The 113,672-nt window shown below is 44.0% G+C and overlaps 2 protein-coding genes and 1 non-coding gene across 10 annotated transcripts; 1 reads left to right on the top strand and 2 right to left on the bottom strand.

Annotated features, from left to right (window-relative positions):
* Positions 1 to 20,187: 20,187 nt before the first annotated feature.
* Cep63 (centrosomal protein 63) lies at positions 20,188 to 67,635 on the bottom strand. Of its 7 annotated transcripts, none has more exons than XM_013114979.3 (16): positions 67,498 to 67,634; positions 65,079 to 65,116; positions 59,063 to 59,131; positions 58,186 to 58,363; positions 50,778 to 50,873; positions 49,566 to 49,688; positions 43,946 to 44,059; positions 35,668 to 35,901; positions 35,213 to 35,352; positions 34,180 to 34,317; positions 31,459 to 31,573; positions 29,012 to 29,209; positions 27,428 to 27,514; positions 23,100 to 23,305; positions 22,144 to 22,423; positions 20,188 to 20,507 (listed from the first exon to the last, which is right to left on the bottom strand). In XM_013114979.3, the coding sequence occupies exons 2-16, from the start codon at positions 65,105 to 65,107 to the stop codon at positions 20,349 to 20,351; spliced, it is 2,166 nt and encodes a 721-aa protein (XP_012970433.2). In that variant the 5' UTR covers positions 65,108 to 65,116; positions 67,498 to 67,634; the 3' UTR covers positions 20,188 to 20,348. The 7 variants fall into 7 exon arrangements, with proteins under 7 accessions (XP_012970433.2, XP_005072082.2, XP_012970434.2 ...); XM_005072025.4 differs by lacking the exon at positions 67,498 to 67,634 and adding an exon at positions 67,147 to 67,412; XM_013114980.3 differs by lacking the exon at positions 65,079 to 65,116 and having other exon boundaries at positions 67,498 to 67,635.
* Positions 59,546 to 59,709, bottom strand: LOC121137700. Its single transcript, XR_005875011.1, has one exon. It is a non-coding gene; the product is annotated as a U1 spliceosomal RNA (small nuclear RNA).
* On the top strand, positions 67,450 to 75,980 carry Anapc13 (anaphase promoting complex subunit 13). Of its 2 annotated transcripts, none has more exons than XM_040739728.1 (3): positions 67,450 to 67,571; positions 70,989 to 71,114; positions 75,746 to 75,980. In XM_040739728.1, the coding sequence occupies exons 2-3, from the start codon at positions 71,016 to 71,018 to the stop codon at positions 75,869 to 75,871; spliced, it is 225 nt and encodes a 74-aa protein (XP_040595662.1). In that variant the 5' UTR covers positions 67,450 to 67,571; positions 70,989 to 71,015; the 3' UTR covers positions 75,872 to 75,980. The 2 variants fall into 2 exon arrangements, with proteins under 2 accessions (XP_040595662.1, XP_040595663.1); XM_040739729.1 differs by having other exon boundaries at positions 67,544 to 67,678.
* Positions 75,981 to 113,672: the final 37,692 nt, after the last annotated feature.

The raw sequence follows: 113,672 nt of genomic DNA on the forward strand, positions 1-113,672 counted from the left end.
GCTGTGTTGTGTGGCCAGCGACAGGAGACACCAGAAGAGAGGTGCCTGCATCGCCTTGCTGTGGCAGAGGGCGGTGGCGAGAGAGTGTTTAGAATCTGAACAGAGTGTGACAGTACAGCGCCTGCTGTAATCCCAGCACGGTAGAGGTAGAGGCAGGAGACGTTGGAGGCCAACCTGTGCTACATGCACAGACAGCTTGATCCTGTCTCTTAAGAAAAGAGGAGGGGAAAGACAATGAGAAGTGGGGAGGGCTAGCTGCAGAGTAGCAGACATCCCGCTGGATGCTTTGTCCATGCATTTGTGTGTGAGCACCAAAGAAACCTGCAAACTAACGTTGGCCATTCTGTCACCTCATAAAAACATGAACTGAAGGCCGGTGAGATGACTCAGTGGGTAAAGGTGCCTGCTGTGTAAGCCTGATGACCAAGTCTAACCCCTAGGACCCACGTGGTAGAAGGGGAGGACTGGTAGTTATCTTCTAACCTCCACACGCATGCCGTGGCATGTACACCTGAGCTCACACGCTTCCCAGACACACACAATAGCTATAGCAATCAATAAGTAGCCATCCTCAGTGGAATGAAGCCATGCCTCTGGGGGCACTTAGAGGCCACTCACATTCCTCTGCGACCTCGGCAGCCCCACCCTGGAGGGGGCACGTGTAGGTAGCACGCACCCTTTGTACACAGTGTCAGGAGACTCTGATGGCATGCCATGCCTCCCCGGATGAACACCATGAGCAAAGTGGTGTTAACCTGTTGTGGGAGGTAATCCCCTCAGGTGATAAAAGCTCCACTTGCTGCTTTTAAAGCTCAACCAGAATGTAAAAGTCCATTTTGAAAAGACGCCAATGATCGTCTTTCCAGGAATATGGCCTCTTAGCTATCGCGCTCGCCTGACTGAAAGCCTCCTTGTGCCATCAGGAGCCATTAGCAGATGATTGAAGCCTCAGGTATCCCTCTATAAACATTGATTTAGCTCAGTGAAGAGTGTTTGGTTCCTCCTTAGCCAGCACTGGCTGGCCTGGAATGTGACTCAGGTTCGGTTTGCCAACAGGCAGGAGTACATGAAGGTGAAGGGTGTACACCCCAGAGAGAGTTATTCTGCCCCTGCCACCAGCTCAGCCAACTCCCACCTGGCCTGTCAAGATCCAGACCCTCCCTGGCTGTTTTCTTCTCAGAGAAGTGAGGAAAGTCATAGCACCTACTGTATACAAGTTCTCAGGAGGACTGAATGAGTCAACAAGTCATGAAATGGCCAGCAAACCCCCAGCATAGAGAGTATGCAGGTCCCTAGCATAGTGTCTTACTTAAGGACAGGAGGGCAGGAACCTGGAGGCAGGAACTAATGCAGAGGCCATGGAGGGGTTCTACTTACTGGCTTACTCATCATGGCGTGCTCAGCCTGCTTTCTTGTAGAGCCCAGAACCACTAGCCCAGGGATGGCATCACCCACAATGGGCCGGACCCTCCCACATCCATCACTAAATTTTAAAATGTCCTACAGGCTTGCCTATAGCCCAATTTTACTGAGGCATTTCTTAATTGAGATTCCCTCCTCTGATGACTTTAGCTAGTGTCAAGCTAACATAAAACTATCTAGCACAATTGACCCCTTTGTTAACTTGTCACATTAAGCCAAACCTTTCCTTTCCCATTCATCCCCAAGGTCTCACATTTAAAATATAAACAACACTAAAAGTCCCACAGTCTTGACACATTCAAACGCATTAAAAGCTCAGTCCCTTTAAGATGTGCAGTCTCTATCTTTCAAAGGTTTGAAACCTTTGCCGGGTGGTGTGGCATATGCCTTTAATCCCAGCACTTGGGAGGCAGAGGGAAGTGGATCCCTGTAAGTTCAAGACCAGCCTGGTCTACAAGATCGAGTTCCGGGACAGCCTCTAAAGCCACAAAGAAACCCTGTCTCGAAAAAAAAAAGTTTGAACTCAGGGCACTATCATCACAATCTGAACAAAGCAAAGCCAAACTCCAACAACGTCAATAACTCAGTGTCCAGTATCTGGGACCCACTCACCGTCTTCTGGGCTCCTCCAAAGGGCTTGGGTCACTCCTTTGGCTCCGCCCTCTGCAGCACACATCGCTTTGCGTCTAGACTATGGCCAGCTCCATTCCACACCTGCTGCTGTCCCTGGCGGTCATCCCATGGTACTAGTAGCACCAAAATTCTGGGGTCTCTTGCTGCAACTGGACTGCACTTTCACCAACGGCCTCTTCCTGCACTCTCTCCAGGGACTCAGACCCTGCCACACAATGCCAGGCCTCAGCTGCTCTCCATGACCCCTTCAAGCCTTCAAAACCAGCACCACCTGGGTGACTCTACCAAATTTGGCTCTCCATACCCTCAGAATCAGCTCACCTGCATACAAACAGTAAGATCGGCTCTAGTGAGCTGTCCCAGTAAACTGCATGCCTGTGGTGAGAAACGGGGCAGGAGTGCAGGAGGTGGGGGTGGAGCTCTCCTTCGAGGGCCAGGACTATCCATCCCAGGGCCAGCGAAGGGTGAGGCTGGCTTAGCACAGTCCTTGGATTTCCACTTGTGCGGTTCCTATGACCCCTGTGCTGATAGCAGTCATGAACATCATCACAGACCCCAACTGTAGCAGGACCATGGACCCAGACACGGCTCTTGGCAGTAACCCAGGCCCAGCCATCACCATGACAGGTCACCCAAATCAGTACGTCCCTGGTGGAAGCATGGCTCTCAGACACCAACATGGTACCAGACCCTGAGCATCCACAGAACCCCTGGTGGTAATAGCAGTCATGGACATTTCCCCAGACCCCAGCCACTGCAGGCAGTCACCCAGATGTCTCCATGGCCCCAGGTGGCAGCAGGAGTCTCAGATATCAGCAAAGGCCCCTCAGCTGCTTCAGGGCCTCAAACCAAGACTTGGTTGACTCTTGGCAATTAGCCCAGGCCTGGACATCACCCTGGACTGGGGTGGCAGGCTGGCCATTCCTTAGCACCCTCACCTTTTCAGATCTGCCTCTCCCATTTCTCCACCCTGTACTAGGCAAGTAAAATATGTGACATCACAATGCACGATATGTAGATGTTTACATATACACAGTTCAATAGCATAACTGTGATATTTACATTACCATAGTGTAAATGCTGTATGCTGATGTGTTAGACAGTTTGGGTGTCTGGAGACTCTCCCAGCCCCGTTCTTCTTTCCCCATTTCATCTCTGAAGGGCACAGATCTCTGCTTCCCGTGAAAACGGTGGGTCACAGTGGTCAGATGTGCAATTAACTAGCTGTTTCTGGGTTTGTACTGCTATCGTTTAGATGCTCTGGCAAATGGTTTCAATCTTTATGTTCATTTTCTCACTGTTTCTAGTCTGTAAAATGCACTTATTCTTGTGCATGGATTTTGTAGCCAGTGAGCTTCCTAAATTACCTTATCAGCTGTTCACAGTTCAATAAGGAGGCCCTGTTGGGCTTTCTGCACACAGCATCACATTGCCTGAGAAGAACTTTTTCCCTCTTCCCTCGTTCTATCTTTTGTTTCTTCCCCTTGTCTGATTGTTCCACGTAGACGTGATGAAGACAGTAGGTGTCTGTTCCACACTTCCTATCTCGGCGTGTGTTCAATACTTCACCTGGTTAGGGTGAGGCAATGCAAAATTTGTATGTCTAGAATAAATTCAGTCAGGCCACAGTATATCATCATTCTGATATATCATACAATTTGGTTGGATTTTGAGACATGGTCTCACTCTGTAGCTTTGGCTGGCCTGGATATCACTATGTCAACTAGGCTGGCCTTGAGCTTACAGCAATCCTTCTGCCTTTGCCCCTTAAGCACTAGGAGTACAGTCATGGGCCACCATGTCCATCTTCTATCATGATTGGTTGATGATTTGATTAGAATTTTTAATCTACACTCACAGGATAGATTGGCTGGCAGTTGCCCATCTGCAAGGCCCTTTGGACTCTGTGGAGGTTATGATACCCTTGAAATCGACTAGAGAATTGCTGGAGAACTGGTGAGGACTTTTTTCCTCCTTAAATGTTTGGAAGCATTTGTTGGTGAAACCACTGGAACCTGTGGTTTTCTTTGTGGGAAGATTTTCAATTAAAAATCAACGCCTTTAAATTACACTTCTGTTTCTCACTGTATCTGTTTTGATACACTGTGTTTTTGAAGGATCATCCATTGGTCTTAAATTGTTCTTTTAATTGCACTAGTTCTTTTGTTAGTGGCCATAGGATCTGATGAAATTGGGTTTTATTATTAATATTATTATTATTAATTATTCCAGCTATTGCTGATGCGTGCTTTTTTTTCCTATTTGCTCTCCATTGGTCTGACCAAAATTTAGTCAATAAACTAAACATGGGGTACAGACACCACTGCTAAATGCCTGCTTTCAGTCCTCATTCCTTCTGGGGTATGCCTGAGAGCTCCAGCTGGATCATATGATAGTTTTTAGTGTTTTGCTTACTTTGGCTGAGCTTTTTCTTCTCTCTCTGTGTGTGTGTGTGTGTGAGAGAGAGAGAGAGAGAGAGACAGAGACAGAGACAGAGACAGAGACAGAGACAGAGAGAGACAGAGAGAGAGACAGAGAGAGAGACAGAGAGAGACAGAGAGATTTGGGGTGGGTGGGTACCATAGCACATGTGTTAAGTCCAGAGGACCACCTCAAGTGTCAGTCCTGGTTTCTACCATGTTTGAGACAGGGTCTCTTTGATGTTTGTTGCTTTATGCTCCAGGCTGGATGGTCTGTGAGATACTGAGCATTCTCTATGTCCCGCCATCCCCAGCAGGAATGCTGGGATAATAGACACACTCTGCCACTCCTGGCTTTTCATGGGTTCTGGGGATACAAACTTAGGTCCCCATGCTATCATGTCAAATGCTTTACCAATGAGCCATCTCTCCAGCCCCTCTCTCTGTTTCTGAGACAGGGTCTGGCTAATTACCTAGGTTGATCTCAGACTCACAGTCCTCAAACTTTAGCCTCCTAAGTGATGGGATTTTTACCATTCATCTGCAGTGTGCCATAAACAGGCTATAATTTAGCTTTCTGAGGAAACTCCATGCTATTTCCACAGTGACTACACTATTTTATTTTCCCACCAGATGTTTGTAGGGTTGTTTCTACTTCAATTCTCACTGGGATTTATTGTGTCCTACATCACAGCCTCTGACTGGGGTCAGTTTGAATATCCGTGTTGTTAGCACATCACTAATGACTGGAGATAGTAAACATTTGTCCATAAGTGTCATAAGTACACTTACATGCATGCATAAAAAATAGTTATACATACTTTATATACTGGGCCTTTTGAGCCTTATAGTTATCTATTTAGTTCTTTTCTTGTGCATAATCGGATAGTTTTTTTTTTCTTGTCACAATTTTTGAGTTCTTGGTAAATTCTGGATGCTAATCTTTTGCCAGATTAATATTCAACAGAGATTTTATTTAGTCTCCACTCTGTTGTTTCCTTTGCTGAGCTGAGCTTTTTACTCTGATGAGATCTCACTTACCAGTTCTTTTTATTACTTCCTGAACTCTCGGGGGCCCATTCGGTTGAGTTGGTGTGGTAATTATACCTCCAAGAGTTTCCCCTGAGTTTTCTTCTAGTAGTTTCAATGTTTCCTGTCTTACATCAAGGTCTTGTGTTAAATCTGAGAATCATGAGAAGTAAAAAACAAACTCGCAATTGCCCAACTAAAGCAAACTGTATTTTGGGGTACACCTTGGACTGGCCAGCCAGCTCTCTCTGGATTAGAGAGAGCAGCCCGCGCTGGCCTCTTGAAGTCCTTTTATAGGAGAAATAAGGTAGTGACAGAGGGGAAGATGGTTGGCTGTTACACATTGTTAGAGAAATACAATGAAAGGGAAGGAACAGGGTAAGGATATATATACATCATATGCATGAGGTCGCAAGCAATTTAAATGGGATCTAAGGAACAGGAACTCATTCTTAATTAAAAATATAAATCTTACCTTGCAAGGACTTAAGACAGGACAGACAGAAACGTATTCTTTAACTACAAACAGAACCCTTCACCTGCAAGGTATAGTTTTCCTATTTTGGTCTCTCACTAACTTGCAAGGTGCATTGTTCCTATTTTGGTCTCACACTTGGATGTTTCTAGCTGGTGTGGGGGCAGGGTGAGAGACAGGAGTCTTCCCCACCCCACACCCTGTGTCGGTTTTTAATGCCTATGTCACGGATCAGATACTGTAGCTATGTGGGTTTACTTCTGAGTCCCCTGTTGCATTTCAGCAGTCTGTGTGCTGGTTTCGCACCGGTACCACGCTGCTTTTGTTGCTGTGGCTCTACACTGAAGAGCCTACACGACTTCGACACTCCAGCATTGCTCTTCTCGCTCAGAACTGCCGTGGCAGCTTGTGGCCTTCTGTGCTTCCCTAGGACTCCAAGCAATACTTTCTATCCTGTGAAGAATGGCATTGATACTTTGAGTAGGCATTGAATCTGGAGACTCCTTTTAGGAATATGGCCATCTTAGCACTATTAATTCTGCTGGGCCCATTTGCACGAGTGATCGCTCCATCTTCCAGCGGCCTCTTCAGTTCCTCTCTCAGGTTTGAAAGTTTCATTATAGAGGTGCTCACTTCCACACAAGTTTAGGCTTATCCCTGGCTCTGTTCTTGTCTGTTTTAGGCTACTCCTAGTAGGATTATCTTCTTGATTTCTTTCTCCAACAGTTCATTATTGATGTCCAGAAAGGCTACTGATTGATGATTGATTAGTTGGTTGATTTGATTGATTCTTTGTCTTCACACGCATATGGAGATGTCCTTCTCTTTTTCTTTTCTTTTCTTTTCTTTTCTTTTTTTTTTTTTTTTTTTGATAGCAGTTTTCTATGTAGGCTGTCTTGGAACTCACTGTATGGACCAGACTGACCTTGAACTCAGAGATCCTCCTGCCTTTGCCTCAGGAGTGATGGGAATAAAAGCATGCACCACCACATCCAGCTTATCAGCTGTCTTTTCTCGGAAGTCTTCAACTTTGGTTTTTGAAATAGGGTCTCTCATTGGAACCTGGAGCTTACAGATTAAGCTATAGTGGCTGCAGCTACCCATTGGGTCATCCTGTCTCCATTTCCCCAGTGCTAGAAACACATGTCCACCCCACCCTGCTTTTCATGTGTGTGGAGATCATGCTTGTGCTGCAAGCACTTTGCTAATCAGTGTCCCAAGCTACTGATCTGTGTGTTGTTGTGTATCCTAATACTTTCTGACTTTGACATATCTAAGAGATTTCTCATGACGCCTTAGGGTCTTCTAACTTTTTTTTTTTTGAGACAGGGTTTCCTGTCCTAGAACTCTTGTAGACCAGGCTGGTCTCGCACTCACAGAGATCCACCTGCCTCTGCCTCCCAAGTGCTGGGATTAAAGGCATGTGCCACCAACGCCCGGCCACCTTAGGGTCTTCTAAGCAGATGATTGTATTGTCTACAGCAGATCATTCTTTATCTATTTGTATCTCTTTTTCTTTTGCTTGTTTTAGTCTAGCTAAAATTTCAAGTGCTGCACTGAGGAACTGTGGTAAGAGAGGGAATCCTTACCCTCTTCCACATCTAAGAGGAAATTGCTTCAGATTTTCCTTATTCAGTCAGATGTTGACTATGGATTTGTAGGATGGAGATTTTAGTATGTTGAGTCACAATCTACCTATTTGTATAGGACTTTTATCATGAAAAGATGTTAACATTTTGTCAAAAGCTTTTATGCAACCATTGATCATTTGAGTTTGTCCTTAACCTCCCTCAAAGATATATGGTTGATGTATCTTATATATTCTGCTATGCCGTGTCTAAATTTTTACTGATTTTAGGGCTTTAAAAAATCCCTCCCCTGGTCTCCTCAGTCACTGCTTACTTATAACTGTACTGTTGGGTTCCATGTGTTCTATAGACTCCTTCCTCTCTCAGCTTTACTCCAACGCCATCTGAGAGAAATGACTTCAGGCAGAGGGACCCATTCCCCCACCCCTCAGTGGAAGGGAAGGAGCGCAAGAGAGTCCAGATGAGGGTCCACATTCAGCTTAGAACTGTCCTCACCATGGGCAGGGAAGCTTCTGCTTACAGTGGGCAGAAATTGACATACAACTGACCAAAGTGCTGAGAATAAGTGACCACTGAGTATTCAGCTTTAAATGGACTATCTGGAAAACCCCTTCCAGACATGTCAGAAGAGGGCTCCGGAAGAATGGATGAGCCCGGGAGTGAGAAGGAACACTGTGAAAACCCGTCTTCTAGACACAACATGGCTGCTTCATTTATGAATTCACAACAGCAGTGATTGTCTGCACAAGACATATATGACACTGGGCCCAACAGCATCACATCATACATGGGGGAGGGACTATAAGTGATTAGTGGTTACTGGAAGAGAAGTAATAGTCTTCATTGGTGAATCCACTAGCAAGTTGTCCTAACTCAGATAAATAACTACCACCACCTATGTTTATATAGGCAATCCCAATTGAAAGCATCAAAAGATACGAAAATAGAAGACAGACTTTCTGAGAAGAGCTTCAGAGAGCAAGAGATAAAAGGGGAATATGTAGGGATTTTAATCCAAGTACCAAATATATGTATGAAATTGTAAAGCTTTAAAAAATTATTCCAAGTGTTTGGGGTAGTTTCTATACTTGCTAAATTTTGCTCTGAAACATAAAATATCTGTTTGGGAGTAAGTTAATGTGAATAGCTGAGAAGAATGTGTCTCTATTGTTGTATGGGATGATTTATAGTCATCTGTCCACTTGTTCTACAATGTACTTTAACCTTGCCAATTTGGGAGGTATTAAAGATACCTATTATTAATATACACCATGCCCAGTAGTGCTTATGAAATTGAATGTATATGTATGTATACATGCATATACATAATTATCATTGTGTCCTGATGGAGTCTTCACTTTATTGCCATGCAGTGACTTTCTTTGTCTCTCCTCATTAATTCTGGCTTGAGTTATGTTCTGGCGGGTGGAACTATAGCCACTCCTGCTTGCTTTCAGGTTCCCTTTGCTTGGAATGTCGTACCCCCCTATATTTTCAGTCAATGTCTAAGTCATCACTGTAAAGGAAGTTTCTTGCAGACAGCAACTACTTGGATTTTTAAAAATTCAGTCAAGTTGTCTATGTCTTTCCATTGGAGAATAAAGGCCACTTATATTTATAGTTATTATTGAGAGGTATGCACTAATTCTTGTAATTTTGTTCCTCTTCTCCTAGCTGTTGAGATTATTCAAATGCTCTTTTCTTTCACCCTAATATCCTTGGATTCTAGGTTGTTTACTACATCAATTATCTTTTATTCTTCCCTGATTCTTATTTGTTTATCTGGTCTTCTATGAGATTTCTCCTTTACTGAGATTTCCTGTCTTCTTCTATCTGTGTGTGGGATTAAGTATCTTATACTAATTAACTAATTTAAGTATCTCATACTTGAATCATATACTAACCTAATGGTCAGAAATTCTTTTAGTGTGTGCTGATCTTTGACAGTCTATGTTTCTCAATCAATCCTATAGGTAAGTTTCCTGGACATAGTGGTCTAAGTTAGCAGTTGTTTTTTAAGACCTGAAAGGCATTGCCTGCATTCCACTAGGCCTTTAGAGTGTATGCTAAGGAGCCTTTAGCATCTCTCTTGCATCTTTCAGGGTTTTTTCTTTCCTTTGTTCTTGACAATTTAACTATAATATGATGTGAAGAGGCTCTTTTTTAAAAGGAGGGGGCTGTTAAATCAATACTAGTAATTGCTTAATTACATGTAAAGGACTGGAAGTAAGAAATCTACCCAAATGCTTAGTCATGAAGCTGAAAATCCCCACTTATTTCCAAACAGACTCATGAAGTTCATCCCCAAATGCCATCAGGAGGGGCCAGAACTCTCCAAGTTGTAGCCAGTGTAGCCGGGAAGAAACTGAAAACTCAAGCTCACTTCCTCTCCTGCTTCCAGTGAAGAATGTGGTCATACAGGAAGCAAGTGACTACAAGTGGCTACTGTCCCTGTGTTTCTGAGGTGACAGATCTTGAGTACAGTAGACTGCTTCTTCTCATGCTCTCTGTTCATAGCCGGATCAAAGCCTTCAGTTCAGCTGTGCTGCACTCTTTGTTCAAGGGGAGGTCCAGGTGGCTCTTCTGCAACCTTCAGGATGCACCCATCAGCTGTTTTCAGCTCCCTTGTCATTCTGATCAAAATACCAAGAGGATGTGAGCTCCAAAAGGAGACAGGACCAAGCGATCCTATATACTAATGAGTTGGATGTTGAGGGAGTCGTTAAGATGGTCACATCCTGCTTCTCTCCACTGGCCTTCTGGCAGCTGAGGATCTCAAGCCATCACACACAGGCCACCAGGTGGTGAGTACCACTTGAGCCTCTCCACACAGCTCCCTATACTGGCATGTCTGCCAACAGCTTCACGTCTTACATACCCACAGCAGAACACACTCATCATAGCTCCCGTAGCTAGAATATGCTTCCATGGGGCTGCTCTGGATGCTACACACATCCAGGGAGTGTCTTCAGGCAAAGGGAGGTCCTTGAGCAAAATCATGGAGGGGATATGCCCACGCTCTGAGTGGAAACAGACTGGCCAAGCATCCTGCTGTCAAGCCTCTCAGAAGGCTGTCACTTTCCCCCTTGCATTCCACCCAGCAGAACAGTCTTACAGATCTACTGGAATTTGCCAAACCTATAAAGCCATGGCCAGCAACTGTGCTGTGGCATTTTATGTCCAGGATGGCAGAGTATCCTTTTCTTGGATCTCAGTCAAAGGGTTGGCAGCACTGTCATCATTGAAACTATACAGGTAGACTTAAATTTACTGGTAGACTTAAGCTGCTCATATTTCATTAATGGCTTTTGCATTTATATTGTTATCTATTTATTTTTGATTTTTATGCGTGTTGGTGTTTTGCCTGCATGTGTATCTGTTGGAGCCCCTGGAACTGAGGATTCTTGAAGGTTATTTGTCAGTAAATTTCTTGTAATGTCTCTGTCAGTCTAGACTGTGCTTTAAAAAATCAGAAAGGATTCTTTCTTGTTTTCTGAAAGTCCTCATTATGGTTGGTATTTTTGTGTGTTTTTAAAAGTTTTTTGAGATATAAATTATAGACCACAACATTTACTTTATATAAGTATACCCACTGTCATTTTTACAAGTTCTTGGGGTTGTATAGCCACTCCACAATCCAGTTTTATCATATGCCACTTACCCTGTAAAACTTCCCCAGACACATCCAGGCAAATACTAATTTACAGATTTACTCTATAGATATTTTATACATAGACTCATGTTACCTGTGACTTTCAGCTTCTGTTGTTTATTTAGTGTGGATTTTCTTATGGTTATCCATGCTGTAAAATGAGCCAACAGTTTGCTACTCTGCATTGCCCTATAGTATTGTCCTGGTTGAATATAATATGCATTCGATTCACCAGTTGATAGATGCTTAGATTGTCTCAGGGTTTGGGCTATTATGAACACAGTTATAGACATTCAAAGTCTTTACACCAATATACATATAGAGATACAGGGTTCCATTTTAATTTGCAGGTCCCTAGAAGTGGAATTGCTGTGTTGAATACATAAAGAGCCCTTAGACCTTCTTAATAAGAAACCAAGCAACCCAATTAAAAAATGCACACAAGTTTTAAATATACATTGCATCAAAGAAAATAGAGCATGAACATAGCTAATAAACCTGTAAAACTGTGCTCAACATCTTTAGTCATTAGCAAAATGCAAATTAACACATAACATGTGTTAACTTTCCACTACTCTAACAAAATAACTAAGATGAACAACTATATGGGGTAAGAGTTCATTTGTGTTCCTGGTGTCAGACGTTTCAATGTGTAGTAGATTAGCGCCATAGCTTTGAGACCATGGTGAAGCAGATCTGTTGGGGATCAGGTTGTTGATCAAACTTCTCACTTCATGGTAGCTGAGAAGCAAAGAAAGAAGGGGCTATGATCTTAATAAACCTTCCAGGAGCTCATTTCCATGACTTAACTCCCTATGACCAGTCCACACCTCATGAAGGGTCTACCACGCCCTAGCAGCAGCACAGGCTGGGAAATACTTGTACCCTTGCAAATACTTCTGATCCAAAGGATGGCCATGAGTTGCCATGCTACACACATGCATCACAATGCCTGTAATCAGGAAGACTGATGATTGTCAAGGTTTGGTAAGGATGAGGTTAAACTGGAACCCTCACATGTTAGTGGCGGGAAAGCAAGATGGCTTAGCCATTTTTGAAAACAGCTTGGTATTTGAAAGGGCTAAACATAAACCTGGCAATTCAGCATGTCATTCTAGGGAAAGTACAGAAATGGAATCGGTCTGAACCCAGCCCAGCCCCAGGGCCCCTGGCAGCTGCTCATTTGCTGACTGCGGGTTTCATGTGTGGTGTAGCTGTCATTACCTCTGATGACACACAGCTTGTGGCACCACAGTAGGTGCCTCTGAAGGCAGAAGAGGACATAGGAAGGCCACAAGCAAGTGTGTGTTACTCTTTTATTCTGTGCTTTGAGCACATACGATGATGTGGTGACATTTCTTAAGTCTAGGGCGAGGATACATCTGTGCTTCCATCTTAAAGAATGTTTGCCTAACTCAAAAGAACAAAGCTTCTCTTCTTTTTCTAAAAGTCTTATAACTGCAGTTTTCAGGAGAGGGGTGTATGTGCATGGGTTTGTGTGGAGGAAATCAATGTTTAGTGTCTTCCTTAATCTCTCTCCACTTAGGTTTTGGGACAGTCTCACTATACCTGGAGCCAAAATAGATAGATGGCCAACAAGCCCCAGGAATCCTCCTGCATCTACCTCCCGTGTGCTAGGATTATAGGCATGCAACACAATAAACACCGACTTCTTATGTGGGTGCTGGGGACCCAAACCCCAGTTCTCATGACTACACAGTAAGCACTTTACCAACTGAGCCATCTCTTTAAGCCCTAGCTTTTCAGGTTTGTTTTCTTTTGGAAATGGGGTCTTACTATGTAGCTCAGGTTGGCCTTCAACTCCTGCCTCAATCTCCCAAGTAGTGGGATTTCAAGCATGTGCCATCATGCCTGGTTGTCTTAGCTCTTAATGGAGGTCATTGTATCGTGAAATAAGCCCCATTCTCCCTGGAGGATGAGTGAGCATGTGGCAAATGGCTAGATCCTGTGGCTTCAGTGTGCTCCCTGCCCCAAAGCACTGTAAGCAAAAGAAATGGCCTCCCCTGCTGTCTCTAGTCTCCCTTTCCTGGGGTCCTGGCCTGCGATGCAGGCTTATGGTCCCAAATCACGCTTATTGCTGTATTAGGACTACTTGGGCAGAGAGAGAAGACCCTACCTCCTCATGTTTAAGCTAACTGGTATCAACATTTAAAAAGAAGCAATGTGGCTTAAAATTTGACTGGACGTCTCTTCCTGAGAAGCTTGTGAACATCTCTGTGGGGAGCCCAACTGTGCTGTCACTATTTGGCTGATCTTGCTCTGCAGGGCACCTCATACCTGTCCCTCTGAAGGACTCCCAAACCACGCAGCTGGTCAGCTGTCTGATCTGGTGATTCCTACAGCTGCCCTCTTTCAGACTGGTGTTCCCTGCAGGGTCTCCAGTTCCTGTCCCTACTCAGCATCTCACTCAGCCTGTGACAGGCTTGATGAGTTAGGATCACAGTATGCATTCTGAATATGAAGATTCCGCCCAAGGGCATACAGCTGCTAAGGCCTTTGAGGCCTTCTCTCAGCTCACACATTCATTTTGCTGGGCCTGAGCCCTGAGCCTGGGGGCTGTCCTCAAACATTGGTGACATAAACTGCTAGGGGCACAGGTGTATCATTAGTCACACCATGCACACTTGTCAGAGTTTCCAGGAGCAGTAGAGGAGCTGGCATCCACGTGCCCTGTGTTGGCATCTTCAGAGGTGCTCATCTTCCAAGATGAGGGCTCTTGTTTCATTAATGTTTGGAGAAACAATTAAATGGATGGACTGTCATTTGGGCAGCTCTCATATGGACAGTCGTTAATCAAAACAGATTCAACCACAGAGACATTTTAGCGTTGTCTAAAGGAGGAGGAGGGCTGGCTAACCAAACCAGAACACCACAGTCATGTCTTCTCACGGCTGCACACTGAAGAGAGCTTTCTGTAAAAAGCCTAAATAATCGCATTCGAACAGCCCTCAGAGGTGAATCTTCTGCAGAGAACTGAAGGATGCCTGTGGTGCTTTCACTGGTGGGACGGTCCCCACAGGCTTGACTGTTTCAATACTTGGTCCCCAGAAGGTGGCTATGCTGGCTGCTGTGCCCTGACAGTAACAGGAGGTTCCTGAGTGTTGTCTATGCTTTTCCTGTCATGGATATTCAGTCTCCCAAGCCAGATAAATGAAGCCTTTATAAATTACCTTGGGTGGTAGTTTGATCAAGAGATGTTCCTCTTGGGCTCCTGTAGTTGGTGTTTGGAGAGATTACAGAACCTTTGGGAGGTGTGCTAGTTAGCTGGTTTTTGGTTTGTCTCTTTGTTTTGCCAACACGACACAAACTAGAGTTATGTGGGAAGAGGAACCTCAATTGAGAAAATGCCTTCATCGGATTGTCTGTAGGGCATTTTCTTGATTAATGACTTATGTGCCACAGTAGGGCAGTGCCACCTGTGGTCAAGTAGCTCTGGGCTGTGTAAGAAAGCAGACAGATCGATCATCAGGAGCAAGCCAGTAAGTAGCACTTCTCCATGGCTTCTGTGCAGTTCCTGCCTCCAGGTTCCTGTCTTGAGCTGCTGTCCTGACTTCTCTCAATGATAGGAGCATGACCTGGGAGTGGTAAGATGAAATAAACCCTGTGGTGGTTTGCATGAGAATGACCCCCATAGGCTCATGTATTTCAGTACTTGGTCCCCAGCTGGTAGAAGTGTCACTGGGCGTAGGCTTTGAAGTTTCAAAAGCTCACACAGTTCGCAACCTCTCCCTCTCCCCCTCCCTCCCTCTCCCTCTCCTCTCCCTCCCTCCTCCCCCCCTCTCTCTCTCCTCTCCTCTCCCTCCCTCTTTCCCTCTCTCTCTCTCCCTCTCTCTCTCTCTGCCTTGTGCTTGCTCTAAGCTACTGCTCCAGAGGTCCACCTGCTGTCATGCTCCCCACCATAACAAGCCAGCCCCAACTCTAACCCCCTTGAATCAAACTAAACTTACTTCTAAGTTGCTCTTGATCATGGTGTTTTATCACAGCAAGAGAAACACTAGGATAGGAGGTGAAGACCTGCGCGTCACTGGGGGGCTTTGAGGCTTCATAGCCCTACCTTACTTTTTGTTGTCTTAGTGCTTCCTGTGTGTGGACACAAACACGGCCAGCCAGCTTCCTGCTCCTGCCTGCCACAATGTTATGCCTTCCCAGCTAGGAGGAACTCTATCCTTCCAGAATCATAAGCCAAAATAAACTCTTAGTTGCTTTTGGCCATGGTATTTTATAGCAGCAATAAGAAAGTAACTAATGCTCCCTGCTCCAGGAATTCTGATACATTGTCAGAAAATGGACTGACACAATATGACATTTTCTCTAAGATGTGTAATTACAATGAAAAATCCACACAAGAGGAAAGGTATATCGTTTATATGAAATTTTCAATGGAATCTTTGAAAGTTTTTTAATAAAAACCCTGCCCTTTCTTGAATTACCTTAACTTTTTATATTAGGATTTATGTTTGAGACAACACACAATCCCTGTCTAGGTATTTTTAGTGACACCATCTTTAAATTCTTCATGGCTCACATTGATGAGATAAAAAGTGTTAATCTTCCCAGAAATCTTCACAATATAGACTGTACACAGAAATGCAATAATTGAAATTCTTCCTCCTTTCTTTACCAAGTTTATTTCTGAACTTTTAATAGTATACACAGATTGATAATCTAATCAAATATTTTTTTAGACCTGATGTTTAAAAAAACAAGAGAAGCCATGATGAAACCCATTGTCTTGTAAGCTAACCTTAAACATTAGTGACAAAATCTAGCTTGAAGAACTTGTTTCTTGTGAAGGAGCAGACACCCTGGCTTGGGGTAGCTGAGGACAGCAGCAGTAAACAAGAATTATCTGATGCATGTTAATATGCTTAGCCTTGTTTGCAGAGGTTGCATAGGTTCAGAAACTTGTTTGTAAAGGCAGAGTGGGTGCCTATACCCACCCAAGCTTTGCCATGCCTCACCATGCCAACCATTCCCTTGCCTCCCCTGCCTTAGTGCCCAGGGGAATGCGTTTGGGCATTGCACAGTTCTCTTGGGGCCCCCAGAGCAAGCACCAGCCTTTCCAATCATGCTATGTGCTCCTTGTCCACAGCAGACAGTAGAACTCTCTGCTATCCTGTCAAAAGAGATGTCCAAGGGGTCCAGATTCTCTTTATCTGCAGCCTGCACAAGATGTCACTTGCTGGGCATGTGGCCCACAGGGACTTGAGTTGTTTGACCACACATAACTTTCTTCCAAAAAGACCCTGGAGAGGAGTCTCCCTAGTGTTTGACCTGGCTGATGGTGCCCATAGGCCAGAACACAGTCTAGAGCCCCATGAACTTGAGTCCTCTACCCCAAATGTGGTGTGTCTTCCATTGTGACTAGAGGCCATAGCCCACAGTGGTGCTGAAGTACCTGTGGCTTTCATTCTAGCAGCTATCACAGATGTCCCCGAGCTCATTAGAAGTGCTGCAAGCATTCAAAACATCCTCTGCACGCATGGCTGCTTCAAGGAGCGGCTTGCCACCAGGCCTTGTTATTTAACGAGTTAATAGAGAAGCGCACACAAAACTGTATCACAAATTTGCTTTTCTTGTGTTTTGATAGCTCAGTGTCAACACAATAGCAATAGTTCTCTTTAATGCTATGCATTTTATTTCATGCACTTAATCATTCAGAGAAGTTCCAAGGCTCCGTCACAATGCAGGAGGAATCTTCAACACCAAGGCTACCAGTCCTTAATCCATTTGGGAAGCAGTGAGGAAGGTGGGGAAGGAGGATCCTGGCCAGTGAGAGGGGCTGACGTAGACCTGAGGTGCCCTGTAATGTTTCCCATCCTAGTTTGGCACATTCTTTGTGTGTACACATGTGTGTGGGTATGTGCACAGATGTGTATGTATGCTACAAGCATGTGCTGGACAATCACTTTACACTGCATTGTCTTCCTCTACCGTGCCCAACTGGGCTCAAAGAAATATCAGAGGCGCTTGCTTGCCAAGCAGTTTGAGGGCATGGAATCCCCCATTTTCAAAAGTGGTCTGCACCCCTCTAGTTAGTGGGTCTTGGGGCAGATCTCCATGGAGGAGCTACAGAGTGTGAGGCATCAGCCAAGAAACCACCTGGCAGATCCTGCCCCAGCACCCTCTGTAACCCTGGAAACTGCTCCTCCATGGGGAACTGCCCCAAGACCACACCCGCTGCAGAGCTGGAGCAGACCAGTCAGTAAGTGCCTGGCAAATCCCTTGGAGCCACATTATCTCATCTGCTGAACCCTTCCACACAAGCGGCCACTCCTGAAATTTACCACCCACACTTGACAGGGGTGTCACTGCTCCAGAGTATGAGCCAGAGCAGGAATGTCAAATTTCACTTTAGCAGAATTCAAACTTGATTTTATCTTTTTCAGTGTTGCCTTGAATCAGGAGTTTGGGGGAGAAAATTAAGATAAAATTCAGAATCTTAGTGACCCATGCCTATTATCCCAGCATTTGAGAGGCTGAAGTAGTATTAATCACCATGAGATCAAGGCCAACCTGGACTGCATAGTGAGTCCCAGGTCAGCCTGGGCTACAGAGTGAGAATATCTAAAAATTAAAAAAAAAAAAAAAGGAGGATGGGAGGGAGAGAGAACTAGGATTGGTATGTAAAATATGATTATTTTTAATTTAAATAACAAAATTTTAAACATTAAAATAAAATTCACACATCATACAATTCACCTCTTTGGGAAGAGTCACAAGAGTTTGCCCCTCCTTGAAGATATTAAGGGCAGTTAATGGTTGCTGGGGGAGGGGAAGAGTCATATTCCTCAGGGACACAACCACTGATAAGGTCAAGAAGATGGCTCTCTACTCATGCTTATTCAGGCAACTCTAAATGCAGGAGGAAAACACTCTCTCTCACATACACACTCGCACAACACACTCACTCACTCACACACACACACACTCACTCACACACACACACTCCTCACACACTCACACACACAATAGAAAAAGGACTTTTGAAGGGGTTCAGTGTTAGGAGAAGAGAATAAAATAGTGGAGGGGGGACTATTATCAAAGTAATACATCATACATATGGATGAAACTGTGAAAGAATTTTTAAAAACTCTCAAGGATGCAAATCCAATGTTAGTTGTGTTGTTCTCAGAGTGGGGCAATGGTCCCAAGATAAATTCCATACTCCTCAATTAGCTCTGCCCCCAACTTCCATCAAGCCCTCAGGATACTGGTCTGCTTCCTACCTGAATGAATTGGTCTCATATAAATGGGCACTTGATATAAAAGAATCACGCTTTTTGTGATATAGTGTAGTTGGCTCCTCTCTCAGCACAGTGTTTATCACTGGCTCACCATATCTGAGCTCCGCCTAGAAGGGCTTGAGCAGGGTGTGAGAACCCCATCAGGAAGGAGGCAGGCAAAGGCCTTGTCCCCAGGAGGCATGATCCAAGTAACAAAGTCTTCTCATTTCAGAGGATGAAGAGCCCACAGAGGAAATCCTTTAGGAAACCTAGTGTGAGCATCTCACTGAGGGCGGCACCATGAACACCATGTGCAAGCCCAGGCCACAGAGGCTCTGTGGGCATGACTCGTCATTTGGGTTTTATGCTGGGGGCAGTGAGAAGCCTCCTTAGGTTGCAATACAAGAAGCAGTGACATCTCATTCGGGGTCTGAAAACACAGCTCTGAGCACTCTGTGAAGATGAATTAATTATTGGTGTCAGATGTTGGATGGTACCATGTGGGAGGCCACACCAAGATTCTAGGTGGGAGTCTGTAACAGGCTTGTGGCCACGGAAGAGAGTAGTGGGCAGATCTCAGAGAAGCAGAAGCAGGGCCTCACAATAAACTGGACAGAGGACATGGAGAGGAGCCAAGAGTAACATGGAGGAACCAGCAAATACAAGCTCCATCCTGAGGTAGAATCTCAGCCAGAAGGAGAGTCCAGAGTCCTCTGCTGAAAATGTGAGGTGCTGGACCCTTCTCAGAAACATGGAGGCAGCTCTCATTCCTTGACAGGAGAGTACACTGGCCTATACATGGTCGTAAGGGCTTGGGAACAGAATGGAACATCCTAGAGAAGGATATGCTAAATGAGGAAAGCCATCTAGGGTCCTCTGATGGCAAATGAAGTGAGGAGGCCAGGAGACAGAGGGGAGCCAGCAGTGGCGATGGAGGCCGAGGATGATGTTCAGAGGTTGGGCTGCTAGTGACCTCCATGCAGGAGACCAGCTCTAGAGTGAAGAGGGCTCAGAAGAGAGGAGACAAATCAGAGACCATCACTGCCAACAGCTATTTACGGAAATGTTTGCTGGAGAGGAGCAAATATATGGAGTAGATGGGCTGTTTTTCTGCTTCCCTTTAAAGGAAGAAGAAACACTAGGATGTTTGTGCACTGATGGGAAGGACCCACTCGCAGAAGGAATGGAAGGAGCTGGGTCATTGGGGTGGCAAGGACAGCATTATCTTCATCTTGCTCTAACTGCATACTCTACTTCCTGTACTGGCCTGGCTGCCCAGAACCAGGCTCTCCTCTTTCCTCGCCCTCCTTGGTTGTCAACAATGTGGCTTCAAATGCAGTCCCCATCTGACCCTCTCCTCCGTGTGCAAATGCTAAGCATTCACAGTGGATGTCCCATGAGTCCCACACACTAACTAAATCCAGCTCCAACCTCATGCCATCCTCCCTTCAACTTCAGGAGCCTCCTTGCCAATGACTTCACCATGGCCCCTTCACACACTTGTAGCCAGACTTTGCACTTAGCATGGTGAGAAAGTGGACGAAGCCAGCTGAGCGACTTTACAGCCCAGGCTTCCACTACACACTTCCTTTAAGGGAAGCTCTGTAGTTACTTTATTTTCAAACTGTAGTATAAAATCTTTATTTTAATTAGTACAAGCTAGTCACAGTTAAGTCAGAAAAAAAAAGTATTGCTTTGTGGTAATAAATATTCATGTGAGAAAAGTCTGCAAAGCGGTTTATTCTCACAAATTTCTGTTGGAAGAAGTCCTTCAAACAAGCCAGTGAAAATACCTATGTGCAGACTCTTGGCTGCTGCTCCTGCAGGCATCATCTTCATTAGAACTTTATAACCGAGGCTTCTGCTTGTGGCTCTACAGGGCTACACCAGGGCTGTGAACTGCCTCACCGTCCTCTCACTTTCTCTTCTCAGTTCTTCAATGTGTGCATCCAGGCGCTCCAGAATATGGTGAGACCGTAGCTCCTCCTCCTCCAGAAACCTGGTAGCTACCGATCCCAGAGGAGAGACAGGCAGCGAGCACTGGGAGAGGCACAAATCGTGACACATGTTAGGAAGCAGGGGTGGGTGCTCTCCCACTACCTGTGATATTTTCTGCCTAGCAATGCCAAAAGGAGAGACGTCTATATCTTAATGCCAAGAGAGAAAAAAGGAAGTCCTGAAAATATTGCACCACAGGTCTCTTTCTTTCTGACCCAAGCAGGGTTCATGTGAAGTGTAAACAGCTCATTGCTAGTTTGAGAGTATCTCAGCTCAGTCTTGAATGCCTGCCTGCCACTCGGAGAACACAGCCAATGCCTGCTATTTCAAAACCTTGAAAGCACGGAAAATCTACAAAAAACAAATTAGATGCCAGTTAAAAATCTGTATCTTTCCCTTTCTTAAAATTCCACTCCATAGTCTCTGATCTGCAACTCTTGGCTCTGGTGATGTTTCCGATCTAGCACATGTAGTTGGTCCTCATTTACAGGTATATTTTGGAAGTCACCCTGAATGCTGAGTTAGCACAAAATCACTGCCTCCAGGGTAAATAAACACACACAATATAGACATACACACAGCCTGGAAGACTTTCTTGTCTCCATCTGACACAACAGAAATGAGTTTCTAAAGTGAGAAATGACCATCCCACAGCTAACAGCACACTAGCTAGGCTGGAACTGAGGCTCTTACACTACATGATGTTGCCCACCATCATCACGAGAACACTGTGACAGGTGACAGAGGCCACCCTGTGCTACCTCCATTAGGAGCATGCAAGTCAGCTCTCCTGCCCCGTGTGTGTCCACACATGGGCACAGCAAGCCCACACAAGTCTAGTGAGCAGGCAAACAGGCAGCTGCTGAATGACCAGGTCAATGGTGCTGGCCCCGCGGAGTACCAGCACCAAACGCCGAGTACTTCTGAAGGAAAACAGGTGGATACCCACACTCATCAGAGAAAATGACATCCATAAAATTCACATCGTCATAACAGGGAAGGTGTGCTGCCAAACCTAGGAAGAAAGTCACGTCTCTGGGTGTTGAGTTGTTTTTTGTTTGTTAACTACATGTAAGTAAAACATTCATTTTGAAAACTAAAGGGGAACCTTTCCATGGAATTGCTGGCACATTTTAAAAAATCAAGGGTAATAAACTTTTGCAAGGATGCCACCGCAGCTGACACCAGGCAATGAAAGGCCCAACACAAGTGCTTCCCTACAGAGGGCAAAGGACCGTGGAGCCTGGCAGTGGGGGCGCCAGCACAGGGTCAAAGATAGCCTCTACTACCAGGGTCATCTCAGGTACCCAAACACACTCTGCACACCTCAGAGCACCGCCCTCCGCCACCTGCCACCAGCCCCTTCCCCACAGCCCCTTTTCCTTTCTCACTACCCATGCTTTGGGACTCTGCTGGCATTCAGAAACAGTCCTTGATGCAACTGCTGTAGCACAGAGTCAGTCTTCTCTGGAAAAGACAGGCAGGAAGGGGCATGCTAATGTCAGTGACTACCTACACTCCTGTTTCAGAATGTGCCTTCACAAGTAACGCTGCATGGTGGAAATGTGTGAAAATAATAAAGGGTACTGACTGGGACCTAGTAAGAAAAACAACAAAACACCCTCTTCACCTTAAAATTAAATATAAAAATAATGTTAAGATTAGAACGTTTCCATACCGAAGATACAAACTCTTCTTGGTCATTCATACAGTCAGACAGGCTGTCAGAAAAGTTGCCATCGTTTATGTCTAGCATTGAAGGCAAAGAGTGAGCATGGCACAGAAAGTTGGAAGGCAGAGACACGGTGGAGCTGTCAGGGCTGGTGTGAGGACTCGGGGGGCTGGGGCCCCTGGCCATGGGGTCTATGCTATCCAACGTTTGTTCTCGAGGCGAGTGGTGACCTTTTTTGTACTGCTCAGTCTTTATCCCATCCTGTCTGTGCTGGCCATAGGTTGGCCTGGATAGCAGATTAGAAAACAAAATAAATGAAAAATTGTAGCAACTTTTCTTTCCGATAAATGCTGAAAGAAGCATGCTCATCTGAACGTTAAATAAGAGGCTAGGCAGCAAGATGCTGTCACTTAGAAACCAGCAGCTCACGTAAGGAAACAGTTCCTCATTCATCCAAGCTCTGCTCTCACGCCTGCACCATAGCAGAGACCAAACAAGTGCCACTGCGATTCAGAGTCTCCAGGCAGGCCAGCCCCAGGCCCAGAGAAGGCAGCCACATAATGTCACTGTGGGTGAGAGTGCCACTGAAGGCTTCTCACAGGAAAACACACAAGCCAGCCGGCTTCTCACTGACTGAATCTTTCTTACAGTAACAACCTAATATTAACTGACCAAAGATACAAGGGGCGCGTTTATAAAACGCCAAGTTTTACTTCTTAAGGAACAGGGGGATAGAGGTGGTGGGAGCAGCATACAAAGGCTCTGGGGAACAAGATGGCGTTTGCACCTATATGCAGGGTGCACAGAACAAAAGCTGTAATGAAATGAGGCCCAACCACCTGAGCTGCCTGTGCACTCTGCAGTGAAAACTAAACCCAGAGCCTGCGATGACTGCACTTCTCAAAGCAGAGGAAGTCACACTGCATCACACACACGTCAAAGAGACGGTTAAGAAACTTTACTTAAACTCTGCGTTCTTGAACTCAGCTGCTCTGCTGCGTGCTGGTTTAAAGATCCTGCCATCTTGTTTTTTACACACATGAGTAGCGCGCTCCAGCTGAGATTTGGTGTTCATCAGATCTTTCTGTAGTTGTTGATTTTCAGACACTAACTTATTTAATGCCTCAATATAATTCTCCTGGAGTTCTGTTAGTGAAATCTCTTTTGCCTAATAAAGAAAGAATACTAGAATCACTCGTATGCTTAAGGGTACTTACGATCAATCTGCAACAGTGTTGGTTGAAATAGTTCCTTTTCTAGTTTTTTAACTAATCTGTGGCTTTACTTAGAGAAAGTGAAGATTTGTCTTTAGTCATGTTAAGATGAACACAGAGAAAGCATCAGTCTGCCTAGAGGGAAGGGAGGAGGAAGTTGGGGGCAGGGTGGCTTCCTCCTGTACATGGACATTAGGGATGGAAACAGGGCAGAGGAAAGCTTCAAGGATCGGAGACAGAGGAGACCAAGAATGGAACAGCCATGGCTCTTAAAGGAGAAGGAGAGGTACCCTTTCCACCCCACCCCCACCCACACAGAATGCCTATGGAAGGAAATCAAAAGAACTGATTCAAACAAAGTAATTTAAACACAAGGCTCTAAAAAGAATTCTGCCCAGAGGGGTAGCTTTTAAATAAATACCCTCTCATCTTAAGCACTTTTTGCCACCTAGTTTTACATAAAGTTAGGCGACACAAAAGCAGGACTCAAGTATACAACAGGAATTACTACCGTGATCTGCTCTAACTTATATGATCACATATCTTACTTCTTGATAATGCAGGTCTACTTTTTTTTTCTCATGATAGATTTAATTAGCATTCTACAAGATTATGGTGATCTTTACAGTTTAACATTTCATTTTCTGTAAAGAAAAACTGTGAAAGCAAGCTGGTTAATAGTGATCTGATAAACATAATTTACCTGTCAAGTCACAAACGTGTAAATCATCTGTAAATTAGGAATTACAAGGCCTTTCAGTAGTTGCCCATGGCTGACAACATCTCAGAGAGAAGTATTTGCAGGACACAGGGCTGCACTGTCAACTGCTACCCATCTTTGTATTTGCAGGACACGGGGCTGCACTGCCCACTGCTACCCATCTTTAAAGTGGCCAATATTCATGAGAGCTGCTGCTTCATTAACATAATTAGATTAATTTGGAAAAGTAATTTCACCTTCCTAGGTGGTAGCATGCAAAAAGCATTTCCTAATAATCATGTTTTGATAATTTGTACAAGATATCCACACTGTATGTAACTCTGGAACCATAGAAAGCTAAAACTGACAAGATTTTTACCACTTTGATATCTAAAGAAAAAAATCATTAAACTAGCATTTCTCAACTGGTGGGCCATGATCCCCTTCGGCAAACCTCTAGCTCTAACAATATTTATATTATGATTCATAACAGTAGAAAAATTATAATTTTCTGGTTGGGGTCATTACAACATGAAGAACTGTGTTAAAGGGTCAAGGCATTAGGAAGGTTGAGAACCACTGCAAACTCTTAAATAATACTGTCTTTCTATGCATCTTTCAAGAATCTCCAAGACTTAGTACTACTCCAGGTACATGACTAGTAAAAGTAGCATGACAACTGGGTAGTAGGCATGTACTTAGCGGGGTAAAGAAGAGTCAGTGTTGCCACTAGGATTCAGGAGAAGTTCAGCTGCACACAACTCTGGGCAGAGTCTGGCTGTGACATGCCCAAAAACTCAGTTCTGAATATGAACACACTAGGGTCCCTAAATCTTTAACACTGCCAAATCATATATACTTAAAGGATCCTGCAGTGTCTATCAGAATAGTTCATGAATTACCTACCACTTACTCAGTATTGGCTTTATCAGGGCATACAAAGTCATTTGTTGTCCATACTCCCACTAAGTTACCTATCCACTCATCCATTTACCCACTCACCCACTAATCCACCCATTTATCATCCATCCATCCAGTCAGTAGACAGCCAGCAGGTTAGCCGACTGGTCTCCCAACTCTTTCCCCCATCCATCTTCCACCTCCTTTATAAAGCATTTAGTGATGGGACTGAAAAGATAGTTCAGGTGCTAAAGTACTTGCCATGCAAGAGGACCAGATCTATAACAGTCGTGTAAATGCTGGCTGAGTGGACATGATGGTCTGCCTATAATCCTTGGAAAGAAGAGATAGAATCTCTGGAGCAAGGTGGCTAGCCAGGCCAGCCAAGTCAGTGAGCTCAGGGTTCAAGTGAGAGATCCTGTCTCAGTACAAAAGACAGAGAATGATAGAGGAAGATGCCTAGTACCACCCTCTGGTTTCTAAGCATACACACACACATACATGCCCACACAAAAATAAAAACAAACATTTTTAAATGTTTGGTTATTGTTTCCTCTCTTATTTTTTCCCCATTCATATGGGTTTATGCTTTAAAAGAAAAAAATTTCATTATAGTATCTAAGGGATGTGGAGCGAGGGCAAAACTGAATAAATACTTCCATCTGCTGTATCAAATGACAATATATTTCACAATATAATCACAAATCAACCATTTTAGTAACCAGTTTATTTCACAATACCTGCTGTGCCCACTTCTGAACATTTACTCCTACAAGAGGGGTTCTTTGGGAATGCAAACTGCTAAGGACACTGAAGAACTTGACTATCAACATCACAGATGTAAATAAATACACAGGAGTACTTGGGGCTGTGTATATTTACAAGTTTGATGTCCATCACCCAACTGTCCTGAAGGCCATGTCAATGTGCATAGCAGAGTCTGTTCTTTAAACGCTTGCCAAAAGAGGCCATATGTTAGCTTTTTTAAAGCACTAGCAAGAGAAATTTTATTTTTAACATTTTTGGTTACTCGGGAAGTTGAACAGCTTTTCTTGCTCACTTGGATGTAAATTTCTATGAAATATCTACTCAGTCTGTGCCATTTTCCTACTGCATCTCTTTCCTTTACTCTTGTAGGACATTCTTACTTGTTAATACTCTCTGTTAGCCTGTGTCTGCTTATGGGTTACTTCTCCTCGTCTGTTCATTTGTTTTTCACCTCTTTTGCAGTGCTAGGGATATCAAACCCAGAGCCTCATGCTAGGGATATCAAACCCAGAGCCTCATGCTAGGAATATCAAACCAAGAGCCTCATGCTAGGGATATCAAACCCAGAGCCTCATGCTAGGGATATCAAACCAAGAGCCTCATGCTAGGGATATCAAACCAAGAGCCTCATGCTAGGCAATTGCTCTCCCTTCAAGCTACACTCCCAGCCCTTTTGTTGCTATTTTTATTCTGAGGCAGGGTCTTGCCCAGTTTGGCCTTGAACACTTGGTCCTCCTGCCTCAGCCTCTGGGATTACAAGCATGGGCCGCCATACTTGGCTTATGTTATTACTTTTTAATGGAGTCTTTCACATCTAGAAATTTTACATTTTACAATGTAAGATCCTTATGGCTCATGACACTTAGAGAACCTTGCACATCTAAAAGATTACAAAAATAGTCCCCCATTTTCCTAGTCGAAATTAAATGTTCTTCTAGCCCCTTGCATTTTCTTCCATCTCAGCCTCCATGACTGTGAAATCGAACTACTTAGGAGCAAATAGGAAGCCTTGTGTGACTATGTATCTTTTTGGAGGCAGAATACTCCCTGGAAGTTCAGAAAAAAAGAATTCAATCTTCAGACATTTGACCTACACCAAAAAAAAGATAGGTCAGAATAGATGTATCATTTTATAAATTATAAGACTTTTATAATAAAATGCTTAAAGAATATCACACTGCCTGGAAGCCAATCTTGTTCCCTCTGATTTTACAGTAGCTTATATGTATTTCTCATGATCTCTATGAAATTACTATAATGTCTTTAGAGTCAAGAATTTGATTATTCATCCTGTGTTCCATCTAGCACTTACTAAATATTCTAGAATATTTGACTAAATGAACTATACCTCATAGAAATGCAATAAAAACTGAATTATTTCAAAGATGGCATTATAAAGACACTATGAGCACAATCAGATAGTACTAAAACCAGCACCCAGCATCTGTTCCACACTTTCTGTTAGCACTATGCTGAACCTTTTGCAGACACTCTACTTTCTGAGAACACAGACTATAGCAATCTTATCACACACATAACAGGAAAACTATCCTACCGCTGCAGCAAAAACTCCTTTACAAGTAGGATGCTTACATTTCATGAGACTGTACCTACCACCAGTTTAATTTTAACTTCATCTAACATCAGTATTCACAAAGCTACTCCAATGGCTTCAGAAAAACAAAAGCTGACGTGTCTGTGTGTGTACCTCATGCAAGCCCAGCTCCAGCTTCATCACTGTTTCAGAAAGACGTCGATTCTCTAACTTGAGTGATTCCAGCTGACTCAGAATCTCCTGAAAAAGGAAAAATCAGGGTGAAAAAAACCCACATAAATCAAATGTATCTTATGAAGCTTTCCATGGGTAATTTTCTCTAGTCTAGTTATTCTAGTCTACATTCACATAGATGTGTACATACAGTGTATGTGTGTGATGCATGCACATGAGAGCACAGCTGTGCCTGCCATGCAGAAACCAGTGCCAGTGAGATCTCATAACCCGCCTGTCTCCGCCCACCCCACCTCACTCCTGCCCACCCCCACCAATGCTAGGGTAATAGGACAGAACATGCAGCCATGCCTGGCTTTATGTGGGTTCTGGGGATCTAAACTCAGGTCCTCATTCTTGCAGAGCAAGAGCTCTTACCCTTTGAGTCATTTCCCAGGCCCCACACATCCTTTTTAAAAGAAGGTGTCAAAGGTGTTAGCAGGTAAACCACATGCATGAAATTAAATGTCACTCTGAATGATGAGTGGGAGCTGGAGTAGCAGTTTCAGGTCACCTGCAGACCCTTAGCCACGCCCTGCTTCCTCCCCTGATCTCTCCACTTTCAACACCACATGGAACTGCACTTTCATAAAATGCTCATTTGTTTTCAGTCCTCACCCCGCTGATCTTTTCTGCTTGGCTATCTCCATGGAAAGTCTACTTTCGCACCTTCTTCCTCAGCAGAAACTACCTGCAGAACTTCCTCACCGCTCCCTTTTTTTTTTAAGGTTCCAGCCCACTATCTTTTATACCCAAATTGAGAAATACCCAAAGTCTGATTCAAGCCATCCTTGTGCATACTCTATTGCTTTCTCATTATAGCTGCTATGTCTGGGGAGTGGGGGTTCAAATGCCAACTTCATGCAAGGACTTGCAAAGCTAAATGGCTAACCTTGGATTCCAGGCTTCTATGAAGATGACTAGCCAGTTTTCCATATACAGTTCCAGGCTTTATCTGAAATCAAGTGTGCCACACCAGTGTTCCTCCGCTAACTTCCCTATCACGTGCATCTCTCACAGAAATGTATCATCCTCCTCCACACTTCAACTATTTTGTCTCCTTACAGAGCATTAGTTGGCTGCTCAGTAACAGCTTCTCTCACTGTCTACTCTGCTATCCTACTCCAATCAAACACAAAGCCGAGCTGACCGTAGCAGCCAAGAATCCCCCAGGACCCACCCACTTCCCTCTACAGCCCGTGCACACAGCTCAGGCCACAGCTGTAGTCAACTCCTCAGTCTCTCCACCATTACGAATTCTCCACTTGCAGCAGAGAACTTTACTCTAGAACGGGAACTCCTGGCTGTGCCCAGCATCTTGCCCACACAGCACTGGGTTGGCCATCTTCCTTGTCTGCATCCAGCAGACCCTCCCACCAACTCTCACAACACTGCTTGCTGACCAGCTCAAAACAGGTGTCTACTAAAAGTTCACTGACGTAACTATGGAAGTTACACCTTGAAGAAAATCATTCTTTGGAAGCAAACAAGCAGACGTCAGGTAGAGAGCTCTGGAGGACTCACCTGGTGTTCTACTGCCTTTGCTTCTGCTTTCTGCATCTCTGCCTTCAGCTGCTTTTCCATGTCTGAGGAGGAACACTTGGCAGAAGCAATAGTGATATCTCGCTGGTGTAACTCCCGGGTTAGCTGGGAGATTTCCATCTTCATTCCTTCCAGTGCGGAGCTATAGGTCTGATCAGCCTGCAGAATCTGTTCTTTCAACTACAGAGATGCACAAAAAAGACCCAAAGTTCAGAGAAAGTATTTAGAATTCAAGTATTGGTAGTACACAGTGTTAATTCTAGCACTCAGGAGGGCAGAGCCAGAAGCAGGAAGACCCCGACTGAGACCAGCCAGACTGAACTTCACAGGAAGACCCTGCCTCAAAAAAACAAGGTTTGGCTGGGCGGTGGTGGTGTACACCTTTAATCCCAGCACCTGGGAATCATAGACAGGAGGATCTCTATGAATTTGAGGCCAGCTTGGTCTACAGAGCAAGTTCTAAGACAGGCTCCAAAACTACAGAGAAACTCTGTCTCAAAAAAAAAACAAAAACAAAAAGAAAAGGACAAAAAAAAAAAGGTTTGGGGATGTAGCTCAACGGTATAGCACTTGCCTAGCATGCACAAGGCCCTAGAAGAAAAATATACTTGAGAGAAAGACAAATTGTTAATGGCTGCCAGGAGAAGGGGTGCCGTTTTCTTGGGTGGTGTAAATAACTCTCATCAGTGTTCATGTGAGCAACCCTAACTAAACTCAGTAGGCCTAAAAGAAAAACAAGTGAAAGTAGCAGAGATGGGCAAGTGAGCTCAGCAGTTGAAGGGGGATAGAAGAGGATAATGGGGGAATATGATAACAACACATAGTGTGTACATATGAAACTGACAAGTCGATGTTTAAAATGGACATAACAAAGAAAACATATGAAACATTAATAAGGTAATGTTTATCTTACCGCAAGAAAGCTTTACTAGATTAAATAGACAAAAAATGAGCAATTTACCAACTTGTATTATTATTCTGAAAGTCTGGTGGTTAAACTTAACATCATGTATTAAGTCTCAGTAGAGCCTGAGTTACTCAAACATGGAAAGTCAATGTCAAAGTCTATGCCCAATTTATGTAGAAGGCCCTAGGACTTTCATTCCTTTCACAGCTACAAATTAAAATTGTGATTTTCTGGTTCACAGAAAGAAATCAGGAAGAGCAAGAGCTTTTTGGAGTGGTCAGGCTACAACACTCCTGCAGCAGAAGCATGAGGGCCTTGTCTAGATAGATTCTCAGCACCCACATAAAATATGCCGGGGGGAGGCACGGGAGGAGGGCAGGGAAAGGGAGAAGGACCTGGAACTGACTTGTGAAGCAACCTTGTTTCTAATCTAAATTTAAACTGAAAAATAAACAAATAAATAAATAAATAGAAATGCCTCGGAAGTTTGTGTATGTCTGCAACTCTAGCATGGGGAGAGCAGACACAGGTCATCCTGGAATCACTGGCCAGCTAGGCTAGTCAACCAATGAGTACTGAGTTCAGCAAGAGCCCCTGGGAAATCCTGTCTCAAAGAAGGGGGTGAGGGTGTGGGAAAGAGATAGCAATACACAGATACCCAACATCTACTTCTAGGCTCCATATACACATATAAACACATACATGCACACGCATGCACACATACACACACAAACCAGGAATAGTCTTAAGAAGTAATGAAAAACATAAATTGGGCCAAGTATGGTGACACACACCTCTAATCTCAATATTTAGAATTCAAAGGCCAGAGGATCATGAGTTTGAGGCCAACTTGGGCTATGCAACAAGATGAAGTCTCTAAATAAAAGCAAGTAAATACATGCCAACAAAGAGGAGAACTAGAGCCCTTTATTAATTTATTTTTGGTATTTTGAGACAGTCCTGTTTAGCCCATGGTGGCCTTGATTTCCTGTGTCTTCACCTCCCAAGTGCTAGGATTACAGTGTACCAGCACACTGTAATGGTGACAGGTCCCTTTAATAAAAAGGCTCTGAATACTCAACAGCCAATGAGGGGACTAACTACATCATACCAAAGAGGAAATTCATATTTATTATTAGCCAGTGAGAAAATATTAAATGACAGGTCATATAATATCTCTTTGTAAGAAACAATATAATTGTTAAGATTTGTTTAGAAATCATGATATTTAAAATAAAGTTTTAGAGTTCAAAGTGAACAGATTTCAATTATATTCTTAATTTACTGAGTCTTTCACAATTTCATATACATGCACAATCTGCTTTAATAACCTCCCCACCATCCTTGTTTACCCCTTGCTTCTCCCACTGAACCTCTCCTTCCCAGACAGACTTCCACTAAGCGCACTCCAGGTGCCCATCCACATCAGTCTTCCTGTAGATTCCCTCACTGATTATTTCCCAACTCAACCCTCGGTTCATAAATACATGCAACTTTGTGACCCCAGGCACACGGGTTTCACCTTTTTAATCTCCGTCCTGTACTCATTGTTATGCCCTTCCATTCTCTTCAGTTCTTCATATTTTTCCATTAGCTCTTGGCTCAGCTGTTTACATGTTGCGCTCACAGATTCCAAACTGTATGGCAGAAATACAACCACATATAAATAAATACAATTCCTGAAATCCACAAGATGGGTTATCTAAATGTACCCTCTTGATGCCCAACATACATCCTCCAAATAACTTAAACTTCAAGCCTCACGTTAAAAGTCTCTTCCAATTCCCCATCACCAGACGCAGTACATCCATCTCAAACCTTAAGCTTTAACTTCAATGTTTACCTCTACTCCTTCCCCTTGCCTTAAACTTAACTGGTTACAGAACTATAAAGATACCAGCAACTTTACTAACAGTTTTACTATTGCTATATGATTTTTCTCTAACTGTATCAGAGAGGGAAAGCCAATGGGAACAAACACCTCAGCAGCACATATGCCAGGCCAGACTATACAAAAACCTCAAGAACAACCTTTAAAGAGTCCTGACTCATTATTCCCATCAAGAGCCAATCCTTCTGGGACATAAGAGCCACAAAGGCAGCATGTCTTGCATCATACTGCTCTTCTCTGACATGATCCTGCTAAGCTTTGCTGCCTGCCATGGCCATTTGTCCCTCCTGCCTCCTTGTGTCAACACACATCATCCCTTCACCACAAAGCACCTTCTTCACCTACCCCTTGGTGTCCAATACCTCCCCATGAACTAGGTCAGCATCTACCTGATTATAGCCACCCAATCCTCATTCCCCGGATCACCTTATAAAATGCAAGTTCACTATTTACAACTTGAAGGTAAATAAATGTTTCTAGAATTTTCCTCAAGTCCTTTAACATGAATATTTTATCTCTGAAACTAAAATTTCTACGATTAAAATATTTCCCTTCTTACTCCTGCCAAGCTTAGCCATAGCCCTTAGCTCTCTAGCACATAGACTATTCCACAAATGCTTAGTACTATACTGTTTCACAAACATAGCCAACTTATTCAAAAATATCATCTTTGTAGCACAATAGCACAAAAACAAACTCTCCTTTCCTCTTTTAGGTGCTATTTATACAACTAAACACAAATTGTTTAAAACAGTTCTTTTGTCCACTTGATTTTTCAAAAAACATTTAAGCCATTATTACTAAAAACTGTTATTTATTAACTCTAATTTTATTTCCAGAAATTCTAGAATATTCATTTATTTAGTACTTAGTATATGAACACAATGTGCTAAACACTAAAGGTAACAGAGAGTAAGCTCAGAGACCCCATTGTCCTATCCCATGGGAATGGCAGAGTCTGAAGGGGCAAAGGTGATTAATGCAGTGCTGGAGGTCAAACTCCAGAGGGATGAGTTCTGAACCTGACAAGAGAACAGTGATGATTATCAGAAAGACAATGGGGGAGGGGGGGCTGTGACAAAAACATACGATTTTATTCAATATCAAAAGACTAATAATAAGCTTTATTTAGCTCAATGTGATAGGTGGCATACACCTTTAACTCTAGCACTCAGGAGGCAGAGGCAGGTGGATTTCTGAGTTCTAGGCCAGCATGGTCTACAGAGCGAGTTTCAGGACAACCAGGGATACACAGAGAAACGTGTCTTGAAAAACCAAATAATAATAATAATAATAAGTAGCAATAAGAGTAAGCTTTATTTGACTCAGTCTAAAGCATATGCATACACCTCAATAGTGCTCATGAGTGTCTCCCATACTCCAAAAGGGGTGTAAAGCAGAGGGTTGCACAAACAAAGCACACCCAATTCTAGTGCTTTCCGGCAACAGCAAAGTAAAAACAAAAGGATGTAATATATAAAGACAATCTAGAAAGTGTAAAGTGGCATTTCTTCTCTCTGTTTGCCTAATGGCTAATAATGTATATAAATATTTTATCTACCTTTTTTTGCACATACATTAGTATAAAAGCAATTGTAACAAATGAATTTAAAACAAAATATCAACCTCTTCCCAGTAAAAAAACATTCACAAATATGACGAACTAAATGTTTGTAACTATGGCAAAAATAAGCATCACCTGCTATACTATGCCATGCTATGCTATGCTATACTGTGCTACACAGAAAAATACCACCGTATACTATGCCATTAGCCAGCATTCAATTCACTGCCAAGAAAATCTAAATCATACCATATAGCAGAGGAAGAAGAAATAACATGTGCCCACTATGTCCTCTCCAAGAACAGTTTCAGTGAAGCAGCAGAAAGGAAAGCTGAGCAAAAGAGGGCGGGGCCTAAAAAGGTAAAGGGTGAAGAGGGGGCAGTGAGAATGCACAAATCTTGACGAATTTTATTTTGAAGAGCAAAGAAAGAGGAGATTTTTTTTTGATGCAGATAAAAGGTTTAAAGGGGGTTTAACTTTTCAGAATGGAAGAGATCACAGACTGCTTTCTGTCCATACAAATCATTCTGAAGAAAGAGCCCAAGAGAGGAAACATGGCAGAAGTCAGGCTCAGATATCTCAGCGGATCAGGGGCCCGGATGCAGGCAGACTAGCAGAAAGATGGGAAGTTCTCTTCTGTGTTTTCAGTGAATTAGGAAGTGAGCCATTGTGAATGCTAGAGGAAAAAAACCAACTTTATTTCCCACTATTGTATTATTTTACAGCGTCAACATGAAGATCAAAGTTCATCCTAACTTGAAATTTTAAGCGTGTATCTAATTATCTACCTGCCTTCAAGACGAGTCACCTCTGCCTGCAGTAGTTCCTCACTGGTGTGGCTCAAGTCCAGCTGCGACAGCACGTTGTCGAAGACTCCCTGCCCCGGAGAGGGGCACTTCCTCTCCACCCGACAGTCCTCCAGCGGCCTGAGGAGGACAGAGGAAGGGAACAGGTCTCTTATTCTGACAACAAGAACAATGCAAGGCCGGCCTTCTGTTCCAACTGTTCTTGTAATTGAGCTCCTTCGAACTCATTAGTTTGCAGACTGCTTTGTAGAAAATAAAAGAAAAATATACCAGGAGAACAATCCAGGGTCTACAGCAATTTCATCTTTACTAGGATTTGGCATATTTTTCAAGGGGAAAAGCCACATCAGACAGTAAAACCACATGTTGAAACTTGATTCCTAACTAAAAAATTACAAGACAGTCAGGCAAGACTGTCCAACTTAAAAGGAAGCTCATTCTCTCAATTATTTTTTACTATAAACCTTCCCTAGCAATAACAGATACATAAAAATAACCCCAGGTCTGGGATGTATAGCTTAGCTGGTAGAGTACTCCCATGGCATGCATGAAACCCTGAGACTGGGTGTGGTCATACACACTGGTAACCCCAGCACTTGAGAAGTAAAAGGAGGAGGGTCAGGAGTAATTTTAAAGGTAGCCTGGGATATGTGAGACACCATTTCAAGATAAAACAATAATAGTATAATAAAATCAGTTCTCAAAAGGCTGTTACTGATGCCAAGCAGCTTCTCCTCACCATGCCTTAGTCTCCTACGAAATGGAGGTTCACTGGACTTAGCAAGGAGAGAATAAAGAATCCCCAATTTTATGATCCTCCAGAATCTTAGAGCCTCAAATGAAAAGGAGGTAAAACCATCCATGCAAATTTTAAGACAATGAGAATGAATCTAACTCATAAATTAAAACTAAGTAAGACAACAACACAAAACTGTAAGTATTCAATATTAAAATTGGCATTTGATGCCAAACCTTCAAATGCACCAGCAGAGTAATATTTAAGATTCAAACAGACCTCACACTGTCTACTGAGTGCTGAGTGTCAGGAGCCTTTAATTTTGTTTGCAGTTTCTCCTTCTGCATTTTTGTCTCAAGGATGAAGTTTTCTTGAGATTGAAGACTTGCCTTCAACTCTTTCTGTTCTTCCTGCAGAGCCTGCAAAACACTCAAGAAAAAAGTCAGATATTATTATGGCTTTCCTTCAGCTTTCTCTTTTTCCTGCAGAGCCTGCAAAATACTCCAGGAAAAAAAAAAAGTCAGATAACATTACAGCGTTTCTATTTCATGAGAAAAGCAACTAGGGAGGCTGACTGTAAGTTTTATGACAAGGACAGTATTAATACAGCTATCAGCAGCTAAGCCACCAGCCTCAGCTCAAAGAGGAAGCTGGGAATTCTGAGACATAGCTGTAGGTCAAATCTTAAGACACCCATACTCATGTTTCTTTAACCTAGGCATTCTAACACACACCTCTAATAACTTTTCAGACTCCCTCAGTTTCTCCTCCTTTTGCCGCTGCTCCTGCAAGATAGTCATATTGGTCCCCATCAGGTCATTGACTCTCATGTTAAGTCGCTCTATCTCCAGCTCGTTGGCACAGATGGTGTCCTTAGCCCGCTCGAGCTTACTGCTTAGGTGCTGGATTTCTGACTGGCTGGACAGTTCCACAGACTCTAACTTCTGTTTCCGGTTTGCAAGCTGAGCCTAGAAAGAAATAGGTTATTAATAGGAAAAAGAAGTGATAAAAGAATAATCAATAATTGTATTCACTAAGGAAAAGGTACTCATAGGAAGGACTGGTTCGATCAGCAGTTTTTGGACACTTCTGAGCTGACAGATTTAACCGAATATAGCACATGTGAAATTAGTTCCTTTCAGTGGCATTACTTATCAAGTCTACTCAAATCAAGCCACTTCGGCAATTGTGCCACGGCCTGTGGAGGTATACAGGCCTGTGGTGTACAGTGCCTAACCTTATGGCTCTGAATGCCAACTGGGGTATTTTGGCTTCCCACATTCTGGTTTTCTCAAGTTTCAATTCAGTAACCAGACTGGTTTTTCATCTGTACATTCAAAATGAACATAAATCATTTGTAAAGGTAGACTTCTTTTATTTTAAATATCTCTGAAGAAAAAGATACAATTTTATATCAGAAATTCAAATGGAACTATCTCTGTGGAATCTATCTGCTATGGATTTAAAGGTTCTACTGTATGTAGTATAGGACAAAACTTATATACTTTATATTATGGTGACACAAAGTGACTGCTGGGGGTGCGGGGGGAGGCAAAGACACAGATAAACAATGTTTGTATAAATGAGAGCTCAAGGCTTTAGGGTAAAAGCAACTGTTTTGTCTTTTGACCAAATCCCTAGAAGGGTGTCTGACAGAAGATTCAACCCAGCTTGACTGCTAACACTGTACATGCAAGTGTCTCCACCCTTTGAAAAACACTCTAACCTTCTCAAGAGGAAATCTTACACAGAACCCTGGGCAAAATAAGTAAACGCATAGATTGCTTGAGGGTAGGAAGGAAACACTGTGATTGCTATGTAATACTGTGACCACTATGTAACACTGTGATTGCTATGTAACACTGTGATTGCTATGTAACACTGTGATTGCTATGTAACACTGTGATTGCTATGCAACACTGTGACCACTATGTAACACTGAGATCTGAAAACAAATTCAGTGCTGGAGCTTTGGCTGTGTTAAGCAACAGTGTAACCAAATTTGTTGCTTTAAAATTAGCTTCTCAGTTTTGAAAATCAACAGTCTTCTTTTACTGATCTATTTCACTCAGGCAAAAAGACAGTGTTTTCATGAACTAGAAATGATACCTCAAGCTGTACTGTGCTCTATAGCAGTAAAGCCACATGTGGAGACTGAGCACTGAGCTGTGGCTATTCTGATTTGAAAAATGCTCTAACCATAAAGTACACAGGGGGTACCAATGACTTAGTTTAAAAAAAGAATGTAAATTTTGAGCTGATAATATTTAACATACTGGGTTAAATAAAATATATTAATTTCTTTTTACCTTTTTATTCTAACTACAAAAAATTCTAAAATTGTGCAATTCACATTATATTCCTACAGTGGCACTAACCTCAAAAATACCTCTCCCAATATTAAGCAAATCAGTCAGAAAATCAAAGAAACAACTCCTAAAATTATCACTACTTCTCCTAAACATCTGGCTTTAGAAACATTTAAAGGTAAATACATTAGTAATTTTTTCGTGTACAAACTACTTCAAGAAACCAGAAAGTCCCCTTATTCACTAAGCATTCATCAGTGTTTTACTGAATGAAGGGTGGCATTATCACAACCATACAAATGACAGTGAAAGTAAGGAAACCATTAAGAAGGCAATTTACATTAGAAAGACAGAAAGCACCTGAGGCAAAGTGCCCTGGGCAGTAGACACAGCAGGGTCAGAGGTATACTCTGAGCTCAGAGCTTAGCAGGCTCTTTCTTGGCTGCTCACTGGGATGCTATCTATGGCCTGCATGGACACATCTGGAGGTGACCCTGATGGGGAGACAGGTCTGAAGCTGGTGCTGCAATGACTAGGCCTTTATACTAGGGTTCCCTGGAATATCAAAGCCCTTGCTGCTTCCAACCATCTTGTTCTTAAGCATTGGTTTCCTTGAAGCTCCAAAACTACATTAAAAAAAAAAGATATTCTTATTTTTCTAAAACAGCTTGAAGTATATAATTTTAATAGCTGAGTAGAAGAATTCAAGCAAATACATGACTCAAAAAACATGAAGTTATTTTTGAATCTCATTTTTAGATGTTAAAAATACTTAAGAATTTTTCCTCATAAGATTTGCCCAATCTTCCAGATTTTCTGCTTTCCCACATATCACCTAAATGCAATAAGTCAAGCTCAACTGGATTTTGCTTCAAACAGCCAACTTGAAAGGGTGGTTTTTAGACACCTAGAGAAAGTTGCACAGGCTGAATATGAATTATATTGCTATTGCTATTATTTACCCTATTAATGTCATCCTGTGATGTTATAAGGACTTTAAGTCCTTACCTGTTCTCAAATGAGATGATCTCATTTGATTTACAACTTTTTGGGGGGTTTGTTTGTTTGTTTGTTTTTCAAGACAGGGTTTTTCTGTGTACTCCTAGCTATCCTGGAACTCACTCTGTAGGCCAGGCTGGCCCACTCAAACTCACATAGATCCCCTTGCATCTGCCTTCCAGTGCTAGGACTAAAAGTTTATGCCACCACGCCAGGCCTGCTTTGTAACATTTTAATATCCAAAAATAAAGAGTAAAAGTATACCCAGTTTTGCAGGGTGATGGTGGCACATGTCTTTAATCCCAGCATTAGAGAAGCAGAGGCAGGCATATCTCTGTGAGCTCAAGGCCAGCCTGGTCTACAGAGTGAGTTCCAAGACAAACTCCAAAGCTACACAGAGAAAACCTGTCTTGAAAAAAAAAATGTATACAGTTTCATCTCCAGGATGAAAAGAATCAGGCTAGAAAGGTGGTTCATTGGATAAGAGCATGGGCTCTTCTTCCAGAGGACATTGGTTCAGTTCCCAGCACCCACATTGTAGCTCACAATGATCTGTGTTATGATAGAGCACATGGGGGCCTTTGGTGGATTTCATAGCAGGCAAGGGTGACCAGGCAGGTTACAAACATGCCAGGCAGACAGAGCTTAAGTGAGAAGTTTTATCAGAAAGGGGAGGGAAGTGGAAAGGAAAGAGAAAAGAGACACAGAGACAGAGAGAGGACAGAGAGAAGAGGGAGACAGGAATAGTCCTATCTGTCCCAGGGGAACAGCAGGAAAGAGACAGAGAAAGCATAAGTAGAAAGGGGTCTTTCTTTTAAAGGAGTCCTTTGCAACTGCATGCAGACTAGTAGTCATAGAACTCTGGGATGACCAGGGTACTGCCTGAGTGCATTCTGCCAGGTGACAGGGCCAGGCCAACATAATGCCTGAGTCCTTACAATCTGTAACTCCAGTACCAAGGAATGCAATGCCCTGCTCTGGCTCTGTGGTGCTGCATAACAGTGGTGCACATACATTAAGACAAAATACCCATACGCATAAATAAAAGGAAATAATGCCATGTCCCTCTCTAAAACAAAGAGGGAAAAGTTCCAAAGAACAGCTGCACAAAAATGTATACATGTTGTTAACACAAATGAACTACACACAGAGAGCCAGTTTAGATGGCATGGAGTTTAGCTCACTGATGCAGTGCTTGCCTAGCATGAGTGAGGCCACGGGTTCAATACCACACTGAAAAGAAAATTAGGTGCAATTTCTCTAATACATTTCTAATGCCCATTCATACACAAGATTGGCAAGATGATGACAACTATTAACACTAGGTAATGGGCACACAGAGGTTTAATTAAATGTTTAATAAAGCTAATCATACAGCATTGATTGATGCAAACTGAGACACAGGAAGCTTTAATTCTTACTTAGTTTGCCAAAGGCAAAAGAGAAATACATCTGTAAGCAATACTTTTTAACTAACCAGATAACTTAATTTAATCAAAACTATGAGAAGAATTATTAAAACATCCTTAGTGGGCACAACAGATGTCAGCTCTTTTAAAGGTATCTTATTCTAGCTCTAGTCAACTAAATGGTAAATAAAAACTCCATTTTTACTAACAATGAAGTTTGAATTATATAGAATTAATCACAATAGTAACTTGACAGCAATGGCTTAAAGACTATGTAACAAATAAACAACATGATTAAAATGAGGACTGGAAAAAATAAAAATGCAATTTGTTCTTTCCCAGTCTAATGGCTGTAATTAGAATACAGCAGTGTATCATAGCTTTTAAGAACACAGAGATTTCTCAAACATGTTACACCCTCCCCCATATCACACTCCCTCCCCCAATGAGGACTTCATTGTCCCACTTTGGCTGTTAGCTTATTGAAGATGACAATATAGTCCTTATTCTGTGGGATGTATGGCTGTCTTGCAAGTCTCAGAGGAGTAACTTAGAGCAAAACCATTCACAATAGTTTATCAAACAACTGGTATTCAGGGGGACAAAGAAGATAAAGGCTTAAAAGGAAAAAAAATCCCTCTAGTTCTCTGAACTTACCCAGTCTGTCCTGACATTCTAGAAACTGAGATAATTACTAGTGTAGACAGATTGTCATCCTACAAATAACATACCTAACACCAATGAGCATCCCACAGATAATGGGGGTGGCTACATGATGGGGGAAGTCCTTCTGTGTATATATTGTCCTATTGGTTGATAAATAAAGCACTGTTGGCCAATAGGGAAGCAAGATAGGCAGAACTAGGAATCGAGGAGGATTCTGGGAAATGTAGTCAAGAGGGGGGATTCACCATGTGATCCGGGGAGGAGAGGATGCAAGTCTGGCATTCTCAGTAAAATAAAACCTTATAAAAACATATTAGTAATTATGGGTTAATAATTAAGTCAGAGCTAGCCATTAAAAAACCATAACAAATAGTCAACACCTTCATAATTAATATAGTGTCCTGCATGTTCATTTGGGACTGATGCAGCTCAGGGACTAGGCTGGCGGGAAGAATACACATTACATATGGTGCCCAATGAGCAGCATAAGAACTTCCACTTGCAATCTCACAAAAGCTAAAAAGGGATTTTAGAAACAAAAAAAAACAAAGAAAAGCACGGCTTCTCAGTAGCAGCATTTTCTCGGGTGGGCTCTGTTTCGCTAGAGACAAGCAGAGACTTACATAGCCAGTGCTAGCAGTAAACTTACGCCCACCATGTTGGAAAGCCATTGGCTAAAACAGTCACTTCATTAATTTTAGCAATGTTGCTTAGCAGATAACAGGTAGCCAGAAAAATATAAAAATTTACAGTAAAGTCAGATGCAGATGAAGTAAAACCTCTAAAAGGTTTATAGTGTGTTTAAAAATATACGTAAGCTTGGAAGAGAAAAAGAAATGGGATAATGGCTGGTGTGGTGGCACAAGTCTTTAACCCCAGCACTCCAGAGGCAGAGGCAGGCAGATTTCCACAGAGAAACTCTGCCTCAGATAAATAAATAAACAAATAAATAAATAAATAAATGTAAGAGAAATGGAGTAATAAAAAGCCACACAAAGATGAAAAGTACAAAGAGAGTCTGGATACTGTATGCTGTTGTGTTGTCCTTAATCACTTGACTGCTAAGAAAATAGCAACAACTGCTAAAAGAAATGCTACTGAATTAATCCAACTTATATATTCTAAAAATGCTTTGACTTCTAAATTTAATTTTCTTGGGAAAAGGGTTTTTGCTTGTATTTCCACAGAAAATGTAAAGCAATGGATTCCTTCCATACTCGTGTGGTTTGATGAAGCAAGATGCCCTGAAACAGTGTCCCAGGTGATACAACATCTAAAGTAGCTAAGATGATGCCTTACAGACTACAAAAAACAAGGACTTAGCCAGGTTTCTGTGTTTTGTCATGATCCCCATAGTATGGACAGCGCCCCCAACCTGCAGGAAGCAGTTTGGAATGAACAATGACCAAATTCCCAAATATTGCTTATAAAATTTTGTTTTCATTTAAAAGAGGTTGCTTATAAATGGTAATGATCACAGTCGATATCTTTCTAAGGGGAAAAAAGGGAATACAATACAGAAATGAATACTTTGTACTGATTGGTATGGATTTTCATTTATTGATACAAATTTCAGATCAATTTTGTGATATATATATTTCTCTTCTTATTTAGGTATTGTGTTTGTATAAATCATTTTAAAATGTAGTGTATAATTAAATACAGATTATAGATAGTTACCTATAATAGTCAGAACTTATAGTTAGGTTAGTTAGGTTTTCTAGATATACAGAGATTTATTTGAGATAGATAGATATTCTTCAAACCTTTCAAAGACCTACAGAATATATGGCATTTAAATGGTGTAGGGTTTTTCATGATAGTGAGACACTACTACTCCTGGCACACCAATTACATCTGAGAGGAAGATTGGCGTCGAAAAAACTCGTTATGAAGTTTGCTTTCAACTTGGCAAGATTAGCCATTTGGACAAGAAACTGCTCTTGCATGGACTGTTGACTGTTGCTGTATAAACTGGACATGCAGGACCCACAGGAAAGTAAACGCTAAACTTATAAAACAAGATGGACAGTCCTAAAGGATTCCTGCTTCATGGGAGAGTCTGCCGGCCATTCTGCGGACACAGAAAAATTACTGACAAACTGCCAATGCAGATGGACAGTTTAAAATTTCCTACTTTGCAGCTGGGCGTTGGTGGTGCACACCTTTAATCCTAGCACTCGGGAGGCAGAGGCAGACAGATCTTTGTGAGTTTAAGGCCAGCCTTGTCTACAGAGCGAGTTCCAGGACAGCCTCCAAAACAGAAACGGTCTCAGGAAAAAAAACAACAACAAAAAAATTCCTATTCTGCTGAGAAGTCTGCCAGACACAATGTGGCCTATGGGCTGAAGATGAATGCCCCAACGTTACAGAGGAACTTCAGGTAACTGTCCAGGTAGCTAGATGTCTCTGTTAACTTTAGTGTTTATATATTATCCTTCTGTGGTCTTTGATGGAGTTAAAGACAGATAGTTATAGTTTTCCTTAGTTATGATAAACAATAAGCTATATATAAGACTTTAGACTCACACAGATAGGATAGATGATAAAATATATTCCTTAAATATTACTAAATATTAATAGACTAAATATTGTAACTATAGTTCTTACTTGATAACTGTTCTTTTATATGTAAATTGACTATGTTAAAGTTAAAACCTTTCTCTTTACTTAGAAAAGAGGAGATGATGGGGAAAGTCCTTCTGTGTATATGTTGTCCTATTGGTTGATAAATAAAGCACTGTTGGCCAAGAAGCAAGATAGGTGGGACTAGGAATTGAGGGGGATTCTGGGAAATGTAGACAATAGTGGGGAGTTGCCATGTGATCCGGGGAGGAGAGGACGCAAGTCTGGCATTCTCGGTAAGATAAGACCTTATAAAAATATATATTAGCAATTATAAGTCAGAGCTAGCCATTAAAAAAACCATAGCAAACGGCCAACAGCTTCATAATTAATATAGTGTCCTGTGTGTTCATTTGGGACTGATGCGGCTCAGGGGCCAGGCTTGAGGGAAGAATACACGTTATAGCTATACATACTCACACCCTCTCTCTGCTCATTGTTCTTTGTTTTCTTGACATTAAAGGAAAAAGGCAAAGGAGCTGGCTATGACCCACGATGACATATCCCAAATTCAGTGTCTATTTAGTTTTTGCTAAAGTCATTAGCTTTTATAAGTTTCTACAACTATACTAAAAAAAAACATTTCTGTAGCCACAAGGACATCATTTTCACTAGGGTGCAAGCCAGTGTAGTGAGATTCTTCCCAAACAGTCAGACTAACCTGGCTGAGGCACCTTAGCCAAAGTGCTCAAGCTGTCATGGAGACAAACAGCCAGAAAAACCAATGACACAAGCAGAAAGAAACGGACAGACAGAGGGCAGAGGTGTGGGGTGGGGTGGAGACCAAGATTAGGAGTGAAGACAGTGTGGCAGAAAGGGGACAGGGGACAGGAGGAACCTGAGAGCTTTCGATGCTGATGAGGCTGAGCCACAGTAGAGCAAGATGGGCTTCCCACACAAAGGTTAGCAGAGAGAATCTAAGAAAGGCAATGGCGACCATCAGAAGGTACATGGCAGTAGGTCAAATTCAGTCAGAACCCATCTGCTAGACAGAGTAAGCCTACCTGGATTATCTCTGACTGTTCGGCTAGAGCCTTCCTCTGTGCTTCCAAAGAAGATACCTGTTGCTGATAAATCAAACGCTGCTTCTCCCAGTCCAGAGACTTCTGTCGGAATTCCTGAGGAGGCAATTGAGGTACTTAACATCTAAGAGCTTCCAGGGCTGTGGCCACTTCTCACTTTGCTTTCCCAGCCCCCCCACTCCCTGGGCACAGCTGCACCACCCTTCTCCCCACTTAGCTGACTGAGCTGCAGAGGAATACTGAATTCTGCTCACTTTGGCCTCTGGATGTCTGCCTTTCTAAACTTAACACCCTAATGGTGAAGAGGTAGAAAAAGACCCATGGCCCTGGGCTCATGAACATCTTCACAGATCTGCTACCACCTATGGGCTGTTACCATTTTGTATAATTTCTCATGCTAAAATATTTCCCTTGCCATCTAAATTCCTAACATCCAGACCCAGAATTGAAGAGATTCAGATTTCCAAGTCAGTAACTCAGTAGCCCAATTCTCACTTCATATTCTGCTAAAACAGTATTTTTGATAGTCAAAATTTTATTATTTCACAGAAGAATTGCAAAAGCTTGAATAACATGGAAAATATGCACCATATCTTAACAGGCATTTATAATCCAGAGCCAAATAGTTCAAAAGTCATGGTTAATCAACAGCAATTTCAAATTCTACATCATGAAAATGAGCCCGGCATTTCCGAAAATAAGGCATATCGAAGGGAAAGATTCTCAATCTTCCCATCTTTGTCCTCCAGGAATCTTCAGCTTTAGATTGTTCCTTACATTGTTAGAGGTCAGCTTTCTGATATTCCATTTACTCAGCCTGTCTGTATGGCATTCTAGTGTGCCAGCAAAGATCTAGGGAGGTATTTAGTCAGATAAACCAAAACCTGGCCCCACTCAACTGGAGGGTGACAGACATGGCATGCACACTAAATGAATGAATAAATAAGAATATTCAATAAAATCAAACAGGATATAAACTTTTGAAGGGATTCAAAGAGGACTCAAACAACCATTTGAATGAAATAAGAAAGTCAATACAAGATATGAAAGAGAAATTCAACAGAGACAGAAATACTGAAAAAGTAAATAAAAATCTCATTGAATCAAACAAAAACTCAATGGAAAGCTTCTCCAATAAATCAAACTGAAAACAGAGTTTCAGGGCCTGAAGACAAAGTAGATGAATTAGAACATTCAGACAATGACAAAGATAATAAGAAAGTCAGGGCTGGAGAGATGGCTCAGTGGTTAAGAGCACTGGCTCCTCTTGCAGAGGACCCGAATTCAATTCCCAGCACCCACATGGCAGCTCACAACTGTCTGTTCCAAACATCTAACACCTTTACACAGACATGAATGCAGACAAAATACAATGCACATAAAATAAAATTAAATCTTAAAAAAAAGGTAATACAGTATGAAGAGAATGTACACGACCACAGGACACCATTACAAGACCAAATATAGTGGCTAGAAAGACGGCTCAGAATGTAAACAGTGCTTGCCATACAAGCATACAGGCCAGCACTCACTAGAAAATGCTGGGCATGACAGCACACGTTTGAAATTCTAGAGCTAAGGAGGTATTAACAGAAGGATCCCCAGGCTTACTGGCCAGCCAATCTAGCTGAATCAGTGAGTACCTTACTCTGCCTCTAAAAGTAAGGTAGAGAGTAACAGACACTGACCACTAGCCTCCACATGCTCACACACATGTGCACACACACATACACAAAGATCAAATCTACAATTCATTGGCATAGAAGAGTGACATGTTTGACAGGCGGTGGTGGTGCACACCTTTAATCCCAGCACTCAGGAGGCAGAGGCAGGTGGATCTCTGTGAGTTCGAGGCCAGGCTGGACCGACAGCCTCCAAAACAATACAGAGAAACCCTGTCTCATAAAAACAAAAAACAAAAACAAAAAAAAAAAAAAAAAGAAGAAGAAGAGTGACATGTTCAAGATAAAGGTACAGGGCCATCAAGACACAATAAACATTTAGAATGTCAAGACCAAAAAGAATATTTCCACACTGTCATATTATTGTTAAAACACTAAACATACAAAACAAAGAATATCAAAGATTCAAGAAAGAGGTACAAATTCATATACAAAGGTAAAGCTATCAGAATAAAAGACTTCTCAACAAAAACTCTAAAAGCCAAGAAGGCAGGAACAATATAATTCAAGCTCTGAAAGACAATACTGCCAACCCAGATTATTAGAATTACACAACTACTTGTGCTAGTTAGTTTTTGTTATTTTGACACAAACTAGACATATGTGGGAAGAGGGAATCTCAATTGAGGAATTGCCTCCATCAGATTGGCCTGTGGGCATGTCTGCAGGACACTCTTGATTAGTAACTGCTGTGGGAGCTGCCATGGGCAGATGGGTCTGGGCTGTGTAAGAGAGGCACTTGATCAAGTCAGAAAAGCAAACCAAAGACAGCATTCCTCCATTGTCTCTGCTTCAATTCCTGCCTGCAGCTTCTGCTTTGAGCTCCTGCCTTGGCTTCCCTTATTGACAGACTATAAACTGCAAGCTGAAATAAACCCTTTTCTCCCCAGGTTGGTTTTGGACATAGTGTTTTACCACAGCAACAGAATGCTACTAATACACCATTCTTCAGAACTGAATGAGAAAGAAAAATTTTCATTCATAGCACAAGCTAAAGTGACATGATCTATATACCGAAGAGAAAGATAAACATCCATGATGTAACAGGAAAGAACAAACTTTAGGGAACAAATGAGGATTAGGACAATAACAGACACTACAAAACAACCAAATGAAAAAAATGAACGGTATCTTTCACTAATGTCTCTGAATTGTAATAGTTTCAATTCTCCAACCAAAAGAGACAGACGAGAGCAAGGGAGGGGGCTCAGTGGGTAAGAGTGCTTGCTGAGAAAGCAAGAGTCCCTGAGTTCAAATCCCCAGTACCAACATAAAAAGTTGAGCATGGCCATGTGTGCCAGAGTTTGGGGGAGAAGACAGTAGAATCCTAGGAGCTTGCTTAGCCAGCCACGCTAGCCAAAATGGCAAGCTTCAGGTTTCTGAGAGACCTTATCTCAAAATGTAAACTAGAAATCGACAGAGGAAGACACACGATTTCTCCCTCTGGCCTCTGCACGCACTCACATGGGCAAACAAAGACAAGTGTATATACAACTCTCTCTCTCTCTCTCTCTTTTTCTCTCTCTCTGTCTCTCTGTCTCTCTCTCTGTCTCTCTGTCTCTGTCTCTGTCTCTCTGTCTGTCTCTCTCTCTCTCCCCCTCTCCCTCTCCCTCTCTCTCTCTCCAAAGCTACACAGAGAAACCCTGTCTTGAAAAACCAAAATAAATAGGATTCATATATTTGTTACTTGCAAGAAACACAAACCTTACTGGCAAACACAAATATTGCCTTACAGGGAAAGGATAGATCATAATAAGAATACAAGGATGAGTCAATATATATAAACACAATGCAACACATTAAAAGACTCAAGGACAGAAATCATATGATCTTCTTAATTAATACAGAAAAGACTTGACGGACTGGAGAGATGGCTCAGCGGTTAAGAGCATTGACTGCTCTTCCAGAGGTCCTGAGTTCAATTCCCAGAAACCACATGGTGACTCACAGCCACCTTGAAATGAGATCTGGTGCCCTCTGCTGGCATGCAGCCCTCTGCTGGCAAGTATCCAGAAGATTGTATACATAATTAAAAAAAAAAAGATAAAAGAAAAAAAAAGACTTGAAATAATCCAATAGATAGTAAAGAACTATACCTTAATAAAGGACATATATGGCAAGCCTATACCCAACATATTAAATGGGAAGAAACCCAAAGCACTGCCACTAAAATGAGAGGCAAAGGCATACACCTTCTCCATTGCTATTCAACAGTCTTTGGAGTCTTTGAGCAAAAAGCTAAAGGAAAGAAAATGGATACAAATAAAGGAAGAAGCCAAATGATCCTTTCTTTAGACACAATGATCCTATACATGAGATGCCAATCCCACCACCAGACAGCTTCCAGAACTGATAAACACCTTTATAAAAGGAGCAAGATATAAAGCCCACACACAAAACTCAGTAGCTTTTCCATAACCAATAACTGACACCCTAACAAAGAACTCAGGAGAGTATCTCATTCACAACAGCTTTAAAACGATGCAAAATTTAATAAATATACATATGCACACACACACACACACACACACACACACACACACACACACACACACTGTGAAATAACACAACCAAGGAGGCAAACAACCTCTTCATTGAAAACTTAAAAATACCAAAGAAGGAAATGAAAGAAGACACCAGAGGACAGAAAGGCCTGTTATGCTCATGGATTGGCAGAAATAATATGGAAATGGCTATATTATTGAAGGCATCTTGTTAGAAAGATCTGAGGAATGCCAAAAAGACTACGTGGATTAGATAAGGAGGAGATCAAAACAGCTACAGAAGAAAGGGTGCTAAGAAACAGCAAGGCCAGAGTGTGAAACACACTGTCTGTGGACGAAACCCTCAAAGGTTATGATGAGAGCAATGTTAAAGAGGACAGTAATGAGCTGGAAATGGAACTTCAGAGCCAGTGAAGTAACTTGGACCAGAGGATGACTCCTGAGGCTCTGCGCTCATGGTTCGCAGTGCAGGTTGACGATAAGGAGGTGAAGGGCTGGGGGAAAGCAGCAGTGATGGTCTTCTGATTCTAGGTTCTAAATCTTTAAAAGTATTAAAATATAAAAGAACACCAAACATAAAAATCACAATTCCAGGCAGTAAAGTACACTGGCTTTTGTGTGTGACAGATAACCCAGAACAGAAAAGTTTTAGGTAGTCATACAAAGGTGCTGAACAGTGTTTGTCAAGATGGGTAAAGTGAAGAATCCTAGACCCCATGCCTACTCTGGATCAGACTCTCTGAGGTCCCAAGGCATCCTGGGAGACTGTTACAATGCAGAGCTCATATTGAGGAGCGGTAACTCACAGCCTCCTGTCAGTAGCCATGGGATTATGGAGCAAACACAAAGTCAGCAGAGGGAGGCCAATCAATTGTAACTTCTGCTCTATCTGAATGGGATTGCAACTAAACCACCTGACATGCAGAGTACTCTGCCAGAAAAAGCCAACAACTCCCCACATTCACTCACACCCACTCAGTTAGGTGTGCAGACACAGTGCTAATAGACGCTGCTACTGACGGTCAGTGTTCTCAGCATGGGAGGTATTGAATACTCGGATCTAATCCAGGACACAGTCCCAAGTACGCTGGGTAACTCAGTTCCCTGCACCCTAAATGCCAGTTTCATGCTCCATCATTCTAACAATAACAAACAAAACAAAACCTTCATGTTTCCAAGTGCCCTGTAGGACCAGAACTACCCTCTTGAGAATTATCGGTGGCTTGGAACCCCATTGGCCAAGGAGAGCAAGTGTTGATGGGCTGTACTATGGATCACCCACCCGCCACTGAGTAGCTCAGCGACAGCCCCTGGGGTTGCAGGAACTGGCGTCAGGAAACAGATCCATTGGAAATAGTATTTTCCCACACAATGTTGGGCTGACATTCACAGCTGGGACTATTGCTGTAAACGTACCTCTATTTTCCCAGTTAGCCTCTCAATCTCAGACCGATCCTCTCGCAAACTTTTGGTATTTCCTCTAAATTCTCTTAGTTGCTTTTTCTGCAGCTTTTCATAGCTTCTCTTCAGTCTTGCTAACTGTAAAGACAGTTATTTACATAAATTTAAGAGTTAGTAAATCATGGTGGTCAGACAAATTGGATTATAAAGCAAAAGCAGTGCTAAATTATCCTATTAAAAATAGATTGGCGGGCTGGAGAGATGGCTCAGAGGTTAAGAGCACTGACTGTTCATCCAGAGGTCCTGAGTTCAATTCCCAGCAACCACATTGTGGCTCACAACCATCTTGAGTGAGATCTGGTGCCCTCTGCTGGCATTCAGGTAGAAGACTGTATCCACAATAAAAAAAAAAAAAACAGACTGGCAGCATGTTAGAGTTGCAATAGCTTGGTTGGTACAGCGCTGACCTATGTTAGAGCTGCAATGGTTGGGTTGGTACAGCTCTGACCTAGTCAGCTCCAGGCCCTAGTAACACATAACCCAGTACCACAAAACTGGGCGTGGTAGCAAATGCAGTGATCACACAATTAAGTGTAAGTAGGAAAATCTGGTCAAGGTTATCTTCAAATACATGGAGTCTAGGGCTAGCCTGAGGTACCTTACCTCAAGGTGCATGCCTGCTTGTATGTGTATGTGTAAGAAATAAATGCTAGCAATGAAATTTCCAGGCCAAAAAGAAAAGAAAACAAAAAAATCTAGTTTTATTACAATTGCCGTGCATTCATAGGTTCCTGGGATCAAATTCATGCCATCAGGCTCAGTGGCAAGTGCCTCTACCCAATGAGTCATCTCTCAGCCCAGGCTTTTCTTAATCCCCAAATATTTCTAAGCCTTTTGTGTCTTCCAGTATTTAAAAATCAGCAACCGAATTACCTTACAAATTAAAATATTAAGTTTTTTGGTACCAAGATTTCAGTATTATACAAACATAGCTCTTTTTCCTTTAGGTGCTCAGTCAATTGCTGCATCAGCTAATATCAAACGTATTGGGCAAGATTCTTGGCCTAGATTCAAGGTTAGAAACTCTACTTCTGCCACATACTTCCCACAGGTTATCACACAGGATATGCATTTCCTACCATATAAAGCAGAAACCAGTTCTCAACACAATAGCCAAGAGTTACAGAGGAAGAACGACTACACAATGTCACAGAACTGAAGTCTCACCTCCTCCTGCAGTTTCTTTAACTCCTGCTTATACTCCATGGCCATTTCTTGCTTGGATTTTTCATGTTCTTCTATCTGCTGATGCAACATTCCAATCTAAAAGCAGAAAGAGTAATACAGTTCAGTATTAGCATTGAAATGATATCCCTACAATATAAAAAAAAGAAAATAATCCTTGTACTTACTTGCAAACTAAGGTTCTCAGTGTGTCTACACAATTAGCCTTCTTCCCAGGCAGGCAAATAAATGACTGACTCAAGAATCTACATAACAGCTACAAACAGAAATAATTCTTTTACAAAGTTACAGTTAGTTCAAGACTCACACTCCTTGTCTGATTTATTCTCCCCAACCCTCTTGTTAAAATAAATAATAAATCTTCATAAAAATAGCAGATATAAAATTTAACTTTTTTTTTTTTTTTGGTTTTACAAGACAGGGTTTCTCTGTATTGTTTTGGAGGCTGTCAGTCCAGCCCAGCCTCGAACACACAGAGATCCGCCTGCCTCTTCCTCCCGAGTGCTGGGATTAAAGGCGTGCACCACCACTGCCCGGCTAAAATTTAACTTTTTAAAAAATATTTATTTATTATGCTATACAGTGTTCTGCCTTGTAAGCCTGCACACCAGAAGAGGGCACCAGATCTCATTACAGATGGTTGTGAGCTACCATGTGGTTGCTGGGAATTCAACTCAGAACCTCTGTAAGAGCAGCCAGTGCTCTTAACTGCTGAGCCATCTCTCCAGCCCCAAATTTAACTTTTTTAATAACTAAAAATATTTCGTTTTTAGAATCCTGCAAAACTTGAACAATAATTTCTGCAGGTAAAGCACAGGTCAGTAATGTCAGAGACAGATTAGAAGACAATAGATGGCTCCTACTTACTTCATAATTTCTGACCACCCAGAGTAAGGAAGGGATCCTAACCCATTCTTCAGTGATTTGGTTCCAGTGATAACAATCTCATACCTAGCCATCAACTCTGAATAAATATCCAGCAGTATCCTACTGACAGTCAGTTAAAATTTAACCAGTACACAGAAACAGAAAGGAAGCACAGGAGTCTATGTAGTCGTGTGTGTGTGTGTGTGTGTGTGTGTGTGTGTGTGTGTGTGTGTGATACATATATATAAACATGACTGTGAAGACCAGAGTTAAAAGTTGGGTGTCTTCCTCAATAACTTTCCACCTCATCTTTTGAGGAAGGGTCTTTTATTGAACTTGGAGCTCATCTGTTCAGCTAGACTGGCTGGCCAGCAAGCCCTAAGAACCCTCCAATCTCTGTCCCTCCAGTGCTCATTACAGACATGTGCAGTCATACCTTGAGTTGACATGGTGCTGGGGATTGAACTCAGATTCTCATGCTTGTGTGGCAAACAATTTACCCACTTACTGAGCCATCGTCCCAGCCTTTTCTGATTTCTTAAAACGGGTATTTAATGACTGACTTCCAGCCTTCCTTTTGTTAACATATCTGGAGATACTGAAAGATAAAATTCCCTGTAGGCACCATGTGAGAAGTATCCTATGTTGTTTTTCTGTTTATTTTGGTTCTTGCTGAGGACTGATCTTAGAGCCTCTGCATATGTAAGCACACACTCCGCCACTTATCATTCATCCAACCCCACAAATGTGACCCATAGGAAGTTCATTATCAAAGTATATTCTAATTTTCTCTGTGATTTCTTCATGACTCACATAGTGGCTCACAATTGTCTGTAATTCCAGTCCCAGGGGATCCAATGCCTTCTTCTAACCTCCATGAGTACCAGGCACACACGTGGTGAACATAGATATATGCAGGTATAACATTTGTATTCATTAATAAAAATAAACAAGTCTAAAAATAAGGATTATTTAGAAGTGTATTACTTTTCCAAGTACTTGAAAGGCCTTTTAGGAGTATATTGCTCAATTTCTAAGTACTTGAAAAGCTGTCTTTTAATTATGTTGAGTTTTAGATTAAAACCACTTTGTTACAAAAACATACAATTTAATCTGCTGTAGCTGCCTGATGACAGTAAAATGCTCCCATCACAAAGAAAAGAACATGTTTAAGATTAATCAGGTCAAGCTGATTTTGATCAACTCTCCACCTTCACTGCTTTTCCACGTGCTTGTTCTAGCAATAGTAGGGAAGCTGTGAAGGCTTCTACAGTTTCCATGAATATAATTTCTCCCTAAATGCTGTGTTTGCTTTGTATATTTTACGACTGTTATTAACTACTTACAGTCCCAGAGAGAAGGTAAAGGATAACCTGTGGGAGTTGGTCATCTCCCTCCACTTTGTGGGTGCCAGGGATTGAACTCAGGTCTTCAGGCTTGGCAGCAGGCATCCTTACCCACTGAGCCATCTCGCTAGCCCACGTTACATCCATTGTCTTTCTTTCTTTCTTTTTTGTTTTTTGTTTTTGTTTTTGTTTTTTGTTTTTTTGGTTTTACGAGACAGGGTTTCTCTGTATTGTTCTGGAGGCTGTCGGTCCAGCCCGGCCTCAAACTCACAGAGATTCACCTGCCTCTGCCTCCAGAGTGCTGGGATTAAAGGCGTGCGCCACCACCGCCCGGCTCCATTTTCTTTTGTATATCTTTTCATTACACAGTATTTCCAAATTCTTACTTTCAAATTTTGATGTATAATTTTAAATTTTCCTTCCACTAAATTCTTTGGATTTAACAAGCTCTCTCCCTAATCCCCTGAAATAATTCACTTCCTATAGATTTTTCAGCCTATCTTCTTCTGACACACTCTCACAACAATAAAGGGCCGTCTTCCACACTATCTGCATCCTGCAACTCTGATTATAGTTCTATCTTTCAACTTAAACTGACTTTCATTTCTATCATGGCTTCTCTCAGAACTTTACTTCTTAATTTCCAAATACATAGATTTTTTCAGAGTTACCTTTTTCTAGCTTGTTTCTGCTATGTTAAGAGAGCTTATCTATGATTTCAAGCCTTTGTTTATGGCAAAATGTACTTCATGGCCCAGTATAGAGTCAATTTTGGTAATTGTTAAGTTTGTGCTGGAAAAGAAATGCATGTTCTGCAGTTTTCTTCTGTCATGTTCTACAGTTATAAACTGGGTCAAGTTTGCTGATCACGCCGTTCAAATCTGTATCTTTATGAATGGCTGCCATCAGTTACTAAGACAAATGTGTTAAAACTCCCAAGAATGACTGTGGCTTCATTATTTCCTACTGACAGTCCTGGCATTTCTGCATACGTATAAGGAAGGTTAAAACTGTCTTACTGTATCTTTTGTCCTATTTTGAGTTTTTCAAAAGTATAATCTGAGATGTGGACTTCTGGATAGGTAACTGGAGTGACCTTCGAAAGTACAGTGAGGGGACAGGAAGGGAGAGCCACACAGGGTCTATGACCACAGTAAGCAGCCTTTTCTAGTATGAGCACAATTACATCATCTTTCCCTTCAAGTGTCTGGGGGGCAGGTATTTTTATTTGCCTTTTGCTTTCAACCTTCATGTGCGGTTTACAATCATTAAGTAATTGTGACTCATTATTTTCATCTCGTTGGCTAATTTTTATCTTTTAAATGAGTCAGTGGCTGCACTTACAATTAATGGACGTACCTGGATTTAAATTATTGTCTTATGTGTCATGTGCACTTGATAAGCCCTGCACCTTTTTCCTCACTGCTTGCCCTCTTTTGACTGACTCCTTTTCATCACCCCACTTTCTCCTTCTGTGAGCCGGAAAGATATTCTCAGCTAGTACATACTCAAGGTTCCCTCAGACTGACCCAGGGATCATTGACATAACAAGTCTAATGCCAGTGGGTTGCCTTTCCAATTCCCTGGTAATCCTGCCACTAAAATGTAATTTAATTCCATTCATCTCCAAACTGACTTAATTGTTCACCACAATACTGAATAGATGATAAGCTGCTGCATCTGATCACTACCCACTTATATTTTCTTCCTGGAGCTCTGACCTTCTATCTACAACTGTCATTAATATCTGAAGAATGTTCTTTCTTAATTGTTGATTTCATCTATTGTGTACAAGTGCTCATGCATGCCTGTGCATGTGAGGAGGTCAGTGGGCAGCTTGCAAAAGGTAGCAAGGACTTTACCACTGAGCTGTATCCCCAACCCTCTGTGGTCACTTTAAACATCACTGATTTCTTTCAAGGTGGTCTCAGTCTCCAGAGCAGCACTGGCACAGGAGTCATAATGAGCAGGCTGAAGCTACAGATCCAAAAACATTCAGTTGAAAAACACAGAAACAGGGCTAGACACTCTCATTTGTTCCACTAAGTCAACATGGAGTTAAGGACAACAGCAGTGGAAACACCATCAAAATCAGCCCTGTCTCAACTCTATGGTGAGAAATACATTAGCTAGCAAAGTGACTCTCTTACAGTGGTGTTCCTCCAAGCATGGTCTGCAAGCGGCTGGTGGTGGCATAAAAGAGCAGCCCAGCATGAGATAAGAAGCCTACAACAAGAGTGTCAACCAGCCATCCATCCACTCAAGATTACTATAAATGACACTGGCACACAAGAAAACATTCCCACCGAAGATGCTGATTCACATTCAGCCACAAGCCTCCCATCTCACTGGGTCCCTGTCCTTTGAGGAGCCATAGGACTAATTGTTTCTTGACCTGTACCCCTCAGACAGAATTTTAAAAAAAAACCTAAAGCCTATTTTCTAGTTGTTATATCATGTGATACTATGAACATATTAGAAATTAAGTGGTTTTTTTTCTGTGTGTGTGTGTGTGTGTGTGTGTGTGTGTGTGTGTGTGTGTGTGTGTGTGTGTTCTCATCCAAGGTTGACATCAGGAGTCTTCCTCAACTTCACCACTGAAACAGAGTCTCTCAGTTGAACCTAGAGTTTGCCATACAGCTTGGTCTAGCTAGCCAGCTTGCTCCAATGACCCCATTTCTACCTTCTAAGAGCTAGAAGAGTCACCATGCCCACCTGGGATTTAAGTAGGTTCAGGGGATCTGCACTCTGGTCCTCATGCTTACACAGCAAGCATTTTATCCACCAAACCATTGCCCGAGCCCTAAAATTAGTGTGTTAATGAAACACATAGTGTCCCATTATTGGTGCCGGACAGAAGTACATATGTCTAGAAACTTAATTTCCAACAACCCAATCAAGGAAGCAACAAGTTAACGAGATAGCTGCAATTCTAAATTTCCTAGATATCCCATGCCAAACTCGGGAAATCTTAAAATCCTTACCTGGGAGCCTTCCATTCAATCCACTTTCTCTTTGAAGCAATTACATAATGGTAACAATACCCTTGGTATGGAACGAAGTCAGAGGAATAAGTCCAGACTTAGCCTCAGAGTGGAGTAATAGTCTCACAATCACAAATGTCAGTTTCTTTTGTGGATTTTAACAAAATAAACAACCCAGACATCAATATATACAGTGGTTTTCTGAACCAGGAAACAGTGTCACATCAATTACTGAGCATAACTGCTTCTGTCTTGCCCTGGGAGAAGTGAAGAAGAAGCCACAGTAGCTCCCAGAAAAGCAGATGTGTCTACTCAAGTTGTTTTACTTATTTGTCTGTCTGTTTATTCGCATATGTGTATGGTGTTTTCCTGCATGTATCTATGCACCACATGCATGCCTAGTGCCCATGGAGGCCAGAAGAAGGTGTCAGATCTTCTGGGACAGGAATTACAGACAGCTGTTAGCCACCATATAAGTGCTAGGAAATGAACCTGGGTTCTCTGAAAGAACAGCCAATGCTCTTAAGCTGATTGTTGAGGGAGGTGATTGTTGTTACTTTGGCTTTTTTATCCAAAGTGACTGTCATTTGGTATGCTTTCTCATCACCTTCCCTATCTCGGTGTAAATTGTATTCTAAAAAAATCTAATAAACTTTAGAATCAACTCTAGATGAGCGAATACCATTTGCAGAAATCTAAATTTGATATAACCAATATTACTAAAGTGCTATTTGACTCTAAATGCAAATGGCGAACCACTAGGACATAACTTTTTAATTCTTTGAAAATTTGATACATATATACAGTATTATCAACCAAATCACAATTCGTGTTCCACAATCCTGGAAGTATACTGAGCATAGCAGTCAACTTGTGTTGGCCTTGATGAGGGCAGATCCCACACGGACAAGTCTGGCAGGATGAGAATGAGGTTTGGGGCTAGCATCTTCCTACAGCCCTGTCCTTCCAAGACTGGCTTGTATGGAAACTTAGGGACAATGCTTGTACCTGCAATCCTTTCTGCTTTCCTTCCAGTACCCAGTGTTTTTCTTCTATTGTACCAGCTGTTATGAGAAATAAATCAGGAAATAGTCTTTAAACTTCCCCCTACACTACCAATATCAGCAGATAGTGGGACTGCAAATTATTTTATTTTCCTTCTTCTTCCTTAGTTATTTTGCTTTTGCTTGGTTTTTCAAGGCAGGGTTTCTCTGGGTAGCCCTGGCACTCTGTAAACTAGGCTGGCCTCGAACTCACAGAGGTCTGCCTGCCTCTGCCTCTGCCTCTCAGTGCTGGAATTAAAGATGTACACCACCACCATCTGGTGGTTATCTCTTAGTTTTAAACAAAGGTCCGTGTGAAATAGGCTTCCTTAGCTTAGCTTACAGTGCTGGAGGTCCTGGCCAGGACTGTGCACACGCCAAACACTCCATCACTGAGCTGCTTCCCTAGCCTTGACTTGTTAACTCTAACAAAAGAGGCAAATGGTTAAAAGCAAGGACTCAATTCTTCTTGGTGTTTTGTGGTTTTTGGGGGCCTGGGGAGATAAGCATTCTACAGCTAAACCATACCCCGAGTCTTCAATTTTGTTTTTTACCTACCCTTACAAGAAAAGACAAAAAAACAACTCCTTACTAAACTTGGTGGTGTTAATACATGTAATATGATGAAAGTATGCAAAAATTATATAACCCCTTCTTCCATTTTCTTTGTGTGCTAGGGTTACAGAGGTACACCACCATACTCAACTCCATTGCTTGAGCTCTGGGGATGCAAACTCAGAGCCTTAGGCTTGTACAGTAAACAACTAACAAAGCCATATCCCCAATCTCCTCTGTCACTTTCTTACAGAAAGTATGTATTATATGTGTCCAAAGTAAAATGGTCCTTGAAATAAATATTAATATTAGTACACCTTCATAATAAAGTTTCTCCTAAAAGAAACCATAAATATTAGAATAAACACCAAAAAAGAAAAAAGAAACTCTCTTGGTAAGCAAACGCTTTCTTTAACAAACATTTAAGAAGCACGTTTAGTACAAAAGATCGAACTACCAAGAGAGTGAATCAAGGGTACTGGGGCATGGGTTGCTCCAATGGTATTATATTCAAGCTTGAACACGGGCATACAGAACCCTGCATGATTTAAAAACCAGACGTGAAAATAACAAGAAAAGTGAAGCAGCCATCTACCTCTTTGTGCTTCATGTCCAGCTGACTCTTCAGGGTCTTCAGCTCCCGGTCACGGATGTCCAAACAAGTCTCCAGGGCGTGCGTCTGCCCCTCCCACTCAGATTTCTTATGAGCTACCATTATATCGATCTGTTTCATGAGCTCTTGCAGTTCTGCTTCACAGGATGTCAGAAATCCCCTACAAACACCAAGAGACCAAACACCACGGGTGCCTAAGTGGTTTCTCATCTTTCATGGTTTGTCATCTATCTGAAGAACTAAGCCATTACAGAAGCAACAACTAGGATGTCTACACCCTTGCTGTCCTATACTGCATGCTGTCCTATACTACAGACAGCTGCTTCCTCCACAGAATACTCTGCTCTCCTCTAATGAGTAACTAAAGCTGAAGTCACTTGGTGAAACACAGATGGACGTTTTACATATGGCTTTCCAACTGAGACTTTCACTACTATTAACCATGCCTTCTGGGACATTCTTGGGACACTTTTTGGAGAATCCAGGCAAACCAATGGCATGTCTCCTTTGGCCAAAACAAATGGCCTTGGCAGCACACAGGTTATTGTGCAGGAAAAGATACTTTAAAAAAATGTTTTGAAAAATTGATCCTTTAGCAAGATCTATTGCAATCATTTTTTTCAACTGTTATGAACACACTGCAGCCTACCTCACTGCTCTCCACCCACTGATGCCCGCTGAGCTGCAGGAGAAAACTCATATTAGGATAGAAGCAAGAGTCCCCCAGGTACTGCTAGGCCAAATGATACAGGGAGGGATGCCATCCACAAGTGTGCAGTGGCTCAGCCTAGCATCTGCTTAACAGAACCAAATAAGCTTTTAAAATGCACCAGAAGCTCGCAGTTAAAAGCAAACTTACCCACTATGCCCCCGGTTTTGTATTCCTTCCAACAAAGCCTCCATAGCCAAATCCCCTTTGTTTTGGCAACTGGGGGGAAGAGAAAGGAGAGAGTGAGAAAAGTCACTGTTTGAATTCCAACATTCCAACCTAATGTGAGGGAAAGCAGAACCTCAGTGAGAAAACACAAAGCAGTAAGGCGGCTGTGGAGCAAGGAATACCATTTAAGAAATGCTAGCACCAGTACAGTCAAAGATAACAAAGTCCTAATTGCTTCTGACACTATCCTGCAAAATCAATGAAATGCCTCATTGTTCTAGGCCTTTTTTATTTATTGTTGAATTTAACTTAATTTTTGAGACAGGGTCTCACTATGTAGCCATGGCTGGCCTGGAACCAGCTATGCTAAGTAGACCAGAGTGGCCTTGAACTCAGAGAGGTTCAGCTGCCACCCCAGGGTTTCTTTCTTTTGTTGTTTTTGTTGTTGAGATTTATTTTTCCCCCCAGGGGAGAGCATGAACATAGTCCCCAACTACCACAAATTATGCAGTCAAGTTTCCCTGCATTTGGGGAAATCGCAGGGGTTAGCACATCTGGAGTACAATGGTAAGCCTCACCCTGGGAAAACCACCTTCATGATCATGGTATCTCCCCTGCCAGGTAAGTAATTTTTTCTGTGTGTGTTTATGCATGAATGGGTACACATGCTTGGGTACCCACAGAGGCCAGAGGCATTGTAGCCACCAGATCTGGGTGCTGGGAACCAAGCTCTGTCCTCTTCAAGAACAGTACATGTGCTTAACCACTGAGCTACCCCTCTAGCTCTTCTATGCCTAATTCTTAAAGAATGTAAGGGTGGGAAGTATCTGCTCTCAAGGGACATTTACACAAACCTCTTTACACAATGAGAGGAGTAAACCCGGACACTGATGAGAAGAAAGCACAATTTTCCACTCACATAGCATAGGGGGTTTTTTGTTTGTTTGTTTTGCTTGTTTTAAGCATAGGTTTCTTGATTTTTAAAACTAGAGCCATTATAAAGAGGTTAAACTCCCTGCTCAGGGGTTGGAGAGATGGCTCAGTCGTCGTCAAGAGCACTTGCTGCTCTTCCAGAAGACCTGGGTTCAGTTCTCAGAACCTACATGGCCACTCACAATTGTAGCTCCAGTTCTAGGGGCTCTAACACCCTCTGCTGGCCTCCACTGACGCCATGTATACACATGATGAGCATATATGCAAGCAAAACACTCATACACATAAAATAAATTTTAAAGAAGAAAGCTGTTCCCTTTCCTTACGCTTCGGAAGTTTCAACCCTAAACTAGCTAAAGGTTAGAGTGTAGACATTCAGTTCCTCTGTCCTAGTGCTTTCCCAAAAATTGTATTTCTCTGAGAGGTAGATTACTTTATTCAACAAATTCAGTGTTGTACAGACTGTTCTCTAGATAGTAAGAAAAGGTATGCTCCTTCCCAAGGAATATCCCAGTGTGGAACTAAGACAGAAACAAAAATGTTCACATCCCTGGCAATGATTGTAGGGACAAAGGACACACAGAAGACTCCAGAGACAGAGTGGAAGATGAGCAGACTGGAAAAGCACAGCAGCATGCTGTGTCTGCACCCATTTCTACATGTCCTCACAAGGACGCACGATGTGGCGGAGGGCTCTTTCCTCCAGCTGGTGTGCTGATTTTTTCACCACGACCCAAAGTAAAACCCTAAATGAAAGGAATCCACATTCAACTCCACTTTCTCCAAACCACAGTGACAGTCAAATTACAGTGTCTCCTATGCCCTGCCTTTGCTCTGCTCCAGAAATGGAAGGCAATAGATCAACACAGACAGAGGCCCATAAAGCAGCTCTGCTCTGCAACTAACCAGCTACGTGTTGCTGGACTTCAGTTGTTCCGTCTGTAAAATGAACTTACGAGCAGTAACTGCAAAGCATGTATTTCATCTTTGTAATTATTTCTCAAAATTATTCTCAAAATTATACCTCTTTAGGTCATGTTATTCTTAAATAGTGAGTGAGCTACTTAATATATAATTTGTTGGCATTTATGTATGACACTGCTTAATAACTAACAATGTGTATAATAGATGCTAAACCTTAGTGACTATTCACCTTATCTGCCTGCCTCTTACATGTTCTATCTTCTGTACTCTTGTAAAAGACAGGTGCTATAAGTAGATAGTAGATATAAAGCAAATGATAACCAGGCAACAGTCCACAACCCCAGAGAAGCTGGGTAAAAAGGGGACCCTAAGAGGGACACACATGGAGGGCCCAGGAAGGGAAAATAGTTGAGATCTCCTGGGTAAACCGGGAGAGGGGTAGAAGAGAGGGGATGGGGGATGGAAAAATGAGAGATCAAGAATGGAGGGAGAGAGCAATGAAAGAGCTAGCTTGATGGGTTAGGGAGAAACCTGGTGCTAGAGAAATTCTCGGGAATTCACAAGGATGACCCCAGCTAAGACTCACAGCAATAGTGGACAGGATGTATGAACTGGCCTTCTCCTTTAATCAGATGAGTGACACCCTAACTGTCATCATAGAACCTACATCCAGTAACTGATAGAAGCAGATGCAGTGACCCAGCACTGGGCTGGGCTGAGCTCCTGGAGTTCAGTTGGAGGGAAGGAGGAGGGATCATATGACCAAGGGGGGTCAAGACCATGCCGGGGAAAACCAGAGACAGCTGAGGGGAGCTAGCAGGAGCGCACAGACTGTGGACTGACAGCCGGGGAACCTGCATGGGACTGAACTAGACCCTCAAATGTGGGTGACAGTTATGGGACTTGATCTGTTGGAGGGACTCCTAGCAGAGGTATCAGGTCCTATCTGAGGGGCATGAACTGGCTTTTTGGAGCCCATTCCTTATGATGGGATACCTTGCTCAGTCTTGATATGGGGGAGGGGGGGGACTTGGTCCTGGTTCAATTCCCAGCACCTACATGGCAGCTCACAACTGTCTATAACTCCAGTTCCAGGGGACCCAACATATCCCTGACCATATATATATACAGGTGACAAATACACTGTACTCATTCCATGTGAGAAAAGCCATTTGTGAAAGGACAGTCAGCTTCGTGCTACTTTAAAGGAATACAAGAGTCCTTTTAAACAAACAGACAGGCATGGTAGCACCTTTACTTCCAGTGTTCAGTGGGTAGAGGCAGGCAGACTTGTAAACTGAGAATATATATATATATATATATATATATATATATATATATATATACACATACATACATATATGCGCTATCGCTTTGAGGAAACAGGCAAGAGGGCAAGGTGACTTGATTATGGAAAGCTACAGGTTACATTCCTGAAGTTCAAGCCAGGCAATGTGACCCTCTGGTCCAAGCAATGTGCCATCTTTTGTATCGCTGGGCCTTCTTATGCTTAACAGGACCTGGAAACAATAAAAGTGAAGCATATCGCTTTGTGGCCACTAGGTGGCAGCAGCACTTGTGATAAAGCTGTTGAGGTGTAAGGAGAGCCACCGCTCAAACTGAAATCCTAGGGCTTGAGACAAAGGAATTCTACTTTAAAACGGGCACAGAAGACCAGCAACATGCCCTGAAAACACCACCTGCTAACGTGAGGCGTGTTTCTTTAGCAACACCCTCTGCACCAGTTTCCATTCTCTAGGATCCGCTAAGCTTTGAGGACTCAGATTTCCCATGGACATTTGGTTGTCTTCAGTTTCTCACAGCAACATCCCTGATTCCGTCCTTAACTGGCATGACCTTCATTCACTCCAGATAAGTTACTTTCTTCCTCTTTGATGGTGCCATGTGACACAAGACTGTGTAGCAGAGTATTCCGTGTCCCTAATATCCAATACAGATTTAAGTAAAACATGTTCGATGATTCTTATCAACATCAAATGCTTACATGGGCTCCACAGCCACCAACAGGCAGAACTCGGTATTCACAACAGCCTTTGAAGGCTGAAAGGGAAAGTACCAGCTCAGGACCCAAGACCAAGTTCTCAGCACAAAGGAGATTTATTTGTCCCAGAGGAACAGAGGGCAGGGAATAAGAGACAAAGACAGGAGATGGAGGATGAGGGGAAGGGGGAAGGGGACAAGGGAGGAGACAGGGAAATTTGTCCCAGAAGACAAAGGATTGCCTCTAGATAGAGAGGAGACAGAGGTGACCCACAGGCAAATGGTGGTTTATAAGGTAAAACGGGAAACCCTGTGTTAGGATCAGGTGTTTAATTTTATTTGGGCATGTTAATCAAGTGAGTCACGGGGGCTTTTGATTTCTGGACTTCAATACTTCAGTAGCTGGACCTTAGTGTTCAGCCTCAGGAAGAGGAAGTAGCCAAATAAGAGACTAGACCTTGGTGTCTTCAGGAATGTAATCTACCGGCTTTTAGCAGACAGCGAGAATGAAAGAGAAGTCAAGGCCTGCCAGAGCCATATCCTGAGGGGACTAGTGTCCCTTGAGAGCTGATTTCAGTCAGGCAAACCTGGACCTGAGAGCTTAAAGGGGATACAGATTTTTAGCATCCAGCCCAGGGAGCAGGAAACACACACTTTAGTGTCAGGGTTGAAAGAGCAGGAACAGGAGGCCTGATCATGCCAAAGCTCTGAAATCCGCTAGCACACTGGGACTTAAGGGGCAGAAGGCACCACAGGCCTCTCATAAACCTCTCCCCTTACAGGTGAAGGGGATATCCAGAGTATATATCAATGATCACACTACAAAATGGGACGCAGGAAGAAAAAACTGAGTAATGTGTAAATGTGTGATGCTAAGAGACGGGCCATGCCACGTTACATCACCTTAAAGGAGAACAGGGATTCCTGTCAGGACCACGTTATGGCTGTGACAGACACACTACACTAATAAGCTGGACTCTTCCAAAAACAATCAACACTGTTCCTTGTTTATCAAAAAGCTCCCCTTTATGGGCCAGGAGGTGGTAAACTAGAGAAATTTTTCAAAATAAAGATGAGAGTTTTAAAAGGCTGCCAAACTGTGACCAAAATTAGGAAGAAAAATTACAAAGACTAAGAAATACGACTACTTAAACTTTTAAATGGAAAAATCCACAAGGAAAGCCTTAGAAATAGTTTTACACAAGGTAGTGGTGGCACCAACCTTTAATTGTAGCACTCAGGAGGCAGAGGAAGGTGGATCTCTGAATTAGAGACCAGCCTGGTCTACAGAGCAAGTTCCAGAACAGCTAGAGCTACACAGAGAAATCCTGTCTCAAAAACCAAAAAATAAAAAAAGAGTTTTACTACAAAAAGTTAATTACTAAAGATATAACTTTCAAAAAGTTTTAAAAAAAAGACAGGTATAGGAAAATAGGTAGGAGATAGGAACAATCAGTCAACAGAAAAGGAAATGCAAATGACCTTATTTAATGAAAAGATGCTTAGTCTTGCTTACTGGAAAAATACATTATTTATAAACTATGAAACTTACTACACGTTCATTCACTGAGAACACTATGAAGCTGTAAAAAGAGGTAACAGTCACTACATCCTTTATGGAAGGATCTGTTAGAAGATAAAAACAGCAAGATACAAACAGTAAAAAGAAGGAAGTGTATTTGGGGTACTTATTTACTAAGAACAAACTGAGAAACAGTATACCTGTAAGGAGGGAAATAATCATGGTGGAGGAGATGGGGCTGACGCTAGTCTGCTACTGGTAACACACCTGTAATCCTAGCACTTGGGAAGTAGAGGCAGGAAAATCCTAAATTCAAGATCATCCTTGGCTACAGAGCAAGTTCAAGGCCAGCCTGGACTATATAAAACCCAGCTAAAGCAAGACCAGAAGGGGGAAGCTATCAAAACTATGGATCTTGAAGGGTTTCCACTGGCTAAAAACAAAACAATTTGGGGTATCAAAAAAATGCAACATGTTCAAACAATTTAGACACATTAAAGTCTATTTGGTTTGTTTTTAAAGGTAAAGCCCTCAGGTTACCTCTGGAGGTTGCTAGGCCACAGATTTACATATATTAAAGTCTATCTGTTGGTTTTAAAGGTAAAGCCTTCAGTTTACCTTTGAAGGTTGCCAGGCCACCAATTCATGGCTGTAGTCTGAAAAGAAAGGAACAGAGTTAAGCATTCTTCTTGCCCTTTCTGTCCTAACTGTATTTCAGGGCAGTCAGAGAGCTGTGGGAGGCAAATTCTTGAGGAGTGCCGGCTACTCGAGCACTGAGGACATGGCCCAACTAGAAACCACCAGTCTGGCTGCAGTGCAGTAACAGACCCAGGCACTGCTGGCCGTGAGAGAAAGGCCTCCCTATTAACTGAAAGGCTCTTCAACAATCATGCTGACAGCACAGGAACCGCTACACAGCTCAACTGCAACATCCCAGATGGGATGACTCAGGCATTACATGTCTCCCTGATAATGCAGCAGATAATTTTCGTAATATAGAACCTACATCTACCATATTTTCTTGCACCTCCCATTAAAAAAAAAAAAGGTTGAATCTAACACTTCTGATCACTGTATTTCAACAGAGCTTTCTGTGACTATGGAAACATTTTTATCTGCATTACTGAAACAGTAGCCACTGGGCAACCTGTGACTGCTGGGTATTTCCAATGTGACTAATGCAAGTGGGGGACCATTTTTTATTTCATTTAAAATAGCACATGTAGAGTAGTTGGAGAAACCTGATCCCACTGGATACTGACATTGTATATGTTTTATAAATTTGTACTGTTAAAAAAGGAATACTATGGTTTTGTAAAACCAAATCTAGCCCTTGGCATGGGAAGCATCTTAGCTATGGCAATGTGGACTAACGCTGTCACTGTAAGCTCCTACACAGTACTTGAGAGCAGAGAGGCTAAGCAAGGGTCCTCTACTGCCCCACAGGAGGAAGCAACACTGGCATACTTAACAATATCTATAGTTGTTAAAACTTCAGTATGCACACATTTAAAATGGCTGTGTGTCCGAGTTTATTTAATCCATTTTAGTTTTACAGCCTCCTTTACTAATCACTAAAAGACAAGGAACATGGGGCAAAAATTAACCTGAAGATGGTGCTGAATTCCAAATAAGAAAACTTGTTTCGTCATACATTAAGCTACAGATTTTGTCGTGGTGGTACACGCCTTTAATCCCAGAACTCGGGAGGCAGAGGCAGGAGGATCTCTCTAAGTTCGAGACCAGCCTGGTCTACAAGGCAAGTTCCCGAACAGCTAGGTCTGTTACACACACACACACACACACACACACACACACACACACACCACAAAACAAAAAAAGAGTAAGTGTAAATAGCTAAAGATAATTTATATCCATTGATCCTTTACTTACATACAAGTATAAACTAAACACAAAATTAAAACTAAATGTGGGTATTCGAGAAGTTGAGCGCCTGCTTTACTAAATCAATTTTAAAAATCTAAATTAGCCTCAAGAAAGTCAGCTTAGAAAGCCAATCGAGGTGGCACAATCCTTAACCCAGGAGGCAGAGGCAGGCCCATTTCTGTGAGTTTGAGGCCAGTCTGTTCTACATAGTGAGTTCCTGGCCAGTCAGGGCTTTCTCCCCCATCCCATCCCCCCCCCAGGTTTTCTCTGTGTAACTTGTAACAGCCCTGGATGTCCTGGAACTTGCTTTGTAGATCGGGCTGGCCTCGAACTCAGAGATCCACCTGCCTCTGCCTCCCAAATGCTGGGGCTTCATAATAAGACCCTGACTTACAGGGAGAGCAGACGGTGAGTAGGGAGGGTGTATTTTGGGCAAGGGTAAAGTCTATAAATGAGACAACGGCCTGCTCTAACTCCGCGATTTTGTACAGGGCAAAAGCCCTATTTGCAATCTAGATTCACTGTCAAGTGCCTCCGTGGTTAAAGCCTTATGGAACTGCCCTTTCCAAACTTCCACTCTCCCAATCTTGTTTCCGATGCTGTACTTAAAGGCGTGCGGCCATCTGCAATTCCCCTGCATCAGGGGTTCCCGCCACGCTTCCGCACCTCTCCTACTAACTTTACCGGGGAACCCTGCGGGCTCCCCGCTGAGCTGCTAACCCTAAAGCCTGGTCCGGCGGCGGCGGCAGCGGCAGCCCACACCCCGCCCTCCCGCACGCCTCCGCCGAGGCCGCAGCACCTGGCCGGCCGGCGCGGAGCTGCTCATGGAGTAGTCGGAGAAACCTAGGGGTGCGGTGCCCGAGCAGCTGCAGGCGGGCAGTAGAGGACCAGGCTGCAGGCGGCCAGCAACGGGCAGCGGCCGCGGGCCATGAGGCCGGGAAGCTAGCGGCACCACGGTGGCCAGGGCCGCGTCCGAACCACAACAAGCTGCGGCTGGCCGGTCTTTGGGGCACGCAGGCGGTTACAGAGCGCGCCCCCCGGCCGAGCGCGCCCCCGGAGCCAGCTCGCCGTTCCTCGGGGGCGCGCGCGCGCGCGGCCCAACAACTTGACGTTCGTCCCGCCCCGCCCCCCCAGCAGCGAATGAACTCACCTACATACGGGGTATGAGAGCGCGGCGGGTCACGTGACCAGGAGACCGGGAGGAAGCCGATTCCCGCGCTGTGGGTAAGGGGTTTTTTTTGTTTTTGTTTTTCGCGCCGGCGGCCCGGGTTTCGGAAAGTGTCCCAGCGTCCGCACTAGGCTTCGGGCGTCCAGTGCTCTCAGAAGCGCAGGCAAGTGCTCCAACTGACCTTCAGAGCCACTTTCTTATTGCACGCAGTGCGAAGCGGGAGGATGCCCGCATGGCGACGCTCCACCTCCCCTTTACACTTCCGCAAGTGGTATCTCCAGCCTCCGGGCCGGAAGCGGCGACTGCGGGCGGCTCTGCGTCTAGTGACTCAGGATGGTGGCCCGCGCGGACCAATTTTTGTGTCGGCGCCGTGCCTTTTAGCTTAGAAATACATTTACAAAACTGTAGATTTCGAAATGCAGAGAACGTACGCATCTAATAAGTAAAAGGAGATGTCTGGACAGTGTGATAAGCTCCCCTGTTATCACGCATTGTCCCCAGAGATCTAGGGGACTGGTGAAGAGAAGGGCTGTTGGAACTACGCTCAGCCTGGGGTCTAAGGGAGGCAACCTGAGAGCTGAGAGCTTTGTATTATTGGGCGTGGGGATTGCGCTAGAAAGAGAAGAGTACGCGTGTAAAAAAAAAAATACATTTGAGAAACCTGGAGAGGTTATAATGTGCGGTAAGGGCTTGGGGCAGTGTAAAGGGAGAACCTGAGTGTCTCACCCAAAGACCTGACGTCCGCGTTGGGTTTGGAAGAATGGCCAAGCATTACCGATGAAGAAGAGCAGGAGGTGACTGACAAGCATGCCAGGTTGCAACACGATAAGTGGCCTCCTGGTTCCTAGGTGGCAGGAGGAGCTGACCACTTTTTGCATAATTGTGTGGTGAAGTTTGTGTCTAGAGGTGGAGTGAGGAGTGAGTGTAGAGGTCAGAGGTCAACATCAGTGTCTGCCTCTTATCGCTTCCACTTTGAGTCTTTCACTAAACCTGGAACTTTCTGATTCAGCTAGACTGCCTAGCCTGGCAGGCTCCCAGAGATCTTCCCGTCTCTGCCTCCCACCTCTGCGATGGCAAGTGTGTGCCATTGTGCCAGGCTTTTTATGTGGACACCAGAGCAAGCACTTTGCCCACTGAGTTGTCTCCCAAGCCCCTCCTGTTTAATTTTTGAAAGTAAAAGCCATTCCCCACCCCCAAACCAGATGGATAATGCCAGCTTGCCTTCGATACTGTCGGAGGCAAGCGCGTGCTTGTATGGCAAAGTTAGACTCCAATGCCAAAGGTTGTTTCTTACATGAGTCTCCCTTCTCTTGGATTCAGAGGAGTCCCTGAGAGAGCCAATGAGCTACACCTTTCAAGGCCTGCTTTGGGTTGCCACTTTGTAGCAGGGAGGACAGCATGACTTGTTTGTGATAGGGAACAAACTTGGAAGCCGGAAACTCAGAAGTACTCCATGATGACCGGTCTTGTGAATTATTGCAACTGTTTCAGGAGAAAACTAAGGAATCATCTATGGTCAGGGAGCACTTGGACCAAGCATTGAAGAGGGCCAGCAAGATAGTTAGTGATATAAAAGCATTCCCTGCCAAATGTGGCATCTGAGTTCAATTTCTGGGACCCACCTGGTGGAAGAAGAGAACCATTCACCCCAAAATGTCCTTTGACTTCCACATGTACACAGATATGTTTTTTGCTTTTTAGGAGGAAGAGGGTTGGGTGTTGGGAGCACAACACCAAGGTCCTTGCACCTACAGATCTCCAGGGAGACTAGGAATGTTCAGCATGCAGGATTGTCTTTAGAATGGGAAAGATGGAAATTTGTTCTTCTTTCCAGGGAGCTGGGAATTGGAAGTGGTTAATAGCCTGGTAATTAGTGTTATCTGTTGGGCCAGCCATATCAAGCTCCCACAACCAGGACCAGAAGTAACCTAATAGTGTAAATGACCCTTACATTATCTATGTAGCCAGAGGCTCCCCCAAGCACCCACAGCCAACACCAGAGGTGGCTAATAGCCCAGATGTCCTCTATGTTATCTGTATGACTGAGATCTAGATCAGGCCAGACCCTTCCTTAGGCCCTTAGCTAGTATAGGTAGCCTATCTGTAGAACCCAGCTTCTTGGAAGAAATGACATGTACCCTGAGTCAAGTTTTGTTGTAATTATGTTTCTTTGTGCACTGGGGATTGTATTACACCAGGACACTTTTTTCCAAATTGTACTGTGCTTAAATTTATTGGGAATAAGCCAACTGGCGTCAGACTCCCCAAAGTCAATATGAACCCTGTTTTCATTCTCATTTCTTCACAGTTTGCTCCCCTACCTGGATACCTGCAGAGCCCCCCTCAGCTGGGAATGTAGGTCAGTTGATAGGGTGCTTAACTAGTACATACAGAGCCCTGGGTTCAATTCCCAGTACATCATAAAGCAGATATGATGTCCCACGCCTAGCATCCCACTGGTGGAGTCAGGAGGGTTAGGAGCTTACTGTGGCTTTTGACTACAGAGTTTGAAGCTCTGTCTCAAAAAAGAGGAGGGCCAGGCAGCGGTGGTGCACACATTTAATCCCAGCACTCAGGAGGCAGAGGCAGGTGGCTGTCTGTGAGTTCAAGGCCAGCCTGAACTACAGAGTGAGTTCCAGGACAGCCAGGGCTACACAGAGAAACCCTGTATGCAAAACAAGAAAGAGAGAGAGAGAGGAGGAAGAGGAAGCCCAGAGGGACACAGAACCTGGAGCTGCCCCCGCTGATCATGGCATACTACTTTCAGACTCAGTCTTGATGCTATTAAGAAAGGAAGTGGTTTCCTGGGTTAGCCCAGCTGCCCACATTGTTCCTGCTTTAAGGGTTACCAGCTGGTCTATGGTTGGTCACTTTACACATTCCAGCTCAGAGTCACCCTGATGTTCCCTCGGTTCCGGTGCCTTAAGAACGCCCAGGTATGAGCCAAGGCAGGTGGAGATTTGTGTCAAATCATGGGGACGGGCTTCAGGAGCAGGAGCTGAGACTTGTCAAAGACATTACAAGCAGGGAAAGACTGTACACAATTGGAAAGAAAGCTACAGTTAGACGCAGGGCCTTCCCGGGCTTTATTCAGAAATGTGTTGTTCTCCATTACACTGGGAGCTTGTCTGTCAGCTAGACTGCATCTCCACACCACGTCAGCTAAAGAGGAAAGAGCGGTGGTCTTTTATGTTGTCACCTGGCCCATATAAGATGGGCCTTTCCTGGGGTGGTGTTAAGAAACAAACAGCAGCCGGGTGTTGGTGGCGCACGCCTTTAATCCCAGCACTCGGGAGGCAGAGGCAGGCGGATCTCTGTGAGTTCGAGGCCATCCTGGTCTACAAAGCGAGTTCCAGGACAGCCTCCAAAACAATACAGAGAAACCCTGTCTCAAAAAACCAAAAAAAAAAAAAAAAAGGAAACAAACAGCAATGACAAAACTGTACCCTCATTATGACCTCTTTGGCTTACAGAACTGAGGAGAACAAAGCTGCAGGAAAATGGACAGTGAGGTACAACGGGATGGAAGGATCCTGGATTTGATTGATGACGCTTGGCGGGAAGACAAGCTGCCATACGAGGATGTTGCCATCCCACTGGTAGGTTGTGACCCAAGCTCAGGACAATGATTCAGAGAGGTAATGTGGTAAAGCCCCATGGAGGCTGCTGGGAGGGGAAATACTAGGACCCGGAAATCCACGCTGTGGCATCCTTTAGATCTAGAAGCCTCTGAAGAACAGCTAGTTCATCTCTTTATGGCTCAGAGCACCAGCTGGTGTGATCACCTTAGTTAGGGGTCATTTCAAGGCTGGAGCCCAGATTTTCAGAGCCGTGATGTGGTGTCACCCAAAGCCAGAGATGAGCCAAGCATGAGTTCAGTGCGTCATGCCGAGGAGCAAGGAACATGTTTGTCCTCGCTTCCCTTCTGGCTTGTCAGTCTTGGCTTGATTTTGTTTTAAAATTTATTTTGTTTTATGTGTATGTTTGTATGTATATGAGTGTCTGCCACCGATATGTGGGTGGGAAGGAAGACAGAAGAGGGCATCAAATCCCTGAAGATGGAGTTACAGACGGTTAGAAGTCACCTGACATTGGTACAAGGAACCAAACTTGGATCCTCTGGAAGAGCCGTAGAGTAGTAGGTGATCTTACCACTGAGCCATCCCCCAGCCTGTTTCTGTTTGTGTGTGCTCGGGTTTCTGGAGAATGGGGAGATGAGACATGTAAGCGCAGGTACCCTCAGAGGCCAGAAGAAGGTATTGGATCCCTTGGAGTGAGTTAAAGGCAGTTATGAGCCACCCAAAGTGAGTGCTGAAAACCAGCTGTGTCCTCAGCAAGATCAGTGTAAGCTCTTAACCACTGAAGCTGTCTCCCAGGCCCTCTGTTGGCATTTCTGAAGCACCCTAGGCTAGCTTCCAGGGGGTGCTTAAAGACTACCTAGCATTTCTTCTTTGCACTTTAGACATATAAGCTCTAAGAATAGGTTTTCTCTGCTGATCTCTGGAAGAATCCCTTGAAAGGTTATAAGTGTGATAAGTGATCTCTCACTTGCTTTTGTAGATTTTTGTTTGTTTTTGACATAGGGTTTCTTTGTGTAGCCCTGGTTTTCCTGTAGATCAGGCTGGACTTAAACTAAGAGATCTGCCTTCCTCTGCCTCCTGAGTACTAGGATTAAAGGTGTGCGCCACCACTACCCATGTAGATGTTTTTTAAAACTCTTATTGATGTCCCAGAATCCTAACAAAGGACAAGGAAAAACAGAGCCTGGGGACTTTGTCCAGCATGCTACATGTGCCAGAAGAGCAGCTAACACCGGATGACGTCCTGGAGCATTGCCTGCCACTGCTGTCTGCAAAGAAAATACTCAGCTCACCTGCACGCTCATTCAAGAATAAGAGGTGGTGATGTGTGCAGTGGATATTCAAGTCCCAGCCCAATTCAAGCTCAGAGCAGTAGAATAAGAAAAAAGAATTATAGCTGCCATTTATTACCAGTTTTAAGCCATAGACTGAAGTGAAGGCTTCCATTATCTATAATCCTTAAAACAGCTGCACAGGGGAGGTGGCAGTGTCTCCATTTGGCAGGAAAAAAGTAGGCTCAGAGAGGCAGACTTAACCCAAGTCTAGTAGCTAGTAAGTCAGACTTCATGCCTTGGTCTGCAAAGCTCAAATCTGTAAGTTTCTGTCCATCTCTCCATCCATCCATCCATCCATCCACCCATCCAACAATCACTTCCATAAAGTCTACTGTGTGCCCTAGGGTTATCTGAGAATAAGATAAAGTTCCTGTTTGGGGTGGGGAATCAGGAGAGGCAGGATGTGCTGAGTAACTAAGTACAGTACTAAGCGAGGGATGCATAGCCAAGTGGAGTGTGGCTGGAGGCCTGGCCTGCAGCAGAAACGCTTGGGAGAAGATGCAGTGCTTAGGGAAGAACCAGGAGTTTAATAGTGCTCCGTAGGGTCCTGCCGCAGAGAGGAGAGGCCTGGGACAGGCCCAGGGTTTGAAACATGGTGGGAGACACTGAAGTAGCATGCGGCAGTTACATTTGTACTCAGGACGCAGGAAATTGGGCACAGCTTTCGAGAGGATGCTTGTGCCCCACACAGGCATCCTCCTCTAGAGATGTAGGGCTGAAAGGTCTGCGGAGTGGGGCTGCCATGCTCAGATTTCTCTCAGAAAGTGGCGTTCACAGCACTGACGGAGATAGCCTGCTAGAAGAGAGGGCAAGGGTCACCAAGTAGGAGGCTACTGCGGGGCAGCAGTCTAGGCAAGGGAGGAAAGCCAGAACAGCACCAAGAAAAGTGCAGTGACTTGCTGAACTCTGGTACGGAAAACTTTAGGGACCATTTATGTGGCAGAGAATGAAAAAGAGGGAAATTCCTCTGCTGCACCTGTTGCCCAGCCATACAATTTTCTGAATCTAAAGGAATCTGTATATCAGCTTTTGCTACATAACAGATTGTCCTGAAACATAGTAGCTTACAGTAACAATTGTTTGGTCATGATTTTATAACTCAGCGGGGAGTTCTGGTCCACACCAGTTCAGGCAACTAATGCCAGACTCGCTGGTGCTGTGCTGTGAGCCAGCAGGCTAGCAGGAGCTGGGTGGTGCAGGGGCGATCACATGTCTGGTAGTTAACAGAATGTCTCTAGAAGGTAGGGTGACTGGGACTGGGCACTCGTGATCCAGCATGTTCTCCTGGCAGCTCTGCCTCAAGTTCAACATCAATATCAGGGACGTGCAGAGCCTTAGAGCGCAGGTCCAGAACTGCCCCACAGCTGCATTCTGCTGCTGAGAGTGCGTCAATGGGCAACCCAAACGCACACAGATTAGACTCTGCCACTCGGTAGAAATAGCTATTTAAAAACACATTCCAACAAATTGTCTCTTGTCATTGGCTCATGCCTGTGAGTGCCGTGGAGCACTGGACACCCTACATGGTACCAAGCGGTGCATCTAAATGTCCTCATTCTGTCTTTACCAAAGTCTGAGACATGAAAAAAGCTACTTTTTTCTCCTGTTTGTGAGAAAGGAAACAAAGGTCCCATGAGTTTGAATTACCTCATAAGCCAGTGAATGACTGGCGGTCTGGGCTCCAGTCTCTGCCCTTGGCCCTTCTGCCACACTGCCTTTTGTAAGAAAACCAGAGTCACCGCTCTCTAACGCCAGCGCTGCCTCTCGCTTGCCGAGCTCCAGCCGAAGGAGAAGGGGGTTAAGTAAGGAGGTGCTCATACCATGGCTCATACAAAGCAGACTGCCCACAAATCCACCCGTGGTAAAGCACTCAGGAAACAACTGGCTACAAAAGACACTGTCAAGAGTGCGCCCTCTACTGGAGGAGTGAAGAAACCTCATCGTTACAGGCCTGGTACTGTGGAACTCCATGAAATCAGACACTATCAGAAATATTCTGAACTTCTGATTCCCAAGCTCCCCTTCCAGCGTCTGGTGGGAGAAATTGCTCAGGACTTCAAAACAGATTTGCGCTTCCAGAGTGCAGCTATCGGTGCTTTGCAGGAGGCAAGCGAGGCCTATCTGGTTGGCCTATCTGAAGATACCAACCTGTGTGCCACCCATGCCAAAGATATCCAGCTAGCATGCCTCATACTCAGAGAACGTGATTAAGAGTCCACGATGAGGAGAAACATTTCATTCTCAAAAAAATTTTTTTTTCTCAGCCAGGCGGTAGTGGCACACGCCTTTGATCACAGCACTCGGGAGGCAGAGGCAGGCAGATCTCTGTGAGTTCGAGGCCGGGCTGGACCGATAGCCTCCAAAACAATACAGAGAAACCCTGTCTCGTAAAAACCAAAAAAAAAAAAAAAAAAAAAATTCTCTTCCTGTTATCAGTAGTTCTGAATGTTAGATTTTTTTCCCCATGGGGTCAAAAGGTACCTAAGTATATGATTGCAAGTGAAAAAATAGGGGATAGAAATCAGGTATGGCAGTTTTTCCATTTTCATTTGTGTGTGAATTTTTAATATAAATGCAAGATGTAAAGCATTAGTGTAAGCAAAAGTGTTTCAGTGAACACATTTCAACAGTTCAACTTTTTTTTTTAAAGATTTATTTATTTATTATGTGTTCAGTGTTTTGCCTGCTTGCATGTCTGCACACCAGAAGAGGGCACCAGATCTCATTATAGATGGTTGTGAGCCACCATGTGGTTGCTGGGAATTGAACTCAGGACCTCTGGAATAGCAGCCGGTGCTCTTAGCCTCTGAGCCATCTCTCCAGCCCCTCAACAGTTCAACTTTATAACATTTAACAATGTCAAAAAAAAGAAAGAAAAAGAAAACCAGAGTCATAGTGCCCAATATTCTATGCTGAAAGGGGAAGCAAGCTACGCTGAACAGATCTTCTTGTAGTTTCCATGCATCGTTTATTTTTACTCTTTCTTTAGAATATGCATATCAGCTATGCTGTCTGTTCTGAGGACCTTACGAACTTTAATTCCTGATGCTCTTGTGCTTTCAGAAGTAACTATTCAACACCAAGTCCACACCTGTAATCCCAGCTCCTGGGAGGCAAAGGAAGTTAGGAGAGAGTTCGAGGTGGTTGGCTGAGGAGGTGGCACAGTGGTAGGATGCTTGGGTAGCGTGCCCAGCCGCTGCCAGTGCAAAAGCAGTGACATAGTGAGCTTGAGGTCAGCCTGGCTACATGAGACCCATTTCAAAAATGTACAGGAAGAAAAACTCATGGCGGTTGTTGGGTGTCCTTCCCTTCCAGAGCGAGCTTCCAGAGCCTGAGCAGGACAACGGCGGCACCACAGAGTCTGTGAAAGAACAGGAGATGAAGTGGACAGACCTGGCCTTGCAGTGCCTCCATGAGAACGTCCCACCCGCTGGAAACTGACGCTGGGCTCCTCTCCCTTGGGTGGAGTTTTCAAAAATACGTAGATACAGCATGTTTCTTCTCTGTCTCCGAATTCAGATCTTTGCATAATAAACACTCAAAAAACGTGCACCCACTTGATTTGTTAGCAACAAAGCGCAGTGTGAAAATGGTCTCCATGAGAAAATGAGACTTCTCAGAATGCAGACTGTTGGCTCCCGAAGCCTCCGATTAGCCATTCACTCACTAGTGTGACATTTGCCTTTAGCGCCGGTGCCACTGCTGTCAACGTGTAACACTTCCCAGCTGCTTCCATGTGTCCCGCAACACAGGAAGTAACAATATGAGTGGGAAAGATGGAGAGGAAGCCTGACACGAAGAGAGTCACAGACCTGTGTGTGTCACACGTGAGCAGCGTTGAGCGGAGGTAGCCTGCAGCTGTGTGCCCCAAGCAGATACCCCCCTCATTGGTGCCCGGCATTCATTCCTAAATCCCCAGACCGTTTTCAGACTCTGCGTAAATGTACAGATTAAAAAGTTGTCTCTGAGGAGTTAGGGGATGGCTTAGTCAGGACCTGAGTTTGTTCCCTAGAACAAACTGGGCTGGGTAGCATGGTGGTGTGTGGTTGTTATCCAGGTTCACTGTTAGTTACCTCTGCTCCCTGTCTGTGAGTATGGCTTTTGGGCCACTGAGAAGGGTCTGCATTTGAATGGAGAACTGCTTTTATTCAGAACAGTAATGGCTTCTCCTATCTCAGAGCCCCTTCAAATATAAAACTCCATGGAGCCAGTAGCCTGTACTCCTTACTGCCTTACTTCATTTGTTTATTTTGGTTTTTTGAGACAGGGTTTCTCTGTGTAGCCTTGGCTGTTCTGGAACTCACTCTGTAGACCAGGTTGGTCTCAAACTCAGAGATCAGCCTGCCTCTGCTTCCTGAGTGCAGGGATTAAAGGTGTGTGTCACCACCACCGAGCTAGCCAGTACTGTATTTGTAAGGAAAAGGTCCAGCTAAAGAAACACACCCTGAGCAGAGCCAAAGAAGCACACTGTGGCCCTGCAACCAGAACCAAAGAAATGCACCTGACCCTGAAACCAGTGCCAAAGAAACACACTTTGTCCTGGAATCACAGCCAGTGAAAGAAATACACCCTGGCCAATAAAACTAGAGCCAAAAGGCTAAACAACCCCAGTCAAAGAATCACACTTTGGGCCCGAAACCAGAGCCAAATCTGACCCTAAGCCTGTGCAGAAAACTAACCAATCCCTGTGCAGAAAAGTAACCAATCCCTGTGCAGGAAATCTAGCCATCCTAAACTCAGGGATTGAAATCTGACCAATTCCCACCCTGGAAAAACTCTGCCCCTAAGAAGCCCTATAAACCCCGTTCAGCTTCTGAATGTCCTCTGCCAGGGTGGCAGCAACCCTCCTGGATTTTTCCCTCTCAATGAGGTTTGGGTGAGACCTTCTTTCGCCTGGGCAGAGATGACCCTGGGCTGAGTGGAGCAGGGCTATACCACTTTTCGCCCAGGGAAACCTTTCTCTGGTGAAGTGCACTCTCTGGGGGACTGGAGTCGAGCTGTAACTTCGCAGGGGAAACCCTCTCCTACCAGAGCAGAGCTGATACACTGGGGAAGCCTTTCCCTGAAGCAGGGCTGTAAATGTTGTGCTTACTGTGACCTGAGTTATTCCTTGGCTCCCGAGTGCCAGAATACTTTTCCATCTGAGCTGTAACACTCAGTATTCTTTGGCTCCCGAGTGCCAGAATCCCCATCCATCCTATCTGATCCATGGAAATGCTTACAGTATTTATATACAAACAGGCGGGAGAGATGGCTCAAGTGGTTAAGAGACTTGCTGCTCTTGCAGAGGATCTGGGTTCAGTTCCTAATGCTCACATATTAGCTCACACCTGTCTGTGACCCCAGTTCCAGGGGTTCCCTTCCCCTCTCCTGGCCTCTGAGGAGACTGTACATGTGAGGTGCATAGTGCACACATGTAGGCAAGACACTCATAAACAAAAATAAATCTTATTTTAAAAATAATTCGTGGTTTGCCAAAATACTCTGCGTATTTACTCACTAGACTTATCTCTTCTCACCCCTCACTGGCCTTTGTCTTTATAGTTTTCAGAGGAAAGAGTGTTATCACAAAACAAATAAGCTGCGTGCACGATTTCAGCCAGAAATTTGGTTGTAGCAGCTTTCTATGAGTCAGGCATTCTGCCTCAGTGGCACTGCCTGAGAGTCATCAGAAGTAAGACCCCAAGGCACTATCCATCCCTTCAATAACTAAGGCAAACTAATAGAAGAGATCATTGTCTGGGGCTAAAATTTTCAACTAAGGTAATTTCAAAAACTCACTTTTAAAAAATACAGTTCTGACTTGCAAATGAAGATGAAAGAAATAAAGGGTGAAGACAAAAATTTCTCCTCCTCCTCCTCCTCCTCCTCCTCCTCCGTTGGTCTGGTTTGGTTTTGGTTTTTCTTCTAAATTTTGTTTTGTTTTGATGGGGAGGTTGCCAGAGTGGAGGGCAGATACGGGGGTGGGGAATTGGGAGATCAAGATGCCCGATGTGATGATGTGAAAATGGCAAAAAATCAATAATAATGGTTAATATAAAAGAAAAAGTTCTGAGCCTGGCAGTAGTGGTGCATGCCTTTAATCCCAGCACTCAGGAGGTGACTCCCTAAGTTCAAGGCCAGCCTAGTCTACAGAGTGAGTTCCAGGACAGCCTAGGCTACACAGAGAAATCCTGTCTCAGAAAAAGAATTAAAAATTAAAAATAAAAAACAATTCAAGTGTTTAAATTGAAGGTTTCGGCATCAGACATATAAACTGAGGACATGACCACTCCAAGGTATGGTGGAGGGGAAGTTTTTTTTTTACTGCAGATACCAGAGGAAGAACAGCCCGAAGCATCTGGAAGGGACCCAGAGCAGAGAGAGAAAATATTAACTGAACGTGGCCTGCGGACTGGACTTGATTGTGAGAGGAGGGAGGGGAAGGTGAGAAGGAGATGAGAAGAGAGAGGAAGACAAAAGAGAAGCATGGCCAAAATAACAGGGCACAAGGGGATGAGAAGCTGGGGGAAAGAAGCCAGGTAGGGACAGGACGGGAAGAGCCACAGGTAACTGTGACACTGAAGGAGCCTGGAAGCTAGCACGGGCTTTGCCGTGCTAATGGGACCATAGGTAGCCAGTTGTCCCCAGTGGGACCATAGGTAGCCAGTTGTCCCCAGTTGCTTTTGGACCTGACATCTAGCCTTTCCTGGGAATATTGGAGTACTATTAAAATGAGAATACTGCCTTGATTTTGACTGAAACAGAAATAATCTCTATAAGACTTTTTGTTTTGTTTTGGGCTTCTGGCTGTCATCTGAGCAGGGCCTTCATGCCCGGGAATGACCTGATGGGTCAGCTTGACCTGATAAAAACAATTGTGGTTCGTTATGTTCAATTAAGTGACCTAACAGGGCCAGTCAGAGACAGTTAACTCTGACTTTAGAATTTGAGGGGAATAAGCAAGAGAAGACAAGCTGGGGTTGTAGAGTGTCTTGCTTTCCCAAACACCCAAAGGGGAAAGTGTCTATAAATAGAGGTTAAGAGGCTCTGTGACCCTTGCTGTCTGCCACCTTCTCCATTGTATGCATGAATTCAGATTGACACTGCTGTAGTCATCTTGAGTCATAGCCACTGTGACTGCATGCAGTAACCCTAGCTGGTTTTCCCTGCAAGGCTTTCTAGCAAACTGTAAGTAGATAAAACCATTAGTCATCTGGAGCTTTATACCAGGATGGACTTGACTCTTGCATTATTCTCTTAAGAAAAACCATGTACGTTCCTGCCCTGACTTAAGTAACTTCTATCCTAAGCCTAAATATGCCCCCACCTTCTCACCCAAATTTCAGGACCCACCTAGACTTGCTGTCACCAAGAAGCATGTTCTGATATTAAATTCCCCAGTATATACTGCACTCCACAGTGGTGAATCTGTGTCTCTCTTCAGTATCATTAAGAGAGAGAAGTGACCTTCCCTCTTGACCTTCATATACTAGGTCTGGATTTTTTGGGGAGCACATATAGTATTCTCTATACTTAGTGCTAGGAATGTTGAAAAAAAAAAAGGCATGGAGTCAGGCATGGTACTATTCCACACATCTTTAATCCCAGCACTCAGGAGGCAGAAGCCAGTGGATCTGTGTGAGTTTGAAGCTAATCTGGTCTATATAGCAAGTTCCAGACCCCTCCCCGCCAGGGCAACATAGTGAGATGAATGAAAAAAGGTCCCTGTTTCCATGGGATCTTTGTGTACATAAAGATAAATCAATATTAGTTTAATATAGATTCAAATTGCATGTATCTAGAAAGGATAAAGGATGTGACTGAGTTTGGGTCCCTAGAAGCAGAGTCTATAGTAAGGTGTCCTTTGTAAGTGTGGTGGATCAAGAGGCTTCCAGAAGCCTGGAAGAAGTGGGGCAGACCAGGGAGAGCTGAGCAAGAAATGCTTTCAGCTCAGAGCCTCAGCCTGAGCCTGCAAGGACCTTCGACCATATGGCATCAAAATCTCACTCTGGGGACAGATTGACTGCTATGAATTGTCAGTTGTTAGCTTCCAGCCATCCCTTGGAGACAGTATAAACACAGCACTCCAGAGAAATGAGTTGGGTACCTTGGACAGCCTACATACAGACACACACACACACACACACACACACACACACACACACAGAGAATGGGTGGGAAAAATAGGGAAAGGGGTATTGCTGAGGAACAGCAAAATAGACTCAAACAGATTCCATTTGCATTAAAGGAAATGTGACATTTCTTATACCTACCTTAACTTTGTACACCAACACCTGGCATATAAGCCGAGTGGAAAGGGGACACAATGAGAGGTGAATATTGACTACAGAGCAAAAACTGTCCAAAACCCAAGTGGAACTGGTGTTACAAGCAAGGAGCCTTGGGTGGGCAAGAGACTTCTCAACATTTTCCTGAGTCATTGAAAGGTTTAATCAGAGCTAGGGGACTGTGTAGTCTTTCGTTTCATTTTGTTTCGTTTTGTTTTTGTGAGACAGGGTTTCCTCTGTATAATCCTTGTTGTCCTGGAGTTAGCTCTGCCAACCAGGCTGGCCTCAAACTCACCAAGTGCTGGATGAAAGTCATGAGATATCACCACCCAGTGGTTTTTGTTGTTGTTGTTTGCTTGTTTCATGTAAGTCACCCCATGAATGGACTTCATAAAGACAGGAAGGGCAAAAACAAAAAAAGTTTTACACTCAAAGAGATTATGGTGGCTTGGACAAGCAATGTATAAGTGGAAGTAGAGGAGCTTGGGATAGCTCTTCCATGTAGATCTTGTCCAGGCTTTCCCACTACACAGAGAACCCTGGATTGTGGCTGTATGGTCTTAAAGAGACTCACACACAATGTGAGCCCTGTTTTATAATCTAGGGCTGAATTTTCAGAGAGAGACATAGGCATGCAAGCAAATACAACCTCTGTCCCTGGGGAAAACGAGAGTCCAGGAGCTGCCTATCACTAGAAGCCCAGCTGAGACCCACCCCTTCATGGTATAGTAGCAGTGGCAGCTGGGATAGATGGGACACTTCCATGGCTCAAGGATCTCCAGCCTTGCCTTCTCTTTTTAGCTGGATGGCACTGTCCTTTCAACAGGAGATGGCAGCTTATATTTTAATGTCATTCCAGGTTAAAATTAGCTTGTTGTGGGTTAAAAGACAAGTCACTCAAATAATGACTTCCAACCCAGATTGTCACATTTCTAAACCAATGTCCTTCCAAAGACCACATCAGTGCCCTAGAAGATCCCATCAGAATTCTTAGAATTTTCTCATTTGTCTTATTTCTAGAGTGGAGACAGAATTGAGATAATTTTCATTAGGGACCTTAGATACATTAAGCATTAGATATTCCTATTTAATTGTCAAAATAATATAATTGCCACACTCAAAAGAATGATATTCTCGCTGGTTTTCAGAGTTTGGTATCAGTGCCCCTTTGTACCCAGCAGGGGCCGCTCAACTCCTTTTAAAAAAATATGTGTCCAGGTCCTAGTTCCTTCCTGTACCAAAGTCTTTATGCAAACCCAGAAGAGCAGCTGGGACCCAGATGATGGACACCCCTAGCCTCTGCCTTTGAGCCAATCAGGACTGACACCATGACTGTGCACCCTCAGAAGCATGCATTTGTGTTACTGCTTAACCCTTCTTAATTTGAATCCCTTAATAGCCTTTAACTAAGGGCCCACGCTTTCATCTTGTAAAGGATTTTAAACATTATATAGTTTGGAATCCACGGCAGCCATCTGTCGTGGTTCCACGTTAGATAGAGAGCAACCCAAATGACACTACATTGAAAGAGTGAGCACTTAAGGTCCTGTATGAGGAGACTTTAAAGTGCCAGAAAACTAGGAAGGACCTGGAGAAGCTGGGGGGGGGGGCGGACGGACGGACGGACGACAAGCCAGAAAACCAGGCAGGACCCAGAGTAGCAGAGCAGAAAGCTAGGAGGAGCATCCTTGATATCCTATGGGTCTTCTGGCCTCTCTCAAGATCTCCCAAGACAGTTGCTGATCGAACTCTTTTAGTCAGTACCTCCTGGGGAAGCCTTGCCTAAGTGACCATGGGGGAGGGGCAAGTACAGAGATTCTGTAAACCCAACAAGACAGGTGTGTGGACAGCTAGGAGCACTTGAGGCCAGTTTATCTATCAGCCCACTCCAGGGCATGTCCTTACTGCAGTTTGCCCTGGCTTATAGTCAGTGACTATGTAACTAACCTTCCCCAGTCCTATCTCAGAGTAGACAGACCCTCTGACCCAAACAAGGCACGACAGCAGCTGGGAAAGTTGCTTAACTCCTCAGTCCATTACTCAGTAGTATAGAGAGTTTTTACCTGTACTTTTATTAGGGTTGCTTACCCAGTCGGTCATCCATATGCAAAAACTATTTTTGCAGTTCAAAATCAGCCAAGTCACAGTAGTTTCCTTTGTTTTCAACTAATGTCGTTCTGAGACTACTTGATTGTACATATATAGAGAAACACACACACACACACACACACACACACACACACACACACACACACACGCCAGATTTACTGGGGCCAGGAGAAGGGGACAAAGGGTGGAGAAGTCAAAAATACCAAGTGACTGAAGAGGAAGTGAGGGAGGGTGATGTAAAAACCCATCCGTGTTATCCATGTCTTCCCTGGTGACTCAGACCCCCTTTCTGGAGACGCCACCACCCAAGGGCAAAAAGGATTTTCCTCCGCCCTTGCTCTGGCTTTGCCTTTGCTCTTTGGCCACTTCTGTCCCCAGCTTCCACCCCACCTGCCTTCTCCACAGTGCCCTTCCCCAGCGTCCTTCCCACAGCATGCTGCTCACTCTAACTGGCACCCATGCTGGCACTGGAGGACTTTCTGCAGCTGTGTCCCTGCCTCTTGCCAGCGAGTTTACCCTAGCATGTGCCTTCTGCTGAGACCCCCCCACCCAGTCTAACCTTTCATTTTTCATGGCTCTTGCATTCCCAGCCCCTCTCCCCCCAGTTCCTAGTCTCACGACTGTGGTGGTTAGGAGATGCACCTGCCTCCTCATCCCGCTGTTGCCCAGGCTGCTGGGGATGGGGGGTGGGGCTCGGGAGTCTTAGGATACAGGCACCAAGGCACCAGAGCCCTGGGCTGGCTTCAGAGGACTCATGGTAGAAGTGGAGAGGGCTGGTCTCTCTTTTCCCTTGGACTTTTCACTCTGTAACTTTCTGTCAATCAACCAGCCCACTGTCCCATGTTCCTCTGTATTCTCTGTTGCCTGTTTCTTTTATTGCTTTACTTTTACTTAAATGTTTCTCTTTTTGTTTGTTTTTTGAGGCTGAGTGTCTCTGTGTAGCTTTGTAGACCAGGCTGGCCTCGAACTCAGAGAGATCCGCCTGCCGCTGCCTCCCAAGTGCTGGGATTAAAGGTGTGTACCACCACCATCTGGCTTGCATTTATCGTCTTATCTAGAAGCATTTATACTTCTCCCCATCTCTGCTTTCATATTGCAAAGCCTCTGAATTAGACTTCATGTCAAATTCACAGCTCATTTGTTTCACATAATAGCTGTTTATCTAATATTATGTATGCACCAAATGCATACAGTACCCTAAGTGCACAGACCTTGAAACAGAAGGACTTGAGTTCAAAACCCAAAGCCACGCACACTCCAGCTGCACCCCTCTCACGGGTTATTACCTTTCTGAACCCAGGTTTCCTTGGTCAGAAGCTGACAGTACTGCCCATACCATACGCTTCTCAGAAGGTTCAACGAGGCAGTGTAGGTGAGTTGATTAGAACAGTTTGGAACCCGTGACACATACCCATAAACCTGAGCGATCACTTCTTATCAGTATAATGCAATACGTATTTCAAAGACATCCTACATTAAGCTCTGGACTCAAAAAACAATTTTATGACCTTCAGAGATGGCAAGGTTAAAACAACAATGAATCAGAAGGCAGAAGACCTGGGTTAGAGTTCTCTTTTTAGGAAAACTGTGCTAGGGTTGAACCCAGGACCTCCCGTTATACTCAACAAGTGCCATACCACTGAACTACATCCCCCGCCTGACATAGTTTAAGTTCTAGTTGATCCCTTGCTGACTCTAGGACCAGGAAGAGTCTGGCAACTTCTCTGAGCCTTCTGGGATCAAAGAATAAAAGTGCATTGGAACTCCTTTGTAGCTTATAGAACGATAAACATGTAAGTTACTCATCCAGATTTCATTTCCTGCATGAATTCATAGGGTTTTCTCAAGTTCGTGCTTTAATAGCTCAGTGTATGTGTGTGCTGATTTGATAGAAGTTTGTGTGGGCATAGCTGTCTTTGAATCTACATAAACATGTTTTAGACAGCCTTGGAAGGAAACTACTAGCAAGGGTCATATCTAGGGACAAGATTTGACAAACCAAGAGAGGAAATTCCACAGTTAGCTTTCTAAAAAAAAAGTACTAGCTCTTTGGGTAATTTTTTTTCAGATAATCATATAAATACTGCAAAACTTAGAAAAGCACTGTTTATTTAAAACAAAAAGTCTTCTCACTGCTTTTGAATGAGGATCTGGGACATGGGTCAAAATTCTTATCTGTATATAGTAACTTCCATCCTGCTAATATTTAGCAGCAAGCAGCAGATACACAAGGCACTCTGGGAAAGGGAAGTGTAGATCTGAAGTTGGAGGTCTGCCTGATAGTACAGTGTGTGAGACCAGATGAGGCAGCCATGTAACGAGGACAATATAAAAAGTGCTCAGTGCACAAGTAAAGCTCAATACATCCTTACCAGATAGAGGGACTGCTGGATGGGTGCGTGTGGACACGCCTAATGCACGGGGTGGACACGGAGACCATGCAAGGGGAGATTCAGAAAGACAAAGGGCTCTGGCAGCTGGAGGGGCTTGGGAAAGCTTAGCAGAAAAGGCTTGAGAGTCTGATTGTGGATACCTGGACTTTGGAAGAGAGTTGAGAAGATGCCTTACAGTAATGGCGTTATTTCTGATTCTGTCTGTTTTCTCCTCCCTCCCTCCTTTTCAGCTAAGGGACAGGAATGGTATGTTTAGAAGCATGTGAGAACAGCTTTTTTTTTTGGTTGTCCAGACAAGCACAGGAGGTAGGTAGGTGTTGGGGAGTACTAATGCATTTAGTGGGGTGTTAGCCAAGACCATTAAACACACGCAACAAAGAACTGTTCTAGCCAACTTTTTTTTTTTTGAGATAAGGTTTAACTATGTATTCTGGCTGGCTTGGAATTCACACCAGACAGACCTCAAGCTTGGGGTCCTTCTGCTTTTGACTCCTGCTTTTATTTTTAATATTTGTTTCTTTTTTTAAAGTATTTTATTTATTTATTATGTATACAGTGTTCCATCTACATGCATCCCTGTAGGCCAGAAGAGAGCACCAGATCTCATTTCAGATGGTTGTAAGCCATTATGTGGTTGCTGGGAATTGAACTCAGGACTTCTGGAAGACCAGGTAGTGTTCCTAACCGCTGAGCCATCTCTCCAACCCTAAGATTTCTTTCGTTATGTATTTTATGTATGTTGGTGTTGGTGTGCATGTACATCTGCACACTAGACGAGGACATCAGATTCCATGGAACTACAGTTATGGATGGTGGTGACCCACCAAATGGGTGCTGAGAACTGAACTCAGAACCTCTGGAAAAGTTGCCAGTGCTCTTACCTATTGAGCCATCACTCCAGCCCACTTCTAGTTGACTTCTAATGGTGTGCACACGAAGAAATACCAATAGGTAAGGGGAGCATCCTAAAGGATGTCCAACGGTGTAAAGAACTTGCTGGCATGGATTGTCTGAACAAGTTTTTGGTTTCTGTTAGCCAATCCCTGGGATGTGTCTTCTCTCCTGCACACATGACTAGGGAAGTAAGATGGCAAAGGCCACTGGCAGGGGATGGGATCAGATAGGTAAACACAGGACCGGCCAACAGATTAACCCTTTGACATTGAGGAAGGGGGCCCAGTCAAGCCTTCTGAGTGGGTGACCTATCACATCTATACTTTGGGAATGCCAAACTCATCTTTTTAATGCTTTTGGATAACCAAAAAGTATGAAGTCATCAAAATCAATTATTGTTAGACTTTATCAAGGAAGAAAAACACTTGAGAAAAAGGAGAGGTTGGCCTATTTTTTAAAACATTCTCGAGGTTCTTTTGTTTTTTTTTTTCTCTTTTTTCGTTTTATCCTACAGGTTTAGACTCTGGTTTTTTTGGAGGGGGTGGCAAACAAATTATTCAAACTACGTTAACTGGGACAATTTGTTTTCCACCCGGGTGGGGGTGGGGCGATGTTAATCTAGATCCCTGGATCTACCACACATTACACTTGCTCTTAGCCAAAAGGCTGAGGCATGATTACACCATAGAGATAGTTTTAAGAATTAAACATGAAATGTCTATAAAAAGGTTGGGTGGTGGTGGCGCAAGCCTTTAATGCCTTACATGACAGGAAATGTAAAATTAAATATATGATTATTGTAAATATAATAGCTAAAATTATTTTCCAGGTAACACATAAAATCATCAATAAATGGAGGGGAAAAATGTAATTCCAGTAGAAAAGTCGACAAGGGGTATAATTGAACATTCCAATCATACGAAACACAAAAAAATGATTATGTCACAGATTTCAGACTGACTCAGCCTCTGTCTTGCAGCTTGCCTTCCTGGCTGCTGGAATGTGCATGGCAAAGCTTTCCACGAAACCTCCTTAGTGCTGAGCTTTCGCATATGGCTTGATAGATTCTGATGTGGGGTCCCCTAAAAGCTACCAGCTCCGCTGGCAAACAAGGTCTCGAACAGCATTTCTCAACATGTGGGTTGTGACACAGATATTTACATTATGATTCATAACAGCAAAATTACAGTTATGAAGTAGCAACGGAAATAATTTTATGGTGGGGGGGTTGGGGTGGGGGAATGGGGTGGGGCCTGGTCACCACAACATGAGGGTCTGTATTAAAGGGTTGTAGCATCAGAAAGATTGAGAACCATTGGTATAGAGGGTGTGTGTGTGTGTGTGTGTGTGTGTGTGTGTGTGTGTGTGTGTGTGTGTGTATTTCTCTGCATCTATGGGTCTCCAGATCCCTGGGTAACTTGACAGAATGTAGGCATCCATGGTTTAGCTCATATAGCACGGTCCTGGAGACTGGGTACGGCTGAGGTTTCCTGGCATCCAGACTGCCAAGTCTGTGATTAGTTCCCAGGTTCTCAAGTCCCCAGCTTCCAGATCATGGCAGAAGGGAAAGCTGCACCCATGGGGCAATCTGTAGCTGAGATTCAGCCTTGGAGTCTCAACCTAGAACCTTCCGTTCCATCTGATTTGACATCATTTTAATCAACTGAGTTTCAATAGTAAATTGTTGTCCCCACAGTGATTTCTCTTATCTGAAGCTGAGCTAAGACACATTACTAATAATTAAAGAAATGCAGATTTCAACAATGCTGTTATATCTCATTCGTCAGAGTCAACACTTTTCAAAGACTAGCAGAGGCCCCCACACTGGTGAGGCTATCTATGCTGGAGACTGTGACTTGGAGAAACCATTGTCTAACACACCTAGATGTAACAAGTTCATCTCATCAGGGATTGCACCCGGAGCATGCTGTCAAAGAGAAACAGGGCACATGTCCTTAAGGAAACACTTCCCAGGGTTACCAATTGCATCACTATGAGGAATGGAGAAGTAAAGGAAGAGCTGAAATCCCTATCAAGAGGGGACACCCTAAGGAATTATCTACAGTCACTCCTGAGAATTCTTTGCAGCAGTCAATGAACAAGACAGAGGTACCTACATGAGTGAGAAGAGCATCCCTGCAAGCAAAAAGTAAACCACTTAGCAGCATGTGGAGTGTGACCTCATTCATGACTGGAAACATGCTTTCTTTTTGTCTCAACACACATGTATTTGCATAAACATGCAGAAAGGTGAGGAAGGACTCAGTCACAGCTGCCTGAGAGATGGTGACAGTGGCAGAAAGAGAGCCTTGGCTTTCACTAATATTCTCTCTGGAGTCTAAACTCTCCTGTTTGACTCTCTTATGAGATTATACTCATATATCACGTTAGTATACAATTATACTCTCTAGGGAACAAGATTCAGATTTTCCAGTGTCTAAGAAAAGATATGTGTGGATATTTCCTAGAGGAAGCTGGGAGAAAGAGGGGGCAGGACAGAATGGAGCACTTCCTGAATCTAGGCAGAAGGACATGAATGTTCGCTGAGCTTGAATTCTTTTCATAACATACAATAAGAGCACATTAAATAAAAAAATCCTTGGACGCACACTATTCTCCTGCATAAGCAGATTTTTCCAGATGTGGAAGCAAAGCCTGTGGCTTGCTCAGCTGTAATTACGGCCAAAAGTTATTGGTATTCCTCCTTTCCCTCCCCCACCCCAGCTGCTTAGAGGAAGCATGTCCTCACCCCTGTGGCCAGTGTCTTGCAGAGGCCACAGTGTACAATGACAGGGTGGACAGTCCTGAGGGCTAGGCCCTGCTGGAGAGCAGAGGCCAAACTGACCCTCTCCCTGACCCTTTAATTCTACACATGCCCCCTTCCCCCAGGTGTATGGACTCTAGCTGGTGACAGGGCACAGAATGCAAGTCCAAAGAAAGCATGGAGACCTCCTAGCAGCCCCAGGAAGAGCCAGGTGGCACTCTCAGGAAGATGACACCGCCAACTCAAGGGCTCAGCAAAGACCCTATTCATTGGACTCTGCTCCTTAACCTGGTGTTTATTTTTGAGATAGCACTTTGAGAAGAATGAGGGGGGAAAGAATTGCAAAAGTGGGGGTGGGGTGGGGGAACTGGAATTTTAATGAGAACCATCTGGAGTGTTTTCCAAGAGTGCAATGTTTGGTACGAGAAAGTAATTCCTCAGCTCAAATGAAGAGAAGAGAAATGGAGGAGATTGTTATACTGTGTTTACCCTCAAAATGATGCCAAACAGAACTGCTTAAACCAGGCAGGTCACCCCTGAGTGGGGCTGGGGTGGGGGCTTTGGGAGAGGAACAGCAGCCACATGGCATCTCGCTCCGATAGCTGCAGGGAGAAGGAATGCTTTATTTCTGCCAGGGAGACTCTGAGGGATGGGTTGTGGTGGGCCCAGAGCCAGTCCCTGGAATCTGGGTAACTATGGAAACAGGCTGAGGATGACAACAAACACAGGATGGAATTTCAAACTTTGCAGCAGGCCAGGGAGGAATGGGAAAGTTCGGGAAAGTTCCGCTCCTTTCTTTTCTCTTTTCCTTTCCTTTCTTTCTGCTTTCCTTTCCTCTTTTTCAACTTGGGGGAAGAAAGAAGGCTCAAGTAAGCAGTTCCCCTTGCCCCAGCACCCTAATGAAGGGACAAGAAAGAAGATTCTCCAAAGTCTCAATTTTTGTTTTATTATTGTATTTTCAGCCCATTGCATCCAATCAAGCATTCTATAGTCACTAAAGCCACTCTGAGGAGGAATCTCTGTCCACTGTCTAATGGGTGGCAGGCCATCATAAGGACAGCCACCCTCCTTGGGAACTCTGGTGCAAATTCTCTGCATCCCCACCACAGCCCTGGAGCCCAGATGGTAGGGTCCCTGCCCTACAGATGGGGTAAAGGAATCTCAGAGCCAAGACCACCTGGAAATCAGGGGCCAGCTGCCTAGGCCCAAGCCCAGCAAGCCATCGTATTGACAATCTTTATTCTGAGGAAATAATAATAATATGATTTTATGAAAGAGAATCAAGCGCTTGCAGTGTCGCCTGTGCAAATGGCGGCAGAGGCGGTGCCTGCTCCCACCTCAAGTATACGGTCTTGAGGGGACAGCAAAGAATGTGTGCAGGAAGCGGGAAAATAAACAGAAAGGCTAAATAAAAGAGTATAATTCTGGAATCTTCTCTCAGTTCTAACTTAGGAACAGAATAGCCAATGCCTGTTTAGGTATAACAAGTCAATCCTTGTCCTCCAGATGAAGAAACCAAGGCTCAATCATTACTTTCAACTCAGAGTTCTGCTACTGACTCGAAGTCATTTCTTGTATTAGCCAGGGGTCTAAAAACAAGTTCTTGGGTCGGTGCCCTGGGGTGTAAGTGGGCTAGGTAACTATTTCGGAGAGCAGAGGGTTGAGTCTGGGCTCCAAAGAAAAAAACAGCACGTGGTAGACAGGCATCCCCCAAGACTGCCAGTGTGGCATAAAATTCACTCAAGTTCACCATCAGCACAACATCAGCGGCTAGGAAGGGGACTTTATCCTGCAAGGAGCGGGAGACTCAACAGCTAGGATTTAGCCAAGAAGATTAAAAGATTACTCTAAAGTCACACAACCTTTCCACAGTTTCAAGAAACCATCTTGCAGCTTCATTAGGGGGAAAAGAAAAAGCTTCTGAATAAGCCAGCGGGAAGTAAGAAGTGCAGGAATTTCTGGAAACAGAGAGTGATTTTTTTTTGTTTGTTTGTTTTTTAAATGGAAAGAAAAAAGTTTTGAAGGAAAAAGGAAGTCCTGACCCACACAAAGACTGAGTTTCAGTAAAACTAATTTGAGACCAGGAGGGTCAGTGTGAGGTGATCATCGAGAGAGGCCAGGCCCTCAGGGCTCTGTGTGGAGCCAATGTTACACACTAAAGGCAAACCTTTTCTGAAATGCAACTAGTCTGCAGGAGATTGTCCACGGCCCTGTTGAAGTCTAACTGTGGAAAAAATTTAAAATCACTTTAGTGTTTAGCAATCCTGGAATGCCTGCGATTTATCCTGAAAGAATCGATTTTCTCTAAAGCTCTGCTTTGTAAAATCGTATCCTGAAAACCCCCTGGAGAGGGTGTCACTCAATTCTCAACTATTTGTGTGTTTGTGTATGTAGGGGAGGGTGTGCATGCATGTGTTTATGTGTGCGCGTGCATGTGTGCGTGCGTGCGTGCGTGCGTGCGTGCGTGCGTGTGTGTGTGTGTGTGTGTGTGTGTGTGTGTGTGTGTGTGTGTGTGTGTGTATAGGCCAGATGTCAAGCCCAGGCATTTCCCTCAGGAGCTGTCTACCTTTCTTTCTTGGTTTTTTGTTAGTTTGTGTGTTTTGTGGGGGCCGTCAAGACAAGGTTTCTCTGTGTAACCCCTCTGGCTGGCCTGGAACTCCACTTGTAGATTGGGCTGGCCTTGAACTCACAGAGTACAGGGATTAAAGGCATGTACCACTACTGGCTCCACCTTGTTTTTTTGATACAGGGTGTTTCACTGGGACTTGAGGCTTGCTGATTATTCTAGAGTGGTTGGCCAACATGCCCCAGGGATCCTCCTTTCTCTTCCTCCACATTTAGGTATTAAAAGTGCACGCTACTATGTGTGGCCTCTGTGTGTGCAGAGGTGGGGGTGGGGTGTTTGTGTGTGTTGTATATGTACATATGTACCAGAGCACGTGGCCTTGCTTGTGCATGGAGGCCAGAGGAATGTATTGTGTGTCCTCCACCTTTTCCTCTTGAGACAAGGGTCTCTCTGAACCTGGAGTTGGACTGGGAGTCAGAGATACGAAGTCCAAGCCACCTTCCTATCTCCAACCCTAACAATGTTGGCTGCAGACACATATGGCACCATGCCTGGCTCTTTATATGAATGCCACAGATATCAATCCCAGGTCTTCATGTTTGCATGGCAAGCACTCTACCAACTGAGCCATCTCCCCTTCCTCTCAAACATTTTTAAATTTGAATTGCATGATTGATTTCTGTGTGTACGTGTGGGCACTCCATCAAAGGGCAACTTGAGGAGAGTCAGTTTTCCCCTTCTACCACGTGGATCCTAAGATTGGGCTTGATTATCAGGGTTAGCTGCAAGTGTCTTTGCCAGCCAAGCCATCTTGCCAGCTCAACAAATATTTTCAACACTAAGCCAATCCCTAAACAAGGTGCTATTAAGTTATCAGATTATTGCTTCTCGGGCCCAACACTATGTCTTCATATTAAAACACAGAATGTGCTGTGAATCCGAGCGTCTCAAATTGAGGGCTGAGCTTTCTACCTTCAAATACCATGAGTACTTCCTGAGCTTCAGGAGGCCACTGTTCCTTCCTAATGAGAATCTTCTGTCTATGATTCATGGATAAAACTCCTATAAACGGTTTTATGTACATGCTCAAAGTATGTGGATCTGCAAGAAGTCTGGGAGTACTCGGTAAGTGTGTATCTGCTCGTGAGAAAGTGTGTGTGGGAGGGAAGGCAGGAGCAGAAACTGCTTTCATTTTAAAAAGCCAGGAGGGTAAGCAAAGACTACTGATAGACATCATCCAAGAAGTGAGAACACTGGGCACAGGAGGGAAGAAATGTTCTCAAATGGCCATCCACTCATCCTTCAAGGCAGTGGCTCTCAACCTTCCTATGCTATGACCTTCTAATGCAGTTCTTTGGGCAGTGGCTCTCAACCTTCCTATGCTATGACCTTCTAATGCAGTTCTTTGGGCAGTGGCTCTCAACCTTCCTATGCTATGACCTTCTAATGCAGTTCTTTGGGCAGTGGCTCTCAACCTTCCTATGCTATGACCTTCTAATGCAGTTCTTTGGGCAGTGGCTCTCAACCTTCCTATGCTATGACCTTCTAATGCAGTTCTTTGGGCAGTGGCTCTCAACCTTCCTATGCTATGACCTTCTAATGCAGTTCTTTGGGCAGTGGCTCTCAACCTTCCTATGCTATGACCTTCTAATGCAGTTCTTTGGGCAGTGGCTCTCAACCTTCCTATGCTATGACCTTCTAATGCAGTTCTTTGGGCAGTGGTTCTCAACCTTCCTATGCTATGACCTTCTAATGCAGTTCTTTGGGCAGTGGCTCTCAACCTTCCTATGCTATGACCTTCTAATGCAGTTCTTTGGGCAGTGGTGGCCGCCAACCATAAAATTATTTTCATTGTTACTTCATAAATGTAATTTTGCTGTTATAAATCATAATGTAAATGTGTGTCCTCCGATGGCCTTAGGTGACCCCTATGAAAGGGTGGTTAGACCTCAAAGGGGTCACGGCCCATAGGTTGAGAACCACCGATGAGAAACCATGAGCTGATGGCAACCTGTAGTGACAGCAAGGTCCTCACTGCTGGTGGCCTCCACACCTGTAAGCCACACTCACGTCATGCCAGCCTGGATGAGACGGAAGGATCATGGAAATGACCTCAGCCCAGGATGTGCACATGATTGTCACGAGAAGCAAACATGTTCTCCAGGCCGGGGCGCTCCTTTCTGGTCAGTTTAAGACTGTTTCATCGGATGAACAAAAGCTTGAGTACAGACATGCTGCCAAGTCGAGATCATGCTCTAGATCCCTTCATCTCTCCATGCTGCCAGGTTCCCACGGCTGTCAACCAGCTTTCATGAGTGAGGCCAACAAATATCACTTCTGTTTCTACCCAGATGCCTATAGAGCCTGGAGTTTCTCCTGCTGCCTCTGATGAGAGCTCCAAAGCTGAGCTCTACTTTGCACTGGGCCATCAATGACAGATGATCAACAAAGAAGCCAGTATCCAGGAAATGGGGTGATGGAATACCATGGTGCCTTTTGCTTTGGTTGAAAGACTTAAACACTATAGGTAATTGTTATTTCCCATGATCTACCCAGACCCAGGATTGGTTAATTCAGCGTCTCAATGATATCACAGAGATCCTTGTCCATCTTTAAAGTTCTTGAGTCCTAAGCTCTCTGTTGTCATGGTTACAGGATGCGGTTCACGGCTCTGGGCAACCCCTGCTCACCTAAGAGCAGAAAAGGGCCTATCTTCTCTCTGTGGTTAATCTGGGCCACTGAGAACTTAGCCTTGTGGACTGTACCCAACCATCTTGTAACCATATTGTGATGACATATCTAAGAAAGTTGCAAGTGTTTAAGAGAAAGCCACACCCAGAGTCGGGACACATCTGCACACAAATGTCAACCTGAGCTCACAAAAGCTTCTGGACTTCTTCCATGACCCAAAAACTTTCTCCTCAACTTGGTTACCTATCACTTGTAGCCCAGAGAACATATTCATATGCTCTACTTGTCAAAATAAAAATCTGTTGACCCTCAGCTCCAATGCCTATGTGAAGATTGGATGAAAACTTTTTTGGAGTTGGTTCTTTCTTTTCTCCATGTGGGTACCAAGGATCTAACTCAGGCCAGCAGGCTTGGCAGCAAACATCTTTATCTTCTGAACCATCTTACTGGTCCCAATAGCTAGTTTTCTTTAGAACTACTGAGATCATGATCAAAAAAGAAAGATAAGAATGGTCACATGCTAAGCAGACTGGATAGCTACATGTGAACAGATATCCTGGGCCATTCCTGGGGTAGAAAATTAATCCTGAGGAGCTGGGTAGTGGAATTAAAATACAGAATTCAGTTTACGGTTCTGCATCTTTGTTAATTTCTTCCTTTTGACAAACACACTGGGCTTTCTGTATGATGTAAGGAAGTGGGATTGGCTTAGTCAGGAAAGGGCTTTCTGTGAAAGGGTGAGAACATGAGTTTGGCCCCTAGAACCTGGTGGCACATGCTTGCCATCTCAGGTCTGGGGAGGCAGAGAGATTAAGATCCTTGGAGCTCATTGGCTAGCCATTCTAGCCAGATCAGAGCACCAGGCCAGAAAGAGACCCTGTCTCCAAAAGAACAAAGCCAGAACCAAACAAACAAACCAAGATGAAAGGCTCCTGAGGCATGATACCCAAGGTTGAACTCTGGTCTCCATACAAATGCACATATGTGCTCAAGTACCTCCACCCCCACACACACACATACTGACACACACACATGCACCAGCTCATACACACACACATCACACACACACACACACACACACACACACAAACACTGATATAAAAGATATAAAGGAAGTTGTGTAGAAGCTAGCATTAGGGAAAGCTGCCTGCTTTTGTAACTTTTCTGTGAAATCTAAAATTATTCCAATTTGGGCTGGAGATGGCTCAGCAGTTAAGAGCACTGGCTGCCCTTCCAGAGGACCCAGGTTCAATTCTCAGCACCCACATGGCAGCTTACAATTGTCTGTAACTCCAGTTCTAGGGGACCTGACATCCAAAACACATAAAGTAAATAAATAAAGAAAAAGACTTTTTAAACTATTCCAATTTTTTAATTTTTATACTTTATTAGCTATTAATGCTTTTAACTGTAGTATTCAATGGACCAATCTAAGTTCTTCAACTCACAGTTAACAACACTAAGTCCCAGGGAGGTTAAGGGACCTGCTCATGGCACCTGGTGATTCCTGTCAGGAGCTGGACCTGGGATCATGTCTTGTCACCTGGGTGGATGATTCATGCATCCCAGGGATGCCGGGCCTTTCTCACAGGACTCTGTTCCCATGGAAACAGAGTTTTTATAAACACACTCAATTCCCTTATGGTGCTCACCACATTAGCTCTGGATTATTACATTTCAAAGTCCATTTTTCACATTGATAAATTACACAGTTACAGCCATCCAAGAATGAGCTGTGGCCTCACGCAACTGGAATTTGTACTAGAAATTTACACTGCCATATGGCCAGTGGATTAGCATTAGCCGTAAATAGAAGCCAACACTCTCCGGAGCTTGCCAATCACATCCCTCTGAATTAAGTGTTTTCTGAAAGGCAATAGGCGAACATTGTTGATGGGGAATAAACCAGGGCCACCGCTTTCCTAAGGACATTTCCAAGGGGCTGTGCTTCAAATCACGTAGGTGGGAGTGACTGTGACACACTCTGGAAAAAAGCTACATTAGCCATATTAGATGATTCAAGAAGTGGCTTTAGCGATGACAGATGCTGATGTCAAAGACTCGTTTGTAAAGTGTGGGTAACATGTGTCCCATAAAATGTGAAGGAAAGAAATGAGACCCATGCCAGCACTCAAGGGCCGTCTCAGTTTTCCAGAGCTCCACTGCATCCGCTTAGATTTCATAACCCAGGGTGTCCGGATGAGACCATGCTCCCAAATGAGTGAAAGAGAGAGTCCCTGATCTGCTTCCTTCCCCCAAATCCATCCACTCCTATCCGTCAGTGTCCCCTCCTGCCAAGCTCTGTCATCCATGCCCTGGTACCCTTTCCCCACCCAGTGATTACTCCTCTCCATCCTGTGAGTGCCAGGCCCTTGGGCAGAGTCCAGGCATCCTGGGATGCCAATCACAGAATGGCAGAACCCAGGGGATTCCTGAGAAGCGCAGACAGAGATGGCTAATGAGCACCCTTCCCTGTAATTGTCCTGACTATTGGAATTATCTGATCAGAGCTACGCCAGTTCTCTTCCGCAGCATAGGGACACACCTCTCAGTCGAGGGGAAAGCCACACCAAGCCACACCGCACGCTCTGATGTTTGCCACAGTGTCCTTCATTAGCTAATGGTTATGTGACAGAAGATTGAAACAAATGATCTTGACAGAAAAGAGTGATGGGCCCCAAATTATAAAAAGCAATTTAGAAAGAATGTAGGCAGCTCCCTACAGTTAAGTTTCAAAGGTACCCTGAGGGGACTCAGGGCAGTGTGTGACGGACACAGGAGCTGAGATCTAGGCCTTGGGAGCAGCAGGTCCTGTCCAAGCCAGCTCTCCAACTAGATGGCCATACTCCAACTAATGACTAGCTTCCCTGGACCTTAGTTTCTTCATCTGAAAACGATCGTTCATGTACTCTCCAGAGTCAAAGAATTCTCCGCCAAAAAAACCCGGGAGAACTGGATAAATTATGGAGGAGCCTCATGATAGAATGTCATGCAGCTGCTATGCGTCCATTTCCCGAGAACACTCAATGATGTGAGAAAGGGCTTGCTACATGGTGTGAGCTGAAATGACAAACGGGAGGGAAGAAAAGGGTAGCGTATGACACAGCACGAAACACAGGCCTGAGGGGTAGGGGTGAGGGGCAAACGTGTTAGCGCAGAAAGCACTAACAGGGTTCACCATGGGTAGTTGGCATTAGTTTTCATTACTCAAAGAGCTTAAAACTGTATTTATTATTTAAAATGAAGCTAACACCTAGCTTTAAAATCCCAACAATACAAAAGTGTAAACAGCAGAAAGTATAGGCCCTAGGTTTAATCCCTAGCATGGAGGAAGAGGAGGAGGAGAAAGACGAGGAAAGGAAAAAGGAGGGTGGGAAGAGGAGGAGAAGGAAAATGAGTGTGAGCCCTACTTGTAGTGATTTAAGAGGCGCGGAAGTGAGAGGAGGGAAGGGGGAGAGAGAATTAACTCACAGGCATACCTACTCACTCCGGGTTGTTGCATTCCTTTATTAACTATGTTCTCACAATGTAAAGATTGTGAACTTCAAGTGTAAATTTTAAGAACATGCAAGCCCTAAGTGAGCTTGGGGAAAACAGAAGCCGTTGTGCCAAGCGCAGGACTGGAGGCCGCATACAGCCAGTTTGTGGGAAAGAGCCGAGGAGCTGCCAGCCTTGGCCACCCAGCGATCCCTTACAAAGAGGCCAGTTGTGGATTCCAGCATGGCACAAGAACGAAATGTCCCACAGACAATGCTCACTACCTGACTCAGCCTCCCACTCCTTGGCAGAAGAAACCTCGGTGAACCACACGACCCACAGAGACATACCTGTGAAGAGCCTAACCAAGTCAGAGGGTTGGGTGAGCCAATGGGCTAAGTTGAAGCTTTACCATTTCTGGAAAAAGATACCCCTTCAGAAAATTAAAATCTGCACCAGGGCCAGTGAGCCTCCGTGGTAAAAGCAGGTTCCACACTCCCTACCTGACCAGCTGAGCTTGATTCCAGGAGTAAACAAAAGCCCTGACACCTCACATCTGTAACCCTAGCACTTACATGGGAGACAGGAGAAGCTCCCGGAAACTGTTGGGATGGACAACCTGGAGTACAAAGATAGGCAGAAACAATAAGAGAGACCCTGCCTCAACCCGGTGAAAGGACAAAATCAACCCCTGTAGGTGGTGCCCCTGTTCTCCATGCATATACCAAGATGCACACGCATAATAGCAATTGCTTTAATTTTTAAAATCTGCACCGATTCTAGTGAACTAAAAAGGAAACTAAATTGTCAAGGAGACTCAGTCAACGCTTTGTGGATGAGTGTGGAGGTTAAATTCCTGGTCCTGTTGAAGAACTCACAGCTCACATCAGTAACCTTGGCTATTCTTTATTTTTGTTTGTTTGTTTTTGTTTGTTTGAGATGGGATCTCTCTACATAGCCCTGGCTGTCTTGGCACTCACTGTGTAGACAAGGCTGGTGTCAAACTCACAGGAATCTGCCTGCCTCTGCCTCCTAAATGCTGAGATTAAAGGCATGTGCCCGGCTCAATCTTGACCCTTTAACTGATTGGAAGTCTAGGAAGAGTACTTAAATGATACAGTGAAATGGAAGTGACAAGGACAAGAGGAGATGAGTTTTTTTTTTTTTTGAGATTGTATTTTCTATGTATTGGTGTTTACCTATGTGTGTCTGTGCACTACATGCATGCAGTATCCAGGGAGACCAGAAGAGGGCATCAAATCCCCTACAACCAGAGTTACAGATGGTTGTGAGCTGCCATGTGAGTGCTGGGAATTGAACCCAGGTCCTCTAGAAGAGCTGCTAGTGCTCTTGACCGCTGGATCATCACTCCGCACCAACCAGCACTTTCTTAAGTGTCTTTAATAGAAGTTTAACAATCAACCTTCAGACACTGTACATTTGGGGTGGTTTTGGTTTTGTGAAGTACTTAAAGAATGTAAGAAAATTTGATATGACAGATTATAATTCTAGGATGTCATAAACGGCAGAAACTAAAAATTTTTCAATCAACGAGGAAATAATGGGAGATTTAAGTGAATTCATTTCAGTTAGCAATAGTATAACTATTACATGAATACACAGATAAATAAGGAACATCTTCTGCTAGCAGAACGTGACTCTTTGATAAATTCAGAATATTAATAAGTAAGTCATTAAACAGAGGACAGGGATAGTAATTATTCTCTATCCTCAAAAGCCCTCAGACATAAAAGGCTTACTCAAACACGGCCTGGAAGAGCAGCTGTATTTGTTGAGGACTCCTGTGACAGAGCCCATGGCACTAAGATGTGGGAAGGAAGAAGGCAGAAAACTAACCTCTATCTTAACTGAAGGAACCTCTGCCTCTGTCAGAGGTGGCATCATCAACAAGAGGCCCAGTCCTAGATGGTGTGGCACCCCTCTGCAGCGAAGGCAACTGCTGGGAAAGTCCCAGAATAGATCTGAACTCTACCTCTACCCCAAGTACCACACAGTGTCTCCATCAAAGACGCCACACACATTAACATTTGAACACTTCTTGGTTCGTGCAGGCAGGGTGGAACCAGGAAGGAGGAAAATGTGAGCCTGCACTGGAAGCTTCAAGTTGTTAGTTGGGAAACCAAATGGAGAAATTTGACCTTGATTGTGTCCCCATACTGTTGAAGTGTGGTAAACTGGTTGCATTCAAGCCTGTGGTTGAATTAGGATGCTGTTATCTAGCCTCGGAGCTTTTATTCTCCCACCCTCCTTCCAGGTGGCTGGTACAGTTCCATTCTGTACAACCATAGCTCCGTGCCCATGATACCTGTTTCTGACCCAGCCACTGTCCCCTCCCTGTTCCACCAGCAGGAATAGGAACAGATCAGCCGCAGTCAGAACATCACAGTTCAACTCTGATGGAGTTTGGAGCCTCAGGGCTAGATTAAACTCTGCCCAAAGGGAGACTGAGCCCAAGACAGGGAGAAGCCAGCCTGTGGACCAGGCAGGCCTGTAGCATTCCCTGACTTTTCAGTTGCATGAGCAAGAATTCGGTTTTTTGTTTTGTTTTGTTTTGTTTTTTGTGGCTCAAACTAATCTGGAGGCTTTTAGGAATCTGGGAAGTTTACTGGGAGAATAGCCAAGAAACTGGCAATGCTATCCTAGGGATGAAAAAAACTATTACTGGGAAGTGATAACGTATACCTTTAATCCCAGCATTTGGGAGGCAGAGGCAAGCAGATCTCTGGGAGTTCAAGACCAGTCTGGTCTACAAAACAAGTTCCAGGACAACCACAAAGAAACCCTGTTCTGAAAAAAAATCAAAGAGAGAGGCAGAGAAAGAGAGAAGAAAACTATGATGAACTATGATTACAATTCTCTTCAAACATAATTTTGATGAAGAGAAATAGGCAAGTAGTGAGCTTTTTAAAAACAAGTTGTCAGATAGAATACCCAGCTTCTTCAGCCTTGTTCAGAAGTGGACTGTCCCACTAGGGAAACAACACAGTCAAGACTGGATGAGCGCCTGACAAGGATGTTGGCGTGAGGATTCCTTAACTGGGTGGGGCATGTGAATGACTCTTTACTGTAACTGGCAACAGAAAGTAGAGGAAACAGTCACAAGGGGAAATGGGGAGGGCATGCCATGAGGCTATAGAGAGTTTGACCAAAGAGAAGACATGACATTAGTTCTTAGAATCTGACTTGACCAACACCATCAATCACTGCTAGATGAAATGGTTCACATGGAAGCCAAAGGCATTTCAGGGAAGTGTAGAGGGCTAGCGGCTGTCTTTCCATATAACATGAGCTGTTTAGTGAATGTTCTTAGTTACAAAGCCATTTCCATCCTGTTCAGTTGGCTAAGATGAGAGCGAAATATGGATGAGGCCACCCAGGAGCTTGAAGGGATGGGAGACTCTAGATATACCTGCATGTTTGTGAGACAAGAACTAAAGTCCTCTGGGGTCTCACAGCCAATCAGAACTGCATGTTCCTCACAGACGGGCACCCGGATTAGGCATCACAAGACAGATGGATGGGGTCGGTCATGTTGGCATTAGCACTTAGATTTGGTTACAGCCACATCACCTGCCTTTCTTCTGTGACTTCCTCCTCTCTCCCCAGTTCACTGTACTTTGGTTACTTGGCTCTTCCTTTCTTCCTGAAAGTGACTCTTGCACTCTCCACCTACCAGGAAAAGCCCTCCACGCCACACACAAACCACCACCTACAACTGGCTCCTTGAAGTTGTTCAGCTATTAGCAGGTCTGATATCTCCTTCTTGAGTTCTCTCCTTACTGTCCAGCCACATTAGCCTGCCATGTCTCAACCCAACACGCCCCCTCTGGTGAGTCACAGTGTCCTGGTCCATTTACTTCCTAGAACTCCTCACTATTAGAACTGTCTTTTCTATTCAATGTGCCCCCCCATTAAAACACTCAATAAAAACAGACACCACGGCTGGTCTGCTCAGTTGCATTCTGCTCTTGGAAGACTTCCAGCCACACGGTGTCCATAATCATGATCATTGAGTCGATCGATGATTGAATAGACATATTCTTTCTGCCTTGATCTTAGAGACATTCCTCCTCTCGAATGTTTTTCCAGCATGCAGAAGAACGGATAGGAAATTCAGAGGTAGAGACAACTGTTGAAAATACTTATCCCTCATATGGAAGTTGCCCTTTAATTGACTCAGAGTCCTAGAGTAACTAACAGAAAGGGAGCATGAGACTTCATTCAGAGCCCAGTCCCCTTTATTAGTGCTCCTAGCACATTCTGCAAATGCCAGCTAGCCTTATTTTTTACTGGGCCATAGCCTCGCAATCGTGGCCTACTGCCTCATCAGCTCTGTCTGGTGAAGACAGAAAAACCAACACAGCCTCCTCCACCTCCGTGAAGAACTAGCAAGTCTTGAGTTGGACTTGACTCTCCGGTATGGCTATTGTTTTTCTTCCCAGTATTGACAAATAGTGACTTGCCAGCTTGCCTGAGATAATTGACAGAAGATGGTTTTTAAGTTATGAGTACGTGTCATTAAAGCTGGGTTTGAACCTCCCTCTGGAGGACTTTGCCCCCTGGGGGAGTTCTTTCCGAACCTAGCAGGAAGAGACCTGAAATTAATTTCAATGAAAGAAGGCAGGGGAGGAACTCTCTGGAATGTCACCTCACAAGCTTTCCTGGAGTTAGGTGTAATCTCAAGCACCCTAAATATGTTGTCTAAGTAGCTACAGCTGGCTTTAGCCTCTTGGGGAAGTCTGCATGCAGTAGGCGCGGCAACTAGCTTCCCACAGGGAGAAAAGAAAAGTGCCTGGCGTATAGGAACAAGACCTCAAGGTTGGGGGACTCTGCACGGTAAAAAGAGGACCATGGGTCATTGGCTTTGGGCTAAAATACTGAACCTGGGGAATGGCTTTTATTTCTTGGTTAGTTTTTACAGTTACTGGAAAAATTAGAATGCGGTCCATCCTGCACTCACTACTCTCGTATTCATCAGCCAGTAGGTTTGATGACTTGTGTTTCAGATACCATCTCCGGTACCAGGAAATGGACTCTGTTTTTGTTTTTGAGACAGAGTCTTGATGTATAACTATGGCTGGCCTAGAACTCACAGAGAGCTCTGCCTGCTCTGCCTCCTGAGTGCTGGGGTTAAAGGCCACCACACAGAGCAAAGGTAACTATTGGCCCATACAGGGAATGAACCCATAGCTTTGGCGTTATCTTTACTGTTACCCATTCTAGCCAACTGAGCTAAGTAGCCACATTGCCAGGCTCCTCTGGAAGAGTGAATACTTCTCCAGCTGACCTCTTTCCCAATGCTCTTGTTGAAACTCTCTCATTCAAATCCTCTGTTGCCATGGTTTCCGAGCCAGTCTGGGCATCTCCTTCAGCACAGCCTGTGGTCTCCAGTGGAGACAGTAAAGGAGATAAAGGGAAGATGGGTGCAACAGGACATGGGCAAGTGTCAGGAACGTTGTTAAAGCTCCACAGGTCCCAGTTACCATTGCTGAAAGGACCAATGAGGGCAGGAAAACAGAGATTAGAAAGACAGCAGGCTTCACCCAGATAGTGCTGCCAGGGAGAAGGGAAGGGGCTGAATGTCATAGACCACCTCCGTTAATGAACAGGCTTGGGAGATTCAAGCAAGCCAGACTGCCCGGTCCTCACATGGTCTAACATGTTACCTCAGCCAGTTCTCTGTTGCTATGAAACCAAAAACCTGCAGCTGGGTGGTTCTGGAGGCTCAGGAGCATAGTGATGGCTTTTGCTCAGCTCTGGTTAGAGCCTCATGGGAGATGGGTGTCACAGTAGTGGAAGTGTGTGCAGAAGCGAGCTCATACAAGGCCCATTGAGCCACCCAGTCCTTCCCTCATGGTAAGGTTGGAAGAAAGAGAACCCAGAGGGACCATGCTAGCTCTTTATATAACAAATACTCTTTCGGGACATCGTCCATTCCGGAAGACTAGCTTAATCCCTTTCAGGGATGGTGGTCCTCATGGCCTAAAATTACTGTCCACTAGGCTCCATGTTAAAAAAAAAAAATTAAAGCCAGGAATGCTGACATGTGCTTGTGATCCCAGTACTGGGGAAATAGAGACAGAGGGATCCCTGGAGCTCACTAGCCAACCAGCCTAGAGCCCACTTAGTGAGTATCAGGCCAGTGAGAGACTCTGCCTCAAAAAATAAAGTAGACAGTACCCTAGGAGCAACACCTCACCTTGGGGAATCTTCTGTCAACACAGAGACACATGTGCACTCCTGTCACACACCTACAAAAGAGCCCACTGAACTGAAGTTTCTTATCTAAGGTCCATAGATAAAACAAAATGAAATGGAATGCTGAGTCAGCAAAAAGAGTACTGCACTCTCAATATCTCCCAGGTTAAAAACCCACAAAACCTGAGCATCAGTTCTTTCTGTTAAGGATATCACAGAGGGCCCAGGAAAACCTGTCTCCATGGTGCAGGCTTTGTATTCTTAAAGAGGATGAGCGTTGGGAAAAGGAAGTGATTGGAATAGATCAGTGATTCTAGTTCAAGATCAAGAAAAGGCCAGTTGCCTTCCTCCACCCCCCCCCCAAACACGGTGAACGAAATGCTACACAGCATTACAGGGCAGAAGGTTCCTTTCAAGTCCCACTGAGTATCTACTTTCCTGTTTCTCTTTCTGTTTCCAATTGTGCTTTGAGACGCTCTCGTTAATTAGTGTGGTATCCATAACAGTTGTACTGGGTAACTATGGAATAGTTTGCAATAATAAATCATTTACATTGTTCTTCAGTTTGGTCATAAGCATCATTTACCATGCTTAAAAATCTGTGCCTTACTGGGCATGGTGGCATGTGCCTATAAAGCCAGCATTTGGCAGGGAGGTGGCAGGAGAATCGGAAGTTCAAAGTCATCCTCGGCTACATAGAGATTTAAAAGCCAGCCTGGGCTACCTGTGACCTTGTCTTACAAAAACAAAATTAAAAAAAACCAAAAGAATGTAGGCTTCTACTTGCATTCTTGGCCTGAGTCCCACAAATGTTCAGGATAGGCCTGGGCAGTAGTACCTTGGTTACCAAGCAGATGTCAACAGAGGGATCAATGGAAAGCAGGCCACAGTTCATAAAAACATTCCAATGCTCAAAGCAGCACTTTTTTTTTTGAGACAGGGTTTCTCTGTATTGTTTTGGAGGCTGTTCTGGATGGAACTCGCTCTATAGATCAGCCCGGCCTCGAACTCACAGAGATCCGCCTGCCTCTGCCTCCCGAGTGCTGGGATTAAAGGCATGTGCCACCAACGCCTGGCTCAGAGCAGCACTCTGCATACACATTCAGAGGCACTGGGGCTCACAGCCTTGCTCTGTGTGGTGTCTCTGCCGTGTAGACACCAGGAGGTGGCTCTGGAACCCTTAGCTGTAGAGGAAGAACTTGATCTCTCATGCTCATCCCCCCACCCCAGTTCAGGGGACTGGGCTTTTGAGAGGTCTGCATTTTTGATGTTTCTAGTGGCTCCCAGGTTCCATCCATATCCCAGTACATCACCAGTGTCCTTTCTGCCCAGTGTCCTTGTCTCTGAGGCTGACTTTGACTAGGCTTTCTCAGAGGATTGTTCTGGGGCTCAGTGTGAGGACTGGTCTCCTTGTATGCACTATTGCTGTCTCCAAGTCTCCTGTAGAGAGCCCCTGGGCTCTGTCCTGACAGTAAAGACCCTTTAACTGGCTGGCCCCCTGCACCACACCCACTCTCCTGAAGCCTCCAGCAACATGCCAGAGTACACACAGGACATATATGTTCCCAGCAGGGATGGGATGAATGCTATCTTTCAAATAAAGCCCTATGTCCCACATGAGCCTTCAGAAAGACTCATTCTTCTGTTTGAAAAGAAAGGAGATTAGCTTTGAGGGTGCCTCATTCAGACCAGTCTATCCCAAACTATCCTCTCAATGTACATGATATTCATATGCTCTACATTTTACAAGCACAGTAAAGAGGTCTTAATGATGCGTTTTCATCTTCTTTATCATCACTTTGAATGCTATCTGGAGGATTTTCAGGAAAATAAATTGAAGATTAACATTTGGATCATAGTTATCTTAAGTAAAAAATATCCTTGCATACTTGGATTGAAGGGGGAAAGAAATACAGATCAGCAAGATGTCTCAGCAGGTAAAGATGTTTGTTGCTAAGTCTGATGACCTGAGTTTGACCCCCAGGACCTGCATGGTGAAGGGAGAGAATTGGTTCCTGCTAGCTGGCCTCTGACTGCGGCATGTGGACTATGGCGAGGAAACACACACACAGTTCACGCATGCATGTGAGGAACGATAGATAAATAAATGGTGTAAAATATTTAAAACAAAAGGAAGAGGCCGCATGAAGGCCCGCTGCCCACAACCTCTCTACACATCTGCCTTCTCAGCACCATCCTCTCAGCTACTAACCCCGTCGCCACTTCTAATCTGTCAGACTTGGGCACTGTCAAGACAGGAGGACACAGCCAACACCTACCGGATGTCACACACTTCCGGTCAGGAAAGAGTCTTTGAAGCTAACTGCTGGGGCCTAACCAAAAAGGGCACAGGATGCCCCCACGCACACCAGAGACGTTGTCAAAAGCATGAGTTCAATTCTCTGGTTTCACAAGTGGAGGAACAATTGACCCAAGGTCAATCCTCATGTCAACAACAGGGCATGTGTTCTGACCTGTGGCACTTTCCATCACAGAGAAACTGTGCTCGTCTCCCAGGAGACATGCATCTGTGATTAATAGAGAGGGACTTCCAGAGTCCTTTTTATCAGTCTGAAGGAGGGAGGAAGTGTGGGCAGGAGACCCGGGCAGTCATCAACAGAGTGGCTAGCTCCAGACATGTTTGGGCCTGGGCCAGCAGAAGGAAGCACAAGAGCAGAGGCAATGGGGAGTCCCCAGGCCTGGCCATGGTGGCATCTGCTCCCTCCACATCTAGCACCTACACTCCCACTGCAGCAGCTCTGCATGGCTTCCTCACTGTCTCATCTCCCGGGCTTCCTTCTGAGACCAAGGGCAGGGTGAGAAGATTCATCAGAAGGGAAGACAGTAGATGACCAGGAGGTCACAGACATTGAGCACCTGCTAGCAGAGATCCCCAGGGAGAAATGGTGCCAACACTAGTGACAAAGGACCTCAGAGCTGTATCCTCAACTGCAGCAGCACCCTGGCATGGCTCAGAAAATAAATACAGATGCTTGGGGGCTGGGGTGATAACTCAGTAGTTAAGAACACTGGCTGCTCTTCCAGAGGACTGGAGTTCAATTCCCAGCACCCATATGGCTGCTCACAACTGTAATTCCAGTTCCAAGGGATTCGATGCCCTCTTCTGGTCTTCATGGGCACTGCACACTCATGGGTCACATTTGCACGCAGGCAGAATATCCCAACACATAAAATAATTACCAAAAAAGGATGTGTTTTAAGGGCTGGAGAAATGGCTCAGCAGTTAAATAGTACTAGCTGCTCTTCCAGAGGGCCCAGGTTCAATTCCTGGCACCCACATGGCAGATCACAACTGTCTGTAACTCCAGCTTCAGAGGGTCTGACACTCACACCAATGCACATAAAATAAAAAAAATTTTAAAGAATGTTTTTTTTAATACAGACAGTTGGGGTTCACACCACAGACATATTTTTCAGTTACAGACTGTGTGTGGGGATTTTAAATACCCACTTGATTCTAATTTAACCAAGGTTGAGATCCATGTCTCAGAAGAAACCTTAGTTTGAAAGGTAAAAGCAAAAACCTTAGTTTTCTACTTCAATAACAAGAAAATAATCTAATCTAGGGTGGTGGTCCATCCCTGGAATTCCAGAATTTGAAAGGTAGAGACAGAAGGATAAGAAGTTCAAAGCCAGCCTCAGCTACATGATGAGTTTGAGGATAGCCTGAGCTCCCTGTGAGCCATCTCAATAAAGTAACAACAAAATTAATTAATTAATTAATTAATTAATTAATTAATATAGGTAAAACAAAAAGAGCAATGTTTAGATTTTTTTCAAACATATGAGTACTTTGTCTGCATATATGCCTGAATACCAGAGAAGGGCAACAGATCCCATTATAGATCATTGTGAAACACCATGTGGTTGCTGGGAATTGAACCTGGGTCCTCTGGAAGAGCAGTTGGTGCTCTTAACTGCTGGGCCATCTCTCTATCCCCCTGGATTTTTTTTTGAGGAAATCAAAGTCTGTCCTCATGCTATTCATGCCTACACACCATAAACCCTATTGTCCCAACACAGAGCTATAAGGCACCTTGTTGTGATCTCTTCCCCAGTGTGCTAAGCCTCATATTCCTCTGGGTCCTTTCCAGGTCCCATTTCATTTGCTGTTGCATGCTAAAGAAAGTTTCAAGTTGCCACTGCTATAAACAGGGCTGGGGAGATGCTCAGTGGTTAAGAGCACTTACTGATCTCAAAGAGCACCCAGGTTCTTTCCCCAGCCCCCACACGATGACTTTCAAGCACCTGTAATCCCAGCTGTAGGAGAATGCCCCATTCTGGCCTCTCCTGGCACTATGTGTCTGTGGTACACACATACACATGCAAACATTTATACGCATGAAATAAAAGTAAATCTTTAAACATGAACATTCCAAGCTGCTGGTTATGGTGAAATCCCCAGGCTCACTCTGGCTGTGTACAAGGAGCCACTGTCACAGTACAGAAGAAAGAGCATAGGCCCAGCATTGCCATCTTGCCAGGCTAAGCAGTCAGAGACTGTAGTTAGAGGAGTCTCCTTGAGGATGGACCTAAAAACCAGATGTGAAGGGTAGGGCGAAACCCCACAAGACCATACAAAGGAGAACTTAGACTCTGCCTGCGGCACAGTCCCTATGACTAGAAAAGGCTTCAGTTTTGTGCAAGACTGTATGGGATATTTGATCACACTGAGTAAAGATGTGTTTGTTTTACTTCGTTTGCCTAAGGTTTAGTAAACCTTCTGATTGGTTTAATAAAGAGCTGCAGGACAAATAGGTAGTAGGAGAGGCTAGGTGGGGAAACAGACTATGGAATATGGGCGGTGGTGGCGCATACCTTTAATCCCAGCACTCGGGAGGCAGAGGCAGGCGGATCTCTGTGAGTTTGAGACCAGCCTGGTCTACAAGAGCTAGTTCCAGGACAGCCTCCAAAGCCACAAAGAAACTCTGTCTCAAAAAACAAAAAAAACGAGCAAAAAAAAAAAATGTAAGAGCTAGTTAGTAATAAGTCTGAGCTAATGACCGAGCATTTATAATTCATAGTCAGCCTCTAAGTTGGTTATTTGAGGTCAGGCAGTTGGGACAGGAAGCTCTGTTTACAGTTAAGCTCATCCCAAAATTGTTTATGGACACAAACAAAAAAGTTCAATATTTTTGAAAGGTAAAACCAAAAATCACTATATCACTTGGGAGGCAGAGGCAGGTGGATCTCTGTGAGTTCGAGGCCAGCCTGGTCTACAGAGCAAGTTCCAGGACAGCCTCCAAAACAATACCCTGTCCCGAAAAAAAAATTCACTGTATTTGTTCATTTTCTATTGCTACAATAAAACACCATGACCAAGCCAGGTGAATACCTTTAATCCCAGCACTCAGGAGGCAGAGGCAGGCAGATCTCTGAGTTTGAGGCCAGCCTTGTCTACAGAGAGAGTTCCAAGATAGCCAGGGCTACACAGAGAAACCCTGTCTTGAAAAACAAACAAAAAAAGAAAGAGAAAAAAAAGAACTTAAGAAAGGTGAACAAGATTGTGGAGTATGTAGAGATACTTGCTGCCAAGTCTGATGGCCTGAGTTCCATCCCCAGGCCCCAGGAGAAAGAGAGAAACAACTCCTCTGACCTCTACATGTATGTTGTGGCATGCATGTGTGCAAACACACACATACGCACAAATAAATTAGTAAGTATAATTTTCAAATTAAGAAAAACAAAACAAAAAAGAAAATAAACAACTATGGGGAAAATATTTGAACAGGAACCACCAAAGAAGACATATAGATAGTCAAAACCACATGAAATGATGCCCAACATTTTTAGCCACTAGGAAGTGCAAAGTAGAACCATAATACACACACACACACACACACACACACACACACACACTCACACTCACACTCAGAGAGAGAGAGAGAGAGAGAGGGAGAATCAGAATGGCTAAAGTTTAAGAACTCACAGGGCAAAACGCTAGCAAAAATTTGGGCCAACCAGAACCCTCATAACACTGCTAATAGGAATGTTAAACCATAAAAACACTTGAGAAAATAACAGATAGCTTTTGTCAAGTTAAAAATACACTTATTCTAAAATTTCGCAGTCTCATCTTCAAGTATTTACCCAAAAGAAATGAAAACATTGTAAAAGCTTAATTTGCAGTAGACAAATACCATGAACGCCCCAAATGTTCATCACCAAATGAATACACAAGCTCATTATTACAGATCCAATATGATGGGATACCACTCAGCAATAAAAAATACACACACACACACACACACACACACACACACGCACAGCTGGAACATTCTCAAGAGCATCTTTCTGAGCAAAAGAAACTGGACAATATATATTTTACAATCCCATGTATATAAAATTCTAAAAATTGTCCAAGATCGGGGTATAGCTCAATGATAGAGTGCTTACCTGATTCAACCAAAATTTCATAAACCAGGCCTGAAGATTCGTAATGAGTGGTGCTCTCTGTCTCTGTCTCCTCTCTCTCTCTCTCTCTCTCTCTCTCTCTCTCTCTCTCTCTCTGTCTCCTTGTCTCCTCTCTCTCTCTCTCTGTCTCTGTCTCCTTGTCTCCTCTCTCTCTCTCTCTCTCTCTCTCTCTCTCTCTCTCTCTCTCTCTCTCTCTCTCTCTCTCTCTCTCTCTCTCTCTCTGTCACCCCCTCTCTCTTTGTATGAGCCAGAGCTTCATGTATCGCAGATTAGCCTCACCCCCAATCAATGTCTCTTCATGTGTGCTATATAAAAGACCCCCTGTCTAAAAGAACTATACAGAAGATTTTACATAGGAGACCCTCCATGTGAGAGTCCCTGTATGTGGGAGACTTCTGTGTGGGAGACCCTCCTTCATCCTTCTCCTACATCTTCCATAACAGGGATGCTTGTAAATGAATGGTCATGATGGTTCCTTCAAGATCAGTGATTTGGGCTTTCATTTAAGGTCTCCCACTCTTGGTGATAAAATTAATAGAAAGCCATCTGTTCTTTATCAACAAAGGCAGTCATCCAGCGTTCGTTCCCTGCATAAACTGCAGGGTTAAGCCCTGCTCTTTCAGTGGGCGTGTTTGCTTCTTTGTGGCGCCTCTTTCTTCCCTTCCTCACCCTTTCTCTGGTTATTCTGAACCACAGAGCCCGCCCACTCAGCCCTTCTCATTTTCCCTGTTTTTAGCGATGTCTCTCCTACCTGTGGAAGTCTCTTGGTGGCTCTGGCGATCCCGTGCCCCTGACTGCAGTGCTGCCTGTCAAGTTCAGTGAGTCAGGGGACAGAATGGGAAGGCGGGAAAGCAGACTGTGGTCTGCTCTAGGCTCCCTCCTACCTCAGCCTTCCTCAGAGGACCATCCTGCAGGGGTGCAGGATGGGACCCTCCTGAAGGAGAGAACCAGCATCTAGGGACAGCAAATCACCCCCAAGACTCCCCAAATATATTTAAAAAGGAGAAAGGCCTTGTGATTGGGCTTAATTGAACAATGTTTCCCAGATGTGTCATTTAAAGATGTTTCATTGAGGGCTGAGGATATAGCTCAGTTGGTAGAGTGCTTGCTTCTTGTCAACTCTGACTTCAACCCCCAGAAGCATGGGAGGAGGGGTGTTTGTTTCCTGGGCACCTCTCGGGAGGCAGAGGCAGAAGTGATCACTCCAAGTTCAAGGCCAGGTGGGCCAGGGTTAAAAAGCCAGACAGACCCTGTTTCTAAACAAAATAAATGAACAAACGGCGAACATTTTCACTATTAGCACACCCTCCAAGCAAATGGTCCGTCGGTCATTCCGCCTGTGAGAGTGGCTGTCCTAAGGGCTTTTTTTCTTTGCTAATTTCATATCCTAGGTGAGATGGAATCAATTGCTCACGTACAAGGTGGCTTTTCTGCTGAAGTGGGCTCTGAGGAATGGCAGCCTTTCCCACGGTGGCACCTAACCATCCATGCTAATCATTCACCCTGCAACCAGCCCCAGCATGCCTTATCATTTGTCCCTAAAGGCATCCAGGACTGTCCACAGACCTCAAGGAGCAACTGTGTTTCAGATCCCAGGAATGTGAGTTTTAGGAAGACAATAGTAGTCAGGGTGGCAGGAGTGGTCTAAGATGTCAGACTCAAGCTCAGCTTCCTTGGAAGACAATAGTCACAGAACCCGTGGGGTCAGGGCAGTACTATGCAGGCACCCGTATCCAGGTTCAGATGTTCACACATGGGCCGAAATGAACACAGAACTTCAGGCCACCTCCTTTCAGCATCTGGGACCAAATGAGGGTTCCAGGAGTGGTTCTCAGAGCTGTTCTTCCTATGACTTTGCAGATAGGCGATGTGGGTCCGCCTTGCCCCTTCCCCACTCTCCTATTCGTTTCTCTAGCTGTTTCCCAAGCTAATCTGCCATGAAGAGATTCCTACTGCCTGTGTAGACAAGGCTTCAATGGCGGCTATAAACAGTGTTGGATACTGAAAACCAATCTTTGATCACCTGAACAAATCCCTTTCACAGCAACCCGACACCTGCCAACTGTCAGCTTCCACGATCCCTAATTGGTCTTCACAGACCCTGGCCACCTGCCACCATCTGGCTCTGACCACCTCACACCTGCCCCTCCAGATGTCCACCTTCTCTTCAAAAGCTTCTGGTGCCCATGCCCTCCTCCAACTCCTTTAATCTTCCCTGACCTCCAGAGTCCTGGTGCACGAAGTACAGGGTTAGAGGAGGTTTGATCCTGGAAAAAAAATTATGGCAGGCAGAAAGTTCTCTTCAAAGCAAATTTCTGGATGTGTTGGAGAGAAAGGGCCTAGGGGCACTGCCCAAGAGATCACCCCATCTCCTCCATGGGAACCACCGGGCAAGTGGGGCTTTTCTGCCCAGCACCATTTTTTTTCACAGTCTTCTGGGAGTAAGCACACAGGGTCCCTCCCATCCTCCATAGGCCTTGGCAGGGGGCAAGAATGTTTTGGGGTAGGCTGGACAGGGTGCTCAGACAGACTCTTTTTACACCAAGAAGTTGCCATTTGGATGTTCCTGGACCCTCCAGCCCTTTTTACAGCTCCTATGCCCATTTTAGAGCAACATGTTAAAAACAATAATAAGGTTGTTACTAATTCTTTGAAAGTTTCATACAATATATTTTAATCCTATCCACTCCCTTCTCCCATCTTCCTACCCACCCAACTTCAAGTCTTTTTTTTTTTAAATCAAATCCTATTTGTACTCCCCAAGTGCTACCCTGGAGTGTGGCTTACCTACCAAGGGGACACAACCTTAAGAAAACAAGCTCTCCCTCTCCCTCCCCCAACAGCAGTCAGTAGCGGGACTTCCTGCCCTCCTCCCCTCTGTATGCTGGGGTTTGCTCTGGCTTTGATCTTGTGCAGCTCTTCTTGCGGATGCTGTCATAACCACTGAGTTCTTACGTGGGACTGCCCTGTTGTGCCCGGAAAAACGTTGCTTTGCTGTAGTTGTCCACAGCCTCTAGTTCTTACCATCTTTCTGCTTCCTCTTCTGTGATGAGCCTTGAGGAGAGATGACAACACCTTTTGCTTTTGTTTTTTTAATGACTCATAATTGCTTGTATTGACGGAGCACAGGGTGACATTTTGATACGTGTTTACCCAGTGTAATGATCAAATGAGGGTGAGCAGCCTGTCCCAGATGCTATCTCAGGAGCCTCAGGGATTTCCCCTCCTTCTGGCCCACTTGGTATCTCTTCCTGTTCCCAATACATCCCACATCTCTGCCTCTGGCCTCTGAGCTCAACCAGCAGACAATTCAGCCCCATCTTTAAGTGAATTATCTCCAAACACCAAAGATGCTAAGTACTAGAGGTAGGTGCTGGAGGTTACATGCTGTCACTGGGCCAGCCACTAGATACATTAAATATGG

The sequence above is a fragment of the Mesocricetus auratus genome, unplaced genomic scaffold (genome assembly GCF_017639785.1).
Source record: "Mesocricetus auratus isolate SY011 unplaced genomic scaffold, BCM_Maur_2.0 Super-Scaffold_100691, whole genome shotgun sequence".
Lineage (NCBI taxonomy): Eukaryota > Metazoa > Chordata > Mammalia > Rodentia > Cricetidae > Mesocricetus > Mesocricetus auratus.

What these genes read in the sequence shown, in the direction of transcription:
- Cep63 (XM_005072025.4), bottom strand. Translation starts at nt 67,173, where the DNA reads ATGAGCAGCTCCGCGCCGGCCGGCCAG. An exon ending in TAAAGAAACTGCAGGAGGAG is followed by an intron (nt 49,689 to 50,777) that starts GTGAGACTTCAG and finishes CTGTCTTTACAG; the next exon opens with TTAGCAAGACTGAAGAGAAG. An exon ending in AACAGTCAGAGATAATCCAG is followed by an intron (nt 35,902 to 43,945) that starts GTAGGCTTACTC and finishes ATTTCTTTCTAG; the next exon opens with GCTCAGCTTGCAAACCGGAA.
- Anapc13 (XM_040739728.1), top strand. Translation starts at nt 71,016, where the DNA reads ATGGACAGTGAGGTACAACGGGATGGAAGGATCCTGGATTTGATTGAT. An exon ending in AGGATGTTGCCATCCCACTG is followed by an intron (nt 71,115 to 75,745) that starts GTAGGTTGTGAC and finishes CTTCCCTTCCAG; the next exon opens with AGCGAGCTTCCAGAGCCTGA.